This window comes from Rutidosis leptorrhynchoides, chromosome 4 (genome assembly GCF_046630445.1).
Source record: "Rutidosis leptorrhynchoides isolate AG116_Rl617_1_P2 chromosome 4, CSIRO_AGI_Rlap_v1, whole genome shotgun sequence".
NCBI classification, from domain to species: Eukaryota; Viridiplantae; Streptophyta; class Magnoliopsida; order Asterales; family Asteraceae; genus Rutidosis; species Rutidosis leptorrhynchoides.
Genome location: NC_092336.1, coordinates 362,414,333 through 362,558,511, shown reverse-complemented (window position 1 = coordinate 362,558,511; position 144,179 = coordinate 362,414,333).

The window sequence follows — 144,179 nt, the reverse complement described above, 5'->3', positions numbered from 1 at the left end:
TGATATAAATTTCGAAGTACTAAAGCATCCGGTACTTTGGATGGGGTTTGTTAGGCCCAATAGATCTATCTTTAGGATTCGCGTCAATTAGGGTGTCTGTTCCCTAATTCTTAGATTACCAGACTTAATAAAAAGGGGCATATTCGATTTCGATAATTCAACCATAGAATGTAGTTTCACGTACTTGTGTCTATTTTGTAAATCATTTATAAAACCTGCATGTATTCTCATCCCAAAAATATTAGATTTTAAAAGTGGGACTATAACTCACTTTCACAGATTTTTACTTCGTCGGGAAGTAAGACTTGGCCACTGGTTGATTCACGAACCTATAACAATATATACATATATATCAAAGTATGTTCAAAATATATTTACAACACTTTTAATATATTTTGATGTTTTAAGTTTATTAAGTCAGCTGTCCTCGTTAGTAACCTATAACTAGTTGTCCACAGTTAGATATACAGAAATAAATCGATAAATAATATCTTGAATCAATCCACGACCCAGTGTATACGTATCTCAGTATTGATCACAACTCAAACTATACATATTTTGGAATCAACCTCAACCCTGTATAGCTAACTCCAACATTCACATATAGAGTGTCTATGGTTGTTCCGAAATATATATAGATGTGTCGACATGATAGGTCGAAACATTGTATACGTGTCTATGGTATCTCAAGATTACATAATATACAATACAAGTTGATTAAGTTATGGTTGGAATATATTTGTTACCAATTTTCACGTAGCTAAAATGAGAAAAATTATCCAATCTTGTTTTACCCATAACTTCTTCATTTTAAATCCGTTTTGAGTGAATCAAATTGCTATGGTTTCATATTGAACTCTATTTTATGAATCTAAACAGAAAAAGTATAGGTTTATAGTCGGAAAAATAAGTTACAAGTCGTTTTTGTAAAGGTAGTCATTTCAGTCGAAAGAACGACGTCTAGATGACCATTTTAGAAAACATACTTCCACTTTGAGTTTAACCATAATTTTTGGATATAGTTTCATGTTCATAATAAAAATCATTTTCTCAGAATAACAACTTTTAAATCAAAGTTTATCATAGTTTTTAATTAACTAACCCAAAACAGCCCGCGGTGTTACTACGACGGCGTAAATCCGGTTTTACGGTGTTTTTCTTGTTTCCAGGTTTTAAATCATTAAGTTAGCATATCATATAGATATAGAACATGTGTTTAGTTGATTTTAAAAGTCAAGTTAGAAGGATTAACTTTTGTTTGCGAACAAGTTTAGAATTAACTAAACTATGTTCTAGTGATTACAAGTTTAAACCTTCGAATAAGATAGCTTTATATGTATGAATCGAATGATGTTATGAACATCATTACTACCTTAAGTTCCTTGGATAAACCTACTGGAAAAGAGAAAAATGGATCTAGCTTCAATGGATCCTTGGATGGCTCGAAGTTCTTGAAGCAGAATCATGACACGAAAGCAAGTTCAAGTAAGATCATCACTTGAAATAAGATTGTTATAGTTATAGAAATTGAACCAAAGTTTGAATATGATTATTACCTTGTATTAGAATGATAACCTACTGTAAGAAACAAAGATTTCTTGAGGTTGGATGATCACCTTACAAGATTGGAAGTGAGCTAGCAAACTTGAAAGTATTCTTGATTTTATGAAACTAGAACTTTTGGAATTTATGAAGAACACTTAGAACTTGAAGATAGAACTTGAGAGAGATCAATTAGATGAAGAAAATTGAAGAATGAAAGTGTTTGTAGGTGTTTTTGGTCGTTGGTGTATGGATTAGATATAAAGGATATGTAATTTTGTTTTCATGTAAATAAGTCATGAATGATTACTCATATTTTTGTAATTTTATGAGATATTTCATGCTAGTTGCCAAATGATGGTTCCCACATGTGTTAGGTGACTCACATGGGCTGCTAAGAGCTGATCATTGGAGTGTATATACCAATAGTACATACATCTAAAAGCTGTGTATTGTACGAGTACGAATACGGGTGCATACGAGTAGAATTGTTGATGAAACTGAACGAGGATGTAATTGTAAGAATTTTTGTTAAGTAGAAGTATTTTGATAAGTGTATTGAAGTCTTTCAAAAGTGTATAAATACATATTAAAATACTACATGTATATACATTTTAACTGAGTCGTTAAGTCATCGTTAGTCGTTACATGTAAGTGTTGTTTTGAAACCTTTAGGTTAACGATCTTGTTAAATGTTGTTAACCCAATGTTTATAATATCAAATGATATTTTAAATTATTATATTATCATGATATTATCATGTATGAATATCTCTTAATATGATATATATACATTAAATGTCTTTACAACGATAATCGTTACATATATGTCTCGTTTAAAAATCATTAAGTTAGTAGTCTTGTTTTTACATATGTAGTTCATTGTTAATATACTTAATGATATGTTTACTTATCATAGTATCATGTTAACTATATATATATCCATATATATGTCATCATATAGTTTTTACAAGTTTTAACGTTCGTGAATCACCGGTCAACTTGGGTGGTCAATTGTCTATATGAAACATATTTCAATTAATCAAGTCTTAACAAGTTTGATTGCTTAACATGTTGGAAACATTTAATCATGTAAATATCAATCTCAATTAATATATATAAACATGGAAAAGTTCGGGTCACTACAGTACCTACCCGTTAAATAAATTTCGTCCCGAAATTTTAAGCTGTTGAAGGTGTTGACGAATCTTCTGGAAATAGATGCGGGTATTTATTCTTCATCTGATCTTCACGCTCCCAGGTGAACTCGGGTCCTCTACGAGCATTCCATCGAACCTTAACAATTGGTATCTTGTTTTGCTTAAGTCTTTTAACCTCACGATCCATTATTTCGACGGGTTCTTCGATGAATTGAAGTTTTTCGTTGATTTGGATTTCATCTAACGGAATAGTGAGATCTTCTTTAGCAAAACATTTCTTCAAATTCGAGACATGGAAAGTGTTATGTACAGTCGCGAGTTGTTGAGGTAACTCAAGTCGGTAAGCTACTGGTCCGACACGATCAATAATCTTGAATGGTCCAATGTACCTTGGATTTAATTTCCCTCGTTTACCAAATCGAACAACGCCTTTCCAAGGTGCAACTTTAAGCATGACCATCTCTCCAATTTCAAATTCTATATCTTTTCTTTTAATGTCAGCGTAGCTCTTTTGTCGACTTTGGGCGGTTTTCAACCGTTGTTGAATTTGGATGATCTTCTCGGTAGTTTCTTGTATAATCTCCGGACCCGTAATCTGTCTATCCCCCACTTCACTCCAACAAATCGGAGACCTGCACTTTATACCATAAAGTGCTTCAAACGGCGCCATCTCAATGCTTGAATGGTAGCTGTTGTTGTAGGAAAATTCTGCTAATGGTAGATGTCGATCCCAACTGTTTCCGAAATCAATAACACATGCTCGTAGCATGTCTTCAAGCGTTTGTATCGTCCTTTCGCTCTGCCCATCAGTTTGTGGATGATAGGCAGTACTCATGTCTAGACGAGTTCCTAATGCTTGCTGTAATGTCTGCCAGAATCTTGAAATAAATCTGCCATCCCTATCAGAGATAATAGAGATTGGTATTCCATGTCTGGAGATGACTTCCTTCAAATACAGTCGTGCTAACTTCTCCATCTTGTCATCTTCTCTTATTGGCAAGAAGTGTGCTGATTTGGTGAGACGGTCAACTATTACCCAAATAGTATCAAAACCACTTGCAGTCCTTGGCAATTTAGTGATGAAATCCATGGTAATGTTTTCCCATTTCCATTCCGGGATTTCGGGTTGTTGAAGTAGACCTGATGGTTTCTGATGCTCAGCTTTGACCTTAGAACACGTCAAACATTCTCCTACGTATTTAGCAACATCGGCTTTCATACCCGGCCACCAAAAATGTTTCTTGAGATCCTTGTACATCTTCCCCGTTCCAGGATGTATTGAGTATCTGGTTTTATGAGCTTCTCTAAGTACCATTTCTCTCATATCTCCAAATTTTGGTACCCAAATCCTTTCAGCCCTATACCGGGTTCCGTCTTCCCGAATATTAAGATGCTTCTCCGATCCTTTGGGTATTTCATCCTTTAAATTTCCCTCTTTTAAAACTCCTTGTTGCGCCTCCTTTATTTGAGTAGTAATGTTATTATGAATCATTATATTCATAGATTTTACTCGAATGGGTTCTCTGTCCTTCCTGCTCAAGGCATCGGCTACCACATTTGCCTTCCCCGGGTGGTAACGAATCTCAAAGTCGTAATCATTCAATAATTCAATCCACCTACGCTGCCTCATATTCAGTTGTTTCTGATTAAATATGTGTTGAAGACTTTTGTGGTCGGTATATATAATACTTTTGACCCCATATAAGTAGTGCCTCCAAGTCTTTAATGCAAAAACAACCGCGCCTAATTCCAAATCATGCGTCGTATAATTTTGTTCGTGAATCTTCAATTGTCTAGACGCATAAGCAATCACCTTCGTTCATTGCATTAATACACAACCGAGACCTTGCTTTGATGCATCACAATAAATCACAAAATCATCATTCCCTTCAGGCAATGACAATATAGGTGCCGTAGTTAGCTTTTTCTTCAATAACTGAAACGCTTTCTCTTGTTCATCATTCCATTCAAATTTCTTCCCTTTATGCGTTAATGCAGTCAAGGGTTTTGCTATTCTGGAAAAGTCTTGGATGAACCTTCTGTAGTAACCAGCTAGTCCTAAAAACTGGCGTATGTGTTTCGGAGTTTTTGGGGTTTCCCACTTTTCAACAGTTTCTATCTTTGCTGGATCCACCTTAATACCTTCTTTGTTCACTATGTGACCGAGGAATTGAACTTCTTCCAACCAAAATGCACACTTTGAAAACTTAGCGTACAATTCTTCCTTCCTCAATACTTCTAACACCTTTCTCAAATGTTCACCGTGTTCTTGGTCATTCTTTGAGTAAATAAGTATGTCATCAATGAAAACAATGACAAACTTGTCAAGGTATGGTCCACACACTCGGTTCATAAGGTCCATGAACACAGCTGGTGCATTAGTTAAACCAAACGGCATGACCATAAACTCGTAATGACCGTAACGTGTTCTGAAAGCAGTCTTTGGAATATCATCTTCTTTCACCCGCATTTGATGATACCCGGAACGTAAGTCAATCTTTGAATAAACAGACGAGCCTTGTAGTTGATCAAATAAGTCATCGATTCTCGGTAGTGGGTAGCGGTTCTTGATGGTAAGTTTGTTCAACTCTCGGTAGTCGATACACAACCTGAATGTACCATCTTTCTTCTTGACAAACAAAACAGGAGCTCCCCACGGTGATGTGCTTGGTCGAATGAAACCACGCTCTAAAAGTTCTTGTAATTGGCTTTGTAGTTCTTTCATCTCGCTGGGTGCGAGTCTGTAAGGAGCACGAGCTATTGGTGCAGCTCCTGGTACAAGATCTATTTGAAATTCAACGGATCGATGTGGGGGTAATCCCGGTAATTCTTTCGGAAATACATCAGGAAATTCTTTTGCGACGGGAACATCATTGATGGTCTTTTCTTCAGTTTGTACTTTCTCGACGTGTGCTAGAACAGCATAGCAACCTTTTCTTATTAGTTTTTGTGCCTTCAAATTACTAATAAGATGTAGCTTCGTGTTGCCCTTTTCTCCGTACACCATTAAGGGTTTTCCTTTTTCTCGTATAATGCGAATTGCATTTTTGTAACAAACGATCTCCGCTTTCACTCCTTTCAACCAGTCCATACCGATTATCACATCAAAACTCCCTAACTCTACTGGTATCAAATCAATCTTAAATGTTTCGCTAACCAGTTTAATTTCTCGATTCCGACATATATTATCTGCTGAAATTAATTTACCATTTGCTAATTCGAGTAAAAATTTACTATCCAAAGGCGTCAATGGACAACTTAATTTAGCACAAAAATCTCTACTCATATAGCTTCTATCCGCACCCGAATCAAATAAAACGTAAGCAGATTTATTGTCAATAAGAAACGTACCCGTAACAAGCTCCGGGTCTTCCTGTGCCTCTACCGCATTAATATTGAAAACTCTTCCACGGCCTTGTCCATTCGTGTTCTCCTGGTTCGGGCAATTTCTAATAATGTGGCCTGGTTTTCCACATTTATAACAAACTACATTGGCATAACTTGCTCCGACACTACTTGCTCTGCCATTACTCGTTCCGACACCATTTGTTCCTTTCGTTCTATTAACCCCTGGTCCGTAGACCTCACACTTCGTCGCGCTATGACCATTTCTTTTACACTTGTTGCAAAATTTGGTGCAGAACCCCGAGTGATTCTTTTCACACCTTTGGCATAGCTGCTTCTGATTGTTGTTGTTGTTGCGGTTATTATTGTTGTTGGGATGATTGTTGTAGTTGTTGTTGTTGTTGTTGTTGTTGTTGTTGTTGTTGGGCCGTTTGTTGTAGTTGCGATTGATGTTGCGATTGTTGGGATAATTGTTGCGATTATTGTTGTAATTGCTGTTGTTGTTGTATTGGTGATTCTTATCACTGTTTTCCTCCCACTTTCTTTTGACTTGCTTCACATTGGCCTCTTCAGCAGTCTGTTCTTTAATTCTTTCTTCAATCTGGTTCACTAGTTTGTGAGCCATTCTACATGCCTGTTGTATGGAGGTGGGCTCGTGTGAACTTATATCTTCTTGGATTCTTTCCGGTAATCCTTTCACAAACGCGTCGATCTTCTCTTCCTCATCTTCGAATGCTCCCGGACACAATAGGCACAATTCTGTGAATCGTCTTTCATACGTGGTAATATCAAATCCTTGGGTTCGTAACCCTCTAAGTTCTGTCTTGAGCTTATTGACCTCGGTTCTGGGACGGTACTTCTCGTTCATCAAGTGCTTGAATGCTGACCACGGTAGTGCGTACGCATCGTCTTGTCCCACTTGCTCTAGATAGGTATTCCACCATGTTAATGCAGAACCTGTGAAGGTATGCGTAGCGTACTTCACTTTGTCCTCTTCAGTACACTTACTTATGGCAAACACCGATTCGACCTTCTCGGTCCACTGTTTCAATCCGATCGGTCCTTCGGTTCCATCAAATTCCAAAGGTTTGCAGGCAGTGAATTCTTTGTAGGTGCATCCTACACGATTTCCTGTACTGCTAGATCCAAGGTTATTGTTGGTATGTAGCGCAGCCTGTACTGCGGCTATGTTTGAAGCTAGAAAAGTACGGAATTCCTCTTCATTCATATTCACGGTGTGTCGAGTAGTCGGTGCCATTTCCTTCAAAATAGTTAAATGGAATAAGTTAATCATACAGAATATTAAGAGTAGTTAATAGTATTTCGTAGCATAATATGAACTCATTTATAAAAGCTTTTTCTTCATATTAGCGTTTTATAAGTTTAAATTCGGGTAGTACCTACCCGTTAAGTTCATACTTAGTAGCTAATATACAATTCAACTACTACAATTCTATATGAAAAACTGATTATAATAATATTTCGCGTTCAAACTTTTACACAATATTTTACAAACTTACAATACCGCTTATTTTACATATAGCATGAAATATAGCACACAATAAATTTGATACAAGATGGTTGTGAAGATAATTCTAGCTAGTACACAAGTCGTTCAGCAAAGGCAATAAAGACACGTAATTCATACGTCCAGAAACAAGTCATGCATTCTGGTTTTACTAGGACTACTTCCCATCCTTGGTCTTGTGCAACATAACTGTTATGGCCGTTGATAAGACAGCGTGTTGTAACGTCGTCAAAGGGACGAGGGTTACGTAATGTCCAACAGTCCCGTAATAATCTAAAAACCTCATTTCTTACCCCAATTACCGACTCCGTCACTTGTGGAAACGTTTTGTTTAATAGTTGTAGCCCGATGTTCTTGTTCTCATTTTGGTGAGAAGCGAACATTACTAATCCGTAAGCATAACATGCTTCTTTATGTTGCATGTTAGCCGCTTTTTCTAAATCACGAAGTCCAATATTCGGATATATTGAGTCAAAATAATTTCTTAACCCGTTGCGTAAAATAGCATTTGGGTTCCCCGCAATATATGCGTCAAAGTAAACACATCGTAACTTATGGGTTTCCCAATGTGATATCCCCCATCTTTCAAACGAAAGTCTCTTATAAACCAAGACATTCTTGGAACGTTCTTCGAATGTCTTACAAACTGATCTCGCCTTAAATAGTTGTGCCGAAGAATTCTGGCCGACTCTAGACAAGATTTCATCAATCATGTCTCCGGGTAGGTCTCTTAAAATATTGGGTTGTCTATCCATTTTGTGTTTTTAAACTGTAAAATAGACAAGAGTTAGATTCATAAAAAAAAAATACTTATTAATACAAGCAATTTTTACATATATCATAAAGCATAAGAACACTATATTCCATATATTACACCACACGAATACAACTATCTTATTCCGACTCGCTCGTTTCTTCTTCTTCGGTTTTGGTTCGTTTTGCCAAGTTTCTAGGGATATATGATGTTCCCCTAATACGAGCCGTCGTTGTCCACATTGGTTTAGAAAAACCTGGTGGTTTAGAGGTTCCCGGGTCATTGTTACAACTTAAGGACTTCGGGCGTTGACGATACATATAAAGTTCATCGGGGTTGGAATTAGATTTCTCTATTTTTATGCCCTTTCCCTTATTATTTTCTTTTGCCTTTTTAAATTCAGTTGGGGTAATTTCTATAACATCATCGGAATTCTCGTCGGAATCCGATTCATCGGAGAATTGGTAATCCTCCCAATATTTTGCTTCCTTGGCGGAAACACCATTGACCATAATTAACCTTGGTCGGTTGGTTGAGGATTTTCTTTTACTTAACCGTTTTATTATTTCCCCCACCGGTTCTATTTCTTCATCCGGTTCCGATTCTTCTTCCGGTTCCGATTCTTCTTCCGGTTCCGACTCTTCTTCCGGTTCCTCTTCGGGAACTTGTGAATCAGTCCACGAATCATTCCAATTTACATTTGACTCTTCATTATTATTAGGTGAGTCAATGGGACTTGTTCTAGAGGTAGACATCTATCACATAATATCAAACGCGTTAAGAGATTAATATATCACATAATATTCACATGTTAAAAATATATAGTTTCCAACAAAATTTGTTAAGCAATCATTTTGCAAGTAAACACGGTCGAAGTCCAGACTCACTAATGCATCCTAACAAACTCGATAAGACACACTAATGAAAAATTCTGGTTCTCTAAGACCAACGCTCGGATACCAACTGAAATGTCCCGTTCTTATTGATTAAAAACGTTCCATATTAATTGATTTCGTTGCGAGGTTTTGACCTCTATATGAGACGTTTTTCAAAGACTGCATTCATTTTTAAACAAACCATAACCTTTATTTCATCAATAAAGGTTTAAAAAGCTTTACGTAGATTATCAAATAATGATAATCTAAAATATCCTGTTTACACACGACCATTACATAATGGTTTACAATACAAATATGTTACAACAAAATAAGTTTCTTGAATGCAGTTTTTACACAATATCATACAAGCATGGACTCCAAATCTTGTCCTTATTTAAGTATGCGACAGCGGAAGCTCTTAATAATCACCTGAGAATAAACATGCTTAAAACGTCAACAAAAATGTTGGTGAGTTATAGGTTTAACCTATATATATCAAATCGTAACAATAGACCACAAGATTTCATATTTCAATACACATCCCATACATAGAGATAAAAATCATTCATATGGTGAACACCTGGTAACCGACAATAACAAGATGCATATATAAGAATATCCCCATCATTCCGGGACACCCTTCGGATATGATATAAATTTCGAAGTACTAAAGCATCCGGTACTTTGGATGGGGTTTGTTAGGCCCAATAGATCTATCTTTAGGATTCGCGTCAATTAGGGTGTCTGTTCCCTAATTCTTAGATTACCAGACTTAATAAAAAGGGGCATATTCGATTTCGATAATTCAACCATAGAATTTAGTTTCACGTACTTGTGTCTATTTTGTAAATCATTTATAAAACCTGCATGTATTCTCATCCCAAAAATATTAGATTTTAAAAGTGGGACTATAACTCACTTTCACAGATTTTTACTTCGTCGGGAAGTAAGACTTGGCCACTGGTTGATTCACGAACCTATAACAATATATACATATATATCAAAGTATGTTCAAAATATATTTACAACACTTTTAATATATTTTGATGTTTTAAGTTTATTAAGTCAGCTGTCCTCGTTAGTAACCTATAACTAGTTGTCCACAGTTAGATATACAGAAATAAATCGATAAATAATATCTTGAATCAATCCACGACCCAGTGTATACGTATCTCAGTATTGATCACAACTCAAACTATACATATTTTGGAATCAACCTCAACCCTGTATAGCTAACTCCAACATTCACATATAGAGTGTCTATGGTTGTTCCGAAATATATATAGATGTGTCGACATGATAGGTCGAAACATTGTATACGTGTCTATGGTATCTCAAGATTACATAATATACAATACAAGTTGAATAAGTTATGGTTGGAATATATTTGTTACCAATTTTCACGTAGCTAAAATGAGAAAAATTATCCAATCTTGTTTTACCCATAACTTCTTCATTTTAAATCCGTTTTGAGTGAATCAAATTGCTATGGTTTCATATTGAACTCTATTTTATGAATCTAAACAGAAAAAGTATAGGTTTATAGTCGGAAAATTAAGTTACAAGTCGTTTTTGTAAAGGTAGTCATTTCAGTCGAAAGAACGACGTCTAGATGACCATTTTAGAAAACATACTTCCACTTTGAGTTTAACCATAATTTTTGGATATAGTTTCATGTTCATAATAAAAATCATTTTCTCAGAATAACAAATTTTAAATCAAAGTTTATCATAGTTTTTAATTAACTAACCCAAAACAGCCCGCGGTGTTACTACGACGGCGTAAATCCGGTTTTACGGTGTTTTTCGTGTTTCCAGGTTTTAAATCATTAAGTTAGCATATCATATAGATATAGAACATGTGTTTAGTTGATTTTAAAAGTCAAGTTAGAAGGATTAACTTTTGTTTGCGAACAAGTTTAGAATTAACTAAACTATGTTCTAGTGATTACAAGTTTAAACCTTCGAATAAGATAGCTTTATATGTATGAATCGAATGATGTTATGAACATCATTACTACCTTAAGTTCCTTGGATAAACCTACTGGAAAAGAGAAAAATGGATCTAGCTTCAATGGATCCTTGGATGGCTCGAAGTTCTTGAAGCAGAATCATGACACGAAAACAAGTTCAAGTAAGATCATCACTTGAAATAAGATTGTTATAGTTATAGAAATTGAACAAAAGTTTGAATATGATTATTACCTTGTATTAGAATGATAACCTACTGTAAGAAACAAAGATTTCTTGAGGTTGGATGATCACCTTACAAGATTGGAAGTGAGCTAGCAAACTTGAAAGTATTCTTGATTTTATGAAACTAGAACTTTTGGAATTTATGAAGAACACTTAGAACTTGAAGATAGAACTTGAGAGAGATCAATTAGATGAAGAAAATTGAAGAATGAAAGTGTTTGTAGGTGTTTTTGGTCGTTGGTGTATGGATTAGATATAAAGGATATGTAATTTTGTTTTCATGTAAATAAGTCATGAATGATTACTCATATTTTTGTAATTTTATGAGATATTTCATGGTAGTTGCCAAATGATGGTTCCCACATGTGTTAGGTGACTCACATGGGCTGCTAAGAGCTGATCATTGGAGTGTATATACCAATAGTACATACATCTAAAAACTGTGTATTGTACGAGTACGAATACGGGTGCATACGAGTAGAATTGTTGATGAAACTGAACGAGGATGTAATTGTAAGAATTTTTGTTAAGTAGAAGTATTTTGATAAGTGTATTGAAGTCTTTCAAAAGTGTATAAATACATATTAAAACACTACATGTATATACATTTTAACTGAGTCGTTAAGTCATCGTTAGTCGTTACATGTAAGTGTTGTTTTGAAACCTTTAGGTTAACGATCTTGTTAAATGTTGTTAACCCAATGTTTATAATATCAAATGATATTTTAAATTATTATATTATCATGATATTATCATGTATGAATATCTCTTAATATGATATATATACATTAAATGTCTTTACAACGATAATCGTTACATATATGTCTCGTTTAAAAATCATTAAGTTAGTCGTCTTGTTTTTACATATGTAGTTCATTGTTAATATACTTAATGATATGTTTACTTATCATAGTATCATGTTAACTATATATATATCCATATATATGTCATCATATAGTTTTTACAAGTTTTAACGTTCGTGAATCACCGGTCAACTTGGGTGGTCAATTGTCTATATGAAACATATTTCAATTAATCAAGTCTTAACAAGTTTGATTGCTTAACATGTTGGAAACATTTAATCATGTAAATATCAATCTCAATTAATATATATAAACATGGAAAAGTTCGGGTCACTACAAATGTGGCCCGGATTTCCACATTTATAACAAACTACATTGGCATAACTTGCTCCGACACTACTTGCTCCGCCATTACTCGTTCCGACACCATTTGTTCCTTTCGTTCTATTAACCCCTGGTCTGTAGACCTCACACTTCACCGCGCTATGACCATTTCTTTTACACTTGTTGCAAAATTTGGTGCAGAACCCCGAGTGATACTTTTCACACCTTTGGCATAGCTGCTTCTGATTGTTGTTGTTGTTGCGGTTATTATTGTTGTTGGGATGATTGTTGTAGTTGCTGTTGTTATTGTTGTTGTTGTTGTTGTTGTTGTTGTTGTTGTTGGGCCGTTTGTTGTAGTTGCGATTGATGTTGCGATTGTTGGGATAATTGTTGCGATTATTGTTGTAATTGCTGTTGTTGTTGTATTAGTGATTCTTATCACAGTTTTCCTCCCACTTTCTTTTGACTTGCTTCACATTGGCCTCTTCAGCAGTCTGTTCTTTAATTCTTTCTTCAATCTGGTTCACTAGTTTGTGAGCCATTCTACATGCCTGTTGTATGGAGGCGGGTTCGTGTGAACTTATATCTTCTTGGATTCTTTCTGGTAATCCTTTCACAAACGCGTCGATCTTCTCTTCCTCATCTTCGAATGCTCCCGGACACAATAGGCACAATTCTGTGAATCGTCTTTCGTACGTGGTAATATCAAATCCTTGGGTTCGTAACCCTCTAAGTTCTGTCTTGAGCTTATTGACCTCGGTTCTGGGACGGTACTTCTCGTTCATCAAGTGCTTGAATGCTGACCACGGTAGTGCGTACACATCGTCTTGTCCCACTTGCTCTAGATAGGTATTCCACCATGTTAACGCAGAACCTGTGAAGGTATGCGTAGCGTACTTCACTTTGTCCTCTTCAGTACACTTACTTATGGCAAACACCGATTCGACCTTCTCGGTCCACCGTTTCAATCCGATCGGTCCTTCGGTTCCATCAAATTCCAAAGGTTTGCAGGCAGTGAATTTTTTGTAGGTACATCCTACACGATTTCCTATACTGCTAGATCCAAGGTTATTATAGGTATATAGCGCAGCCTGTACTGCGGCTATGTTTGAAGCTAGAAAAGTACGGAATTCCTCTTCATTCATATTCACGGTGTGTCGAGTAGTCGGTGCCATTTCCTTCAAAATAGTCAAATGGAACAAGTTAATCATACAGAATATTAAGAGTAGTTAATAGTATTTCGTAGCATAATATGAACTCATTTATAAAAGCTTTTTCTTCATATTAGCGTTTTATAAGTTTAAATTCGGGTAGTACCTACCCGTTAAGTTCATACTTAGTAGCTAATATACAATTCAACTACTACAATTCTATATGAAAAACTGATTATAATAATATTTCGGGTTCAAACTTTTACACAATATTTTACAAACTTACAATACCGCTTATTTTACATATAGCATGAAATATAGCACACAATAAATTTGATACAAGATGGTTGTGAAGATAATTCTAGCTAGTACACAAGTCGTTCAGCAAAGGCAATAAAGACACGTAATTCATACGTCCAGAAACAAGTCATGCATTCTGGTTTTACTAGGATTACTTCACATCCTTGGTCTTGTGAAACATAACCGTTATGGCTGTTGATAAGACAGCGTGTTGTAACGTCGTCAAAGGGACGAGAGTTACGTAATGTCCAACAGTCCCGTAACAATCTAAAAACCTCATTTCTTACCCCAATTACCGACTCCGTCACTTGTGGAAACGTTTTGTTTAATAGTTGTAGCCCGATGTTCTTGTTCTCACTTTGGTGAGAAGCGAACATTACTAATCCGTAAGCATAACATGCTTCTTTATGTTGCATGTTAGCCGCTTTTTCGAAATCACGAAGTCCAATATTCGGATATATTGAGTCAAAATAATTTCTTAACCCATTGCGTAAAATAGCATTTGGGTTCCCCGCAATATATGCGTCAAAGTAAACACATCGTAACTTATGGATTTCCCAGTGTGATATCCCCCATCTTTCGAACGAAAGCCTTTTATAAACCAAGGCATTCTTGGAACATTCTTCGAATGTCTTACAAACTGATCTCGCCTTAAATAGTTGTGCCGAAGAATTCTGACCGACTCTAGACAAGATTTCATCAATCATGTCTCCGGGTAGGTCTCTTAAAATATTGGGTTGTCTATTCATTTTGTGTTTTTATACTGTAAAATAGACAAGAGTTAGATTCATAAAAAAAATACTTATTAATACAAGCAATTTTTACATATATCATAAAGCATAAGCACACTATATTACATATATTACACCACACGAATACAACTATCTTATTCCGACTCGCTTGTTTCTTCTTCTTCGGTTTTGGTTCGTTTTGCCAAGTTTCTAGGGATATATGATGTTCCCCTAATACGAGCCGTCGTTTTCCACATTGGTTTAGAAAAACCTGGTGGTTTAGAGGTTCTCGGGTCATTGTTACAACTTAAGGACTTCGGGGGTTGACGATACATATAAAGTTCATCGGAGTTGGAATTAGATTTCTCTATTTTTATGCCCTTTCCCTTATTATTTTCTTTTGCCTTTTTAAATTCAGTTGGGGTAATTTCTATAACATCATCGGAATTCTCGTCGGAATCCGATTCATCGGAGAATTGGTAATCCTCCCAATATTTTGCTTCCTTGGCGGAAACACCATTAACCATAATTAACCTTGGTCGGTTGGTTGAGGATTTTCTTTTACTTAACCGTTTTATTATTTCCCCCACCGGTTCTATTTCTTCATCCGGTTCCGACTCTTCTCCCGGTTCCTCTTCGGGAACTTGTGAATCAGTCCACGAATCATTCCAATTTACATTTGACTCTTCATTATTATTAGGTGAGTCAATGGGACTTGTTCTAGAGGTAGACATCTATCACATAATATCAAATGCGTTAAGAGATTAATATATCACATAATATTCACATGTTAAAAATATATAGTTTCCAACAAAATTTGTTAAGCAATCATTTTTCAAGTAAACACGGTCGAAGTCCAGACTCACTAATGCATCCTAACAAACTCGATAAGACACACTAATGCAAAATTCTGGTTCTCTAAGACCAACGCTCGGATACCAACTGAAATGTCCCGTTCTTATTGATTAAAAACGTTCCATATTAATTGATTTCGTTGCGAGGTTTTGACCTCTATATGAGACGTTTTTCAAAGACTGCATTCATTTTTAAAACAAACCATAACCTTTATTTCATAGATAAAGGTTTTAAAAAGCTTTACGTAGATTATCAAATAATGATAATCTAAAATATCCTGTTTACACACGACCATTACATAATGGTTTACAATACAAATATGTTACAACAAAATAAGTTTCTTGAATGCAGTTTTTACACAATAATATACAAGCATGGACTCCAAATCTTGTCCTTATTTAAGTATGCGACAGCGAAAGCTCTTAATAATCATCTGAGAATAAACATGCTTAAAACGTCAACAAAAATGTTGGTGAGTTATAGGTTTAATCTATATATATCAAATCATAATAATAGACCACAAGATTTCATATTTCAATACACATCCCATATATAGAGATAAAAATCATTCATATGGTGAACACCTGGTAACCGACATTAACAAGATGCATATATAAGAATATCCCCATCATTCGGGGACACCCTTCGGATATGATATAAATTTCGAAGTACTAAAGCATCCGGTACTTTGAATGGGGTTTGTTAGATCTATCTTTAGGATTCGCGTCAATTAGGGTGTCTGTTCCCTAATTCTTAGATTACCAGACTTAATAAAAAGGGGCATATTCGATTTCAATAATTCAACCATAGAATGTAGTTTCACGTACTTGTGTCTATTTTGTAAATCATTTATAAAACCTGCATGTATTCTCATCCCAAAAATATTAGATTTTAAAAGTGGGACTATAACTCACTTTCACAGATTTTTACTTCGTCGGGAAGTAAGACTTGGCCACTGGTTGATTCACGAACCTATAACAATATATACATATATATCAAAGTATGTTCAAAATATATTTACAACACTTTTAATATATTTTGTTGTTTTAAGTTTATTAAGTCAGCTGTCCTCGTTAGTAACCTACAACTAGTTGTCCACAGTTAGATGTACAGAAATAAATCGATAAATATTATCTTGAATCAATCCACGACCCAGTGTATATGTATCTCAGTATTGATCACAACTCAAACTATATATATTTTGGAATCAACCTCAACCCTGTATAGCTAACTCCAACATTCACATATAGAGTGTCTATGGTTGTTCCGAAATATATATAGATGTGTCGACATGATAGGTCGAAACATTGAATACGTGTCTATGGTATCTCAAGATTACATAATATACAATACAAGTTGATTAAGTTATAGTTGGAATAGATTTGTTACCAATTTTCACGTAGCTAAAATGAGAAAAATTATCCAATCTTGTTTTACCCATAACTTCTTCATTTTAAATCCGTTTTGAGTGAATCAAATTGCTATGGTTTCATATTGAACTCTATTTTATGAATATAAACAGAAAAAGTATAGGTTTATAGTCGGAAAAATAAGTTACAAGTCGTTTTTGTAAAGGTAGTCATTTCAGTCGAAAGAACGACGTCTAGATGACCATTTTAGAAAACATACTTCCACTTTGAGTTTAACCATAATTTTTGGATATAGTTTCATGTTCATAATAAAAATCATTTTCTCAGAATAACAACTTTTAAATCAAAGTTTATCATAGTTTTTAATTAACTAACCCAAAACAGCCCGCAGTGTTACTACGACGGCGTAAATCCGGTTTTACGGTGTTTTCCGTGTTTCCAGGTTTTAAATCATTAAGTTAGCATATCATATAGATATAGAACATGTGTTTAGTTGATTTTAAAAGTCAAGTTAGAAGGATTAACTTTTGTTTGCGAATAAGTTTAGAATTAACTAAACTATGTTCTAGTGATTACAAGTTTAAACCTTCGAATAAGATAGCTTTATATGTATGAATCGAATGATGTTATGAACATCATTACTACCTTAAGTTCCTTGGATAAACCTACTGGAAAAGTGAAAAATGGATCTAGCTTCAACGGATCCTTGGATGGCTCGAAGTTCTTGAAGCAGAATCATGACACGAAAACAAGTTCAAGTAAGATCATCACTTGAAATAAGATTGTTATAGTTATAGAAATTGAACCAAAGTTTGAATATGATTATTACCTTGTATTAGAATGATAACCTACTGTAAGAAACAAAGATTTCTTGAGGTTGGATGATCACCTTACAAGATTGAAAGTGAGCTAGCAAACTTGAAAGTATTCTTGATTTTATGTAACTAGAACTTGTAGAATATATGAAAAACACTTAAAACTTGAAGATAGAACTTGAGAGATATCAATTAGATGAAGAAAATTGAAGAATGAAAGTGTTTGTAGGTGTTTTTGGTCGTTGGTGTATGGATTAGATATAAAGGATATGTAATTTTGTTTTCATGTAAATAAGTCATGAATGATTACTCATATTTTTGTAATTTTATGAGATATTTCATGCTAGTTGCCAAATGATGGTTCTCACATGTGTTAGGTGACTCACATGGGCTGGTAAGAGCTGATCATTGGATTGTATATACCAATAGTACATACATCTAAAAGCTGTGTATTGTACGAGTACGAATACGGGTGCATACGAGTAGAATTGTTGATGAAACTGAACGAGGATGTAATTGTAAGCATTTTTGTTAAGTAGAAGTATTTTGATAAGTGTATTGAAGTCTTTCAAAAGTGTATAAATACATATTAAAACACTACATTTATATACATTTTGACTGAGTCGTTAAGTCATCGTTAGTCGTTACCTGTAAGTGTTGTTTTGAAACCTTTAGGTTAACGATCTTGTTAAATGTTGTTAACCCAATGTTTATAATATCAAATGAGATTTTAAATTATTATATTATCATGATATTATCATGTATGAATATCTCTTAATATGATATATATACATTAAATGTATTTACAACGATAATCGTTACATATATGTCTCGTTTAAAAATCATTAAGTTAGTAGTCTTGTTTTTACATATGCAGTTCATTGTTAATATACTTAATGATATGTTTACTTATCATAGTATCATGTTAACTATATATATATCCATATATATGTCATCATATAGTTTTTACAAGTTTTAACGTTCGTGAATCACCGGTCAACTTGGGTGGTCAATTGTCTATATGAAACATATTTCAATTAATCAAGTCTTAACAAGTTTGATTGATTAACATGTTGAAAACATTTAATCATGTAAATATCAATCTCAATTAACATATATAAACATGGAAAAGTTCGGGTCACTACACCCTAAACCCTAAACTCTAAACCGTTCGTGTTAAAAACTCAATCTAAATCCTAAATCTAAACCCTAAATCTAAACCCTAAACCCTAAATTTCTAAACCCTAATATCTAAACCCTATAAACCCTAATATCTAAACCCTAATATCTAAACCCCAATAGCTAAAACCTCAAAATACGCTCGAAAAACACGATAATTGTTATATATTACTTCTTCAGGCGTTTTTTCGCCAAAATAAAAATATTTATCACAAAGTGTCTCTTTCTAAATGTTCATATTTTCATCTCATCTATAATGTTCGTGAACAAAATTTTTTCAAAAAACGAAAAAAAAAAAGTTTTTGCTTCCCCCCGCTTCCCCCCGAATGGTTAATTCCCTCTTGATCCTACCACTATATATATATATATATATATATATATATATATATATATATATATATATATATATATATATATATATATATATATATATATATATATATATATATATATATATATTAAAAGAGGTGGAGAAGTGTGTAGTTTTAGTTATATCGTATTTTCGTTTTGAGATTGCATTCAAACTACAAACGGTCCCTCAAATTCGATTCAATTTACACAACAGCCCCTCAAGTTTACATTTTTCAGGGGTAGAAAGTGTAAACATATAATTTTATTAAAATAAAATAAACTAATTCCCCCAAATTTATAACGGGCCTTATCTTCTCGCTCGGTGCGAGTTAAATTTTTTCGAGACCACCGTTCAACTCGAAAAAGTCTCACCAACCCAACGGGACTAACTATACGCGAAACAAACACTTTTTAAAAAACGTTTAACACAACGACAGCCCGTATATTTCTGTTCGTCGCAAGTTAAAATTTTCCGACAGAACCGTTACACTCGAAAAAAATTTATGAACAAAACGAAACAAACTACGTTCGAAACGGACACCTTTTAAAAAACGCTTAAGACAACGACATCTAAACGGCGCTTAAGACATGAGCCGTTTCTCCCTCTGTAAATACACAACGCTACGTTAAATATGAATACACAGGCCGAAAGCCCCCGCCGCATCGCGCAGGCCGGATTCGAACTAGTTTTGATCTAAACGAGAATAACAATAACAATGTTATTAAATTGTTAAGTTGAAGCTTATGTTTCTTAATATCAAAATCGGAAATGATAAGTTCACTTTAATTTTTGATAAATTGATTTTAGTTTTTGATAAATTTATTTTTTTATAGAGTAGTTGTTTGTATAACTGTCAATGCATAAATATAGGTGGATCCATCAAATAATTAAATAAAAATATCACCTCTTTTCAAAATAAATGCGTAAATATAAGCTTTAATCTTTAATAATAATAATAATAATAATAATTATAATATTATAATATTATAGTATAAATTGCAATATAAATATTCTATTATTCTTGATGTTATGAATGAACTAGTGATATTAACTCCTCTAAATAAAGTTTTCTTTTAATAATTGAGGAGAATAATAACTCGTAATTAGTAGTAATCTAACAATAACCATAACCATCGGAGTTTAAATGGGGAGAATCCTAACTACTAGTAAGATACCCATAACCATTTGAGTTTGAAAAAATATTTGGATCTTTACTCAAACATAGGGCATGTTTGGCAAAACTAGCTGGTAGCTAGCGATAGCCGTTAGCTGAAAGCTGTTAGCTGTTATCGGTTAGCTGGAAGCTGAAACTTTTTAAATATATTTAGATGTTTGGCAACGTAGCTAGAGCTGTTAGAAAAATGATAAAATGATAAAAATAGACACGAGTAAAAAAAATACTTAATGCTGAATTTCGTATTGATTTTAAGCAAGCATCAACAAGTATCATAATGCTATAAACATACTCAATAAAACTTATTGAATTTAATACATATAGTGATACATGTAATCATATATCTGATAATTAATCTTCCTAGGCATAGACAAATACATACATAATACATGTAACCATATATACAGATCCATAACCATACGTGTAACCTACACGTGTAACATCATGCTGATACTTCCAATATATGTGATAATTAATCGTACGTGTAGCCTTAGCTATATATGTGTTCTTACTGGACTTTAACCTATACGTGTAACATTATGATACTTCCAATAACACGTATCCAATTGAAATTTTATACACATACATGTAACCAGATATTAATCGTCCATTCATTAACAAATACATACATAATACACGCAATCATATATGCATCTTCCATTTGAATTCTTATAGACATATACAGGACTGATCGAAGTACACAGGTAATTTAGAGAACATAGGAACACTATAAAAAAGGCCTGAGGAGTAATCAAACATACCAGAAGAGATGAATGATCGAGAATTCTTAAGGACTGGTCGTATGTAGGGTTATGTTACGTAAGTGACTGATCGTATGAATATGGACGTAGGGTTTTGTTACGTGACTTGGATCCTAAAATAACTAAGGGTATTTGAGTATTTTAAATAGAAAAAGCTCTTCAAATATATCAAACGCTTGTGAAAGTAGCGTTTAAAAAAGGAGCTTTTCTAACTTCTAAAAGCTTTAAGTTCTTCAAACCAAACGAAGCTTTTTATTATATATGAGCTTTTTTATAAAAGTAAAAAGCTAAAAGCTCCAAAAAATTTCTAAAAGCTATGTGTCAAACATACTCATAAACAACTAAAATTAAGTTACCTATCAATTTTGTCAAACATAACTGAAAGTCAAGTCATCATCTTTTACTATGCTGTGATGAAAGATAGATAAGCTAAAACTCGAACTCTCTTTTTACTCAATCTTAAACTGAATTGATTTGGTTAAAGTGAGTTGGCTTATTTAAATTTTGATTTGGTTTATTGATTTCACAAAATCAAATTGACTTGGTTAAAGTGGATGGCTTATTTGATTTTGGTTTGGTTTATTGGTTTCACCCGAAAATATTTATGATTTTCGGTGTGGATTTGGTTTGTAAAATTAACATTTGGTTTCAAACCGAAATATACTTTTATTTATGGCATATATATTAAATATTGAATATTTATTTTATTTTATTTTGAATTTCAAGTATGTGTTAACTTTTATTTGTTCTTGTTTGAGTTTAATGTTTTTATTAGTTTGATTTCACTTTAACAATTGAACTTTTTTATTAATTACTCCGTATTATGACACTTTCTACCTGGAAACTTCGATGTTTTTTTTATGGCTGAAATATGAAAATTTATACCTGAAAACTTAGATGTTGCTAGTTTCGTTTTCATTTTTGTGCTACTCAATTCATTGATATAGTTTAAATTGTAAATATGAATTATATACTCTTGGACTGATTCTCATACTGCATGCTTGGAAGAAAATATTGTATTAGTTATATACTTAGAGTTTAATTAATAAAATATGTTTGCTTTGAAAAAAATTACACACATTTTATCTAATATTTATGATTTAGTTTAACCAAAACCAGTCCATTAAACCGATTCTTGTTTGGTTGGATTGGTTTGGTTTTTTCAAAATTGGTTCGGTTATTGGTTCTCTAAAATATTCTTGAAAATCGAATAAACTACGTAAAACATAAACTGTAACACCGGCCATTTTTTATAACACAGCGGAAGACAACAATTACCAAAAGTATCCAGATTAACATTTACAAAAGGACACAGTTCAACGTTAATTCATAATTATTACAATCCATTATTAAATCTATCATTACACAAAACAGTGTTACATGACATCAGTAACTAACTCTGGTCACAGCCAGTTTTAAAACGAAGTAAGAAAACATCATAGTTAGGTCTTGTCAAACATGTCTTCCAAACCGCCCATAACGCCCATCCAACTAGAAGTACTTAAACCTGCAAAGGTGGAACTGTGGAGGATTAGCATAACGCTAAGTGAATGGGATCTATCTAAGATATATTGCTTAAGCATCACACAAGCTATACCCTACTTATCTTACACATGCTAACCACCAATTAGCATACAAATAAAGACAATACAAGGAACGGCGGCTTGTACGGGCACACGATACTTAGGTGATCGGGCTAGTGTCTACCGATGTCCTTTCCCGCTGAATCAATACACAAAAAACAGGACTGAACCCAACATCCTCAGGCCTGGTTGACCTTATACTGACTCTAACCTCCTCAAATCTAGTTACGAGTCCCCCGCCTCCTCCGGCCCAACTGGTGTCAAACACAGTGCACACATAATATCACATTATCACAGTGAGCATGCAATCATCTAACTAGCATGACAACCATTATCTAAACATGGAAATATCACTAAATCAAAGCATGGTAAAAGAGTTAATCACATTAGCATGTCATGCTACTTAAAATCTATTCGGAGATAGATCCACTCACCTATTACCAGCTGATATCGGTTAAAAAGTTACATTTTTATCCCCAATATTAAGCCCTACAACAATAAAGATTCAAACTTTGTCTGCAAAATTATCGCTTTTTCGGTTGATTTTGTAGATTAAGTAATTACGAAGGCGATGCAAAAAGAATCAAGTAAAACGGAGCTAAAACGAAGATTCTAGAGCGAAAACGGTGAAAGACAAGAAATTAAGTTACGATCCAGTAAAAATCAGCTGACCAGGCAGACAAAACGGCTTGCCAAACGGCCGGCCTGGCTCACAAATGGCCTGCCAAACGGACAGGATAAACGGCCCCTGTAAACGGCTTGACTTGCCAAACGGTCCCCGCAAACGGCCTGCCAGCCATTTGTAGGCAAAATCCAAGTCTATTTAAAGGGCTTTCTCCATCCATTTCAACACACACTCAATTTGTAATTCACTTTATATTTTCAAGCTTTTAGTTAGTTTTTAGTAGTAGTTAGCTTAGCTTTTATTTTCTGGAGGATATCCCGGCGAGTCCCTGCGATCTCGGGCAGATTTCTTCGGCCTTTTCAGGTTTTTATCCGAAACGCTTGTCTTTTGTATTAAACATGTATTCTTACTTTTTATGTTTAATAATGTGTTCTGATATTACCATGATAGTTTAATTAATTTGTATGTTGCCATGATAGAAGTTTGGGTTAGCGTAATTATGTTAATTTAGTACGATTACTGTCGTAATACTGAACTAGGAAGTCTGATAGATTTGTATGCTAGCATCTTAAGGATTAACCAACCTAGGTTGTAATCAGGACTTGTCCACTTATATGAAATTAGCTATTTCATAGGATTAAGACCCCTAGTTATATTGTATCTGAAGATCCTATGAACTCGGTATGGCCGGAGTTCCCGAGAGGCATTTAATGCGCTTTTAGGACACGGAACTTAGGAATTGAGACATGAATGACCTAGTATGCCTATTGACTGTTTTGAAGAGACTTCTTAGGAGCTGTTAAGATCTAGTTAGTGCCTTCACTGTGTGACCCAAGCCTATTGCATGTTCTGGTTTGATTGTTGCCTTAGGACTTAGTCATATCAACTGTTTAGGTATTTATTAGGTTTCTATCTGCTTTACTTTCAGTATATCAACTGTAATGCTGTATAATGCTTGAACTGATATGATCTCATTAGTATGATGGAATGGTTGTTAGTTTTATTTTATGGTTTTGCCAACCTAAACCAACGGACTCGTTCCGTTTGTGATCAGTGTTTAATCAACACGTCACGTTGTTATTCAGTTAACTAAACTGATAACGAGGGTTAGGATTAGAGCTCAACTCACTAATAAACCTAGTACTTTACTGAGGATAACCTCCGAGGTATAGCTACCTTTCAATTATACAACCAAGTGACATACTTCTCACTGCTCAAAGAGAACTCCGAGAGTTCAGAGACAAGTAGGTCTGTGTAATTGGCTCATCCAACCAGATCTACATCATTCCAAGCATAGTCTTAACATAAGCATAATCACCTTTCCCTAACCCAACACTGATATCTTGGTCAAAATTTTCCTGATCTGCATACTCCGGATATCCTTCCACTTATTTACTTTTCCGCACTTAGGACTTTTAGCTTAAACCAACTACTATCCTTTATCTAGGTAATTTAAATAAAAGACAATTATCCACTTGATCTTCAATTCGTTAATCCATTAAAAACACGACACTAGGTTAACTTACACCTTCTACACCTTATAAAGTAAAAGTAAATTTAGGCCCCCGCATAATATATATAAACAAAACCACTGTGTGCTAACCTGATCAACTGAATCTGACGTCCTGCGGCCTAACGACTCCGCACGAACAAAATCGTCCGTTTCAGCCGTATCGTAAGTAGCATATCACCAACTACAGCTCAGTTATCTTACTTCTCATCTTCTTCCTTGTTCTTATCGCCCGAGAACCATATAAACCAAGTTAGTATAGTGTTCTATACAAAATTAGACACACGGACAACATAACAGCTAGTACACAACATATAATAAAATTTTCACAGCCAAAGTCCTTCAGCCGACTGTCTAAGATAATCAGTCGACCGTCTCCACACCATCGGGCGATGGTCTCACCCACAGGCCGAACGTCTAATTAAAAGTCACAATCCGAAGAACCCCCACTATCGGCAATGGTCAATGAACATCGGTCGATTGTCAGTCACCATCGGTGATGGTCAACGACCATTGACTGAAAGTAGTTCATCAGCTGCAACAATAGTAAAGTGACGGGTTTCGAGCAAAAATCACCAAATATCGATCTTGGGCCTGTTTTTTACCTCAAAACCGACCACATCTTGTACATAAAACGTTTAAAAACATAAAACAACAAGTTTTGAACCAAAAAAAATTAATTTGAGCAATTTTGGCACCGAAATCACTTTTAACAAAAACCTAACCAAAACACCCAATTAGACACTATTTGGACATGAAATATGATAAATCTTACCTTGATAGATTCACAACGACACACGAAATCAATTTCATAACACAATTCAAGAACTAAATCGAGATTGAATGATTAGGGTTTGAGAGAGGGGGAGAAGTTAGGTACGGGGTATTGGTGATGATTCTAGAAAATGAAAAAGGAAAGGAGCTGGTATACACTTATTTGTGTATTATCACAATACCGTACGACACACGGGTATTTACTAGTTTTCAGAAATCTCTTGCACGTCATTAGGCGGCCCTAAAGGAGTTCAAATTAAACAAACAAACATGTTCTATGACCCTTATCACAAACTGGTCTTAACCAAATTATAAAATAATGCTAAACATATAATTAAGATAAAAACATATATAACCCCACATATATTTCTAAGGGCAAAAAGGTCATCTTACATCTAGCCTAGGTTTCTGTCTGTTACATAAACTGACCGAACAAACACCCTTAGATATAAGAGAAACATATAAAAGGAAGTGATATTGTTCTAATACTATTTTATAATCTTATAATACTAAATACATAATTAATACTCGTAATATTCAATATATCACAACACCCCCTTAAGTTGAAGCATAGATAATGATTCAACTTGAAACCGAAAGACACGAGCAACCAAATTTGTCTCAACCGGGACGAACAAACAACTAAGGTTGCTTCACCGGGAGCATCCAAACTCATCTCGACGGGGACGACCAAACAAGTATACTTTCTTAATTAGGAGCAAAAAAACTCATCTCAAAGGGGACAACTAAACAATTATACTTGCTTCACCAGGAGAATTCAAACTCATCTCGTCAGGGATGACTAAACAACTATACTTGTTTCACCATGAGCAACAAAACTCATCTCGTTAGGGATGAACAAATAACCAAACATGTCTCATTAGGGACGACCAAACAACCAAACTCAATAAACAAGGGATGACTTATTTTCCAAATATCTTCATCACACCATAAAATTGTTTTTAATACCATTGATATTCATAACATTACTTCCGCCAAAAGCCCAAAACAAAACAACACCATGATACTCACTACATACTCGACTATCATATGAGCTAAGGCCGGACAGAAACCCAACAAATTAATCAAAAATAGAACTTAATAGTCACACCAACTCAAAATATCAAAGTAGCCAAACAGACCAATACTCACCAAGGGTGTGGTCGGAATTACTAGTCGAGTTTACCATAAAAATAAAAGCGACAGAAGTTGGCTCCCATGTATTCACGCATTGGCGCGTGTGGAGCAGATGACGGTAGATGGTGACTCGTGGGTGGAGTATTGTGGTCGAAAATTCAATTAATTTCAAGGTTTTCAATTCACACACTTCTGAATCAATTGATGATGATGATGATGATGAGATCTAAATTGCACTCTAAATGGGTGCTCTGGATGATTTCTATGCGTCGGTTTGGAATCTTTGGAGACTGAGAAATTGTGTGATTTTTAAGGAAAAAAGTTCAGGAAATGCCACGTGGTCGATAGTATTGTGGTGATGAGTTTCAACTAGATATTCGCGAGATACAAAAAAATCTAGATGTAATTGGAACCTTTAGTTACAGTCTCCTTTACTTTCATTGTAATTTTTTTTTTTTTTTGTATTCCTTGTACTTTTCTTTTTTCTAGCCTTGTTAGTGGTTTTTAATAAAATTGCAGCTGATAATGCTAAAAACGAACATATATTTCATAGCATTATCCCTCAAGAAAGACAAGCTTTTAGTTGCAATTGTTCTAATTTCAAGTAATTATCGTTTAAATAATAAAAGGTGAAGACAAAAGACAGATTCGACGAATTGAAGACGCAAACGACCAAAAAGCTCAAAAGTACAAAGTACAATCAAAGTGGTTTAAATTATTGATAAGAAACGTCTCAAAATTATAAGAGTACAAGACGCAAAACGCAAAGTACAAGATATTAAATTGTACGCAAGGACGTTCTAAAATTCGAAACCGGGACCAAAGTCAACTCTCAACGCTCGACGCAACGGACAAAAAATTACAAGTCAACTATACACATGAATATAATATAATATAATATATAATTAATTCTTAAAATTATTTATATATTATATTATTATTTAAAACCGTCGGTAAACAAGAAAACAAACCTGTGTGAGCTGGAAAAGCAGGTCATGCGATCGCATGGCCTGGAGGCTATATTTCCATGCGATCGCATGGGTCACTTTTTCTGGCCACACCCCTATAAAAAGCAGTTTGGTGATCGAACAATAACACATCTTTTTCTCTTCTTCATCTATCAACGTATATATATATATATATATATATATATATATATATATATATATATATATATATATATATATATATATTATAATTTTAATTTTAATTTTAATTTTAATTTTAATAATAAGGGTGTGTTAGCGAATGTTGTAAGGGTGTAAGTCGAAATTATGTCCGTGTAACGCTACGCTATTTTTAATCATTGTAACTTATGTTTAACCTTTTTAAATTAATGTCTCGTAGCTAAGTTATTATTATGCTTATTTAAGCCGAAGTAATCGTGATGTTGGGCTAAAATATTAAGATGGGGTAATTGGGCTTTGTACCATAATTGGGGTTTGGACAAAAGAACGACACTTGTGGAAATTAGACTATGGGCTATTAATGGGCTTTATATTTGTTTAATTAAATGATAGTTTGTTAATTTAATATAAAGATTTACAATTGGACGTACCTATAAATAACCATATACACTCTATCGGACACGATGGGCGGGATATTTATAAGTACTAATAATCGTTCATTTAATCGGACACGGGAATGGATTAATAGTTAATGGACTTATTAAAACAGGGGTGAATTATATACAAGGACACTTGGTGTAATTATAGTTTAAGTCCCTAATTAGTTGGAATATTTGACTTCGAATATAAGAATAATTTGACGAGGACACTCGCACTTTATATTTATGACTGATGGACTGTTATGGACAAAAACCAGATGGACATATAGAATAATCCAGGACAAAGGACAATTAACCCATGGTAATAAACTAAAATCAACACGTCAAACATCATGATTACGGAAGTTTAAATAAGCATAATTCCTTTATTTCATATTTTATCACACTTTTATTTACTGTCATTTTATTTAATTGCACTTTTAATTATCGTACTTTTTAATTATCGCAATTTTCTTTATTGTCATTTTATCGCATTTTAATTTATCGCACTTTATTTATCGTCATTTACTTTACGCTTTAAATTAAGTTATTTTTAATATTTTACATTTGGTTTTAACTGCGACTAAAGTTTTAAAATCGACAAACCGGTCATTAAACTGTAAAAACCCCCTTTTATAACAATAATACTACTTATATTTATATTTATATTTATACAAATATAGTTTTAAAAATATAGCGTTAAACTTGGCTAGCTCCATGTGGAACGAACCGGACTTACTAAAAACTACACTACTGTACGATTAGGTACACTGTCTATAAGTATTGTAGCAAGGTTTAGGTATATCCACTCTATAAATAAATAAATAACTTGTGTAAAGTTGTATCGTATTTAATAGTATTTCGCAATAAAAATATAACTATTTCATATACACCTCTACGCACATCAAGTATTTTTGGCGCCGCTGCCGGGGAGGCTGCTTAAACGTCGGAAGCGAAACACTATATATATATATATATATAAAGATTTTTATTAAGTCTTAGTTTACATTTGTAAAAATACGCTTTTGTAAAAATACGTTTTAAATATTAAAAATACAAAAATATAAAAAAACAAAAAATATATATATATATATATATATATATATATATATATATATATATATATATATATATATATATATATATATATATATATATATATATATATATATATATATATATATATATATATATATATATATATATATATATATATATATTTTTAGAGTTTGTTAAATATAAATATAAAATTATAAAGTTTCTTTATTTTTATTTTAATTTTTAAAATATAAGTTTTTATTTGTTTATATAAATATTTTATAAAAACAGAAAAATTAAAAAAATTAAAAACTTAAACGGGCCGATCACTGTTGAAGCCCAATCTTCTGGCCTGGAACCCTACTTCATGCGATCGCATGGACTGGTAACGTATATCTTATGCGGTCGCATGACCTGAAAAGACAGATCTGAAACCTAGGACAGCCGAATTAGGGTTAAGATTATTAATTGTTATTATTACTAATTACCTAATTAGGGTTAATTATAATATTAATTAGTTTAGTTTTTAGTTTTAATTTGTAATTTAAGTTATAATTAGTTTTATTAATATAATAAATTAATACTTTTATAAAATAATAATATAAAAATAATATTTTTATAAAAATTATATTTTTATAACTTTAGTTTTATTTTTATTTTTGTATCTTTTTAATTAGTTTAATTCGTAATTGTAATTTTTCATTCGTAATTAGTTTTAAGTTATAGTTTTTGCCGTAGTTATTTTTATTTCTAGACTTTTAGGCTTTGCCGTAAAATCCCTTAAGTGCTTTTTCTTTAGATTAAGATTTAGGTGCTTTAGAATTTTGCGACGCCGTTTTTAGTTTTAGTACCTTTTTAAGTTATTACCGTTTTGGATATAGAATTACTTTTAAGCTTTAATACCTTTAGACGTAAGTTTTAATATTTAGTTTTTAGACTTTTAAGTTTGGACGCACTACGTTCTCTTTATTATTTTTCGACCTTTTATTTTTCGACGTTTTTCGACGCGCTCTTTTTCTTTCTTATTTCTCGCCGCTCTAGTATTTAGGACATAGAATTTTCTATTTCTTCTCTAAAAATTTTTTAAAATTTCGATGAAAAATTATTTTAAGTGGTTAAATTGATAGACATCCAAATTTTCTGCTTCGTAATAATAGTTGGATTTGTTAGTGGCTGAGTTGTGAGCTTCCGATTTAAAGGGTTCTGGCTCCCTGCTACATCTTTTGGCTATTCGAAACGTGGGTAAAAGCAGAAAAGTCTATTAATTTGATAACTTATATAATTTTTATCTTTTATAACTAATAGGATATTCAGTGAATGCACCGAGCAAAACGTTCACCACCTGTAACTCGATCAAGACATCTAGCAAATATCGTTACCGTTGATTTTTCTTTAGAATCGCCATCTAGTCGACCAAGTACTCCAATTCAAATTTCCGATAATCCATTTTTTGAACCCGACCTCACAATTGAGAATCCGGAGGATATTCAGGGACAATTCAGATATCCTGAACCACTAATCTTTCCTCCGGAACCACCAATCATTCAAACAGAAATTGTCGAGGAACAAACCATTAAATCAGAATCCTCTAGTGATTCAGATTCAACAAATTCAATCATGGAAAATCTGGAACCTCTAAGTATGGAAGACCGAATGAGAGCTAAACACACTGGCCAAGGTCACGCAATTACTCAACCAGACATTAATGCGCCAGATTATGAAATCAAAGGACAAATCCTACACATGGTAACTAATCAATGCCAATTTAGTGGTGCGCCGAAGGAAAATTCAAATGAACATCTTCGTACCTTTAATAGGATCTGTACTCTATTTAAAATCAGAGAAGTGGAGGATGAACAGATATATCTCATGTTATTTCCCTGGACTTTAAAGGGAGAAGCCAAAGATTGGTTAGAATCGTTACCTGAAGGGGCGATTGATACATGGGATGTTTTAGTTGAAAAATTTCTTAAACAATTCTTTCCGACATCTAAAGCCGTGTCGCAAAAGCCAAATGAAACTCTGTATGAGGCGTGGACAAGATTTGGAAAGTAGTTGAGAGGATGTCCGCAACATGGTTTAGACACTTATCAAATAGTACAAATATTCTACCAAGGATGTGACATCACTACAAGAAAAAACATCGATATAGCAGCTGGTGGTTCCATTATGAAGAAAACCGCAACTGAAGCTTACAAAATTATTGATAACACTGCTTCCCACTCACATGAGTGGCATCAAGAAAAAGATATCGTTAGATCATCTAAAACAGCTAGAGCCGATTCTAGCCATGACTTTAATACCATTTCTGCAAAGATAGATGCTGTCGAGAGACGAATGGAAAAGATGACTAAAGATATTCACTCAATACGAATTAGTTGTGAGCAGTGTGGAGGACCACATTTAACAAAAGATTGTCTCAGTATTGAACAAACAATGGAACAAAGAGAGAATGTTTCATACCTGAACCAAAGGCCTGGAAATAATTATCAAAATAATTATCAACCGCCAAGACCAATTTACAATCAAAATCAGAATTATAATCGAAATGTTCCATACAACAACCAACAAGGTCCTAGCAATCAACAAGCATCCAATAATACTTACAATCAGCAAAGATCTATTTTTCAAAATAAACCACCACAAACCGATGATAAAAAGCCAAATTTAGAAGATATGATGTCGAAGCTAGTTGAATCTCAAACGCAGTTTTTCACATCTCAGAAACAAACCAATGAACAAAATGCTCAAGCATTTAGAAATCAACAAGCTTCTATTCAAAATCTGAAACAAGAAGTAAGTAACCTAGCAAGGTTAATAGGTGAAAGGAAACCAGGAAGTCTACCTAGTGATACAAATGCTAACCCCCGGAATGAAACAGCTAAAGCCATTACCACAAGAAGTGGTATTACACTTAAACCACCTGAAATGCCTGTAATTTCTAATGAATCTATTCCTACTCCACAAGAACCACAATCTGAGCAAGATAAGGAAACATAACCGGTAGTTGAAAAGGTTAATGAAGATAACACAATCAAGGCTAAACCTTATGTTAAACCATACCAACCACCACTTCCTTACCCGAGTAAAATGAGAAAAGAGAGACTTGAAGCCGAGCAATCCAAATTCTTGGATATGTTTAAACAAATAAATGTAAATCTTCCTTTCATTGATGTAATTTCAGGAATGGCAAGATATGCTAAATTCTTGAAAGATCTAATCATAAATAGAAAGAAAATAGAAGAACTTTCGGCTGTTACTATGAATGCTAATTGTTCTGCAGTACTGTAGAATAAGATAACAGAAAAATTATCAGATCCAGGAAGTTTCACAATTCCATGTTTTCTGGGTAGTCTTAGTTCAATAGAAGCATTGGTAGACTTAGGTGCTAGTATAAATTTAATGCCATATTCACTATACGCTAAACTAGACCTCGGAGAATTGAAACCAACACGAATAAGCATACAACTAGCCGATCGATCAGTAAAATATCCTAGAGGGATAATGGAGAACATGCTAGTTAAAGTTGGTACTTTAGTATTTCCAGTAGATTTTGTTATTCTAGACATGGAAGAAGATTCTCGAGTTCCTCTCATATTAGGAAGACCATTCTTAAACACGGCTAAAGCAATAATAGACGTGTTTGGTAAGAAACTGACCCTAAGTATAGAGGACGAGAGTGTTACCTTTTCTGTTGATAGAGCCATGCAACAACCGCAATCTGCAGATGATACATGTTATTATATTCAAACTATAGATTCACATGCAGAATTGTTAGAAGAATTTCCAGAATTACAAGGAACGGGAGAATGTTCTTTAGGAGAAGGAACTGAACCAATTGATGAAACTGAAATGTTAGCTACACTTATGGCTAATGGATATGAACCAACAACAGAAGAAATTCAAATGCTAAAAGAAGAAGACAGATATCGATATAAATCATCGATAGAAGAACCACCGATATTAGAGTTAAAGCCACTTTCAAACCATTTGGAATATGCTTATTTACATGGCAAATCTGAATTACCTGTAATAATATCGTCTTTTCTTACTGAAAATGAAAAATCTCAACTCATTTCTGTGCTAAAAGCTCATAAACCAGCTATTGCATGGAAGATTCATGACATTAAAGGAATAAGTCCTTCGTATTGTACACATAAAATTCTTATGGAAGAAGGTTATAAAACGTATGTGCAATGCCAATGAAGACTAAATCTTAATATGCAAGATGTTGTTAAGAAAGAAATTATTAAACTGCTTGATGCAGGTTTAATTTATCCTATTTCAGATAGTCCATGGGTAAGCCCAGTTCATTGCGTACCTAAGAAGGGTGGCATGACTGTCATCACAAATGAGAAAAATGAGCTTATTCCTACTAGGACTGTAACAGGATGGCGTATTTGTATTGATTATAGAAAATTAAATGACGCCACCAGAAAAGATCACTTTCCCTTACCTTTCATTGATCAAATGTTGGAAAGATTAGCCGGAAATAGTTACTATTGTTTTCTTGATGGTTTTTCCTGATATTTTCAAATTCCAATAGCACCCGAGGATCAAGAGAAAACCACATTCACGTGCCCTTATGGTACTTTTGCTTATAAACGCATGCCATTTGGACTTTGCAACGCCCCTGCAACCTTTCAAAGGTGCATGATGGCGATTTTTCACGACATGATAAAAGAACGCATGGAAGTTTTCATGGATGACTTTTCAGTCTTCGGTGATACTTTTGAAACATGTCTAGTTAATCTTGAATGAATGCTTATTAGATGCGAACAATCAAATCTAGTACTTAATTGTGAGAAATGCCATTTCATGGTTAAAGAAGGCATCGTTCTTGGTCATAAAATTTCAAAAGAAGGAATTGAAGTGGATAGAGCTAAAGTAGATATAATTGCTAAACTTCCACATCCCACCAATGTTAGAGGAGTTAGGAGTTTTCTAGGGCATGCCGGTTTTTACCGAAGTTTCATAAAATATTTTTCTAAAATTGCCACTCCTATGAATAAACTCCTAGAAAAGGATGCTCCATTCATCTATTCAGATGAATATATCAAATCTTTTAATATTCTTAAAGAAAAACTTACTAATGCACCGATCATGATAACTCCAAATTGGAATCTACCATTTGAACTAATGTGCGATGCAAGTGATTTTGCAATGGGAGCCGTTTTAGGACAAAGGATTGAAAAACGATTTCAACCTATTTGTTATGCTAGGAAGACGGTACAAGGAGTACAAATAAATTACACAACTACTGAAAAAGAACTCCTTGCTATTGTCTTTGCTTTTGACAAATTTCGTTCATATCTCGTTCTAGCTAAAACGGTGGTCTATACCGACCATTCTGCTCTAAGATACCTATTTTCAAAACAAGATGCTAAACCAAGATTAATCCGTTGGATCTTACTCTTACAATAGTTCGATATTGAAATCCGAGACAAAAAAGGAGCAAAAAATCTCGCCGCCGATCATCTTTCTCGTCTTAAAAATCCTGAATTAGAAGTTCTAAATGAATCGGCCATACAAGACAACTTTCCTGATGAATATCTATTAAAGATAGATTATAATGAAATTCCATGGTTTGCATACTATGCAAACTTCTTAGTATATGGATTCCTTGAAAAAGGATTGTCGTACCAAAAACGAAAGAAATTCTTTAGCGATATAAAACACTATTTCTGGGAAGATCCACATTTGTTTAAAAGTTGTCCCTATGGAATAATACGCCGATGTGTATTCAGAGATGAAGCCAGTCAAATCTTAAACCATTGTCACACAGGACCAACAGGAGGGCATTATAGGCCTCAGCTCAGAGCAAAAAAAGTTTACGATGCTGAATTCTATTGGCCTACAATTTTCAAAGATGCACACCTTCTTCGCAAATCCTGTGATGCTTTTCAAAGGGTCGGAAAAATAAGTCAACGTGATGAAATGCCACAAAATGTCATTCAAGTATGTGAAGTATTTGACATTTGGGGTATTGACTTTATGGGTCCATTTCCAAAATCTCATAATAATCTCTACATTCTTATTGCCATTGATTATGTATCTAAATGGGCGGAAGCACAAGCTCTCCCGACTAACGATGCACGAGTTGTAGTGAACTTCTTAAAACGTCTTTTTGCAAGGTTTGGAACACCGAAAGATTTAATAAGTAATCAGGGTACTCATTTTTGTAATAATCAACTTGAGAAAGTTCTTAAAAGATATGGAGTAACTCATAAAATCTCCACTGCTTATCACCCACAGACAAGTGGAAAAAATGAAAATACCAACCGAGCTTTAAAACGTATTCTAGAGAAAATCGTAGGATCAAATCCGAAGGAATGGTCCATGAAATTAGAGGATGCACTCTGGGCTTTTAGAACAGCCTACAAAACTCCAATTAGAACCACACCTTTTAGACTCGTTTACGAAAAATCATGTCATCTTCCAGTAGAAATTGAACATAAAACATTTTGGGCTTTGAAGACATGTAATCTTGATTTACATGAAGCCGGACGTCTATGGTTAAGTCAACTAAACGAATTAGAAGAATTAAGACATGAAGCATATGAAAATTCGTTAATATATAAAGAAAGAACGAAGAAATGGCATGATAAAAGAATCAGAAGTTCAAAAGAATTTAAAGAAGGAGACAGAGTTCTTCTTTTCAATTCACGATTCAAGCTATTTCCTGGAAAATTGAAATCAAGATGGTCTGGACCATTCATAGTCAAAAGAGTTTTTCCATATGGAACAGTAGAATTAATAAATTCAAATAGAATTGAATTTAAGGTTAATGGTCACAGAGTTAAACATTACATAGATAATCCGATGGAAGTTGAAGATGAAGTTAATCACAATTTCGACATCACAACTAACTAAGTGTGGGAAGGTTCGAATCTTTTTAGGGTAATATATATTTCTGTTGGAGTTAGATATTCTGTTTTCGTGTAGTTTCCGAGAATGGAATCCGAATGGTCTTTCCCTAGCAGACCCTAAAGAACTAGTCTTCTCCCTCCATTATGAATTTTTATTTTTTTAGGTTTTACGAGATGAAGAATTCCTTTGATCTGAACCATGGTCTAATGCTACACGCTATGATTACTAAACGTAATGATGACACCCTTCCGAGTGAACTGGTATCATTCATAAGAGGCAAAATGGATGGAGTAAGAAAAGAACTCAGAAAAGATCATCATAAGATGCGTTTTGGTAAAGGAAAATCAAAATCCGCAACAAAAAGAAGAGCACAACACCTTGAAAGATGTTATAAATGCGGAAAATAGTCACACGAAGGTAAATGTTCAAATAATCAAACATATTCAAATACCGAATTTGTTACTCTATGCAGAGAAGGACCGTTTATATGTTTAAAAGAAAAGATATTGAAGATTCGAGGTTATGCTTATGTAGCTATGGAAAACCAAATCACATGACTCTCCTGTGAGTCGGCTAAAGCAGATCTTTGAGAATTCTATTTCACAGGTAAGTATGTACAGTTTTTATTTTTATTTTTATTGCTTTTAACCTTTTGATAATAAACGTTGAATCGTTCGCTATAAAGTATTAAATTGGTATTCAATAAAATTAGGTATGCGTAACCGAAATTATTGATATCATACAAAAATTTATTACATCACTGCGAAATTTACCGTTTATTTTTAAGATATAAATATCTTTAATCAATCAACCTAAAATATTTCAAAAATTTGTCAGGAGTAAAACTAGGTTATGTAACCAAAATTACTTTACCGAAAAGAGGGGCGTATATTTTTGATAATATTTGATTGATTAAAGTGGGATAAAAGACCAAAAAGATTTTTAATTTTATTTTTTTACCATGTTTTTAAAATTTATATATAAATATTAAATTAATATTGTAAACTTTTTAAAATCAATATATTTAAGTTTGTAAATATTTGAAAAAAAATTAATATTTTTAATATAAGTTTGTATGTATAAAAACAAAAACATAATATAAGTTTGGTGTGAATTTTTAATTTTAATAATTTGAAATTTTAATTTAATGCATTTTAAATTTAAGTTTGGTGTGAATTTAAAAACAAAAATTTACTTTATTTCACTAAGTTAAAAATTTGATTTTTAAAATTCGTCGTGAGTTGAAAACTAGGTCGTTGAACCGAAATTGCTCTACTCAAGGGAGGGACGAGAACTTTTATTATCATTATTTTTAATCTTATTAAATTAAAGTATGCCAAAAACATTAAAAAAATCCAAAAATCTTTGCTTTTAAAACGACGCTTAAAAAGTAACAAATTTTAAACTTTTGTCGGGGGAGGACTAGGACAACGATCCGAAACTCCCTCACTCCTAAAAAGAAACAAAATTTTTAAAATTTATTGATTTATGTTTTAATTAGTTAAAGGTTTTTTATATATATAAAAAAAGGGACCCCATGCGATCGCATGGGGTTTACCCTTATTTACCATGCGGTCGCATGGAGGAGAAAATCAGGTTTGGAACAAAAGGCCACGAGCAGCTCTGTCTTCACAATACCACACACACACATACGAACATACACACACAAACACCCCTAATTTTATCAATTTTTCACCAAAATCAACCAAATTTCTTGCTATAATCCGCTCTAATCATGAATTTGATAAGAAGTTTATCAAGAAGGGTAACAATTACACCCCTAAATCTCTTTAAATTTGATTTTTAGTGTTCTTGAGCTATAATTTTCCTAATTTGATTTTGTTAATTTCTAGTGTAATTAGAGTTAAATTGTTACTATATTATGCATGTATAACCTAGATTGATGCTATTTAACATAATTTGAAGCCAAAAACTTCAAAATTTTTAGGAATCTAGGGTTTGTGTTCTTGAGCAATTTGAGACTTTTTGATATAAACAGGTTATGGCCGATTTTTATCATGAATTATTGCTAAATTAAGTAGTGTAACATGTTTAGGTAGCTAAATGATCCAAACTTTGATCCTAAACATGATTTTTGAGAATTAAAGTGGACTTTTTAGGTATAAAATTCATGAACTTGATTAAATTGATATAAATGTCATTTGAAAATTGTTTAATTGCTAGTAATGGTTATTTTAACATGTTATTTTAGTTGAATGCTTATGAACTTTATAAACATTTTCATATATGCTTATTTGAAAAAGTGTAGAATTGTTAAAATTGTGAAAATGTGTATAAGTTTAATTTTGATTGAACAGGTTATTGTAATTGTTTCAAGTTGTTATTTTGCTAACACTAATGCATATTTGGATGCACAAAATTTATGTTTAATGTGTTTTGCAGAGATTTACTAATACTGATGGTGCATCATCATCATCTAGACAACCTGCTCCAGAACCAGAACCAGAAATGCAATATGAACCTGAACAGGAGCAACAACAGGAACAACAACAACAACAACCTGATCAACACGTTCCATATTATGATCCACAACTAGAATATATTGATGCCTACGTAGTATTTCCGATGCATCCGATAGTACAACACCCAATGATTCATGAAGAACAGTTGCATCCCAATTTGAGATTTGATCGGAGTTGAAGAGATTACCCGACATATCAAAGTAACAAATTTAAATTGGTGGCCAAAAATGTAGAAGTGCCAAGGGTAATCGATTGGGAGCCTTTGGAAAGGGTCCAACTAGCTAACTCAGTTAGACAGCATTTGATCCAAAAGTATGGCAGCTCTTCTTTTCCCGATTGGGAACGTTTATTCACCATTCGTAGGCCTGTATATAAGGAATGGTACGTTGAGCTTATGAGTACTATAGCATTAAATGCGGGTGTAGTTAGATTAGATGATAGAAGTTTTCTTAGATTTATACTTGGCCGTAGGATGTACAGGATGTCCATGCTAGACATGGCCAGGGCTTTACAGATATATACGCCCGCTGAATTACTACTACCCGATTGTATGAATTTGATTTATCATGGTGAAAGGGTAGATAAGAATTTTGATGCTAACACCGTCTGGAGGCGTATATCAGATTATAATGTTTTTGGGCGGGCAGGAACACATACCTACTTACATATTCACAGAGCCGAGCTTCGTATAATTCATAGATTTCTGGCGAACTCGATTACACAGAGAGGTCACAACAAGGAGAAAATGACCTTACATGATTTATTCTACCTTAAGTGTATTCGAGACCCAAGAGGCTTTGTTAATATCCCCTACTGTGTTGGTTTTTATTTGCCGAAGATAGTGGAAGGAATACAAGAAGGGGGAATAATAGGAGGAGGTATTTTTGTTACTCTCATTGGAGAGTATTTGGGTGTAGATAGGGATCAAGGGGGTCCACTTATGGTATATAGGGAACAGGATGATACCTTAGGATTAAAGGTCTATCAGGGTGCTAAGGTATTGAAAAGAAGACGCAATCAGGCAGTACCCTATGTTGGTCGTCATCCACAGGTAGAGAGAGGTTCATATGAGGAAATGGAGGAAGCAGATGACATTAGGGATGTCATTAGGGAGGCTATGACTGACGTCTACCAGCGTATAGATGAGGTAGAAATGACAAAACTGGATAGACATAATCGATACGAGCAGTGGCAAGCCCGGAATGAGTACGAGCATTCTAGGCAACGACAGCATGATAGATGGGACTATCATCAGCGTCAGATCATGAGTCGGCTATCACCTCAGGATCACTACTTACCGACCTGACCCGCTTACTATCCTCCACACCAGCCCGAGATGAGACCACCATTTACTCTCTACGACCCTAACCAGGCCTATCAGTACACCTATCACCAACCATGGAATCCGACCGACGACTTGAACTGGAACCCCTATCCAGATTGATATAGTTCCCGTTGGTGATTTCTTTGATTTTTATCTTTTTATTATTTCTATTTATTTATGTTTAAACACATTATATTTTGATACTTTTATGTAAGTTTTAACATTTTTATTATGTTGTACTAATATTTCATATTTGATTTGAAAGTGGGATTTTAAGTCCCATTTCAAATTACCATGCATGTTTATATTTGTATTGTATGTATTTTATTTCATATAAACAACAGGGTAAAACAGCGCATTTTCAAAGACTGGCATTAAGTTCAGCAAAAGCTACTAATTTTGACGAAAAAAAAAAACAAATGTGATGTAACAACAAGACGGAATGAACAAATGATGTGCACCATTTATCATTCAGCAAACAAACGCCAATATGTTTGAAAACTTTGGTAAAATTTAATCATTTTTCTACGCTAATCACCCTCAATAATTTAAATTGTTACTGATTTCTTGCAAATGAGGGCATTGCAAGATCTTAAGTGTGGGAAGGGGTTAAATTCTTTCGGATTTTTAAAATTTTTTTTACTTAAACACTTGGTTACCATTAAAAATACCAGTAACGCAGTAGTTGTATTAGACTCTAGTGCTCTCTGATAATAAAGAACATCCCTAGTCTTATACACTGACTACCCAATTATAGTAAAAAGTTTCAAAATTTTCAAATAAATGAATTCAAAATTATGTTTATACAAATTTATGTGTAGCGACCCGACAAAATCGTCATTGACGGCGCCGTCTACTTAGGTCCCGTTACGTGGTCATAAGTCTTTAAAACAACGTTTGACCAAAAGATATGTCGCATTCATTTCAAATGTAAAGATTGTTCAAAGTTTACAAGAATAGTTCCACCACAAGTTACGTTACAAAGTTATAAGTACAAATGAAACTTATGCGACACAATTTAAAAGTAGCCAAAAGACGCTCCATGTATACATATATACTCGACATCCAATGCAAGTATCAAAATAATGAGCGGAAGCATGTATCATGTATCGTTCAAGGACCTGAGAAAAACATAGAAATCTGTCAACGAAAACGTTGGTGAAATCATAGGTTTAAGTAAGTAAGTACAAATGAACCACAAGATTTATAACATTTCAATAATAGTTAACCATTCCAAAAATTTGTTATCACGAGCACCCAATTATCAATGCTTAACATTCATTCCATAGAACCCCATCACCTTAGTGCTAGAACATACACTGTTTCTCGAAAATATATTTCATTCGTAAACGGTAGCGAACCGTTTGAATGAGGGTTTGTCAAACCCATATGGCCATATAACATAAGTTCTCGCTTACGCCCGGCAAGTGTAACTAATGATAATCGAATTGAGGATTTTTGTTCTAAACTCGTATGTAGAATGTTTGTTTTCCAGTACTTGTGTTCACTTAGTTAAAAAGGAACGTTTATGTTTTCTCATCCCAAATGTAAGTTTCAAAAGAGTAAAAGTGGGACTATGATCTCACCTTGAGTGCACGAGTAGTAAAGTACTTCAACAAGTAAACGTGTGCAAAGAACAATGCTAGTCTTGACCTAAACAATAGGTTGTATCAATAATGGTAAACACGATTGGTCAAGGATGTTCAATTAGTCCTATGGCTCGTTACGACTCGATTAAGTAGTATGTGAATCAAATTGTCAAGTTTCATGCAAGATACAAGTATAGAAGCAAGTTAGAGAGATTGCATAAGTATTCGGTTACGTTTGGCTATAAGTCAAACTTGGTCGGGTCAAAGTCAACGAAAAAGTCAACACATTCGGGTCGGGTCCCGAACTATTTCTCTGAGGTTTTTAATCATATATGAGCACGTTAGAACAAGTTACATGTGAATCGGAGGTGCGTAGCATAGTAAACATTTTTCGAAAAATGGTAAAACGAAACAGAAACTTCAAGTGTAACTGGACGGCGTCCACATTTTCTAGACGGCGTCCAGTATTAAAGGACTGGACGGAGTCCCAATGTCTGGACGGCGTCCAGTATCGAAGAACTGGACGGCGACCTAATATCTGGACGGCGTCCAGATTAGTATTCAGGTTCTGTTTGCTGAAAGTCTCAAGTGCACGAACCAAAATCTAAACAAACACAATTTATGATCCGCAAACAATCAAGACAAGTATCTTATACCGTTGGGAAGGTAATTTGACGAGGAAAACAACTAAACACATTTCATCAATCAATCTACCTATTACAACAACCGAAACCGCATCTAATGCTTAACATTAACCGCATACAAGTTCATAATTGCAATTCAATGATTCGGGCAACCAACTTACATGAATGATATGCCGTTTCAAAGGTAATCAAGCATACAATCCAACTAAACATTTACCAATAATAATCCATGGTATTCAATGCATCAAAAGTCCATTTCATATTCATCAAACCCTAACCCAAATTCACCAAAATCATAAATCAAGTTCATGGACTTTTCTAAAGCAACCTACACATCAAATTGAAGCTAGTGATACTAGGAACACAATTAGAACATGAACTTTTAACATCTAACAACATATGATCATCCAAAACTCAAGAACAATACACCAAAATTCAAGTTCATGCCAGTTACTTCAAAACAACAAGATCGAGCATACAATTCATATATTCATGTTAGACTTGAGCCATAGACACTAATTAACACTTTTATAAGTTAAACATCAAGAACACAAAATCTAGTGATTTTAGAAAGTTACCCAAATGTAATGAAATCGGTATGGAATCGAAGAGGAAGATGCAAGGATCACGAATTTGTAATTTGTTTTGTTGCTAACTTCCTAATCCGAATTTAGATGATGAATTCTTGTTGGTGTTTTTGAGAGAAAAAGAAGAAGAAGAAAGATGGAGAAGATGAAATGAATGGATGAGAGGAGTTTGACTCCTTTGACCTAGTCACCATTTTGGAATTTTGGCAAGTTTAGTCCCTCAAGTTTGAATCGGGTGCGTGAATTACCTAATCAAGATAATTTAAAACACGTATTAACGAAAAATGTTATAAATATATAACGGACTTTAAAATAGTTAAACGGAAAGTAACCGGAAAAAGGCGGGATGTTACATTACCTACTCCTTATAAGAAATTTCGTCCCGAAATTTAAGTAGGCGTAGTAGTCGTTGTTTCTTCCTCGAGATCTTGCGTTTCCGAATTCACGAATAGATGAGGATACTTCATTTGCATTTGATCTTGTCTTTCCCAAGTAAACTCGGATCCCCTTTTGGCATTCCAACGGACCTTGACAATTGGAATTCGGCTTTGTTTTAACGTTTTGACGGAGGTGTCCACAATTTCAACCGGTTCCTCCACAAAATGAAGTTTGTCATCGATAGTAAGCTCCTCGAGAGGGATGACGAGTTCGGGTTCGGCTAAACACTTTTTCAAGTTAGATACATGGAAAGTAGGATGAATGGAACTCAGTTGAGGCGGAAGATCTAAACGATAAGCAACGGTTCCAACACGCTCCAAGATTTCGAAAGGACCAATATACCGCGGATTTAGCTTCCCGCGTTTCCCGAAATGAATTACACCTTTCCAAGGTGTGACTTTTAACATTACGCGATCACCGACTTGGAATTCGAGGTCGTTGCGTCTAGTGTCGGTATAGCTCTTTTGACGACTACGGGCCGTCCTAAGCCTATCTCGGATTTGAACGATCTTCTCAGTTGTTTCATGAATAAGTTCGGGACCGGTGATTTGTTTGTCGCCTACTTCGGCCCAACAAAGAGGAGAACGACATTTTCGGCCATATAATGCTTCGAATGGTGCGGCGTTAATACTCGCGTGATAACTATTGTTGTAGGAGAATTCGGCGAGAGGCAAGTGCTTATCCCAAGCTTTTCCAAAGTCAAAAACGTAAGCTCGTAGCATGTCTTCCAAGGTTTGAATTGTGCGTTCGCTTTGTCCGTCGGTTTGTGGATGATATGCGGTGCTCATGTCTAAACGCGTTCCCAATGCTTCTTGCAAAGTACGCCAAAATCTAGAAACAAAACGGCCATCTCGGCCGGAGATAATCGATAAGGGTACACTGTGTCGGGCTACGATTTCTTTGATGTAGAGTTGTGCGAGTTTCTCCATGTTGTCGGTTTCCTTCATGGCTAGGAAGTGCGCGGATTTGGTGAGTCGGTCAACAATGACCCAAATAGTATCATAACCGCCAACCGTCTTTGGTAGTTTGGTGATAAAATCCATCGTTATCCTTTCCCATTTCCATTGCGGGATTTTGGGTTGTTGAAGTAGTCCGGACGGTCTTTGATGTTCGGATTTGACTTTGGAGCAAGTTAGGCACTTTCTAACATAAGTAGCGACGTCCTTTTTAATGTTCGGCCACCAATATTGTTCTTTGAGGTCGTGGTACATCTTATTGGAACCGGGGTGAATCGAATATCTTGACTTATGGGCTTCGTCTAAAATAAGGCTTCGCAAGTCCCCATAACTAGGTACCCAAATTCTTCTGGCGAAATATCGGAGTCCGGTTTCTTTAACTTCGAATCGAGAGGTGAGGACGTTCAAGTGTTCGAGAGAGATGTTTTCATCCTTGAGAGCTTCGTCTTGGGCTACACGAAATTGACTATTGAGGTTGGTGTGAATGGTGATGTTTAAAGCTCGGACACGAAGAGGCACCGCTCTTTCTTTTCGACTTAAGGCATCGGCTACTACGTTTGCCTTCCCGGGATGGTAACGAAGCTCGCAATCGTAATCGTTCAAAGTTTCAATCCACCGTCGTTGTCTCATGTTTAGTTGCTTTTGATCGAAGATGTGTTGAAGGCTTTTGTGATCGGTGAAGATAGTACTCTTGGTTCCATAAAGATAGTGTCTCCACATTTTAAGTGCAAAGACAACGGCTCCGAGTTCGAGATCATGAGTCGTGTAATTCCGTTCATGAATTTTTAGTTGTCGAGAGGCATAAGCAATGACTTTCTTCCATTGCATCAATACACACCCAAAACCATGTTTCGAGGCATCGCAATATACAACAAAATCATCATTGCCTTCGGGAAGTGACAAGATAGGAGTGGTGGTTAGCTTTGTCTTCAAGATTTGAAACGCGGATTCTTGCTCGGTCGCCCAAATGAATTTCTTTCCCTTGTGAGTTAATGCGGTTAGAGGACGTGCAACCAAAGAGAAGTTTTCGATGAATCTACGATAGTACCCGGTGAGACCCAAGAATTGACGAATGTGAGTAGGAGTAGTAGGAGTCTCCCATTTACTAATGGCTTCGATTTTCGTGGGATCGACTTTAATACCTTGATCACTTACAACATGACCAAGAAATTGAACTTCCTTCAACCAAAATTCACACTTGGAGAATTTGGCATAAAGTCGTTCTTGTCTCAAGAGTTCAAGCACAAGTCGGAGATGTTGTTCGTGCTCTTCTTCATTTTTAGAATAGATCAATATGTCATCGATGAACACAATAACGAATTTATCGAGATACGGTTTGCACACGCGGTTCATAAGATCCATGAACACCGCCGGTGCATTAGTGAGACCAAATGGCATGACAAGGAATTCATAACTACCATAACGAGTCTGGAAAGCGGTTTTGGAGACATCTTCCCCCTTAACCCTTAATTGATGATAACACGAGCGGAGATCGATTTTCGAATATACACAAGACCCTTGTAGTTGATTAAAGAGGTCATCGATGCGAGGAAGAGGATATCGGTTCTTAACCATCAATTTATTTAGTTCACGATAATCAATGCACATTTGTAGGGATCCGTCTTTCTTTTTAACAAACAAAATCGGAGCGCCCCATGGTGAATGACTAGGTTGGATAAAACCACGGTCAAGTAGTTCTTGGATTTGACTTTGCAATTCTTGCATTTCGGATGGAGCAAGTCTATACGGTGCACGTGCTACGGGTGCGGCTCCCGGAATAAGATCGATTTGGAATTCTACCGGTCGATGAGGTGGAAGACCCGGCAATTCGTCGGGAAATACATCGGAAAAGTCACTAACAATTGGCACATCATCGATATGCTTCTCATCGGACTCGACTTTCTTAACGTGGGCAAGGATCGCAAAACAACCCTTACTGAGTAGTTTTCTAACTTTAAGGCACGAAACGAGGTTGGGTCTGGTGCAACTCTTATCGCCATAAACAATCAAAGGTTCACCATTCTCGATAGGAATTCGGATTGCGTTAAGATCACAAAGGATGTGAGATTTCGTTTTGACTAACCAATTCATACCGATTATTACATCAAAGCTTCCTAGTTCCATGGGTATCAAGTCAATTTCAAATTCCTTACCCAAAATGTTTAACGTACACCCCCGGTAATATATGTCGGCACTTAATAGTTTCCTGTTAGCCACTTCAATGGTATAAGTGGTATCTAATGGAAGAGGTGGAGTGCTAAAAGAATGAGTCAAAGTCTTGGATACAAAGCATTTATCGGTACCCGAATCAAATAAGCAAGAGACATAAGAATTGTTGAGAAGAAACGTACCCGTGACTAGTTCAGTGTCATCCCGGGCTTCCTCGGTGTTGATGTTGAAAGCTCGACCGCGCGTGTTGGGGTTATCTTTCTTCTTTGGGCATGCATTTCTATAATGACCCATTTGGCCACATTCATAACAAGTGCCCATCTTTGGTGCATTGGGCCACTTTCGAGCGACGGGAGTGGCACTTTTACAATCGTTGGCCTTATGACCAATTCCTTGGCACCGATGGCAAATTAGCTTACTACATTCGCCAAAGTGATGTTTGTTGCATTTGTTGCAAAGAGGTAGATTTCCGGCATAACCCTTCTTGCCGTCGGAGGTGAAAGATTTCTTGGCAAAGTTGTTGTTGCTTGATTGGGGAGTTTCCCGTTTTCTTTTGTTGTTACCCGACTTGTCCTCGGCTTTAGGTGCCGGTACTACGATTTCGTCCACCGTCTCTATCAATTTGCGGGCCATGTTCAAAGCTTCTTGATGATTAGGGGGTTTGGATGACATTACTCCGTGTTTGATGCTCTTTGGAAGACCATCCATGTAAAGTTCAACCCTTAAAGACTCGGGGTTCACAAGGTTTGGGCACATCAAGGCTAGTTCAGAAAATCGTTGATTATAGGCCTTGAGATCGTTTCCGACCGCTTTTAGAGTTCTTAGCTCTTGTTCGAGCTTTCGGGTTTCCTCGCGCGGAAAGTATTCGGTGATCATCTTTCCTTTCAAATCGGACCAAGAGAGAGCGTGGGCTTCATCGGTACCCACCGATTGTACATAGGTGTTCCACCAAGTGAGAGTGACGCCGGAGAAAGTGTGAGTGGAGTACTTGACCTTGTCTTGGTCCCGACAACCGCTTATGCTAAAAACGGCTTCCGTTTGCTCAAACCATCGAGTGAGAGTAACCGGTCCTCCGGTTCCATCGAAAGTGTGAGGTTTGCACCCCATGAAAGCTTTATAGGAGCATCCCTCGTTTGAGTTACCGGCTCCATTGTTGTTGTTGTTGTTGTTGTTGTTGTTGTTGTTGTTGTTGTTGTGGTTGTTATTATTATTGTTGTTGGATGAGTGACCGGCCATGGCCGCATCTATGGCGGTGGCTATCATGCGTTGTAGAGCTTGTTCGGGAGTTTCACGGCGTGGCGCACGGCGAGGAGGCATTGTTCCTTCAAAACAAAAGAATACCGTTGGTTAGTATTCTAAATAATACTAACCGTGATATGGAATAAAGATAGAGAGAAAATTTTCCTTGACTCGCCTTAAATTCTTTATGCCACAATGTCGGAACGTTCATATGAGTCACCGTAATATAATCCCGGAAATTATATTACCCTGATTCATATGTGCATTCGACATCATTTCATATAGTCAAGGTGGCGTGTCAATCAAATTAAACAACGTGAGATTAAGATGAACTAAGAGTAGATATGAGTAGAAGCATTCGAGTATAAATGCACAAGTAGTCAAGTAATTCCTACTTCAAGTCTATATGCCGGTTGTAGTCTAGACTCACCAATGTACCTATGACTCGAGGTTGACACCAATGAACTCTAAATCCCTACAACCAATGCTCTGATACCATCTGTAGCGACCCGACAAAATCGTCATTGACGGCGCCGTCTACTTAGGTCCCGTTACGTGGTCATAAGTCTTTAAAACAACGTTTGACCAAAAGATATGTCGCATTCATTTCAAATGTAAAGATTGTTCAAAGTTTACAAGAATAGTTCCACCACAAGTTACGTTACAAAGTTATAAGTACAAATGAAACTTATGCGACACAATTTAAAAGTAGCCAAAAGACGCTCCATGTATGCATATATACTCGACATCCAATGCAAGTATCAAAATAATGAGCGGAAGCATGTATCATGTATCGTTCAAGGACTTGAGAAAAACATAGAAATCTGTCAACGAAAACGTTGGTGAAATCATAGGTTTAAGTAAGTAAGTAAGTACAAATGAACCACAAGATTTATAACATTTCAATAATAGTTAACCATTCCAAAAATTTGTTATCACGAGCACCCAATTATCAATGCTTAACATTCCTTCCATAGAACCCCATCACCTTAGTGCTAGAACATACACTGTTTCTCGAAAATATATTTCATTCGTAAACGGTAGCGAACCGTTTGAATGAGGGTTTGTCAAACCCATATGGCCATATAACATAAGTTCTCGCTTACACCCGGCAAGTGTAACTAATGATAATCGAATTGAGGATTTTTGTTCTAAACTCGTATGTAGAATGTTTGTTTTCCTGTACTTGTGTTCACTTAGTTAAAAAGGAACGTTTATGTTTTCTCATCCCAAATGTAAGTTTCAAAAGAGTAAAAGTGGGACTATGATCTCACCTTGAGTGCACGAGTAGTAAAGTACTTCAACAAGTAAACGTGTGCAAAGAACAATGCTAGTCTTGACCTAAACAATAGGTTGTATCAATAATGGTAAACGCGATTGGTCAAGGATGTTCAATTAGTCCTATGGCTCGTTACGACTCGATTAAGTAGTATGTGAATCAAATTGTCAAGTTTCATGCAAGATACAAGTATAGAAGCAAGTTAGAGAGATTGCATAAGTATTCGGTTACGTTTGGCTATAAGTCAAACTTGGTCGGGTCAAAGTCAACGAAAAAGTCAACACGTTCGGGTCGGGTCCCGAACTATTTCTCTGAGGTTTTTAATCATATATGAGCACGTTAGAACAAGTTACATGTGAATCGGAGGTGCGTAGCATAGTAAACATTTTTCGAAAAATGGTAAAACGAAACAGAAACTTCAAGTGTAACTGGACGGTGTCCAGATTTTCTGGACGGCGTCCAGTATTAAAGGACTGGACGGCGTCCCAATGTCTGGACGGCGTCCAGTATCGAAGAACTGGACGGCGTCCTAATATCTGGACGGCGTCCAGATTAGTATTCAGGTTCTGTTTGCTGAAAGTCTCAAGTGCACGAACCAAAATCTAAACAAACACAATTTATGATCCGCAAACAATCAAGACAAGTATCTTATACCGTTGGGAAGGTAATTTGACGAGGAAAACAACTAAACACATTTCATCAATCAATCTACCTATTACAACAACCAAAACCGCATCTAATGCTTAACATTAACCGCATACAAGTTCATAAATGCAATTCAATGATTCGGGCAACCAACTTACATGAATGATATGCCGTTTCGAAGGTAATCAAGCATACAATCCAACTAAACACTTACCAATAATAATCCATGGCATTCAATGCATCAAAAGTCCATTTCAAGTTCATCAAACCCTAACCCAAATTCACCAAAATTATAAATCAAGTTCATGGACTTTTCTAAAGCAACCTACACATCAAATTGAAGCTAGTGATACTAGGAACACAATTAGAACATGAACTTTTAACATCTAACAACATATGATCATCCAAAACTCAAGAACAATACACCAAAATTCAAGTTCATGCTAGTTACTTCAAAACAACAAGATCGAGCATACAATTCATATATTCATGTTAGACTTGAGCCATAGACACTAATTAACACTTTTATAAGTTAAAACATCAAGAACACAAAATCTAGTGATTTTAGAAAGTTACCCAAATGTAATGAAATCGGTATGGAATCGAAGAGGAAGATGCAAGGATCACGAATTTGTAATTTGTTTTGTTGCTAACTTCCTAATCCGAATTTAGATGATGAATTCTTGTTGGTGTTTTTGAGAGAAAAAGAAGAAGAAGAAAGATGGAGAAGATGAAATGAATGGATGAGAGGAGTTTGACTCCTTTGACCTAGTCACCATTTTGGAATTTTGGCAAGTTTAGTCCCTCAAGTTTGAATCGGGTGCGTGAATTACCTAATCGAGATAATTTAAAACGCGTATTAACGAAAGATGTTATAAATATATAACGGACTTTAAAATAGTTAAACGGAAAGTAACCGGAAAAAGGCGGGATGTTACATTATGAACGATAAAACTAGGTGTTAACACCGAAATTATTGTTACCTCGGAAAGGACATAAATTGAGAAACAACCCAAAATGTTAGAATTCATTTAAAATGGAATAGAGGACAATAAAAAGGCAAAGAAAGGAAAATAAAAGCCAAGTGTGGGAAAAATTTACCAAATTATTTAAAACATATATCACATATTTTTGTACAAATAATTGAAGATACTTTTGTTTTGGACAAAATTAACCGTTTTACACGGTAAATTGTAATATATTTGAAAGAAAGATGAATCTACACGATGAATCAATTTCATCATTAAAAGGAAGTAAAGTCTTCCGAAAAAGACACGCGCTTCTTGATTTAGGTCAGGAAGTTGTCGTCCAGACCAGTTGTAGAGTCTACGAAAAACCTTGAAAAGTCATCTCAAAAATCAGCTGGAAATCCACAGACCTCAGCATCAAATAGGGTCGCCAAGTGGTCAGACTTATCCTATCCATGAGAGGATCTGTCTCGTACAATGGGGGGCACCGTGCAAATTAGCTTATAAGACTAATGAATCAGATCCCCAGAAAGGATAATCTCCTTAAAGATCAAAAATCAGCTTTTAAGAATGATATTACTCAATCCTTGAGATTGACCTTAAAGATTGAGAATTCAAACTCATGGAATTCGATGATATCTAAACTCGAGCTTGAACGAGAAAATATTTTGATCAAAATTACAAACCGATTTGTTTTCTGAAAACCCATTTTTAATGCGTTCATTACCATTGAACGTAAAATCCTAGGAATTCACCTGGGATTCATTAGGTCACCTGAACCAAATCGGGTGTCAACTGTAACGACCCCTGTTTTCCGATCGTTTTATACTTATGAGATTAATATTTACATAAAATAAACCTTACCAACATGATAAGCAATCCAAACTGTTGAGACTTATGTTTTTGAAAAGAGTTTCACACAACGTTTGACCGTCCAATTTGACCGATGATATCACGAACTATATAACATACGATAATTATACGATTATGTATATGTACATATCTATACATATTTAACATGATTTAAGGATGGTTTAACATTTCATTGTGAACTAACAACAATGAGTTATAAGTATACTTTGAGACCACAAACTTAAGTTTTCAAAACGATAACTATATGTAACGTTCTTTGACATATATACTTACAATCTATAATGTGTTGGTGATCTATGTCACCAATATGATTTAAGTGTAATGGGATTAATTTGTAACCAAAATAATCTTGATAAATATCGAACAAGTTTGGGGAAGTGTGCTAACTACGGACTAAGAAAATATTAAAAATGTCTTAAAATTTTATTTTGGCCCTGTTTGACCCAAAAATAAAAGCCCAGTTTTGAGCCTCTTTTACAGTTATAAACCCGTCCATATTTGAATTCTCATTCCGATTCCTCAAAATTTCTACAAGTATATCTAGGGTATATGTAACCGTATCATACCCAGCTTCTATACGTATTTACTATTGGTATATACCAACAATAAACTTCAATGATCAGCCACTAGACATGATGTTACATGTGGGAACCAGCCATTTAACCTCATGTGTGACTTTTGTGCAAGAAAACAAACTAAATCTCCTATATATCCATCCCATAATCATGCTATTTTGCACACACACACATACAATTTCATTTCCAATTTTCTTTCAAGTTAATTCACTCCCTAATCTCTCTTCATTTACCTACTCAAGAACGTATCAATATAGTCATCCGATTTCAAGGAGATTACTTCCAATCTTTCAATCCCACTCCACCACTCTTTTGATTCCAAGATTTTTCTTACCTTTTCCAGTAGCTTTGTCCAAGTAACTTGAGGTAGTAACCTTATTCATAACCTTATTGCATTCATATTTATATAGCTATCTTATTTTGTGTTATAAAATTTTAATAACAAGAACATAGTTTGAGTGATTTCAAACTTGTTCGCAAACTAAATAGATCCTTCTAATTTGATTTTTAATAACACTTCAAGACCTGTAATATATCATATTATGACAAAATCGGATTAATCATATCTTGGCTAATTAACATAATATTTAATATATATTTACTTATGATTTTATTTTATATATTTCAGGACCACCCGTAAACAACACGAGAAGATTAATCATAAGACCTCATGATTGTACGCAACACGTCATTTGACAACACGGTACTTTATGTACGTAACACGTCATTTGACAACATGGTACCATGGGTCAAGATTAATTCTGATCAACACGAATACGATGGGGTCTTTATTTATTTTATTTAAGCAACTAATTGTGGACCACTAACATCAGACTGCTAACTACGGACTAAGAAAATATTAAAAGTATTAAAAGTATATATATATATATATATATATATATATATATATATATATATATATATATATATATATATAACGATTACTTGAAAAGAAAATATGTTGATATATTATATATATGGTTAGGTTCGTGATATCTATCGGAGACCAAGTCGAGTTAAATACCTTCAAGACAAAAGTGAGTATATAGTCCCACTTTTAAACTCTAAATATTTCGGGATGAGAATACATGCATTTTATGATTTACGTTATGGACACAAGTGATTAAAAATATATATTCTACGTTGAGTTGTACCACTGGCATACTTCCCTGTAACTTGGTAACTACTATTTACATGAGGTATTGTAAACGCGAATCCTGTTGATAGATCTATCGGGCCTGACAACCCCAACCGGACTGGACGACCAGTATTCAACGGTTGCACAGTACTTCGTTTCGGTGACTACACTTGGTACGGTGTAGTAAGATTTCATAATAAAGGGAATATGCGACGTTGATTAAATGTTAAGTATGGTTATCAAGTGCTCAACAACTTAGAATATTTTTATTAAAACGTTTATATATGAAATCTTGTGGTCTATATTCATAACGCTGCCGGCTTTAAACCTATATCTCACCAACTTTATGTTGACGTTTTAAGCATGTTCATTCTCAGGTGATAACTAAAAGCTTCCGCTGCAACATGTTGAATTTAAGCAAGATCTTGAGTATGCATATTTGTGTCAAAAATAAAACTGCATATCGGAGGATTTGTAATGTAAAATATGTTGAAGGTCGTATTGTTATAATCACATGTAAAGTTTGTAAGTCTAAGATTATCGCTAAACGATAATCATTATTAAGTTGTTTAAACCTTGTATTTGTAATAAAAGCTATGGTTTGTATTGTAAAAACGAATGCAGTTTTTGAAAAATGTCGCATATAGAGGTCAATACCTCGCGATGAAATCATATGTTATTGTATTCGTCCTTATGGTTAAGGTCGGGTTATGACATGTGGTATCAGAGCGTTGGTCTTAGAGAACCAGAGAATTTGCATTAGTGTTTCTTATCGAGTTTGTTAGGATGCATTAGTGAGTCTGGACTTTGACCGTGTTTGATTTCGAAAACGATTGCTTATCCTTGTTGGTTAAAAATTAATATATAAATATTATGTGGTATTAACGTGCTAGTTGTTATGTGATAGATGTCTGGCCTAGAACTTATTATCACATTCAGCGACTCCGAACCAGACTCTTCAGATGGTGTTCCAGTCATTAATCTATCTGATGATGAAAACGATACCTTTGGGGAAGACTTACAAGTTCCGGATGAATCAATTGAAGAGGAACCAGAAAGTGATCCTGAGGAGGAAGAAATACAGGAAATTACAAAAAACAAGTTCGAACGAGGAAAGAAACGAAAGGCTACTGAAATGGAAAATCTAAATCCCGAGTCTAGAGAGGATGTTGTGGCACCAACTCCAACAGATACTTCCACACCTATTCCCGCTATTCCTATTAGTTCTATCCCGACATCCAGTTCTTCGGTTCCTCAGCCAAAACGCAGGGAGACAACCAGGATAACCTTTAAGCGATTTCTTTGAACACAAACGCTTTAGGTTAAATGATGCGCTGTTGTTTTAAACCATGGGATCATATAATGTTTTGTATAATATTACTAGTGTGGTTTGCTTAATGTTTGATGTAAGATAAGCATATGTAAAATAGTGAAGTGAGAAATGCAATAATTTTTCATGGTTAAGTATTATTTGGGTGGTAGTAATTGATTTTCGTACTAAGCTATTAAGTATGAACTTTAACGGGTAGGTACTACCCTAGATATAATTATAAAACGCTAATAAGAAGAAAAGGCTTTTATAATAATAACTGGTTCATATTATTAATAAGCTACGATGTACTGTAAATACATACTACATCTATAATATTCCATGTGAATAATTATTTTTTTTCATTCTTGTTGAAGATTATGGCGCGATTGAACCGAATGACGGAACAAGAAATCCAGGAACTCATTAATCAGCGAGTGAACGACAGAATGTTATGGGTCGAGGCTGCAAGAGGTGCTGCAGTTAACCCAAATCCTCGTGTGGGGTGCACTTACAAAACTTTTCAAGGTTGCAAGCCCTCATCATTCAGTGGAACAGAAGGACCGGTTGGTTTAACCCGGTGGATAGAAAAGATTGAGTCTGTGTTTAAAATCAGTGGTTGTATTGAGAAGGACATGACCAAGTATGCATCATGTACCCTACAAGATAGTGCACTCACGTGGTGGAAAAACTATGTGAAGGCCGTAGGAGGAGATGTAGCTTATGATACTCCTTGGGAAGAATTCAAAACAATGCTAATCAACGAATATTGTCCAAGGAACGAGGTTAGGAAGTTGGAAGCTGAATTACGAAGCCTGAAAGCTGTTGGTACTGAACTCACCACCTACAATCAGCGATTCATGGAATTAGCTTTGCTATGTCTCGAATTGGTACCAACCGAAGAACGGAAGATTGAACTGTACAAAGACGGTTTGCCTAAAAAGGTCAAGGCAAATGTTACAGCATCCAAACCCAAGACTATTCATGAAGCTATCACCATGGCGAACGAGTTGATGGACCAGATTATTCTGGATAAGAACACCGATGTCAAGACATCGGGAAACAAAAGAAAGTGGGAAGGTAATCATCAACAATCCAACAAGAAACAAGAAACCACTCAAGGTGCGGGTAGCGGTTCGAACTCAGGTTACAAGGGACGAAATCCTTTATGTAACAGATGCCACAAACATCACTCTGGTTATTGTAATGTGGTGTGCAACAATTGTAATCGAAAAGGTCATCTTGCTGAAGATTGTAGGGTTCCCGCTACAAATACAAACAGTACCAAGACTCCTGCCACCAATGCAAATAGAACTGCCTTGGCCACTGTTACTTGTTATGGGTGTGGGAAACAGGGTCATTATAAGAGTCAGTGCCCGAATCCAGAGAAGAATAACAGATCTGCACGTGGAAGAGCATTTGTTGTTAATGCTAGGGAGGCGTATGAAGACCCGGAGCTTGTTACGGGTACGTTTACCATTAATAACTTATCCGCATCTATTATATTTGATACTGGTGCCGATAGAAGTTACGTGTGTAGAGACTTTCACGCTAAATTGAATTGTTCATCATTACCTCTAGATGCTAAGTACATGATTGAGTTAGCTAATGGTAAACTAATTAAAGCCGATAAAATTTGCCGTGATTGTAAAATAAATTTAGCCAGAGAAACATTTAAGATTGATTTGATACCCGTAGAATTAGGAAGTTTTGATGTAATAGTCGGCATGGACTGGATGTCCAAAATAGGAGCTGAAGTTGTGTGCGCCAAGAAGGCAATTCGCATTCCTCGTAAGGATAGAACGCCATTAATGATTTATGGAGAGAAGGGTAACTCAAAGCTAAAACTCATTAGTTGTTTGAAAGCTCAAAAGTGCTTGAAGAAAGGATGCTATGCTATCCTAGCACATGTTAATAAAGTCGAAACGAAGGAAAAAGTAAAGAGCATCAACGACGTGCCTGTGGCAAGAGATTTTCCTGAAGTATTTCCGGAAGAGTTGCCGGGATTACCTCCATTTAGATCTGTAGAATTTCAAATAGATCTAGTACCAGGAGCTGCACCAGTGGCTCGTGCTCCATATAGACTTGCACCATCTGAGATGAAAGAGTTACAAAGCCAGTTACAAGAATTACTGGACCGCGGTTTCATTCGACCGAGCACTTCACCGTGGGGAGCTCCGATTTTATTCGTCAAGAAGAAAGATGAATCTTTCCGAATGTGTATAGATTATCGTGAATTAAATAAGTTAACTATCAAGAATCGGTATCCACTACCGAGAATTGATGACTTATTTGATCAATTACAAGGATCATGTGTGTACTCGAAAATCGACTTAAGATCGGGCTATCATCAATTACGTGTCAAAGAAGAAGATATTCCGAAAACTGATTTTCGGACACGCTACGGTCATTATGAATTTTTGGTCATGCCGTTTGGGTTGACTAATGCGCCAGCTGTATTCATGGACCTCATGAATCGAGTTTATAGTCCGTATTTAGATAAGTTTGTTATCGTTTTCATTGACGATATTCTTATCTATTCCAAGAGTGAGCAAGAGCATGAGCAGCATTTAAGGTTGGTATTAGAATTGTTAAGAAAAGAACAGTTATACGCCAAATTTTCTAAGTGTGCATTTTGGTTGAAAGAAGTGCAATTTCTTGGCCACGTTGTTAGTAGCAAAGGAATTCAGGTTGATCCAGCTAAAATTGAGGCCATTGAAAAATGGGAGACTCCTAAGACACCAACGCAGATACGCCAATTTTTGGGTTTAGCCGATTATTATAGAAGGTTTATTCAAGATTTTTCCCGAATAGCTAAACCATTGACAGCGTTAACACAAAAAGGGAAGAAGTACGAATGGACCATTGAGCAGGAGAGTGCATTTCAATTACTCAAGAAGAAGTTGACCACGACACCTATTTTATCGTTACCTGAAGGGAACGATGATTTTGAGATATATTGTGACGCTTCGCGACAAGGTTTTGGTTGCGTCCTTATGCAACGAAATAAAGTTATTGCATACGCATCTCGACAATTGAAGATTCACGAGCGGAATTATACGACGCATGATCTAGAATTGGGGGCAGTAGTGTTTGCATTGAAGATATGGAGACACTATTTATATGGAGTTAAATGCACTGTGTTTACTGATCATAAAAGCCTTCAACATATTTTCGATCAGAAACAGCTGAACATGAGGCAACGTAGGTGGGTCGAGCTGATAAACGACTATGATTGTGAGATTCGCTATCATCCCGGGAAAGCGAATGTAGTAGCCGACGCTCTAAGCAGAAAGGAACGAGAACCAATTCGAGTACGAGCAATGAACATAAAAATTCGCATGAATCTCAACTCACAAATCAAAGAGGCTCAACGAGAAGCTCTTACTAAAGAAAACATAGGAAATGAAATAATGAAGAAGTATGAGAAGCAACTCGTTATGCGGGAAGACGGAATTTGATATTTTGCAAACCGTATTTGGGTACCGAAGTTGGGTGGATTAAGGAAGTTGATATTGAATGAGGCACATAAGACAAGATACTCGATACATCCTGGAGTTGGAAAGATGTATCAAGATCTTAAGACGCATTATTGGTGGCCTAATTTAAAGACAGATGTTGCAACATATGTTGGGGAATGTTTAACTTGTTCCAAAGTCAAAGCAGAACATCAGAAGCCGTCAGGGTTACTTCAACAACCAGAAATCCCAGAATGGAAATGGGATGGTATTACCATAGATTTCATCACAAAGTTACCTAAGACTGCCTGGGGTTATGACACCATTTGGGTAATAGTTGATCGTCTCACCAAATCTGCACATTTCTTGCCTATAAAGGAAACGGATAGAATGGAGAAACTATTACGATTATACATAAAGGAAATTGTTTCAATGCATGGAATACCTATTTCCATTATATCCGATCGTGATAGTAGATTTACATCAAAGTTTTGGCAATCACTACAGGAGGCCCTGGGAACCCGTTTGGATATGAGCACCGCATACCATCCGCAAACTGACGGGCAGAGTGAAAGAACAATTCAGACTCTTGAAGACATGCTCAGGGCATGTGTGATCGATTTTGGAAATGGATGGGATAAATATCTACCATTAGCAGAATTCTCGTATAATAATAGTTATCATGCGAGCATTAAAGCTGCACCATTCGAAGTACTGTATGGAAGGAAGTGTAGATCCCCTATCTGTTGGAATGAAGTAGGAGATCGACAATTAACTGGTCCCGAGATCATCCATGAAACTACTGAGAAGATAGTGCAAATCAAGGAGAGATTGAAAACAGCCCGTAGTCGCCAAACGAGCTACGCCGATGTCCGAAGGAAACCATTAGAGTTTCAGATCGATGACATGGTTATGCTAAAGGTGTCACCTTGGAAAGGTGTAATATGTTTTGGAAAAAGGGGTAAACTGAACCCAAGGTATGTAGGCCCGTTCAAGATCATCGAACGCATCGGACCGGTAGCTTATCGACTCGAGTTACCACAACAACTCGCTGGGGTACATAATTCATTTCACATCTCAAACCTCAAGAAATGTCTTGCAAAGGAAGATCTCACCATTCCTCTTGAAGAAATCCAAGTCGACGAGAAACTACAATTCATAGAAGAACCAGTCGAAATCATGGACCGTGAAGTTAAACAACTCAAGCAGAGCAACATACCAATCGTCAAGGTTCGTTGGAATGCTCGAAGGGGTCCCGAGTTTACTTGGGAATGAGAGGATCAGATGAAACAAAAGTATCCACATTTGTTTCCCGACAACGCAAAATAGGTACAACTTTAAAATTTCGGGACGAAATTTATTTAACGGGTAGGTACTGTAACGACCCGGATTTTTCGATCGTTTTATACTTATGAGATTAATATTTACATAAAATAAACCTTACCAACATGATAAGCAATCCAAACTGTTGAGACTTATGTTTTTGAAAAGAGTTTCACACAACGTTTGACCGTCCAATTTGACCGATGATATCACGAACTATATAACATACGATAATTATACGATTATGTATATGTACATATCTATACATATTTAACATGATTTAAGGATGGTTTAACATTTCATTGTGAACTAACAACAATGAGTTATAAGTATACTTTGAGACCACAAACTTAAGTTTTCAAAACGATAACTATATGTAACGTTCTTTGACATATATACTTACAATCTATAATGTGTTGGTGATCTATGTCACCAATATGATTTAAGTGTAATGGGATTAATTTGTAACCAAAATAATCTTGATAAATATCGAACAAGTTTGGGGAAGTGTGGAGTGCACACTTGTTTGAACTTATCTTGATTATGACGAGGGTTCGGGGGCAGCGCCCCTGATAAGCGGGGTCCAAAGGGTGGCAACCCCTGGCGGGGTCCAAGGGGCAGAGCCCCTAGCTGGGGTCGAGCTGCCAGGTCAGCTTGGAAATTTTTTTTTGGGCTAACATTGCTTTATTAAAAATGTCTTAAAATTTTATTTTGGCCCGGTCTGACCCAAAAATAAAAGCCCAGTTTTGAGCCTCTTTTACAGTTATAAACCCGTCCATATTTGAATTCTCGTTCCGATTCCTCAAAATTTCTACAAGTATATCTAGGGTATATGTAACCGTATCATACCCAGCTTCTATACGTATTTACTATTGGTATATACCAACAATAAACTTCAATGATCAGCCACTAGACATGATGTTACATGTGGGAACCAGCCATTTAACCTCATGTGTGACTTTTGTGCAAGAAAACAAACTAAATCTCCTATATATCCATCCCATAATCATGCTATTTTGCACACACACACATACAATTTCATTTCCAATTTTCTTTCAAGTTAATTCACTCCCAAATCTCTCTTCATTTACCTACTCAAGAACGTATCAATATAGTCATCCGATTTCAAGGAGATTACTTCCAATCTTTCAATCCCACTCCACCACTCTTTTGATTCCAAGATTTTTCTTACCTTTTCCAGTAGCTTTGTCCAAGTAACTTGAGGTAGTAACCTTATTCATAACCTTATTCCATTCATATTTATATAGCTATCTTATTTTGTGTTATAAAATTTTAACAACAAGAACATAGTTTGAGTGATTTCAAACTTGTTCGCAAACTAAATAGATCCTTCTAATTTGATTTTTAATAACACTTCAAGACCTGTAATATATCATATTATGACAAAATCGGATTAATCATATCTTGGCTAATTAACATAATATTTATTATATATTTACTTATGATTTTATTTTATATATTTCAGGACCACCCGTAAACAACACGAGAAGATTAATCATAAGACCTCATGATTGTACGCAACACGTCATTTGACAACACGGTACTTTATGTACGCAACACATCATTTGACAACATGGTACCATGGGTCAAGATTAATTCTGATCAACACGAATACGATGGGGTCTTTATTTATTTTATTTAAGCAACTAATTGTGGACCACTAACATCAGACTGCTAACTACGGACTAAGAAAATATTAAAAGTATTAAAAGTATATATATATATATATATATATATATATATATATATATATATATATATATATATATATATATATATATATATATATATATATATATATATATAACGATTACTTGAAAAGAAAATATGTTGATATATTATATATATGGTTAGGTTCTTGATATCTATCGGAGACCAAGTCGAGTTAAATACCTTCAAGACAAAAGTGAGTATATAGTCCCACTTTTAAACTCTAAATATTTCGGGATGAGAATACATGCATTTTATGATTTACGTTATGGATACAAGTGATTAAAAATATATATTCTACGTTGAGTTGTACCACTGGCATACTTCCCTGTAACTTGGTAACTACTATTTACATGAGGTATTGTAAACGCGAATCCTGTTGATAGATCTATCGGGCCTGACAACCCCAACCGGACTGGACGACCAGTATTCAACGGTTGCACAGTACTTCGTTTCGGTGACTACACTTGGTACGGTGTAGTAAGATTTCATAATAAAGGGAATATGCGACGTTGATTAAATGTTAAGTATGGTTATCAAGTGCTCAACAACTTAGAATATTTTTATTAAAACGTTTATATATGAAATCTTGTGGTCTATATTCATAACGCTGCCGGCTTTAAACCTATATCTCACCAACTTTATGTTGACGTTTTAAGCATGTTCATTCTCAGGTGATAACTAAAAGCTTCCGCTGCAACATGTTGAATTTAAGCAAGATCTTGAGTATGCATATTTGTGTCAAAAATAAAACTGCATATCGGAGGATTTGTAATGTAAAATATGTTGAAGGTCGTATTGTTATAATCACATGTAAAGTTTGTAAGTCTAAGATTATCGCTAAACGATAATCATTATTAAGTTGTTTAAACCTTGTATTTGTAATAAAAGCTATGGTTTGTATTGTAAAAACGAATGCAGTTTTTGAAAAATGTCGCATATAGAGGTCAATACCTCGCGATGAAATCATATGTTATTGTATTCGTCCTTATGGTTAAGGTCGGGTTATGACATCAACCGTAAGAACGGTGGTTGCATAGCATGGTCAAAGATAGGACTTTGTGCCAGACCGAAAAACTATAGGGTGATCTTTACTATTGCTCCTACAAAGGATAGTAACTGCATCCGACACGATATAGACCATAATTAAAAGCATGTCATGGGCCATTGCTTTAATAGTTGCTTGTTCAACGCTTTCCTTTACAACCGGATGGTAGTTTACCGAAAGGTAATATACGGAGCAAGTATACTGGACGTGTTGCTTTCCCAATACAAGGTTAGCAAGTGGTGACACAAAACCGCAAGTTTTAATATAAAATTTTCAAATCTGAAACCCGCTAAACCCACAAAAACAATTTCGCAAACACCTGTGAAGGGTTATTCCGAAAAACTTATCTAGGGTTAAAGCTAGATTGAATTTACAAAAAGATCAAATGTTTTCATAAAGATCCAATTTCCTAAAGGATCTAAATTTTCATAGTCATGTGGGACTGTAAACCACATCGTTACTACCATTGTTCATACCGCCGTATAGAAATCACTGATGTACAAAGTGTGAAGAATAAAAGAAGTGATTCTAGTATGTTTTTATTTCAAGACTATATTGCTTGAGGACAAGCAACGCTCAAGTGTGGAAATATTTGATAATGCTAAAAACGAACATATATTTCATAGCATTATTGTCATAACCCGTCCTTAACCATAAGAACGTGTTAGATAACGTATGATTTCATTGCGAGGTATTGACCTCTATATGCGACATTTTTAAAAGAACAACTGCATATATTTTACATTACAAACCATAATTCTTATTTTGATACAAGCTTTAGACAAAATAAAGATGATTATCGTTTAGCGATAATCTTAGACTTACAAACTTTACATGTGATGATAACAATACGATTTCTAGCATATTTTACATTACAAATCCTCCGATATGCAGTTTTATTTTTGACACAAATATGCATACTCAAGATCTTGTTTAAATTCAACATGTTGCAGCGGAAGCTTCTAATTATCACCTGAGAATAGACATGTTTAAAACGTCAACATAAAGTTGGTGAGATATAGGTTTAATGCCGGCAGCGATATAAATATAGACCACAAGATTTCATATATAAACATTTTAATAAAAATATTCTAAGTGGTTGAGCACTTGGTAACCATACTTAACATTTAATCACGTCGCATATTCCCTTTATTATGAAATCTTACTACACCGTACCAAGTGTAGTCACAAAACGAAGTACTGTGCAACCGTTGAATACTGGTCGTCCAGTCCGGTTGGGGTTGTCAGGCCCGATAGATCTATCAACAGGATTCGCGTTTACAATACCGCTGTAAATAACAGTTACCAAGCTACATGGAAGTATGCCAGTGGTACAACTCAACGTAGAATATATTTTTCAGTTACTTGTGTCCATAACGTAAAACATAAAATACATGTGTTCTCATCCCGAAATACTTAGAGTTTAAAAGTGGGACTATATACTCACTTTTGTCTTGAAGATATGTAATTTTGACTTGGTCTCCGATTGATATCACGAACCTATCCATATATAGTTTATCAATATATTTCTATTTTAAACAATCGTCACATATATATACTTTTTATACTTTTAATAGTTTTAATAATTTCTTAGTCCGTAGTTAGCAGTCCGATGTTAGTAATTCAATTTTAATGGTTCATTTTTAGGTGTTTAATAAACCCCCAATGAAATAAATAAAAACCCCCATCGTATATGTATTGGTCGAGATTAATCTTGACCCACGGTACCGGTGTTGTCAAATGACGTGTTGCGTACATAAAGTACCGGTGTTGTCAAATGACGTGTTGCGTACAATCATGGGATCTTATGATTAATCTTCTCGTATTGTTTGCGGGTGATCCTGAACCATATAAAATTAAATTATGAGTACATATATATAAAATATCATGTTATTTTAAAAAGATGTGATTTATTTAATTTTCTCCAATTATTTTCGTAGCTAAACTAGTCTTAGATATCCGATCTCGTTTTGGTCATAGTTTCTTCGTTACAACTCCGTTTTCGTTGATTCAACTTGCCACTTCCTTGGATCGAGTCCCTGTTTAAGACTATGAACTGTAAATACCTTAGTTTGTATTCGAAATCACAGGTCATAGGTCAAACTTTAGTGAAACTTATGGAGTTGATCATTTTCCATCATGTAAACAACCTTAAATGATTATTTTTCTAAAAATACTTATACTTTGAGTTAAATCATGAAATTTTTATGTGTTAACATATTCATAGTAAATATCAATTTTCCAGAAAATAAGCCTCCAATTCAAAGTTCAAAATAGTTTTTAATTATCCAACCCAAAACAGCCCCCGGTTACACTCCGACACCGTAGATTCAGTTTTAAGGTGTTCTTTGAAAAACCAAGTTATACCTTGTTAAATTAGCATATATTTAAGTTATATTACAGGTCTTGAAGTATTTTAAAAGTTAAGTTAGAAGGATCTATTTAGTTTGCAAACAAGTTTGAAAACATTCAAACTATGTTCTTGTTGTTAAAATTTTATACCATAAAATAAGATAGCTATATATATATGAATCGAATAAGGTTATGAACAAAGTTACTACCTCAAGTTACTTGGACAAGATTGCTATAAAAGAGGAGTAAGAACCTAGAACCAAAAGAGTGATGGAATTGGATGAAAGATTGGAAGTAAACTTGTGTTCTTGAAAGGATTCTTGAAGTGTTCTTGTATGGTTTTTCTTATGATGATTAAGGGTTGTTTTTGAAGCTAAATGATGGGGAAAATGCTTGGAGATGATCAAGTATGAAGTTAAGAGTATTTTGAGAGAGAAATGGGAGTGTAAGTATGAGAAAATGGGGTGAAGAAATGGTGTGCATGCATAAAAACGTTTTTAGGTTATAAAGGAAAAAAAAGATACCTAACTTTGTTTTCTTGCTAAATAATTCGTGCTACTTGACAAATGGTTGGTTCCACATGTTTCTTAATCATTTAAGGCTGCTAAGGAGCAGATTTTTATTGGTATATACCAATAGTAAATACATCTAGAAGCTGCGTATGATACGGGTACATATACCCTAGATATACGTGTAGAAATCTTTGAGAAAACGGAACGAGGATTCAAATATAGCTATCTTTTGTAAATATACTTATATTGTTTTATGTATGTAAGCCCTTTAAAAGTGATAAAATACATATCTATACGATGCATGTATAAGTATTATAGGTTATAAGTATTTATGTCGAAGAACGTTACGTATAGTTATCGTTTTGAAAACTTAAGTTAGTAGTTTCAAAATATACTTATAACTCATTGTTATTAGTACCCAATGAGATGTTAAACATCCTTAGATCATGTTAAATATATATAAATACATATATATACATAAACGTATAATTATCGTATGTTATATAGTTCGTGATATCATCGGTCAAATTGGACGGTCAAACGTTGTGTAAAACTCTTTTCAAAAACATAAATCTCAACAATTTAGATTGCTTATCATGTTGGTAAGGTTTAATTTATGTAAATATTAATCTTATAAGTATAAATTGATCGAAAAAGTCCGGGTCATTACAGTACCTACCCGTTAAATAAATTTCGTCCCGAAATTTTAAAATCGTACCTATTTTGCGTCATCGGGAAACAAATGCGGGTATTTTTGTTTCATTTGATCCTCTCGCTCCCAAGTAAACTCGGGACCTCTTCGTGCATTCCAACGAACTTTAACGATCGGTATGTTGCTCTGCTTGAGCCGTTTAACTTCACGATCCATGATCTCGATTGGTTTTTCTATGAATTGTAGTTTCTCGTCAACTTGAATTTCTTCAAGAGGAATGGTGAGGTCTTCCTTTGCAAGACACTTCTTAAGGTTCGAGACGTGAAATGTATTATGTACTCCGGTGAGTTGTTGCGGTAACTCGAGTCGATAAGCTACCGGTCCAATGCGTTCGATGATCTTGAACGGGCCTACATATCTTGGGTTCAGTTTACCTCTTTTACCGAAACGTATTACACCTTTCCAAGGTGACACATTTAGCATAACCATGTCACCGATCTGAAACTCTAATGGTTTCCTTCGGACATTGGCGTAGCTCTTTTGGCGACTACGGGCTATTTTCAATCTCTCCTTGATTTGTACTATCTTTTCAGTAGTTTCATATATGATCTCGGGACCAGTTAATTGTCGATCTCCTACTTCATTCCAACAGATAGGAGATCTACACTTCCTTCCGTACAATGCTTCGAATGGCGCAGCTTTAATGCTCGCATGATAACTATTATTATACGAGAATTCTGCTAATGGTAAATATTTATCCCATCCGTTTCCAAAATCGATCACACATGCCCTGAGCATGTCTTCAAGAGTCTGAATTGTTCTTTCACTCTGCCCGTCGGTGTGCGGATGATATGCGGTGCTCATATCCAAACGAGTTCCTAGGACCTCCTGTAGTGATTGCCAGAACTTTGAGGTAAATCTACTATCACGATCAGATATAATGGAAATAGGTATTCCATGCCTTGAAACAATTTCCTTTATATACAATCGTAATAGTTTCTCCATTCTATCCGTTTCCTTTATAGGCAAGAAATGTGCAGACTTGGTGAGACGATCAACAATCACCCAAATGGTGTCGTATCCCCAGGCAGTCTTTGGTAACTTCGTGATGAAATCCATGGTAATACCGTCCCATTTCCATTCTGGAATTTCTGGTTGTTGAAGTAACCCTGACGGCTTCTGGTGTTCTGCTTTGACTTTGGAACAAGTTAAACATTCCCCAACATATGTTGCAACGTCTGTCTTCAAATTAGTCCACCAATAATGCGTCTTAAGATCTTGGTACATCTTTCCAACTCCAGGATGTATCGAATATCTTGTCTTATGTGCCTCGTTCAATATCAACTTCCTTAATCCACCCAACTTCGGTACCCAAATACGATTTGCAAAATATCGAATTCCATCTTCCCGCATAACGAGTTGCTTCTCATACTTCTTCATTATTTCATTTCCTATATTTTCTTTAGTAAGTGCTTCTCGTTGAACTTCTTTGATTTGTGAGTTGAGATTCACGCGAATTTTTATGTTCATCGCTCGTACTCGAATTGGTTCTCGTTCCTTTCTGCTTAGAGCGTCGGCCACCACGTTCGCTTTCCCGGGATGATAACGAATTTCACAATCATAGTCATTTATTAACTCAACCCACCTACGTTGCCTCATGTTCAGCTGTTTTTGATCGAAAATATGTTGAAGGCTTTTATGATCAGTAAACACAGTGCATTTAACCCCATACAAGTAGTGTCTCCATATCTTCAATGCAAACACGATTGCACCCAGTTCTAGATCATGCGTCGTATAATTCCGCTCGTGAATCTTTAATTGTCGGGATGCGTATGCAATAACTTTCTTTCGTTGCATAAGAACACAACCAAAACCTTGTCGCGAAGCGTCACAATATATTTCAAAATCATCGTTCCCTTCAGGTAACGATAAAATAGGCGCCGTAGTTAACTTCTTCTTCAGTAATTGAAATGCGTTCTCCTGCTCCGAGGTCCATTCGTATTTCTTCCCTTTTTGCGTTAATGCTGTCAACGGCTTAGCTATTCGGGAAAAATCTTGAATAAACCTTCTATAATAACCGGCTAAACCCAAAAATTGGCGTATCTGCATTGGTGTTTTAGGAGTCTCCCATTTGTCAATGGCTTCAATTTTTGCTGGATCAACCTGAATTCCTTTGCTACTAACAACGTGGCCAAGAAATTGCACTTCTTTCAACCAGAAAGCACACTTAGAAAATTTAGCGTATAGCTGTTCTTTTCTCAACAACTCTAATATCAACCTTAAATGCTGCTCATGCTCTTGCTCACTCTTGGAATAGATAAGAATGTCATCAATGAAAACGATAACAAACTTATCTAAATACGGACTACAAACTCGATTCATGAGGTCCATGAATACAGCTGGCGCATTCGTCAATCCAAACGGCATGACCAAAAATTCGTAATGACCATAACGTGTCCGAAAAGCAGTTTTCGGAATGTCCTCTTCTTTGACACGTAGTTGATGATAGCCCGATCTTAGGTCGATTTTCGAATAAACACATGATCCCTGGAGTTGATCAAATAAGTCGTCAATTCTCGGTAGTGGATACCGATTTTTGATAGTTAACTTATTTAATTCACGATAATCTATACACATCCTAAAAGATCCATCTTTCTTTTTAACAAATAGAATCGGAGCTCCCCACGGTGAAGTACTTGGTCGTATGAATCCATGATCCAGTAATTCTTTTAACTGACTCTGAAGTTCTTTTAACTCGGACGGTGCAAGTCTATATGGAGCACGAGCCACTGGTGCGGCTCCTGGTACTAAATCTATTTGAAATTCTACAGATCTAAATGGAGGTAATCCCGGCAACTCTTCCGGAAAAACTTCAGGAAAATCTCTTGCCACAGGCACGTCGTTGATGCACTTCTCTTTTTCTTTCTTTTCGACTTTATTAACATGTGCTAAGATAGCATAGCACCCTTTCTTCAAGCACTTTTGAGCTTTCAAATAACTAATGAGTTTTAGCTTTGAGTTACCCTTCTCTCCATAAATCATCACCGGCATTCTATCCTTACAAGGAATGCGAATTGCCTTCTTGGCACACACAACTTCAGCTCCTACTTTGGACATCCAGTCCATGCCGACTATTACATCAAAACTTCCTAATTCTACGGGTATTAAGTCAATTTTAAATGTTTCTCCGGCTAAATTTATTTTACAATCACGGCAAATTTTTTCGGCTTTAATTAGTTTACCATTAGCTAACTCAATCATGTACTTAGCATCTAGAGGTAATGATGAACAATTCAATTTAGCGTAAAAGCCTCTACTCACGTAACTTCTATCGGCACCAGTATCAAATATAATAGATGCGGATAAGTTATTAATGGTAAACGTACCCGTAACAAGCTCCGGGTCTTCACACGCCTCTCTAGCATTAATAACAAATGCTCTTCCACGTGCAGATCCATTATTCTTCTCTGGATTCGGACACTGGCTCTTATAGTGACCTTGTTTTCCACACCCATAACAAGTAATGGTAGCCAAAGCAGTTCTATTTGCATTGGTGGCAGGAGTCTTGGTACCATTTGTATTTGTAACGAGAGCCCTACAATCTTCAGCAAGATGACCCTTTCGATTACATTTGTTGCATACCACATTACAGTAGCCAGAGTGATGTTTGTGGCATCGGTTGCATAAAGGATTTTGTCCTTTGTAACCAAAGCTTGAACCACTACCTGCACCTTGCATGGTTTCTTGTTTCTTAAAAGATTGTTGTTGGTTACCTCGATCATAATTTCCATTCCACTTTCTTTTGTTACCTGATACCTTCACATCAGTATTGGATGCTTTCTTATCCATGATGACCTGATCCATTAGCTCGTTTGCCATGGTTATAGCTTCATGAATTGTCTTAGGTTTCGATGCTGTAACGTTTGCCTTGACCTTTTTGGGCAAACCATCTTTGTACATTTCAATCTTCCGTTCTTCGGTTGGAACCAATTCAGGACATAGCAAAACTAATTCCATGAATCGCTGATTGTAGTTGGTGATTTCAGTACCAACAACCTTCAGGCTTCGTAATTCATCTTCCAACTTCCTAACCTCGTTCCTTGGACAATACTCGTTGATTAACATTGTTTTGAATTCTTCCCAAGGAGTATCATAAGCTACATCTCCTCCTACAGCCTTCACATAATTTTTCCACCACGTGAGTGCACTATCTTGTAAAGTGCACGATGCATACTTGGTCATGTCCTTTTCAACACAACCACTTATTTTAAACACAGTCTCCATCTTTTCTATCCACCGGGTTAAACCGATCGGTCCTTCTGTTCCACTGAATGATGAGGGCTTGCAAGCTTGAAAAGTTTTGTAAGTGCACCCCACACGAGGATTTGGGTTAACTGCAGCACCTCTTGCAGCCTCGACCCATAACATTCTGTCGTTCACTCGCTGATTGATGAGTTCCTGGATTTCTTGTTCCGTCATTCGGTTCAATCGCGCCATATTCTTCTATAAGAATGAAAAGAAAATAATTATTCACATGGAATATTATAGATGTAGTGTATATTTACAGTACATTATAGCTTATTAATAATATGAACCAGGTATTATTATAAAAGCCTTTTCTTCTTATTAGCGTTTTATAATTATATCTAGGGTAGTACCTACCCGTTAATGTCCATACTTAATAGCTTAGTACAGAATCAATTACTACCATCTAAGTAATACTTAACCATGGAAAATTATTGCATTTCACACTTCACTATTTTACATATGCTTATCTTACATCGAACATTAAGCAAACCACACTAATAATATTATACAAAACATTATATGATCCCATGGTTTAATACGGCAGCGCATCGTTTGGTCTATTTTCTAGGACGTTTAGGTTCAAAGAATCGCTTAACGCTTATCCTGGCTGTCTGCCTATATTTTGGCTGTGGGGCTGAAGAACTGGATGCCGGGATAGAACGAATAGGAATAGCGGGAATAGGGGTGGTAGTGTCTAGTGGAGTTGGTGCCACATCATCCTTACTAAACTCGGGATTTGAATTTTCTAATTCATTAGCCTTTCGTTTCTTTCCTAGTTCGAACTCGTCTTTTGTAATTTCCTGTATTTCTTCCTCGGGTTCACTTTCCTCCTCGGGTTCACTTTCCTCCTCGGGTTCACTTTCCGGGTTCTCTATAGTCGGTTCATCCGGAATTTGTGAGTCTTCCCCAAAGATATTATTTTCGTCATCGGATAGGTTAATGACTGGAACACCATCTGAAGATTTTGGTTCGGAGTCGCTGAATGTGATGACAAGTTTTGAGCCCGACATCTATCACACAACAACTAACCCATTAGTACTACATAATATTTACATATAAATTTTAACCAACAATGATAAGCAATGGTTTTTAAATCAGACCCGGTCAAAGTCCAGACTTACTAATGTATCCTAACGACTTATCGGTTAGACACACTAATGCAAACCTGGTTCGCTAAGACCACCGCTCTGATACCACATGTCATAACCCGTCCTTAACCATAAGAACGTATTAGATAACGTATGATTTCATTGCGAGGTATTGACCTCTATATGCGACATTTTTAAAAGAACAACTGCATATATTTTACATTACAAACCATAATTCTTATTTTGATACAAGCTTTAGACAAAATAAAGATGATTATCGTTTAGCGATAATCTTAGACTTACAAACTTTACATGTGATGATAACAATATGATTTCTAGCATATTTTACATTACAAATCCTCCGATATGCAGTTTTATTTTTGACACAAATATGCATACTCAAGATCTTGTTTAAATTCAACATGTTGCAGCGGAAGCTTCTAATTATCACCTGAGAATAGACATGTTTAAAACGTCAACATAAAGTTGGTGAGATATAGGTTTAATGCCGGCAGCGATATAAATATAGACCACAAGATTTCATATATAAACATTTTAATAAAAATATTCTAAGTGGTTGAGCACTTGGTAACCATACTTAACATTTAATCACGTCGCATATTCCCTTTATTATGAAATCTTACTACACCGTACCAAGTGTAGTCACAAAACGAAGTACTGTGCAACCGTTGAATACTGGTCGTCCAGTCCGGTTGGGGTTGTCAGGCCCGATAGATCTATCAACAGGATTCGCGTTTACAATACCGCTGTAAATAACAGTTACCAAGCTACAGGGAAGTATGCCAGTGGTACAACTCAACGTAGAATATATTTTTCAGTTACTTGTGTCCATAACGTAAAACATAAAATACATGTATTCTCATCCCGAAATACTTAGAGTTTAAAAGTGGGACTATATACTCACTTTTGTCTTGAAGATATGTAATTTCGACTTGGTCTCCGATTGATATCACGAACCTATCCATATATAGTTTATCAATATATTTCTATTTTAAACAATCGTCACATATATATACTTTTTATACTTTTAATAGTTTTAATAATTTCTTAGTCCGTAGTTAGCAGTCCGATGTTAGTAATTCAATTTTAATGGTTCATTTTTAGGTGTTTAATAAACCCCCAATGAAATAAATAAAAACCCCCATCGTATATGTATTGGTCGAGATTAATCTTGACCCACGGTACCGGTGTTGTCAAATGACGTGTTGCGTACATAAAGTACCGGTGTTGTCAAATGACGTGTTGCGTACAATCATGGGATCTTATGATTAATCTTCTCGTATTGTTTACGGGTGATCCTGAACCATATAAAATTAAATTATGAGTACATATATATAAAATATCATGTTATTTTAAAAAGATGTGATTTATTTAATTTTCTCCAATTATTTTCGTAGCTAAACTAGTCTTAGATATCCGATCTCGTTTTGGTCATAGTTTCTTCGTTACAACTCCGTTTTCGTTGATTCAACTTGCCACTTCCTTGGATCGAGTCCCTCTTTAAGACTATGAACTGTAAATACCTTAGTTTGTAATCGAAATCACAGGTCATAGGTCAAACTTTAGTGAAACTTATGGAGTTGATCATTTTCCATCATGTAAACAACCTTAAATGATTATTTTTCTAAAAATACTTATACTTTGAGTTAAATCATGAAATTTTTATGTGTTAACATATTCATAGTAAATATCAATTTTCCAGAAAATAAGCCTCCAATTCAAAGTTCAAAATAGTTTTTAATTATCCAACCCAAAACAGCCCCCGGTTACACTCCGACACCGTAGATTCAGTTTTAAGGTGTTCTTTGAAAAACCAAGTTATACCTTGTTAAATTAGCATATATTTAAGTTATATTACAGGTCTTGAAGTATTTTAAAAGTTAAGTTAGAAGGATCTATTTAGTTTGCAAACAAGTTTGAAAACATTCAAACTATGTTCTTGTTGTTAAAATTTTATACCATAAAATAAGATAGCTATATATATATGAATCGAATAAGGTTATGAACAAAGTTACTACCTCAAGTTACTTGGACAAGATTGCTATAAAAGAGGAGTAAGAACCTAGAACCAAAAGAGTGATGGAATTGGATGAAAGATTGGAAGTAAACTTGTGTTCTTGAAAGGATTCTTGAAGTGTTCTTGTATGGTTTTTCTTATGATGATTAAGGGTTGTTTTTGAAGCTAAATGATGGGGAAAATGCTTGAAGATGATCAAGTATGAAGTTAAGAGTATTTTGAGAGAGAAATGGGAGTGTAAGTATGAGAAAATGGGGTGAAGAAATGGTGTGCATGCATAAAAACGTTTTTAGGTTATAAAGGAAAAAAAAGATACCTAACTTTGTTTTCTTGCTAAATAATTCGTGCTACTTGACAAATGGTTGGTTCCACATGTTTCTTAATCATTTAAGGCTGCTAAGGAGCAGATTTTTATTGGTATATACCAATAGTAAATACATCTAGAAGCTGCGTATGATACGGGTACATATACCCTAGATATACGTGTAGAAATCTTTGAGAAAACGGAACGAGGATTCAAATATAGCTATCTTTTGTAAATATACTTATATTGTTTTATGTATGTAAGCCCTTTAAAAGTGATAAAATACATATCTATACGATGCATGTATAAGTATTATAGGTTATAAGTATTTATGTCGAAGAACGTTACGTATAGTTATCGTTTTGAAAACTTAAGTTAGTAGTTTCAAAATATACTTATAACTCATTGTTATTAGTACCCAATGAGATGTTAAACATCCTTAGATCATGTTAAATATATATAAATACATATATATACATAAACGTATAATTATCGTATGTTATATAGTTCGTGATATCATCGGTCAAATTGGACGGTCAAACGTTGTGTAAAACTCTTTTCAAAAACATAAATCTCAACAATTTAGATTGCTTATCATGTTGGTAAGGTTTAATTTATGTAAATATTAATCTTATAAGTATAAATTGATCGAAAAAGTCCGGGTCATTACAATTATCCCTCAAGAAAGACAAGCTTTTAGTTGCAATTGTTCTAATTTCAAGTAATTATCGTTTAAATAATAAAAGGTGAAGACAAAAGACAGATTTGTAAGACCCTAATCAGTTTGTACAGCAGTGTAAATATGTTACATAGAGTGTGGGTGATGTTGTGCAGTTTAACAGAAGTCCCTGAGTGAGCTGAGCCTAGTGCGCGCCGGGCACACTAAAGGGAGCGCGCCGCGTACCCTTACTGTAGCCGGGTTCCAGCTTTTTAAATCAGATATTTTGATGGGCATTTTGGTAAATTCACTTATGGACGAGTTAAAGACAGATAGGTCAGTTTGTGGAGCACCATTACTCCATTATCAACAACCTTATCACTTTAACTTTAATTCTAGAGAGAGATTGTGATTTTTGAGAGAGAAAGCTTAAATCCAAGAGGAAGGAGCTTGTTTTGGGTTAAAGTTCAAGCATTACAGTCGTTCATCTTATCTCTAGCTTCGTTGTGGTAGTTGTGGTATGTTCTAATTTTATTTTCCTTACTTTGATTTAGTGTAAGGGTAGGGTTTGAGTAAATGATGAACACAAAACCCATTATTGGTGATTTTGGGTATTCTTGGGTAAAATTGAGTCTTGAATACTAATTGGTGAATAGTCTAGGGTTTCAAAGTATTAAATGATGTTTATGAACCCTAATTGGTGAGTTAATTGCTAACACACCTAGTTATTTAGTAAATGGGTGTTGGTTAGTTAGTGGATGACCCGAAATGGGTGTGTTGTCTTAAAATGGTTATTTGGGTAATAAATTGACCTAGTTTGGAAAGATGGGTATGAATTACCCTAATTATGTATTAGTTGGTGTTGTTGGACCTTAATCACTAGCTTTTAAGTGATTAGTGGTGGTCTTGACTTTAATTGGGCGGTTTTGGTATAAATGGGCGATTTAATACATTAAGTCATTAAATGCTCATGTGTAAGTGTTAGTATTGAGTCCACTTAGCTTGTGTGTTGATCAAGTACTTATTATATTAGGTACTTTGCTTTGAAGCTTGTGGAGGTTGAAATCGTCATCTAATTGTTAAGGTGAGTGGAATAATTATATGCGTATGTATATAATGTATCTATTTGTTGTAGCGTGAAAGGTGCAGTGTCGCGGTGTTAAGACACCACGTTTCACGTGAAGGGTGTAGCATCGAGGTGTTAAGATGCCACTCGGGTGTAGCATCGAGGTGTTAAGATTCCACCTAGGAGTGTAGTGTCGAGGTGTTAAGACACCACTCCGTAAAATAATGAGTGTTGCATCGAGGTGTTAAGATGCCACTCGGGGTGATGTGCCGAGGTGTTAAGGTGCCACCCTAGGGGTTAGTGGTGCGAGGTGTTAAGTGCCCTAATGGATGTTATGAACACCGATGGCGTTTTACCGAGCGCCGTTCCCTTGTACTATTGGTCGACCATGGTTACTTGTGTTGTAAGCATATTATATCATTTCGAGTTATATTATTATGCGGTTGTTGCTAGCTTGTGGTATTGGAGATTATAGCTTGTTAATGTGACGATAAGATAATTGTGTTGCTAGCATGTTTGCGGTTTGTGTAAGTGTATGCAAGTAGGTATAATTATATATGTATTCGTATAATTATTGCATTCACTAAGCTTTGCTTACCCTCTCGTTGTTTACCATTTTATAGGTTCGGTTTTGAACAAGGGTAAGGGCATCGTATTGGACTAGAGATCCCGCTTGATGCTAGGGGACGCTTTTGGCTTTAGTAGCTCTTGGAGTTTGACCGGTAGTTGGGTAGTTTAATCCCAAACGCCATGCTCATTGTGTAGTTTGGAACTTAAACTTTTTGGTGGTCGAAACTCTAAACTTGTATTAAACTTGTATTTTGGGTCGTGTGGGCCTCGCTTGTAAAACATCATTTTTATGTTTGATTCATGTTAGTTTTACATATATAAGTTTGTTGTGAAAAGGTTTGGTCTAAAAATGTCGGGAAGTGGTCCATCTTTTTGTGTGTTAAAAACAGTTCGGACAGAAGCTGGGGTGCTCTGTGCGCGCCGCGCACTACAGGGGATGCGCGCCGCGCACTCCCCTGTCCAGCAGCTTTTAAAACGTTTTTTTTGGGACTGTTTATGGTCGGTTATCGGGTTGGGTTGTTACAAGTGGTATCAGAGCATGGTCTAAGGGATTTAGGCGACTTGAGATCGGTGCCTAGACTTAGACTTTAATGTGTATGCGCTTTTTGCGGGACTTGTAGGAGACGGGTCGGACTGGGGATATGGTTAGTGCTTAGGTCTATGTGAACTAACCTTGCACTAATCGTTTTGTGTTGTTTTAGCAATCATCAAGCGAGATAGACGTTGTACTAGCAAGTTAATGCGACGTGCTCGCGTAACAATGATTAGCTACCATTGTTACGGGTTCAAGATGTGTCAAACAAGCAATGTACGACGAGTATCAACCAAGATGGGGCGGTGTGGTATATGTATGTCGTTCCTTTTCGTTTCGTTGTTTAATCTATATGCATTCTTTAGAATGAAGACGGAAGATGGAAACGGAACAGACGCGCCTATTCATGAGGGGAAGGATGAGTTAACATTAAGGATTGAGGCAGAGTCCGAACGCTATATCTTGATTTTCGCCAACAAGGTTAAGCAAGTTCTCCAAGAGTCGTTCGAGGGAATAGTGACCGAGATGGTTCGAGACCGAGTGCCTAAGGTCGTGAAGGAAGAGTTAGAAAAGAGGTTTCCTAAACCTCAAGGTGACGGTGACGAAGGAGCAACTATGGAGATTGAATCTCATGCTTCAAAATTTGCTGATCACTCTTTGGGTAAGAGAAAGTTAGAATCAAGAGGTGCTCCTAGTAAAAGGGCGAGAAGTACGCCCGGAGGTGTTGAAAAAGTGAAGAAGAGGAGTAAGACAGGTTATGGGCCTACGTGCTTTCGGTGTGGAGGATGAGGTCATTTTGCACGGGATTGTACGGGTGTACCAAAAGAAGGGACACCGTAAGTCGGAATGTTCCGAATCGTTTGTAGATCGGGTTAGGAGGTTAGAGAGTGACTATCTGATGATCAGTGGAGCAAAAGGGTCCAACGATGATGTTTCAGGTATTTTCGTCTTTGGTACAAATATGCCTTATTATTGTTTATTTGTGCCGATAGATTCGTGTATGTATTAGGGACTTAAACTTTGCTTCGAGATCTATTTAGACTTAAGTGAACTCGGTGAAGATTCGGTTTATTGATGGTTTTGATGATAGTGCACCAGGGTAGTGCCTGAGTCGTTGACTCGTGGAAACGCGCCCTGGGGACGAATGCATAGCGGTAATACGTAGTATTGATGCGGGTGACATTCCTAATGGAAACACCCTATGATGACATTTGTATTGACGGACGAGGGCGTAAGACTTGGTGCAACCAAGCATTTCTTAGTGATAGGGTAAATGAATCCACTAAGCCATGAGAACGAACTTTGGCGTTAGGTTGTGAGCGCGTGTTCGCGTTTGTAGTGAAGTGGGTGAAACCCTTGAGAGCATGTGTGTATCGTTGACCGGATGCTTTCGTAGTGGTAACGGGTATAAAGGATTTGATAGTTGGAAAAGTCTACCTTGCGGGTAGCGGTAATTTCGTTCTAAAAGGATACGTGTTATGTGGACATTGTGTCATCACTTTAGTGGCGCAATCGGGTGACGGTAGACGTTAGTATTTATTATTATCGAATTGAGCTCTCGAGAATTCAGGAAGAGGGACCGACGCCAAGTATGGTCGTGTACGACGGTAAATGGCGAAATCGTTTGACTTTGTAATCTTGACGATTTGATTTAGGAACGAGGTTCTACGTTGGGAAGTTGGTAGTGTTACATCAAAGAAATTGTGTCGACTTTATTAGGATTTATATTCCTACCGAGGAAGCGTAATGGGATTTGAGAAAGGGTACGATGCCTCATTGTCGTATACTTTGGGTAGTAGTTACAAAATAGCCATTTTGTGTACTACGAGGAAATTAGATATATGTGTTTATTTGGGGTCATCTCTCTGTTGACCGCGTTTGACTAGTGATAGGTGATGAGGGATATCCGGAAGGATTAACTCTTCGTTACCACCCTTGGTTGTGATGGATGGCAAGCGGCTCTCGGGAAGAACCGTTACTTGTATATTTACGATTTTAATTGCCCGTAGGAATTGTGCACATAGCCGTTTTGTGCACATGGTTGGGAGTAATAGTCGGTTTTACTCACACATTGGTATTAATAGTGCGGTAGCCGTGTTTCACACATATATTGTTGGTAGTGTTGCAATAGCCATTTTTGCGCACTACGGATATATCACGATAGCCGTTTTTGTACACCTGGAGTTTTGTATTGAATAACCTTCTTATTGTTAGTATTGAAAACTACTGGTTGTATACGCCGGTGGTTCGGTCATGAGGACCATGTTGTGTGACTAGTGATACAATAGCCGTGTTCTGATCAAATACTTGTGGTAGATGCGTATTAGCCGTGTATGCGTACTAAGAGGGGTGTTAGGTGGAAGGTGTTATCCGTAAGGATTCATTTTTACTTGGCCTTCATCTTTTGGGTTGTTGACATTAGGTTGAGACTTGGTGGTTTTTAGTATTGTACTTGGTAAGGGTACGCTAGGGGATTGATATCTTGGCACGAGATCGGTTAAGTTCTTCCCGATATAAGGGATTGAGCAAACTTTGTACTCGGACTTGTGGACTTTAGTAAATTGCGGGTGACAATTTGGTTATTAATGATGACTCTTAGAGAATGATTGCCTAGAGAAGTTGGAAGAATACGTGACGACTTCGCGTATTCTAAGTGATCATTATAGACTTCGGATGTTGTGTGTATTGCACGTTTCGGAATTCGTGCAAGTGTGCATTTAGTTATTGGAATAATCTTCGAATTAATGATTAATTGATGATTCGATTTCAATGGCGGTTTTGTGATTGTGTGGCGAGTGTTGTACGCTCTTGACGGCCACTCTTTTCTTTTATGATTTTGGGGGTGTACGCGGTGTGCCGTTCTAGAGGCATTTCCATTAATCGCGTTCATGTGTGAGTAGAGTCTTGGTGGTTAACTATCCTTATGTATGTAGGTAACCGGGTTAATGGTTAGGACCAAGTTGGAAAGGTGTAAGCCTTGGTGTTCCAAGCGCCTCCTTAGTGTTGAGATGGAATATAAGTAGACTAGCTATGCGGCCTAGGTGGATAGTGACTAGCAGGTACCGCTAGGAAGTCATGGGTGTCGAGCCGTAAGGTTTGTTAGATTTGTGTGACCGCGTGTAGTTAGGTGACGTGTGACATCAGGAGTAGACCCCGTAAGGGTCGAGTCTGGGAGACTCGGTGTTAGTAATCGGAGTTGGATAACACAACGTCAGGTGCCTCCTTATACCTACTAGTGTAACTTTTGACCCCGATGATGTGATTGCTTTGATTTTGGGTACCGGTGAGAAACTCGAATTTACAACGGTGGTATAGTGTGATGTTTAGCGAGCGTTGACACTCAAATGATTTGAAAGACCGAGGTTCGAATATCTTATAGCGAGTCCTTGGAAGGATTATTTAGTATGACCAACGCCGGAGAATGCGGAAAAGTTCCTATCTAGTAGACGTGATGAGCAAACGGGTGTCGCTCATTTAGGAAAGGAAAGCTTCGATGGTCTTCGAAAAAGCCCCAAGTTGGACTTTGGAGTTAATTGCGAAGGTAGTTAGCGACGTGAGACGGTATGGCGAAGTTCTCGATAGAGGGATACGAGATATTTTCGAAAAGTGTCGGGATGATTCCCGAATATTCCACGATTTATAGGCATGACGACAATGATTGTCGATGGATTGTACTACTTTTAGGACGATTGTGGAGTGTAGGGTACGAGTTTGGATACTCGGCGTAAGAGCAAACAGTTGTAGTTATTGGGTCTCGTGGGTTGGTTACCCGATATCGTGAAATGATGGAGTGCTATGGCTTTTGGAAAGATATATTATGATGTTTTCGCGGTGTATTTCCGAGTGAGTGGTGAGAATTTTGATCGAATGGAAGTGTGAAGTACGGTTGTTGTATTATGATGCGTTAGTGTACGAAGTGAGAACCCGGATGATTGATTGCTACAAGTGTAATTCCGCATTGGAGATGGAAATGTTCAAGGTAGAGTTCTTAACTTCAAGTATTTGGTGCGGATCACGAGGACGTGATCCAATCTAAGTGGGGGAGAGTTGTAAGACCCTAATCAGTTTGTACAGCAGTGTAAATATGTTACATAGAGTGTGGGTGATGTTGTGCAGTTAAACAGAAGTCCCTGAGTGAGCTGAGCCTAGTGCGCGCCGCGCACACTAAAGGGAGCGCGCCGCGCACCCTTACTGTAGCCGGGTTCCTGCTTTTTAAATCAGATATTTTGATGGGCATTATGGTAAATTCACTTATGGACGGGTTAAAGACAGATAGGTTAGTTTGTGGAGCACCATTACTCCATTATCAACAACCTTATCACTTTAACTTTAATTCTAGAGAGAGATTGTGATTTTTGAGAGAGAAAGCTTAAATCCAAGAGGAAGGAGCTTGTTTTGGGTTAAAGTTCAAGCATTAAAGTCGTTCATCTTATCTCTAGCTTCGTTGTGGTAGTTGTGGTATGTTCTAATTTTATTTTCCTTACTTTGATTTAGTGTAAGGGTTAGGGTTTGAGTAAATGATGAACACAAAACCCATTATTGGTGATTTTGGGTATTCTTGGGTAAAATTGAGTCTTGAATACTAATTGGTGACTAGTCTAGGGTTTCAAAGTATTAAATGATGTTTATGAACCCTAATTGGTGAGTTAATTGCTAACACACCTAGTTATTTAGTAAATGGGTGTTGGTTAGTTAGTGGATGACCCGAAATGGGTGTGTTGTCTTAAAATGGTTATTTGGGTAATAAATTGACCTAGTTTGGAAAGATGGGTATGAATTACCCTAATTATGTATTAGTTGGTGTTGTTGGACCTTAATCACTAGCTTTTAAGTGATTAGTGGTGGTCTTGACTTTAATTGGGCGGTTTTGGTATAAATGGGCGATTTAATACATTAAGTCATTAAATGCTCATGTGTAAGTGTTAGTATTGAGTCCACTTAGCTTGTGTGTTGATCAAGTACTTATTATATTAGGTACTTTGCTTTGAAGCTTGTGGAGGTTGAAATCGTGATCTAATTGTTAAGGTGAGTGGAATAATTATATGCGTATGTATATAATGTATCTATTTGTTGTAGTGTGAAAGGTGTAGTGTCGAGGTGTTAAGACACCACGTTTCACGTGAAGGGTGTAGCATCGAGGTGTTAAGATGCCACTCGGGTGTAGCATCGAGGTGTTAAGATGCCACCTAGGAGTGTAGTGTCGAGGTGTTAAGACACCACTCCGTAAAATAATGAGTGTTGCATCGAGGTGTTAAGATGCCACTCGGGGTGATGTGCCGAGGTGTTAAGGTGCCACCCTAGGGGTTAGTGGTGCGAGGTGTTAAGTGCCCTAATGGATGTTATGAACACCGATGGCGTTTTCGTGAGCGCCGTTCCCTTGTACTATTGGTCGACAATGATTACTTGTGTTGTAAGCATATTATATCATTTCGAGTTATATTATTATGCGGTTGTTGCTAGCTTGTGGTCTTGGAGATTATAGCTTGTTAATGTGACGATAAGCTAATTGTGTTGCTAGCATGTTTGCGGTTTGTGTAAGTGTATGCAAGTAGGTATAATTATATATGTATTCGTATAATTATTGCATTCACTAAGCTTTGCTTAACCTCTCGTTGTTTACCATTTTATAGGTTCGGTTTTGAACAAGGGTAAGGGCATCGTATTGGACTAGAGATCCCGCTTGATGCTAGGGGACGCTTTTGGCTTTAGTAGCTCTTGGAGTTTGACCGGTAGTTGGGTAGTTTAATCCCAAACGCCATGCTCATTGTGTAGTTTGGAACTTAAACTTTTTGGTGGTCGAAACTCTAAACTTGTATTAAACTTGTATTTTGGGTCGTGTGGGCCCCACTTGTAAAACATCATTTTTATGTTTGATTCGTGTTAGTTTTACATATATAAGTTTTTTGTGAAAAGCGTTCGGTCTAAAAATGTCGGGAAGTGGTCCATCTTTTTGTGTGTTAAAAACAGTTCGGACAGAAGCTGGAGTGCTCTGTGCGCGCCGCGCACTACAGGGGATGCGCGCCGCGCACTCCCCTGTCCAGCAGCTTTTAAAACTTTTTTTTTTTTGGGACTGTTTATGGTCGGTTATCGGGTTGGGCTGTTACAAGATTCGACGAATTGAAGACGCAAACGACCAAAAAGCTCAAAAGTACAAAGTACAATCAAAGTGGTTCAAATTATTGATAAGAAACGTCTCAAAATTACAAGAGTACAAGACGCAAAACGCAAAGTACAAGATATTAAATTGTACGCAAGGACGTTCGAAAATCTGAAACCGGGACCAAAGTCAACTCTCAACGCTCGACGCAACGGACTAAAAATTACAAGTCAACTATGCACATGAATATAATATAATATATAATTAATTCTTAAAATTATTTATATATTATATTATTATTTAAAACCGTCGGCAAACAAGAAAACAAACCCGTGTGAGCTGGAAAAGCAGACCATGCGATCGCATGGCCTGGAGACTATATTTCCATGCGATCGCATGAGTCACTTTTTCTGGCCACACCCCTATAAAAAGCAGTTTGGTGATCGAACAATAACACATCTTTTTCTTTTCTTCATCTATCAACGTGTGTATATATATATATATATATATATATATATATATATATATATATATATATATATATATTTTAATTTTAATTTTAATTTTAATTTTAATAATAAGGGTATGTTAGCGAACGTTGTAAGGGTGTAAGTCGAAATTCTGTCCGTGTAACGCTACGCTATTTTTAATCATTGTAAGTTATGTTCAACCTTTTTAAATTAATGTCTCGCAGCTAAGTTATTATTATGCTTATTTAAGCCGAAGTAATCGTGATGTTGGGTAAAATATTAAGACGGGGTAATTGGCCTTTGTACCATAATTGGGGTTTGGACAAAAGAACGACACTTGTGGAAATTAGACTATGGGCTATTAATGGACTTTATATTTTTTTAATTAAATGATAGTTTGTTAATTTAATATAAAGATTTACAATTGGACGTACCTATAAATAACCACATACACTCTATCGGACACGATGGGCGGGATCTTTATAAGTACTAATAATCGTTCATTTAACCGGACACGGGAATGGATTAATAGTTAATGGACTTATTAAAACAGGGGTGAATTATATACAAGGACACTTGGTGTAATTATAGTTTAAGTCCCCAATTAGTTGGAATATTTGACTTCGAATATAAGAATAATTTGATGAGGACACTCGCACTTTATATTTATGACTGATGGACTGTTATGGACAAAAACCAGATGGACATATAGAATAATCCAGGACAAAGGACAATTAACCCATGGTAATAAACTAAAATCAACACGTCAAACATCATGATTACAGAAGTTTAAATAAGCATAATTCCTTTATTTCATATTTTATCACACTTTTATTTACTGTCATTTTATTTAATTGCACTTTTAATTATCGTACTTTTTAATTATCGCAATTTTATTTATTGTCATTTTATCGCATTTTAATTTATCGCACTTTATTTATCGTCATTTACTTTACGCTTTAAATTTAATTATTTTTAATATTTTACATTAGGTTTTAACTGCGACTAAAGTTTTAAAATCGACAAACCGGTCATTAAACGATAAAAACCCCCTTTTATAATAATAATACTACTTATATTTATATTTATATTTATACAAATATAGTTTTAAAAATATAGCGTTAAACTTGGCTAGCTCCCTGTGGAACGAACCAGACTTACTAAAAACTGCACTACTGTACGATTAGGTACACTGCCTATAAGTGTTGTAGCAAGGTTTAGGCATATCCACTCAATAAATAAATAAATAACTTGTGTAAAATTGTATCGTATTTAATAGTATTTCGCAATAAAAACATGTCATAACCCGACCTTAACCATAAGGACGAATACAATAACATATGATTTCATCGCGAGTTATTGACCTCTATATGCGACATTTTTCAAAAACTGCATTCGTTTTTACAATACAAACCATAGCTTTTATTACAAATACAAGGTTTAAACAACTTAATAATGATTATCGTTTAGCGATAATCTTAGACTTACAAACTTTACATGTGATAATAACAATACGACCTCCAACATATTTTACATTACAAATCCTCCGATATGCAGTTTTATTTTTGACACAAATATGCATACTCAAGATCTTGCTTAAATTCAACATGTTGCAGCGGAAGCTTTTAGTTATCACCTGAGAATAAACATGCTTAAAACGTCAACATAAAGTTGGTGAGATATAGGTTTAATGCCGGCAGCGTTATAAATATAGACCACAAGATTTCATATATAAACGTTTTAATAAAAATATTCTAAGTTGTTGAGCACTTGATAACCATACTTAACATTTAATCAACGTCGCATATTCCCTTTATTATGAAATCTTACTACACCATACCAAGTGTAGTCACCGAAAGGAAGTACTGTGCAACCGTTGAATACTGGTCGTCCAGTCCGGTTGGGGTTGTCAGGCCCGATAGATCTATCAACAGGATTCGCGTTTACAATACCTCATGTAAATAGTAGTTACCAAGTTACAGGGAAGTATGCCAGTGGTACAACTCAATGTGGAATATATATATTTAATTACTTGTGTCCATAACGTAAATCATAAAATGCATGTATTCTCATCCCGAAATATTTAGAGTTTAAAAGTGGGACTATATACTCACTTTTGCCTTGAAGGTATTTATCACGACTTGGTCTCCGATAGATATCACGAACCTAACCATATATATAATATATCAACATATTTTCTTTTTAAGTAATCGTTACATATATATATATATATATATATATATATATATATATATATATATATATATATATATATATATATATATACATATATATATATATACATATATATATATATATATATATATACTTTTAATACCTTTAATATTTTCTTAGTCCGTAGTTAGCAGTCCGATGTTAGTGGTCCACAATTAGTTGCTTAAATAAAATAAATAAAGACCCCATCGTATTCGTATTGATCATAATTAATCTTGACCCTTGGTACCATGTTGTCAAGTGACGTGTTGCGTATATAAAGTACTGTGTTGTCAAATGACGTGTTGCGTACAATCATGAGGTCTTATGATTAATCTTCTCGTGTTGTTTACGGGTGGTCCTGAAATATATAAAATCAAATCATAAGTAAATATATATAAAATATCATATTAATTAGAAGTATATGATTAATTTAATTTTTCTCCAAATATTTTCGTAGCTAAACTAGCTTCGGATACCCGATCTTGTTTTAGTCGTAGTTTCTTCATTACAACTCCGTTTTTGTTGGTTCAGCTTGCCACTTCCTTGGATCGAGTCAAATTTTAAGAATATGAACTGAAAATACCTTAGTTTGTATTCGAAATCACAGGTTATAGGTCAAACTTTGGTGAAACTTATGAAAGTGATCATTTTCCATCATAAAAACAACATTTAATGATCATTTTTCTAAAAATACTTACACTTTGAGTTAAACCATGAAATTTTTATGTGTTAACATATTCATAAGAAATATCATTTTTCTAGAACATGAACTTCCAATTCAAAGCTTAAGATGGTTTTTAATTATCCAACCCAAAACAGCCCCCGGTTGCACTCCGACGACGTAGATTCAGTTTTTAAGATGTTCTTTGTAAAACCAAGTTATATCTTATTAAGTTAGCATATCATTATGATATATTACAGGTCTTGAAGTGTTTTAAAAGTTAAGTTAGAAGGATCTATTTAGTTTGCAAACAAGTTTGAAATCATTCAAACTATGTTCTTGTTGTTAAAATTTTACAACACAAAATAAGATAGCTATATGAATATGAATTGAATAAGATTATGAATAAGGTTACTACCTCAAGTTACTTGGACAAAGTTACTGTAAGAGATGAGAAAAATCCTAGAATCAAAAGAGTGGTGGAGTTGGATTGAAAGGTTGGAAGTAAACTTGTTTACTTGGAAGGATTATTGAAGTTTTCTTGTAAGGAATTTATTATGATGATTAAGGCTTGTTTTTAAAGCTAGATCTTCATGGTTATTTGCTGAGATTGTGAAGAACACTTAAGGTTCCTAAGAGTATGTTTTTGGTTAGAGAAAATGTGTAGTAAAAATGAAATTGGAATGGAGTATAAATGGTGGTGAAAAGATGTATAAATTTGTAATATTGTGCAAAAGTCTTGTAATATGCCAAATTGATTAATCATGCATGCTAAGATCCAAAATTGGCTGACTCATGGCTGCTAATAAAGTGATTGTGATGTGTATATACTAATAGTAAATACGTATAGTAGCTGGGTATGATACGAGTACATATACTCTAGGTATACATGTAGAAATTTTGAGGAAACGGAACGAGAATTCAAATATAGCTATCTTTTGTAAATATACTTATATTGTTTTATGTATATAAGCCCTTTAAAAGTGATTAAATACATATTTATACGATACTTGTATATGTATTATAGGTTAAAGGTATATATGTCAAATAACGTTACGTATAGTTATCATTTTGAAAACTTAAGTTAGTAGTCTCAAAGTATACTTATAACTTATTGTTATTAGTACACAATAAGATGTTAAACTATTCTTAGATCATGTTAAATATATATAAATACATATATATATATATACACAAACGTATAATTATCGTTTGTTATATAGTTCGTGATATCATCGGTCAAATTGGACGGTCAAACGTTGTGTAAAACTCTTTTTAAAAACATAAATCTCAACAATTTAGATTACTTATCATGTTGGTAAGGTTTAATTTATGTAAATATTAATCTCATAGGTATAAAATTATCGGAAAAATCCGGGTCGTTACAATAACTATTTCGTATACACCTCTACGCACATCAGCAGCCGTTGGAAAAAAAATGGGTGTTGTTTTATTTAACAGACGTGAACCCTAGTTCCAAGCAAAGATTCACGAGTTGTTGATTTCGCACTCTCATGGGTGCTCTGAAAGACAATTTAGGTACTCTCATGGCACCTTCTTTAAACTAAATTTGAAATACTAATGAAAATCAAGCTCTGGCACCATGTGGAGAAAGATAAATGAAGTGAAACTTTTAATAATTCTCTTATTATTTCTCAATCTTAAAGTGATGTAAAAGACTCGATGTATATAATTACAAGAAAGACATATAAAATGAAATGATATTGTTTTAATACTATTCTAGAACCTTATGATAAAAATACCGGTAGTATTCAATATATCCTAACATATATAAAGTATACTAAATTGATATATGGATATAAATATCGATTAATCCGCTTAATGCAACGGATATGAATTTGGATGATTTGAAATTAAATGAATTGAAAAAAATAGGGATATGATGTATGACATTACTCGATTCGTATCATTCCTAAAAGCATGCAGTGTCGTGGGTCAGTTTTCCCGTCGACTTCGGCGTTAGAGGTGACTGACGGTCGATACCCTGCCGCCATCGGTTCACCGTTTTCGGGTACACCGTCGAGCAAGCAATGGTTTGTGTGACTGAAAAGTGGGGCCCAAATTTGAATAAACTAGCCGTTAGAACCTTTTTTCATTTTTATTTCCTATATATATGTATGTGTGTGTATGTATATATCATCACTTTCATTTTTATTACCATATCTTCAACATTTATTCAAAATTCATAACCAAATATTGAAAAAAATAAAATGAAGAGTTCTCCAATTTCTTCCAACGATGATTTGCGGTTGATATGTTAAATAAACTTGAAGATGGTGAAGAGGCGAAAAGTTCAAACACACCATTTACTCGTCGTTATATTTATCGTGAGCACCATCTCGCACATGAACGACTGATGAAGGATTATTTTGTCATAAACTCAAAATACCACGAGGTGGAGTTCAAACAACGTTTTCACATGAGACGGCGCGTATTTGAAAGAATTATGAACGATATTCTCAATTATTCTGCACAACTTTACCTTATTATTTTAAATGGTTTCATCAAAGGGTTGATGCTCGTCAAGAGTTAAGTATTTCGATTCGTTTGAAAATAACTGTTGCACTACGTCAATTAGCATACGGTAATGCACCTGATACATTTGACGAGCATTTTCAAATGTTGGAATGTGTTTAACGTGAAATCCTACAAAAATTTTCAAGGTGTATTGTTGACTTATATGCAAATGTTTATATGAGAGAACCTACTAATGAAGACATGTTACTTTTGTACGAGGCTCATGAGTAACTTCACGATTTTCTCGGAATGCTCGGTAGCATCAAATTTTATGCATTAGGAATAGGGAAAATGCCCAGTTGCATGGAGAGGAAAATTTACTAGAGGTGATCACGGTTATCCAACAATTATGCTTGTGTCTGTTGCATCATACGAGAACTGGATTTGACACGCTTACTTTGGAATTGCGGGAGCAACTAATGACTTAAACATTTTACACACTGGTCCTTTATTCAACTCGATGCTCAATGTTGAAATGTCAGACATCCCTTTTGTTGGGGGATAATGTGGGTTAACATGGGATTATGCTTAATGACTATACTAATCTTAACTCATAACAATAAGTGTTTTGATAATGACATATGCACATAGTTAAAGGTGATGGTAGAGATCTTGACATAAATAAACAAGTTCACTAAGCCACACTTGCTCTAGTAAAAGACCAAAACCAAAAGAAAGCTTATAAAGAAAAACAAGGTACACAGCTTAACCACGGTCGACCGCAGGTCAGACCGTGGAGACTTGCACTCAGATTTACCAAACATGAGATGCACGGTCGACTCCACAGCTGACTGTGGATCGATCTCAGAAACCTACTGTGAAAGAACCCATTCATATCGATTATAAATGATTCACATTAGTTGATTACATTGCGAGGTTCTGACCTCTATATGATACATTTTACAAACATTGCATTCTTTTTAAAAGACAAACTTTCATACCAATGATATTATCATATTTCCCAAATATAATTGACTAATCTGTCATTCATCTATCAATAATCTTTTTGAACTCAAATGATTTGAATGCAACGTCTTTTGAAATATGCCATGAAAGACTCCAAATAATATCTTTAAAATGAACAAATGCATAGCGGAAGATTTCTTTCATACCTGAGAATAAACATGCTTAAAAGTGTAAACCAAAAGGTTGGTAAGTTCATTAGTTTATCATAATCAATCGTTTCCATAATTTTAATAGATCACAAGATTTCAAATATTTAACCGCACACGTAACCCGTGTATAAAACATGCTACACATAACCTGTGTATAAAAAATCATTCATATGGTGAACACCTGGTAACCGACATTAACAAAATGCATCTAGAATATCCCCATCATTCCGGGACTCTCATCGGTTATGATAAAATCGAAGTATTAAAGCATCCGTAACCCGGATGGGGCTTGTTGGGCCCGATAGATCTATATTTAGGATTCGCGTCAATTGGTGGCAATTATAATAAACACGAATTCTTAGGCAACCAAGCTAAAAAGGGTGATATCCGGTATAATAATCCAACCGTAGAATGTAGTTTCAAGTACTTGTGTCTATTTCGTCAAACATTTATAAAAAAACAGCGCACGTATTCTCAGTCCCAAAAATATATATTGCAAAAACATTTAAAAAGGGAGCAAATGAAACTCACGATACAATATTTTGTAGTAAAAATATGCATACGACGATACTGAACAATGCAGGGTTGGCATCGGATTCACGAACCTATATTAGTTACGTATATATAAAAACATATAACAAATTTATATATTAACACCCATAATAAACGTGTATATATATATATATATATATATATATATATATATATATATATATATATATATATATATATATATATATATATATACCTTTTATATTAACAATTTATATGTTATAAAAATAATAACTTATATTGATTCTATATATTTTAAGTAGTTAATATATATTTTCAAAATTACATTTATCAATATAATAATTACTTTTCAAAATAGTTTAATCATTTAATTATAATTTAATATAATATATTAATTACAAAAATTTATATTAAGGTTTATAAAAACATATATTTTTATACATCAAGTAATATAATTTATATAAAGTTTACCTAATAACATTTTAGTGATGATAAAAAATATAGTGATATGTATTATTATTAATATAATTGTATTCTTTGTAGTAAATATATCTTTGTATCAAATATTTATTGGATAAAATAATTTTAATAATAATAATAATGAACAAAAGTTGAATTATTTTGTAAAAATAATAATAACAATCATTTTAGTAATAATAGTAATACTAATGTTATAAATTATAACAATAATTATATTTGCTAATGATAAATAATGATTTTGATAATAACTAATAATAATCTTTTCGTTTGTTGTAATAATAATAATAATAATTATATTACTGATAATGATAATAAAACATTATGATCATGTTAATGATAATAACAATGATAATAATACTGGTATTATTAATAATGCTAATAATATTAATAAAGATAATAATTTTTATTAAAATGATAAAAAAATGATAAAGTTATTAAAAATGATAGTTTGAAAAATTTATAATCTTTAATAGTGATACTTTCTAATAATAATATTTTATAAAAATAATAATTCTATCAAAAATGATAACTTTTAATAATAATAATAATAATAATAATAATAATAATAATAATCCTAATATGATAATAATAATAATATTTTATGATAAAAATGATATTTCTATTAAAATGATAATTTTAATAAAAATGATAGTTTTAATATTAATGATACCTTTAATAATAATAATAATGATAAAAATAATAAAATAATAGTTTTGATAAAAATGTTAATTTTTAATAATAATAATAATTTCAGTAATAATGTCAATGATAATAATTATAATAAATATTTTAATAATAATACTAAAATTAATGATAATTCTAATAATGATAATGATAGTAATGATACTAATATTAGTTTTAATGATAATAATAATAACAATTTTAATAATACTAAAGGTAATACTAATAATAATAATAATAATAATAATAATAATAATAATAATAATAATAATAATAATAATAATAATAATAATAATAATAATAATAATAATAATAATGATGATGATGATGATGATGATGATGATGATGATGATAATAATGATAATATTAATAATAACCTTAGTGATAATAACGATAGTAATAATAATAACAATAACAATTCTAATGATAATACTTATACCGATAATGCTAATAATAATAATTATTATTAGATAATAATAATAATAACAATAACAACAGCAACGATAGTAATAATAATAATAATAATAATAATAATAATAATAATAATAATAATAATAATAATAATAATAATAATAATAATAATAATAATAATAATAATAATAATAATAATAATAATAATAAAAGTGATGAAAGTTATACCATCCTAATCTCATCGCCATCGACTCGATATCATCACCATACCCATAACCTCCTTAAGTAACCCATTATTCCATAGCTATAACCCACAATTCCATAGCTTAAACCCACTCAAAAATCCGTTTTGAAAACATTTAAGCAGAACTCCATCATAGTATTTTATGTATAATACTAATAATAATATAATGCTAATAAGATTTATATTAATAATCTTAATATTAATAATAATAATAATATAAATAATAATATATAAGGAGGAAGTGAGAATGAATGAACCAGAATGAGAAAATTCGCTCGATTTATAGAAGTGAGCTGCACCTACTCCTCATGCGATCGCATGAGGTTGTGAGGGGAAACTCATGCGATCGCATGAGTTCCAATTTTGCTGGCACTTGCTCCTCCGCGATCGCGAAGGTTTTGTGTGTAGAGGCTCCGCGATCGCGACACCCCTGAATCCAGCTGTCAATTGATTTCTCACGTAGGCTGTCGACAGTTTTAATAAAAAAAATAAATATATATATATTTTTTATTTATATAATTATATATATATATATATATATATATATATATATATATATATATATATTATATAATATTCACGTGCAAGGTTAACTTGTAAACTTAGTTCCAATGACTTGTACATTGACGTTCGACTTATGTCCCGGTCCCAGTTTCTTGAACGCTATATCGTATGCTTTAAAATCTTGTACTTTACGTTACGCGAAAAGTACCTTTATAAAAAAATAGACTTATTTCACCAATAATTATACTAATTGAAATGTAACCTATACTTTTGAGTGTTATGGTCATTTTCTTCTATAAATCGTCTTCTCGATATTTGTTAAAATATATTAAATAATATTATTTAAAATCTTTATTATAAGAAAGATAAATATAATTAATTAGTTATATAACTAAATAAATATTATATTTTGTCACTTATAAAATACACATATCATCGTTTAGAAATTTATATAAAAAATATATATACTCGAAATCTTTATTTAACGATATAATCTATAGTTTTTCAAAACTAATTATATTTAGAGTTTATAAAAATATAAATTCTAAATCTTTTAAATAATAGAAAATATAATATCAAATAACGTTTACACTTTAAAACTTAAATTGATATAGTTCATGTATGTACTAGCGTTATTTTAGCTTCTCAAACATTCTAATTAACTTATCAATAGTTACGAGGAAATTATCGTAAAACATGTACAGGAATCTCCACTAACTTTTGTCTAACACTCGTTAATTGACACTTTGTTCTTACTTGTGAATCACATTACCAATTATTCTGAATACTGTTAAAAAGAATAGATTTCTTAAATCATAATGGACCTCAAAACAGAGACCCGTAATCATATCACAATGTATCTGATAATTCAATCATTTGATATTATCATATACTTCCATCGATAATTATATTAAACATATATTGAAACAAATACGTTTACATAAAGTATTATACATCTACTACTTTGATAACGTTTTTAATTAATATAACTATATATTATATATATACATATCTATATACACATAAATGTTCGTGAATCGTCGAGCACAGTAAAAGGGTAATTGATTACATGAATGTAGTTCTAAAATTTTTGAGATTCAACTTATCAGACTTTGCTTATCATATCGAAATCATATAAAGATTAAGTTTAAATTTGGTCAAAAATTTTCGGGTCGTCACATATTGTCCAATTTTTTATCGAAAAATGTTTGACCACTTCCGGGCATCTATAATTCATGAAACATGTTCAAACATGCTTACGATAGTTGCCTCCTTCATTTTCAAAAGAGTTTTGGTCACTAGAATACTAATCTTGGTTAATCACGCCTAATGACACCTTAATGATGATTAAGCCTTGATTAAGGAAAACACATAAGTGTTTTAGGAAAACATGTACATCTAAAATGTATATAGACATTCTTAGGATGGTCATCAAGTCCCAACCAAGAGTTGCTCTTTCCTTATTATACATGTGTTGGACATTAATGTATGCTTATACATTAATCTTGCAAATGTCACTTTTGCAAGTAAAACTTACATAGTCCTAGTTTAAGGCTATGTTATCACTATGTGCTTAATTCTAAGATTACTTAATGATATCTTGCTAGTCATTACATGTATATTACTTGACTACTTGCTATTAGTACTTGTGTATTAATTGACTATGTGTTAAGTGCTAAATGATATGTAGTTATTTAATATGTGTATGAACCATGTCTTACTATGTGTTACAAGTTGGATTTCACCAACTAGTATTTGGACTACCTCAATATATGCATGTGTAACTTGGATAAATATTAAAATGTCATAATCTAGTAAACTTGAAAAACAATAAAACATTAACACACATAGGTTTCCTTAAATCCAAAATCAAGTTTATGAATAAGTTTAAACTTGATTAACTTGATGTCTTGCAACATGCTTAATTGTTATTACTTGCTTAATTTGTCAAGACATCATTACCACACTTAATTAATTACAAACAAGTTTAAATTTGAATACTAGTATGCTTTGTGATTAAAGTAGGTTTGTGTCATTAATGACATGTTGACTAACTAATATAGATTTAGCAAATGTGTTAATTACAAATAAAAGATTATGACAAAACTGAGACTGCCTCAAATGATTATCATGACTTGTAGCCAAGAATGTTAGACTCTCTACTTTGAGCATGATAAGTCATTATCAAGGCAATACATCCAAGGTAAATGAACATTTAATGCATATAGTACTTGTATAGGATGTTGGGTATCTTTTTGAAAGTGTTAAATGAAGTAAAGTGTCCAAGGAGTGATGTTAAAAACTGATTCAAACGGCTATACAACGGATATATATTTTGGACTGAATCACGTGCAGTCGAACCACGATTGACCGTAGGTCAAGCCGCAGACAGAGCTGACCTTTTTATCTCTCCATATAAATAGCAAGACTTGGAGAACTTTGAAGACTTGGACCTCTTGCATGCTACAACTCAAAATCATCAGAGAATCACAAGAACATAACATTCATACATATGTTTATAATTAGCAAGAGAAGTTTTATAATCTCATAGATTATAAAAGGGGTGTTATAAACTTGGTTTCAAATTCTAATCTTTGTAAGTTTGCATAGTGCTGTAATAATCCTTAGAATTGTCTTAGGATTGTCATCACTAGAAAGGTTGAGTCTTTGTACTTTGTAATTAGAAGCATATGCTAGCTTAGCTATCATCTTTCTTAAAGGGAATTAGGGAGTTGATTAATCTCATTGGAGATTAATACTTGTCCAAGTTGAAGACAAGTTGATCTAAGTTGGAGGTAATCTTTCAAAGGAATAAAAGGATTAGGTTTGTTGTCTAACGAGAAGTACAAGACTTGTAAATCGAATCTCCACCGGATTTGGAGAAAGGTGTTTAGTGAAGCAAGAAATCCCGATTAATGAGTCGAGGAGTGGATTAAGGTGGATTAGTTAACATCCACCCGAACCACTATAAATCCTTGTGTTTATTCTCTTTACTTTACATTCCGCACTATTACAAACATAAATACACCACACATTGGTTTAAGTTAATTAAGGTGATCAAGCATTGTTCAAATCTTATTGATCATCGAAAAAGTTTTCAAAATCGTATTAAGTAACTATTCACCCCCTCTAGTTACTTACAACTTTTTACGCTCACGGTATCGAGTACAACAGAGGTTATTATTTAGCTGACGGGATTTACCCTACATGTGTATCATTTGTTAAGGGGTATTTTTGTGCAGCTGATCAAAAACTTATTTACTTTCTTTCAAAGAAACAAGCTTCTGCACGCAAATATGTTGAGAGAACCTTTGGTATATTACAGGGATGTTGGCATATACTACAATAACCGGCACGGACATACAAGATTAAGGCCATTCAAAGGATCATGTATTATTGTATCAATCTGCACAATATGATTGTTGAGGATAACGACTATAATACCGCTAAAAATTTGAAAGTTTATGAACTGGTTGTGAACCTGCAAAGTAGTTGGATCGACATGTGTGACAAGTATAAGGTAAGGATGAAGGAATTACACGACACGGAAGTGCATGAAGGTATACAATCTGATTTGGTGAAACATCTTTGGGCTTTACGCGAAGACGTGTAGTTATTTAAGTTTTAGTTGAATGTTGTAATTTTACTTATATGAATTTTTAATTTTAATTTATGTTTTATAATTATGAATTTTATTTTTAATCCAAGTTTTATTTGATTTATTTTTTCCAATTTTAGTTTTTATTGTATTTTTAATTAATAATAAACTAATAAATAATTATATTTTATCTCTCCAAGACACTGAAACTGATACTGGACGAATTCCTCTCTCTCTGACAAAAATTGTTCTCGAAAAACACGAAAATCCGAAATCTTTACAACCAAAACACGGGAAGTCACACCTAATGGTGTGAGGATGACAGACTTGTGCGACTGGTAACCAAGATGCTTGAGTCTGTTGCATCATACGAGAACTGGATTAGGCATGCTTACTTTGGAGTTGCGGGAGCAGCTAATGACTTAAACATTTTACACGCTGTTCCTTTATTCAACTCGATGCTCAATGATGAAATGTCAGACATCCCTTTTTATGCTAACGGTGTCGAGTACAAAAGAGGTTATTATTAAGCTGACGGGATTTACCCTACAAGTGTATCATTTGTTAAGGGGTATTTTTGTACAGCTGATCAAAAACTTATTTGCTTTCTTTCAAAGAAACAAGCATCTACACGCAAAGATGTTGAGAGAACCTTTGGTATTTTAAAGGGATGTTGGCATATACTACAACAATCAGCACGAACATACAAGATTAAGGCCATTCAAAGGATCATGTATTGTTGTATCATTCTGCACAATATGATTGTTGAGGATAACGACTATAATACCGCTAATAATTTGAGAGTTTATGAACTGATTGTGAACATGCAAACTAGTAGGATCGACATGTGTGACAAGTATAAGGTAAGTGTAAGTAACTAGAGGGGGGTGAATAGTTACTTGATATGTTTTTAACACTTTTTCGATTGATCACCAAATTCGATTTAGCTTTGATCAACCAACTCAACTCAAACTTGATGTGTGTAGTGTATATGTTCAAAATGATAAATGAAGTAATGTAAAGAACATAGACACAAGGATTTATAGTGGTTCGGGTGGATGTTAACTAATCCACCTTAATCCACTCCCCGATTACACTAATCGGGATTTGTTACTTCACTAAGCACTTTTCTCCAAACCCGGTGGAGATCCGATTTACATGTTTTAAATTTCTTTGGTAGACAACAAACCTAATCTTTCTATCCCTTTGAAAGATTAACTAAAACCTAGATCAACTTGTCCTCACCTTGGACAAGTATTAATCTCCAAATAAGATTAATCAACTTCCTAAGTCCCTTTAAGGAAGTAGATCACTAAGCTAGCCTATGCTTCTACTAATTGAAGTTACAAGACTTATACACTTTGCAATGATGATCCTAAGACAATACTAGGACATACATTGCATTAAGTAAACTCACAAGATAAATGATTTTGATTAGTAAGTTTACAACAACCCAATTTTATATCTATGAGATCATAGAATCTTCTCTTGCTTGATCACATTTAAGTAGTAATTGATGCACTTGTGATCACTAGAAATAAGCCTTTGAAATATGCAAGAGGGTCAACTTCAAATGCTCTTAAATGTTTGCCTTTTATAGTGGGATTCAAAAAGTAGTCGTTGACACACGGTTGCCTTCACGGTCGACCGTGGTGCGACCGTGCGTGCTCCAGCCCAAATTTAGTATCCGTTGTATAGCCGTTTGACTCAAATTTGAACACCACATTTTGGCACCTTTACTCCTTCTAGCACCTGCAAAAGAAACTAAACATCCTATATAAGTACTATATGCATTAAGTGTGTGAGATTTGGTCTTAATGCATGAAAGTGACTAATCATTCCAAAAGTGCAAACCCAACATTCTTGGAGAAGTGTTTTGATTGATATTTTGGGAAATCTCAGTTTGGTCAAGACTTAGTTAGTCACTTTAATGCCCTTGGTTCAATTCTAAAAACTAGTCACTATGTCATTAACTTTCTAGTTTCAATTAATCACAAGTCATGTTCTTTTTTAGTTTAGTTTAGAGATTAATTGAATAATGTCTCTATAAGATAATCATGAAGTATGTAGAGACATCAAGGTTAAGTCATAAGCAATCACCCTAAGTTACTTAGACTAGACCAAATAGACAATTGACTATACTTTAATTGTGAACCATTTTACACTTAATCTATTGGAGTAGGTTAGTTACTTGAATCCTAACTAATGAGCACATGGCAAACATATTAATCAAGTTGACAAGTTTATGAGTATTAAGAATATTGGCAAGTAGCAAATAATACTCACATAGCAAGAGATAGTTATTCTAGGATCAATTATATAGATACTTGTACAACTTATAATTCAAGCTTTAACAAGTTTAAGTGCAATATAACATATTGCTTGATTAATGTGTAAGCACACATTAATGTCCAACACATGCACAAGGGAAGAGCAATCTCTAGTTGGGACTTGGTGACCATCCTAAATGTATCTAAGTATGTTTTAGGATTACAAGTCATTACTAGTTAACCTTGAGAGCATTGTTCCTTATTTAGCCTTAATTAATCATTAAGTCATTTCTAATAGCAATTATTGTTCTAGTGACATTTGCTTAAGTGTGTTGGTACTTGACGATCATACTAAGAATATCTAGATAAGAATTAAGATCTCAAGTTGTTGATTAACACTTATGTGTTATGCCTAATCTTGGTTAATTTGTCATTAAGATGTCATTAGGCGTAATTAATCACAATTAGTGTTTTTATGACCAAAACTCAATTGAGTATGGTGAAGGCATCTATTCTAAGAATGTTGAGAAAGGTTTCATGAATTATAGATGTCGGGAACTAGTCAAACTTTATTTGGTCAAAAACGGTAACAGAGAAAACTGCGGTCGCACTGCGGTTGACCGTGGTGGCAACCGTGCAACTTGTTTTCACAAAACTGCGTTGCAATTCAGTTTGGGGTTTCACGGTTGACTATGCGGTCGAACGTACCTTGACTGTGTGTTTAGCTGAACTTTTAATTTCATTCTTTAACCTATGTTTGACTTGGTCATTTGCAAGATAAAGTATGGATTAGTGACCTTGCGTGTTTTATGTTAAGATGTCAGTCATCACTTATGCATATGTGTGTGTCATCATCAAAACATATTCTTTTGGTTAATCATTCTTAAGTTTATCATTTAGTGCATTAACCAACATTCAACCAACATTCTCCCCCTTTTTGATGATGACAAACATACAAGTGATGAGGGACATTTTGCTATAAATACGCAAGTGTTAACAATCACTTATATTCATCTTTCTCCCCCCTTTTGTCGAAGCAAAGAGGTTAGATCCCCCTAGAACTAAGCTCGCCCTTAGAGCAAAACTCCCCCATAAATTGTGCACGTCAGAAAAATAATTATATTAAAACATAACAAGCACACATTTTATTCATAGCACGTATTAAGCACAGATAATTCATACATAGATAATACACGACAGTCAAAATAAGTTTCAATTTTCATGATGAGAGGAGTGACCCTTGTCCTTATCCTCAAGTCGTGATAATCTTCGACCAAGTTTTACAATGTTTCCATGAATTACACTATTTTGTCCCTGTGTCGAGAGAGAACAAAAGTTGGGTGGATTTTCAAGAGGAGGTTCTCGGATATGCTTGGTTGAAGCTTTGCATATTGGATATGAAGAGACTTGAATGGAATGGTGAAACGGAGATATCATTCCAACATATGCAAAAAGCTTGGTCAGATGGAGATCATACGGAAGTGACACATGGGAATGTTGACTTGCATGTTGCATTCTTGATGCCATGAAGTGTGCAACATTTACTTTCGTGGAGTTCAGAAGACACCAAATGAAGGTGACTTCATTTGCATCCAGTCTATCCAGTAGTTCCCCATTTTCGTACACATTTGCAGTGATGATCTGTAGCCAAAGATCATATGTCGATGCAAGATGTTGACAAAGGAATCCATCCTTTTTAATGTATTTGGGTCTAAGAGTTCCATTGCACATAATATCTAATGCATTGTCTTTCTTTACCCATTTAGGAAATTCATCGAACGAATTTAGTTCTAGAAAGAATGTTCGACCTTCACTCGGAACATCCATAATATTTCCAAATTCTTTAAGCGTTAATGAATAACTTCTTCCATAAAGAGAAAATGAGATTTTCTCATTATTGGGTGAGAGTTGAAAATTCTCATAGAATTCATTGATGTGAAGGGGATAGAGTTAGATTAAGAAAGACATCCCACTTGATGTTTGAGAAGCTTTCAAGAGAGTAGGTAGTAAGATGATGTGTAAGAACTTCTATCCCTTCAACAATGGATCTCATTGTGAAGAACCTTTGTTTTGCAAAGAGATGTTTGGAGTAGTTGAAGGGGGTGTGAATTTGTTGAATGTATTTTCTTTAATAGATAAATGATGAATGGTGTCTAGCAAACTTTAATGGGGTAGGTAGCTAAATTGAGAGCACTTTGTCAAAGATATCAATTTGTCCTTTTGCAATCTATTGATCATTGAATTTGTGTAAGAGTGCTAGGACAAATTAATTATGTCAGGTGTTCTGCGGTCGAATTACGGTCCACCATAGAAGCATCCGTACAGTGACAGATTTCTATTTTTGCATGGGTATACAAGCAAAATCAACTTAAGCACACAATAAACACAACATTATTAACTATCTTACACATAATTGTTTAGTACCAACATTTAAGCATTCCACATAGTACATAAATAAATATCATTATCCCAAACATACAAGTTATGACCTATTGCAAGAAATTGTTTTCATAAATCCTTTAAATGCCTTCTTGAACCTAGAGTGATTTTCGCTAATCTCTTCCTCTCGCTTTAGAATTCTGTCAATCTTGGTTTCAAAATTCGAATTCACGAACTTTTGATGTTCCTGTAAGTTAGTCTCCTCATCTTCTATCTCTTCTTCATCCGATTCTTCCTCTGGTTGATAGTTCTCAATCTCTTCGAGATCCTCTTGAAGACTCGATCGTCTTCCATGAAGGGATTCTCCTAGATGACCACTTCGAATGATAGTTGACTTGTCTAGTGGCTCGAATGAAGGTTGTTGAATAATAGCGTGTGTTGCCTTGAGGTAGTTGAACATACTGTTTAGATGCATTCCATACGGAAGAGATCTAATTGATTTAGTCATTAGATTGCTCATTCGTGATGCCATAAAAAATGCCACATTAATCTCCACATTTAATTCAATTACCCACATGACAAAAATCTGGGTTACATGAATGTGAGAGTGGTTCCTCAACCTACAGTAGATGTTGTGGTCAATGATTTTGTTCAGAATGTCCAGATCTAATCGGAGATCCTTTCTGGTTAATCCCTTGGATAAGATTTCTGAGTGATTGGCGTTAGGTTTGCAAAGCAAGGTTAATACATCGGTAGCTTGAATAAACTCAGAAAGATGTTCTAGTATGTGTCATCTACTATAGAACACCATTCCTTCAGTAGGAACACCCAGAATTTCACCAAATGTTTTGAGAGGAAATTCCCACCACTTTTTATTAAGATGAAATCTTACCATCTTAGTTTCTATGTTGAAGCTATAGTTGGCATAGAACTCTCTTATCAACTCGATATATATAGGTCCATTGATTAGTACAAACGAAGCTAGATTCCTTTCAAACAGCTTGTCAATTACTTCAGGGAATGCTTCAAGGCTTATGATTCTTCCTTCTGCTATTTCTCTTGCTTTGAGCCATTTCTTGTTATATGTTGTACGTTGTCTCGCATCAGTTGGAGGATTATATCTATTCTTTCCTCCTCTAGATTGAGCGTCCCTGGTCCTTGCCATTTTTCTACATAATGATATTTCAAAATAATTCAAAGTGTATAATTCAATTGTAGGCAACAAGTTTTGCAAACTTTAATTATCATCAATACTTAGATGTTTTGATGTTAATGTTCTCACATTTTCACTCTTCATTAGTGTCAATGAGTTTGCAATTAGATTAAAATTTTCACAAAGTTCATATGTGTTCTAGACTTTTGAGATCATCATCAACACATGTTTTGACATTCAACATTATCACACTCAATTAGCAACAATGTCATTCATATCATATAAACAATGCTTCTATGAAAATTTAACCTAGATGTATAATGAACCCTAGAATTGTTCAAAGTTAAATCAATGCATAGATATACTACAATCATTACTACAATTGTTTCTAAATTGTTCTTCAAGAATAATTTCAATTGTTTGCATCAATTTAAATTTTGATTCATTCTAGTTAGGGTTTCTTCATAACCCTAATTCATCATACAAACACAATTGAATGCTAGAAAAGCAAGGATTAATCATACCGAAAGTAGGAATTGAAATTGAAGGAATGAGCATTCTTCTTCATGCGGTCGATCTCCTCAGCCGTGTGTAAGTGTGTGTGTTTTGAAGTGGGTTGAAAAGAAATAGAAGTGAGGGTTTAATTTAATTTAAAACAGAATTAGACTACACACAATTGAAGCACAGTCGACCGTGGTGTTAGCCGTGCAGGAATTTGTACACGTACAGAACAGGAATCTGCGATCGAGTATACGGTCAGCCGTGGTGCTGTCGTGGATCCTTCTGATCACTTATTTCTTCACTTATTCTTTCTTCGAGCGTGTTTTGACGATTCTTAGGTTCTATAGAATACTTGAGGACAAGTTTTCTTTACCTAACATTGAATGATTACATCCTCCCGATGTTTAATCATCAATGACACGTAATATACTATATCTATGTGTGTGTGTGTGTGTATAAATATATATATATATATATATATATATATATATATATATATATATATATATATATATATATATATATATATATATATATATATATATATATATATATATATATATATATATATATTCATATTTAATCATTCACATAGTATACACAAAACGCATCAATATAGTATTTAGCATGCAATACATATTTTCACATAAACACACAATCCTAAGGCAAGTAAGCTTCCTACACTAATCTTTTAAAATCACTTTTCAAAAACAATTTTGCATTTGTAAGAAAAACCTTTCATTAATACAAAGTCTTTTTGAGAAGGTTATTGATGTATGTGAGGTGTAGTACGTAATACTATTAATTTTACTACGAAATACTATTAAATACGATACAATTTTACACAAGTTATTTATTTATTTATTGAATGGATATACCTAAACCTTGCTACAACAGTTATTGACAGTGTATCTAATCGTAGAGTAGTGTAGTTTTTAGTAAGTCCGGTTCGTTCCACAGGGAGCTAGCTGAGTTTAACGCTATATATATTTTAAACTATATTTATATATATATATATATATATATATATATATATATATATATATATATATATATATATATATATATATATATATATATATATATATATATATATATATATATAAAAGTAGTATTATTATTATAAAAGGGGGGTTTTATCGTTTAGTGACCGGTTTGTCGATTTTATGTCTTAAGTCACAATTAAAACCTAATGTAAAATATTAAATATAAATACAACTTAATTTAAAGCGTAAAGTAAATGACGATAAATAAAAGTGCGATAATTAAAAGTGCAATAAATAAAATGCGATGAGACATAAAATAAAGAAATTATGCTTATTTAAACTTCCGTAATCATGATGTTTGACGTATTGATTTTAATTTATTACCATGGGTTAATTATCCTTTGTCCTGAATTATTCGATATGTCCATCTGGTTTTGTCCATAATAGTTCATCGGTCATAATTATAAAGTGTGAGAGTCTTCGCCAAATTAACCTTATACTCGAAGTCAAATATTCCAACTAATTGGGGATTCGAACTTAACAAGGTCTTAATACTTTGTTTAATGAATACACCAGGTTATCGACTGCGTGTAATCCAAAGTTTTAATACTCTGTTAACAATTACACCAATTACCCTTAAATGTAATCCACCCATGTTTTAATGAGTCCAGTGACTATTAATTCATCCCCGTGTCCGGTCAAATGAATAATTATTAGTATTTATAAATATCCCGCCCACCGTACCCAGTCAAGCGTATGTGGTTATATATAAATATGTCAAATTATAAATCTATATATTAAATCAACGAGATATCATTTAATTAATATAAAGCCCATTAATATCCCATAGTCCAATTTCCACAAGTGTCGGTCTTTTGTCCAAACCCCAATTATGGTCCAAAGCCCAATAACCAGTCTTAATATTTAGTCCAACATCACGATTACTTCGGTTTAAATAAACATAATAATAACTTAGCTACGAGACATTAATTTAAAAAGGTTGAACATAACTTACAATGAGTATTAATCGCGTAGTGTTACACGGACATAATTTCGACTTACAAACTTAAAAAATTAGCCACTATAACCTTATTATTATTATTAACTTAAATATTAAAATTAAAATTATAAAAATAAATATAGATTGAGAGATTGAAGTAGAAAAAGGTGTGTTGAATTGAGCAGAATGTGCGGCCTTTTATAGGCCCACTTTGAACTGTACAGCTCCGTGAGTGCGGTATTTTTCTTCTTCACAGCTCCGCAGTAGCGGAGCTTTGGATTCCAGCTCACCAAATGAATTAAACGTGGGCTGCTGATTATTTATAATATATAATATTATATATAATTAATTATATATTATATTATATTCTTGTGCATAGTTGACTTGTAAATTTAGCTCCGTTGAGTCGCACGTTGATAGTTGGTTCATGTCTCGGTTCCGGATTTTCGAACGCCTTTTTGTATAATTTAATATCTTGTACTTTGCATTTTGCGGCTTGTACTCTTGTAATTTCTAGAAGTTTCTCATCAATAATTTGAACCACTTGGATTGTACTTTGTACTTTTTAGCTTTTTGGTCTTGCGTCTTCAAATCGTCGAATCTGTCTTTTGTCTTCACCTTTTATTATTTAAACGAATATTACTTGGAAATAGAACAATTGCAACTAAAAGCTTGTCATTCTGGAAGAATAATGCTATGAAATATATGTTCGTTTTTAGCATTATCAAATATTCCCACACTTGAGCGTTGCTTGTCCTCAAGCAATATAGAACTTGAATATAACTTTACTAGAATCACTTATTTATTCTTCATACTTTGTACATCAGTGATTTTGATACGGCGGTATAAACAATGATAGTAACGATGTGGTTTACAGTCCCACATGACTATGAAAATTTAGATCCTTTAAGGAAATTGGATCTTTATGAAAACATTTGATCTTTTGAAAATTCATTCTAGCTTTTACCCTAGATAGGTTTTTCGGAATAACCCTTCACCCGTGTTTGCAAAATATTTTTGTGGGTTTTGTGAGTTTCAGATTTGAAAATTTTAGCTCAAAACTTGCGGTTTTGTGTCACCCACTTGCTAACCTTGTATTAGGAAAGCAACACGTCCAGTATACTTGCTCCGTATATTACCTTTTAGTAAACTACCGTCCGGTTGTAAAGAAAAGCGTTGAACAAGCAACTGTTAAGGCAATGTCTAATGACATGCTTTTGATTATGGTCTATATCGTGTCGAATGCAATTACTATCCTTTGTAGGAGCAATAGTAAAGATCACCCTATAGTTTTTCGGTCTGGCACAAGGTCCTGTCTTCTACCATGCTATGCAACCACCGTTCTTACGGTTGACACCCGATTTGGTTCAGGTGACCTAATGAATTCCAGGTGAATTCTTAGGATTTTACGTTCAATGGTAATGAATGCATTGAAAATGGGTTTTCAGAAAACAAATCGGTTTGTAATTTGATCAAAATATTTTCTCGTTCAAGCTCGAGTTTAGATATCATCGAACTCCATGAGTTTGTAATTCTCAATCTTTAAAAGTCAATATCAAGGATTGAGTAATATCAGGCTTAAAAGCTGATTTTTATTCTTTAAGGAGATTATCCTTTCCGGGGATCTGATTCATTAGTCTTATAAGCTAATTTGCATGGTGCCCCCCATTGTACGAGACAGATCCTCGCATGGTTAGGATAAGTGTGACCACTTGGCGACCCTGTTTGATGCTGAGGTCCGTGGATTTCCAACTGATTTTCTAGAAAACTTTTCAAGGTTTTTCGTAGACTCTACAACTAGTCTGGACAACAACTTCCTGACCTAAATCAAGAAGCGCGTGTCTTTTTCTCGGAAGACTGTACTTCCTTTTTCATTCCAATAAACTGTGTAAAACTGATTAATATCATCCAAAACAAAAGTATCTTCAATTATTAGTACAAAAATATGTGATATATATTTTAAATAACTTGGTAAATTTTGTGATGACCCGGAAATTTCCGACCAAATTTAAACCCTAATCTTTATATGTTTCCGATACGATAAGCAAAATCTGTAATGTTGAGTCTAGAAAGTTTTGAAATCTATATTCATGTAATCAGTTATCCTTTGACCATGTCTGACGATTCACGAACAAATTCTTATAATTCAATATGTATACTTATATATATAAACATTTAAACATAAGTCTAGATAATAAAATGAAATATATATATATATATATATATATATATATATATATATATATATATATATATATATATATATATATATATATATATATATATATTACACAGTAGAATTAAAAATGTAAAAATAGGATAAAACTAATTATTGTGATGAATATATGCATAAATGATTTTCTAAATATGACAACGATTATATGTATATTCTAAAATATAAAAATATTTAATATTAAATGTATGTTACTATTAAGTATTACATAATTAATAAAATGTAATGTTATTATATTGAACTTAATTACAAGTTAAGACATAGTTATTATAATATTTTATTCTTAATATTAATAACAACATTATTAATTGGATATATATATATATGAGAGTTGATATGCATAGCTTGATACATCAATATTGTTAGTACTACTTTCATTATTGTTAATATTATTATTATTAATATTATTAATTGTATTACTATTATTTATTTGTCATTAGTATTAATAAAATTATTATTGATATTATTAGTATTATTTTGATTAATAATTTTATTATTAATAATTCTATTGTTATAATTATCAGTATTTTTAATATAATATTAATAACAATATTATTAACAATGTATTTATATTTACTTATTATTTTAAAAAAATAATATTTATCATAAATAAAAATTACATACAGAATCCAATTCTGTTTTGGCATTACGATCATTAAAGTGTCACTCTTGTTTTTGTCTCTAAACTGGAGTACAAATCGAATTAAATCCCAAGAACACAACAAATGCAGTTAGCGAATTTTGTGTTATTTAATTTCTCGGTTCCTATTTATCTGATTGATAATTCTTGTCGACATCCTTGCTGGCTTCCAATAAAACGAATTTCATTTTTCATTCCCACCTTTGAAAACCCACAACCATCTCTCATTTGTAAAACCCATTTGTTATTTGCTCTACTAAACCGAAGTTACCACTACACCAATTTCCGACTTCGGTTTCAAGACCCATTGAGCCATCTCACGAAACCATCTCCAACAACCACCATCTTTCAACCACCCAAAAATTGCTGTAACTGTTATTCATCATAACCAAAAACCACCTGCAAATCAATGGTATACTATTTTTTATCCTATTCGCTTTATCTATTTAAATTTCGCTATGATTAACCAAGAACCTTGCTCGATGCTACTGCAACTAAACTATTGTCTTGTGGTCTGTCATAAACCGTCATCATCAACCAACACCCAACAACCCCTTCTGTATAATTGCTTCAATCAAACCAAACCAAACCCATTTAGTCACCATCACCGCTACTGCTACAACTTTTATGTGGTAAACCGCCACCCAAAGACCAACTTTAAACCCCATGATCTGCTACTGCTTCCTGTCAAATTTTCTGCTCGTTTTCCAGCTTTGAAACCACCTTAAACCCATCACGTTTTCCTTTCTTTCTTCTTCTTTCTTTGTGTTTGATTGACTACTATAGTCTTCCTGCAACTATCTTATTGCTATGCTGCTAAAAAAAAACTGAAACAACCATCGACCACTCTCTCTCATCTCTCTCACTTCATTCTTCTTCGTGAAATCTTGAAACCCGTCACCAGGTTATTCTTTTGTTGCTGCAATACCGGTCGCTACTGCCAACGCTATATATATAATTTTCTTTTCTATTCGTTTGTTTGAACCAGTGATCGAAATAATGGAGGAGGATGATACTCGTTTTCTGCAATTCTCTGAATGATTTCAACAAAATAAATGGAATGATAGTTGTTTTTAAAAGAATAAAAGAAGAATAGAGGTGGGTCAGGTTAATTATGTGTTCCTTGAATCCTAGGTTAAAGGTACTGCAACGTATTTGTCGTAAATTATTATGGATTTCGAATTGGGCCGTTTATGTTGTAGGGGAAAATATGGACGGCCTGTTGGGCCGAGTTATATGATGGGCCGTGTATCATTTTGTGTTGGGCCGAAGTGAAAAGGAAACGGTTATATATAACTGGGTTACGTTTTAATTCAGAAACACAGTCTTGGACTGTTTGTTAAGGGTGTTAATGGGAGAGCGAAGGGTCGAGGGTTAGAGCCCGGGCATGGGCATTATTTTTCTTTAATGGCCAATTCTTTGAGGTAGATATTTTTATTATTATTAGTTATTATTCTTATTATTGTTATTAATATTGTTATCCTTAGTTATTATTATTATTATCACATGTATCATAATTATTATTATTATCGATACCAAAATAAGTATTAGTTATTATTTTTATCATTATTAACACTATTATTATTATTATTAGTATTATCATTATGATTGAAAACTATCATTTTTTTTTATCATTAATATTTTCATAACAAATAAATATTAAGTAAAAAAAAATATACTGATATTCATATTAAATATAATTATATAATGAGTATATTAACATTTTTAAATATAGCAAATTTTGACTTCTGATAAAATACTAATTACATATAAATATAAATATAATCATAGGTATAAATATTAATTACTTTAAAAGTGTATACAAAATAAAAATAGATGACATATAATTTAGGATACTTAAATAAATAGCACATGATTAATAAATGGAATTATGTGATTATGTATTTTAATATACATTACTGATATAGGTTCGTGAATCCGAGGCCAACCCTATTTTTGTTCAATGACGTCATATGTATTTTTACTACAAAATACAGTATAGTGAGTTTCATTTGATCCCTTTTACTCTTTACATTTTTGGGCTGAGAATACATGCAAATGCTTTATTAACTGTTTTACAATATTTATATGCGTGAGTTTCATTATTCCCTTTTAAATGCTTTCGCAATATATATTTTTGGGACTGAGAATACATGCGCTGTTTTTATAACTGTTTTACGAAATAGACACAAGTAATCGAAACTACACTCTATGGTTGAATTATCGAAATCAAATATGCCCCTTTTATTAAGTCTGGTAATCTAAGAATTAGGGAACAGACACCCTAATTGACGCGAACTCTAAAGATAGATCTATCGGGCCCAACAAGCCCCATCCAAAGTATCGGATGCTTTAGTACTTCGAAATTTATATCATGTTCGAAGGAGGATCCCAGAATGATGGGGATATTCTTATATGCATATTGTGAATGTCGGTTACCAGGTGTTCAATCCATATGAATGATATTTTTGTCTCTATGCATGGGACGTATGTTTATGAGAAATGGATATATGAAATCTTGTGGTCTATTAAAATTATGAAATGTTTATTTATGTTAAACTAATGAACTCACCAACCTTTTGGTTGACACTTTAAAGCATGTTTATTCTCAGGTACGAAAGAAATCTTCCGCTGTGTAATTGCTCATTTTAAAGATATTACTTGGAGTCATTCATGACATATTTCAAAAGACGTTGCATTCGAGTCGTTGAGATCATCAAGATTATTAATAAATAAGTTATAGTTAGATATATTATAAAATGGTATGCATGCAGTCAACTTACGTTGTAATGAAAGTTTGTCTTTTCAAAAATGAATGCAATGTTTGTAAAATGTATCATATAGAGGTCAAATACCTCGCGATGTAATCAACTGTTGTGAATCGTTTATAATCAATATGGACTTCGTCCGGATGGATTAGTGTGATGACCCGGGAATTTCCGACCAAATTTAAACTTAATCTTTATATGAATTCGACACGATAAGCAGAGTCTGTAAAGTTGAGTCTAAAAATTTTGAACTGTGTTCATGTATTCAATTACCCTTCGACTATGCTCAACGATTCACGAATAACTAATTGTAAATAGATACATGTATATATATATATATATATATATATATATATATATATATGTATGTACATAAATACTACTTGTAAATATATAAAATAATATTAAATCTATTTGTTTAAAAATATATAATATATATTTATGTGATAAAACTTGTTATTTAAAACTGATTATATATAAAGAGAGAGTAAATAGAAAATAAATGTTTACGAGCTTAATTGGTAAACGTCAGTAACACTCGGTTGATGTTTTGTTAGTTTTAATATAGATATTGTACATGTTTATGAAGGAATGAAATAAAAGTTGGATTGTAAATTGATTTCGAAGATTTTAGATTTGTCAAAAATATTTTTTATCTTTTAAGTTTAAATATTAGTACTCCGTACACATAAATTGGAACAGAAAATAAATAATTATCGAACCTTTTTGATTAGGTTTCAAACAGTTAATGAGTGAAATAATTAATTATATTTAATCTAAAAATTTGGAATTTTTAGGAACACTTTTATACGTTAACTGTTTAGCAATGGACACGATATAATCATCTGGAATAAACTGTTGGTACATAATACAAGAAAGGAGGCGGCTATACTATTGCAATCTTTTTAATTATTCCTTGATTACTATTTGAATTTAACTGTGCTTGATTGCACGATTCTTTCACTTAAATTGATTGATAAAGATTATTATTAAAATTGTATTATAAATTATAAATAAATATAATATCCTAACTTCTATATATATATATATATATATATATATATATATATATATATATATATATATATACACACCTGCATATGCAAGATACCATCTCCTCTAGTCCATCGACCTTTCTTGAGCCACCACCCATGACCACCGTCGCCACCACAAGACCACCACCATCATCGCTTTTGTATTTTTTTTTTCTTCTCTTCTCTTTCTTTTCTTTTAATGATAACATAAAATCACCACCTCATCTCCTTTGGTGTATTGCTACTCCTATGCCTTTGTTCCTGTTTACAAATGTAAACCACAACCATCAAGCACCAACCAACTACCATCGTGAGCCACCTCCGGCCACCCATATTTCCACCATCCTCCTTAACCTCCAACTGCCGTGAACCAGCTATATTTTTTCTCTACGATGTATGCATCTTGGTTTCATGTTTTCTATCGATCTAAGCAGCTGCAAATTGCAGCCAACACTGCTACGGTTTGTACAGCCGAGAACCACTCAGAAATCCCTCAAATCGCTACAACTACCTCGATCCACCATGTTTCTATATTGTTTTTTTTTAGAACCACCAATTAACCATCTTTAAATACCACCATGAGCCACCACATAAATATTAAACTACAGATTGCTATTGCATACCGTTTTTATTCCCATTCTATTTTTTGTTGAAGATTTCAACGTATAAAAAAAATGGTTCTCTGATGAAAACGAAGACGATGATTGAGGTATTACTCGTTCCTGTTTTGAGAGTTAATAATTAGATTAATAGGATTATAATAGTGATGATAGATTGTTAACGATGAAGTTGAATTCGATACATGAAATAACGAAATAATAACGAGTATGATGATGAAAGTCGATGATGTTACATGACATGATAAAGATGATGATTAGGATAATACATGATAGGTTAGTAACGAGATGATACAAGGAGATGGAATTCGATGAGGTAGAAACGAAAAAAATAGTGATAGTGAAGTTTTTGATCGACTTGTTTTGAGGAATAAGAAGAATTCAGAAATAATGTTAAATAGATTTAAAATATAGATTATAACAGGAAGAATGGGATAGGGAAATGGTTTGGTGTGGTGCTCGTTAAACGGGAGATCCTGTGTTCGATTCTCGCTTGCTGCAGTTTTTTTTTTTTTGTTAAGTAACCAGTCAGCTATGCAAGCCAGGCCCATTGGGCTTGATAAATTACTTGGCAGATCAATTTAATATTCTATACGGACTATTAGCACATGGACTTGAAATTTATTTGTGGTTGGGCCGAAATCTAGCTATTTGGGCCGAGGGGTTTGATTAGGAGAATAGAAGAAGATAGGCATTGGTTATATGTTATAAAAGTATAAATACGGTATTAATCAAGAAAGCACATATGGAGTAATGGTTAAGAAATGTTATTGGGTTAGCGGGATGTCGCGGGTTCAAACCTGGACTTGGGCATTTTTTTAGAACTACTCCTTGGAGGTAGTTACTTATCTATTCATTTTATTAATATTACCATCTTATTATTATTATTACTTATTTATTATTATTATTATTATTATTATTATTGTTATTATATTATTATTAACATTATTTTATCAAAGAAATATTAGATACATAAAAATATATTTGGTACATAATATATAAGTATTATATAAAACTATAGAATAAACATATTAACACTAGATATATAAATATTTACATATAACAACTTATTGATTTTCAACATAATACTAATCACATATATATATAAAACTATCTAAATATTAATTATTATTTTTAAATGAAAATAAAAACTAAATATATAACATATATAATTTAATATATAAATTTTTTCGATTACAATTATGTGTGTTAATATATATATAAATGATATAGGTTCGTGAATCCGAGGCCAACCCTATAATTGTTCAATGTCGTTCTATGTATTTTTACTACAAAATACATTAGGTGAGTTTCATTTGTCTTTTTACCCTTTATATTTTTGGGCTGAGAATACATGCGCAACTTTTATAACTGTTTTACGAAATAGACACAAGTAATCAAAATTACGTTCTATGGTTGAATGATCGAAACTGAATATGCCCCTTTTAGTCTGGTAATCTAAGAATTAGGGAACAGACACCCTAATTGACGCGAACTCTAAAGATAGATCTATCGGGCCCAACAAGCCCCATCCAAAGTACCGGATGCTTTAGTACTTCGAAATTTATATCATGTCCGAAGGAGGATCCCGAAATGATGGGGATATTCTTATATACATATTGTGAATGTCGGTTACCAGGTGTTCAATCCATATGAATGATTTTTGTCTCTATGCATGGGACGTATGTTTATGAGAAATGGAAATATGAAATATTGTGGTCTATTAAATTTATGAAATGATTATTTATGATAAACTAATGAACTCACCAACCTTTTGGTTGACACTTTAAAGCATGTTTATTCTCAGGTACGAAAGAAATCTTCCTCTGTGCATTTGATCATTTAAAAGATATTACTTGGAGTCATTCATGACATATTTCAAAAGACGTTGCATTCGAGTCGTTGAGTTTATCAAGATCTTTATTAAGTCAATTATAGCTGAATATATTATGAAATGGTATGCATGTCTGTCAACTTTAGATGTAATGAAAGATTGTCTTTTCAAAACGAATGCAATGTTTGTAAAATGTATCATATAGAGGTCAAGTACCTCACGATGTAATCAACTGTTGTGAATCGTTTATAATCGATATGGACTTCGTTCGGATGGATTAGGACGGGTCCTTTCAGTTGGTATCAGAGCAGAGGTCTTAGCGAACCAGGTCTGCATTAGTGTGTCTAACTGATAAGTCGTTAGGAGGCATTAGTGAGTCTGGACTTCGACCGTGTCTGCATGTCAAAAGTTTTGCTTATCATTTCTAGTCGAAAATCATCTGATTATCATCCTTAGGAAATTACCTGCTTATCATTCTTAGTCTAGACACATCTTACTGCAATGATTGCATGAATAGTGTATAGACAAAATTTGTATCTTATCGTATCTGCTAATCTATATCTTAGCATATCTGTTACTGTAACTTTGTCTAACAGCTTCCGTAGATTCTACCGTAACTTATGGGATTTTAGTATTATATATGCATATGTAAATTATATACTGCAGGGTACTAATGTACATCCTATAATCTACTTCTCATCGAAAATCCTTCGTTTGATCGTACGAAATGAATCCCTCAACTAGCTCGAGTCCCTCAGATTTTGACAGCTATTCCGATAGTTATTCTGACAGCTATTCCGACATGGATGTTCACCTAAGCTCCGAAAGCAGCGTCACCAGAATGAATTAACCAATCAAGCCATCCTCAATTCATCCGATGGGTTCGTAGTCGACTTAATCAATAGAGACGCGAAGAAAACGATCTTTTCCATCAACCAAATTCACCTCTTGACGAATAACCCGTAGCACTTATCGGTGAATCAATCCGAAACACCATCTTCACCCTCATTTCCAGAGTAGCTCGACATGATTATATTCTATCCACAATTTGAAACCTTATTCATCTGCTCGTTTCGATCGACAATTATCCCGGAATAATACAAGAAGTCAACGAACTTCGCGATTGACTAATACATTTGGAGAATATGGTGCAAAATGTACCAGCTTCAGCAACATCACTGGCACTAACAGTACCATCAGTAACAGCACCAGTACCATCAACAATCCATGCCTCAACATCTCATTCTGTACCTCTAGTATAATCATCGTTCTACGTATCGTTCTACATCGATTATCATCGTCCTTCATGGTGATTATATATAATCTCTAATGTTTTAGAGATTATGTACTCTAGTTCTAACCGTAAATCTAATGAGTTTAATATCATGTTAACTCATTAAATCCATGATTACATCTGAAGAAAATATATATGTATATATATTTTTTCATAACAATTGTAATTAAAAATTCTTTTGTAAAAACTGTTAATGATGAAAATATTTTAACGGGTAGGTAAAATCCGAGGAACATTTAAATTTCACATTAATAAGTTACACTGTACATTCTTCGAATCTGATTCAACAGTCATTTACTATCCTACTTACATCTACCGATATACGAATCCGTTCACCACTGAATAACCATTTTCATTCAATTTCATATTCGGATTTTGATTTATCAGAATTCAACAAGTGGCATAATGAAGAACACATTTGACGAAATAAAATTTGATAGAAACAAACAAATTAACTACGAAAAATCTTGTTAAGAATCCACGCTAACCGTTTCCTGCTAACTGTTCCTAGCTAACTGATTACATTTTATTTATCGCAGTTTATTTATCGCAATTTACATTCTCGCAATTTTATTTATCATCATTTAATTTATGTTATTTACTTTACGCACTTTATTTATCGTCATTTAATTTCTGTTATTTACTTTACGCACTTTATTTATCGTCATTTAATTTCTGTTATTTATTTTACGCACTTTAAATATCGGGACACGTATACAAGGTTTTGACATATCATATCGACGCATCTATATATATTATTTGGAATCACCATAGACACTCTATATGCAGTAATGATCGAGCTCTCTATACAGGGTTGAGGTTGATTCTCAAATAATATATATACTTTGAGTTGTGATCGAGTCTGAGACATGTACACGGGTTACGATATTTATTAATTAATTCGAATATTATATATTAAACTATATATGAATTACTGGACTGTTACTGTGGACTATCAACTGTGGGGACAATTAAAATGAATTAAAATATTGATTATAACATATGAAACTAAACAATTCTTCAAGTTTGCCACTTGATTTCATTTTAAACCCCATTCGTATCATCACAATTACAATCTGCGTTCAAACCTTTCATGATTCTTGGAAACACCTCAATCGAGAGGGTGAACCAACCGCACTTCATCTACGGAAGAAAAGATTTATGCATATAGTTATGCACCTGAAAAATACTCTGAATCTGATTTAAACGTTTAATACATATCTGTGCTAACTTCTTTGGCATTGTTATTACCGAAGATAACCTTACAATCCCTTTCCAAAGTAGCCAATTTTGTCACAGCTTCAGCAAGTTAACTTCGACTTTTCATTCGAAGTAGCTTTACTATATTCCTGATATATACGATTACCCTTTTGATACCGGACAATTCTTTTATATTTCACCATATTACCAGCAGACGTACCAGCAACCTCGTTGCTTTTTGACTTAAATCTTTCTGACAAATCATTATATTTATTCATTGAAACCCTATCATATACTCATCCACATCTTGTAACGAGAACTGCCATACCAATTACCGGGAATTAGCAATCAGTACTTTGAAAACTCACAGCATATCTACATCAACAGTTATATGTATAACATTCATCTCTTAGAATTATGATCTTTCATCTGAAATCCTGAAAAGCACTCAGTCTACAAATCAATACTCTGAATGTTGAAAAAGCTGAATGAAGCAGCAGAAACAGTAGACAACCGTAAATGACCTTAATCATCAGAAGTTTGATGATAAAGAATGGAGTGTTAGGAACGCTCGATAGAAAATTTAGTACCGAAAAGTGGATTATGCGAAACTATGAAAGAAGCCGTGGACAAATCACAAAGAATAAGTTTGACTTCAAAGAATCCAAATGATTCTGTTTCTGATGAAATCTTTAACGAATACCTTTCTTTCGAATCTAAACCCTTACGGATAAATCTTCTTCATCATCCTCTGATCTTAGAAATTCCAAGATATCATCGTATCTTTCATTATAAATATCCTCATATTTCTGAAGATATTTTTATAACTGTTCTTATCTGAAATCATTAATCTCTTCGTGCTATCAGTGTTACCTCATATAGAAACTGTTAGTTTCTATATTCTGTAAACTTTCGAGCTTAAAATATGAATGTTATTGAAGTAATGTTGGGAACTGATGCATGAGTTAGTATAATATAATGACACTTGATCAACGTGATTATATTACAGTAAGTCATGCTGAGTTTCTAAATGGAACATGATGATTCACAGATCATAACGTCATCATGTACCATGTTACATAACTCTGACATTCTGCTTAACTTCTAAATATATCAAGAAAGTATATTCTTAATAGTTCAATTCTCAGTGATTTTGATAAATTTGAAAATCAAATTGTGCTATCACGTTCCTTCTTGCTTAGAACATTATAATCGTTCAAAACTCCATACTTACGAATTCTGGACCATTACTCGCTTTACTAAGAGGTCGAGAAGAGAAGAAAAAAGGTAAAGAGCTCCGAAACATAAGGGAAGATATAAAACCCAATAACAACACATAAATTACAGACTGTATATATCAATGTTTATCGCAACATAAAGACACGGGAGAATTAAAAACACTATAACCCCAAGGGCGAAGTAGAAGAAAACAAATTCCTCCGGTGGAAGTTGTAAAAGGAGAATGATTGTTGCGATAGTAAGGATAAGGACAAGGATTAAAAACTGGATTAAGCATCTTCACAATCTTTTGAATTTGGGAATTGAGTATAGAAGTGGTGAAAAATAAGGAAACGGAAAAGTTTAATTTATAATGGAAATACCAGACAAAGTAATCAAGGCAGATGACGCATTTAATGGAAGAGATCGTAATTTCCTTAAATCCCGAAGAATCATATCTTATAAGATTTCAAAGATTTTTTTTAAATCCCTTGAATTCCGGAATTCAACCCTGACTCTGTCAAAAGTTAAGATGAATCTTTACTTTCCTATTTCACTCTTTGGTGATAGCTTCATTCGTACTCTTCGAATAATCGAATATTTTTATCCATATTACTCAATGATGATAAAACTCAATTTATTAACTCATATTCGTCATGAAAACATTTTTATTGTTAGTCATGACTACCTCACTCAAATTTCGGGACGAAATTTCTTTAACGGGTAGGTACTGTGATGACCCGGGAATTTCCGACCAAATTTAAACTTAATCTTTATATGAATTCGACACGATAAGCAGAGTCTGTAAAGTTGAGTCTAAAAATTTTGAACTGTGTTCATGTATTCAATTACCCTTCGACTATGCTCAACGATTCACGGATAACTAATTGTAAATAGATACATGTATATTTAAATATATATATATATATGTACATAAATACTACTTGTAAATATATAAAATAATATTAAATCTATTTGTTTAAAAATATATAATATATATTTATGTGATAAAACTTGTTATTTAAAACTGATTATATAGAGAGAGAGAGTAAATAGAAAATAAATGTTTACGAGCTTAATTGGTAAACGTCAGTAACACTCGGTTGATGTTTTGTTACTTTTAATATAGATATTGTACATGTTTATGAAGGAATGAAATAAAAGTTGGATTGTAAATTAATTTCGAAGATTTTAGATTTGTCAAAAATATTTTTTTATCTTTTAAGTTTAAATATTAGTACTCCGTACACATAAATTGGAACAGAAAATAAATAATTATCGAACCTTTTTGATCAGGTTTCAAACAGTTAATGAGTGAAATAATTAATTATATTTAATCTAAAAATTTGGGATTTTTAGGAACACTTTTATACGTTAACTGTTTAGCAATGGACACGATATAATCATCTGGAATAAACTGTCGGTACATAATACAATAAAGGAGGCGGCTATACTATTGCAATCTTTTTAATTATTCCTTGATTACTATTTGAATTTAACTGTGCTTGATTGCACGATTCTTTCACTCAAATTGATTGATAAAGATTATTATTAAAATTGTATTATAAATTATAAATAAATATAATATCCTAACTTCTATCTATCTATATATATATATATATATATATATATATATATATATATATATATATATATATATATATATATATATATATATATATATATACACACCTGCATATGCAAGATACCATCTCCTCTAGTCCATCGACCTTTCTTGAGCCATCACCCATGACCACCGTCGCCACCACAAGACCACCACCATCATTGCTTTTGTATTTTTTTTTCTCTTCTCTTCTCTTTCTTTTCTTTTAATGATAACATAAAATCACCACCTCATCTCCTTTGGTGTATTGCTACTCCTATGCCTTTGTTCCTATTTACAAATGTAAACCACAACCATCAAGCACCAACCAACTACCATCGTGAGCCACCTCCGGCCACCCATATCGCCACCATCCTCCTTAACCTCCAACTGCTGTGAACCAGCTATATTTTTTCTCTACGATGTATGCATCTTGGTTTCATGTTTTCTATCGATCTAAGCAGCTGCAAATTGCAGCCAACACTGCTACAGTTTGTACAGCCGAGAACCACTCAGAAATCCCTCAAATCGCTACAACTACCTCGATCCACTATGTTTCTATATTTTTTTTTTTGAGAACCACCAATTAACCATCTTTAAATACCACCATGAGCCACCACATAAATATTAAACTACAGATTGCTATTGCATACCGTTTTTATTCCCATTCTATTTTTTGTTGAAGATTTCAGCGTATAAAAAAAAATGGTTCTCTGATGAAAACGGAGACGATGATTGAGGTATTACTCGTTCCTGTTTTGAGAGTTAATAATTAGATTAATAGGATTATAATAGTGATGATAGATTGTTAACGATGAAGTTGAATTCGATACATGAAATAACGAAATAATAACGAGTATGATGATGAAAGTCGATGATGTTACATGACATGATAAAGATGATGATTAGGATAATACATGATAGGTTAGTAACGAGATGATACAAGGAGATGGAATTCGATGAGGTAGAAACGAAAGAAATAGTGATAGTGAAGTTTTTGATCGACTTGTTTTGAGGAATAAGAAGAATTCAGAAATAATGTTAAATAGATTTAAAATATAGATTATAACAGGAAGAATGGGATAGGGAAATGGTTTGGTGTGGTGCTCATTAAACGGGAGATCCTGTGTTCGATTCTAGCTTGCTGCAGTTTTTTTTTTTTGTTAAGTAACCAGTCAGCTATGCAAGCCAGGCCCATTGGGCTTGATAAATTACTTGGCAGATCAATTTAATATTCTATACGGACTATTAGCACATGGACTTGAAATTTATTTGTGGTTGGGCCGAAATCTAGCTATTTGGGCCGAGGGGTTTGATTAGGAGAATAGAAGAAGATAGGCATTGGTTATATGTTAAAAAAGTATAAATATGGTATTAATCAAGAAAGCACATATGGAGTAATGGTTAAGAAATGTTATTGGGTTAGCGGGATGTCGTGGGTTCAAACCTGGACTTGGGCATTTTTTTAGAACTACTCCTTGGAGGTAGTTACTTATCTATTCATTTTATTAATATTACCATCTTATTATTGTTATTACTATTTTATTATTATTATTATTATTATTATTATTATTATTATTATTATTATATTATTATTATTATTATTAACATTATTTTATCAAAGAAATATTAGATACATAAAAATATATTTGGTACATAATATATAAGTATTATATAAAATTATAGAATAAACATATTAACACTAGATATATAAATATTTACATATAACAACTTATTGATTTTCAACATAATACTAATCACATATATATATATAAAACTATCTAAATATTAATTATTATTTTTAAATGAAAATACAAACTAAATATATAACATATATAATTTAATATATAAATTTGTTCGATTACAATTATGTGTGTTAATATATATATAAATGATATAGGTTCGTGAATCCGAGGCCAACCCTATAATTGTTCAATGTCGTTCTATGTATTTTTACTACAAAATACATTAGGTGAGTTTCATTTGTCTTTTTACCCTTTATATTTTTGGGCTGAGAATACATGCGCAACTTTTATAACTGTTTTACGAAATAGACACAAGTAATCAAAATTACGTTCTATGGTTGAATGATCGAAACTGAATATGCCCCTTTTAGTCTGGTAATCTAAGAATTAGGGAACAGACACCCTAATTGACGCGAACTCTAAAGATAGATCTATCGGGCCCAACAAGCCCCATCCAAAGTACCGGATGCTTTAGTACTTCGAAATTTATATCATGTCCGAAGGAGGATCCCGGAATGATGGGTATATTCTTATATACATATTGTGAATGTCGGTTACCAGGTGTTCAATCCATATGAATGATTTTTGTCTCTATGCATGGGACGTATGTTTATGAGAAATGGAAATATGAAATATTGTGGTCTATTAAATTTATGAAATGATTATTTATGATAAACTAATGAACTCACCAACTGTAACATCCCGCGTTTTTCCGTTAAATTTAATTTTAACACCGTCTTTTCTTTTTAAAACATAATCTTTCGTATTTAAATTTATAGTTTCCGTGAGTAACGTTCATTATATTCCCGCTATTTAATTTTGACATCACCCGTTTACTCGAGCGTTTTAAAAATATTCGATCGGTTAAATTCCGCACCCGCTTTGAAACTCGAGGGACCGGAGTTGCCAAATGGGCAAACTAGTTGACTAGGTCAACTAGTCAACCCATTTCTCCACCATTTCCATCATCTCCCTCTCTCTCTTTCTCTCTAGCAAGAACACACACAAACCCCAACTTCATAGAATCATCATCTAAATTCGGATCGGGAAGCAAACTTCAAAACAAATTACATATTCGTGATCCTCTCATCATCCTCTTCGATTTGGTACCAATTTCATCCATTTTGGGTAACATTTCTAAAACACTAAATTTCTCTAAATTCGTTTTATATACTTGAAATTGTGTTAGTTAGTGTCTATGGCTCGTGTGTAACATGAATATATGTTTTGTTTGCTCGATTTGTGGTTTGGAGTAACTAGTTTGAACATTTGAAAGGGGTGTGCTAAATCCTTGATTTTGGATGAGTTAATGTTGTTAGATTGTTAAAGTGCATGTTTTAATTGTGTTACTAGTATCTTTAGCTTCGTTTTGATGTATAGGTTGATTAAGGAAACATCAAACTCATGACTATTGATTTTTGTGAATTTTCGTTAGAGTTTGATAGACTTTAAATGAACTTTTGACGATTTGAATGCCATGAAATGTTGTTAGTAAGTGTTTAGTTGTATTACATGTTTCATTACCTTCAAAACGGCATATCATATGTATAAATTGGATTCCCGAAACTTGAATTGCAATTGATGAACTTGAAACCTTGTTTTGGAACGTTTAACGAACTTTCGACGAGATTTTTGTTGTCTAAAATGATAAATTTGATTTAGGAAATGTATCTAGTTGTGTTCCTTGTCGAAAGAGCTTTCCGGTGATATAAAATACATGTCTTGATTGTTTGCGGATCATAAACTAGGATTGATTGAAGTTTGGCTCGTGCCTTGTGTTTTCTGCAAACAGGGTCTGTAAGCCTTTTGGGACGCCGTCCCAACCTCCTAGACGCCGTCCCACCCTTTATATCAGGACGCCGTCCTGGCAATTGGGACGCCGTCCCACTCTTCATATCAGGACGCCGTCCTGGAAATTGGGACGCCGTCCTGATGCACTAAAACTGGCTGTTACTTTGGTCATTTGACATAAAAATGTTTGCTATGCTACGGACCTCCGATTAACATGAAACTTGGCCAACATGCTCATATATGATTATATAACTTAGAAAAATTGTCGGATACCCGACCCGACCCCGTTGACTTTTCTGTTGACTTTGACCCGACCAAGTTGACTTTTAATCAAACTTAACCAAATACTTATACAACCTTTCTAACATGCTTTTATACTTGATTCTCGCATGAAACTTGGCAACGTGATTCACATGCTATATTTAATCGAGTCGTAACGAGCCATAGGACTAATTGAACACATTTCACCCGACCTTGTGTCGTAACCGGTTAATTGATATAACTTACTTGTTTAGGTCAAGGCTAAGCAACTTTCATGCACACGTATACTTTGTGAAGTACATTTATACTCGTGCACTCGAGGTGAGATCATAGTCCCACCTTTTCAACAACTTTTATTCTTTTAAATCGTGGGCTGAGAAACATATACATTACATATTTATATACATTTCACATGTATATATACTTTTCATACTTTTATACTTTGAACACAAATACGAATACAAAGATACAGACGAGTTAGAACAAAAGTCCTCAATCCAATTATCATTAGTTCCACTTGCAGGGTGTAAGTGTAAGCGAGTGATTATGTTGTGTGGCCATACGGGTTTAACGAACCCTCATTCAGACGGTTCGCTACCGTTAGTGGATGAAATATAATTTCAACGTGCATAGTGTATGTTCTAACACTATATTCAAAATTCAGAGGGAAGATTCAGTTAAGTTTTGGTAATTGGGTGCTCGTGATACAGACAACATCTTTTGGGATGTATACGCTTGATATTCACTTTATACTAAATCTTGTGGTTTACAAACACATCTTTAGAGATGTATACGCCTTGATACTAAACCTTGTGATTCAAAATATACTTTTACAAATACATTTATGATCTCACCAACGTTTTTCGTTGACAGTTTTCTACATGTTTTTCTCAGGTCTTGCACGATATGTGATACATGCTTCCGCTCATTATTTGATACTTGCATTGGATGTCGAGTATACATGCTTTTCATGGAGCGTCTTTTGACTTTACTTTAAACTGTGTCGCCTAGATTTCAATCGTACTTATAACTTTGTAACTTAACTTTTGGTTGAACAATTCTTGTAAACTTTGAAACAATCTTTATTTTGAAATGAAGGCGACATATTTTGGTCAAACGTTATCTTAAAGACTTATAATCAGGTAATGGGACCCACGTAGCCGACGCCGTCACTTGACGATTTGTCGGGGTCGCTACAGTTGGTATCAGAGCCTTGGTTGTAGGGATTTAGAGTTCATTTGTGTCCACCCCGAGTCATAGGGTACATAGGTGAATCTAGACTACAACCGGCATATAGACCGAAGTAGGAATTACTTGACTATTTGTGCATTTATACTCGAACTCTTCTATCATATCTAACTCGTATTCGATCTTGATCTTACGTTGATAAATTTTGTTGATGCGCCACCTTGACTTTATGAAGTAATGTTAAATGCACATGAGAATCAGGGTAATATAATTTCCGGGATTATATTACGGTGATTCACATGGACGTTCCGACATTATGACATAAAGAATTTAGGGCGAGTCAAGGAAAATTTTCTCTCTATCCTTAATCCATACTCCGGTTAGTATTGTTGAAAATACTAACCAACGATATTCTTGTGTCTTGAAGGAACAATGGCTCCTCGTCGCGTACGCCGCAATGAAACTCCCGAACAAGCTCTCGAACGGATGATAGCTACCGCCGTAGATGCGGCCATGGCCGGTCACTCATCCAACAACAATAATAATAACAACCACAACAACAACAACAATGGAGCCGGAAACTCAAACGAGGGGTGCTCCTATAAAGCTTTCATGGGGTGCAAACCTCACACTTTTGATGGAACCGGGGGACCGGTCGTGTTCACCCGATGGTTTGAGCAAACGGAAGCCGTCTTTAGCATAAGCGGTTGTCGGGACCAAGACAAGGTCAAATACTCCACTCACACTTTCTCCGGAATTGCTCTAACATGGTGGAACACCTATGTTCAATCGGTGGGTACCGATGAAGATCATGCCCTCTCTTGGGCCGATCTAAAGGAAAAGATGATTGTTGAATATTTTCCGCGCGAAGAAACCCGAAAGCTTGAGGGAGAACTAAGAGCTTTGAAAGCGGTCGGAAACGATCTTAAAGCTTATAATCAACGTTTCGCCGAACTATCCTTGATGTGTCCTAATCTTGTTAACCCCGAATCTCAAAGGATTGAACTCTACATGCTCGGTCTTCCAAAAAGCATCAAACAAGGGGTGATTTCATCCAAACCCACTACTCATCAAGCCGCTATGAACATGGCTCGCCAACTAATTGAAACGGTTGACGAAATCGTAGTTCCGGCACCTAAGGCCGAGGATAAATCGGGCGGCAACAAAAGGAAGTGGGAACCCTCTCAATCAAGCAACAACAACTTTGCTAAGAAGCCTTACACCTCCGACGGCAAGAGGGGTTATACCGGACACCTACCGTATTGTAACGAGTGCTACAAACATCATTTAGGCGAATGTGGCAAACCATTTTGCTTGAAGTGTCAAAGAAGTGGCCATGTAGCCCACGATTGTAGGAATACCACTCCCGTCGCTCAAAAGGAGCCCAATGCACCCAAGACGGGTGTTTGTTTTGAATGTGGCCAACCGGGACATTTTAGGAGTGCGTGCCCAAATAAGAAAATCAACCCCAACGCACGCCGTTGAACTTTCAACATCGACACCTAGGATGCCCGAGACGACGATGGACTAGTCACGGGTACGTTTCTTCACAACAAACCGTATATTTCATACTTATTCGATTCGATTACCACTAGATGTTTATTAACCAAGTCTTTGACTCGTGCTCTTTACATTCCACTTTTTCCCCTAGACACTACTTAGGCAATTTAAGTGACCAACGGAAAAATATTGTGTGCCTATAAAAATTTTATTGGAGGATATACGTTAAGACTTTTGACTTGACACCTATAGAACTAGGGAGCTCGAAACCTATTCGTAAAAAAAAAAAAAAAAAAAAAAAAAAAAAAAAAAAATGTTTCCCCATCATCTTGTATAGATTATTGTGAACTGAGTAATTTTCGGTTGGAAACCGATACCCTCTCCCTCGCATCCATGACCTCATGATTTCTTGCATGAATCCCGTGTGTATTCCAAAACGACCTCCGTTCCGGTTATCATCAATTGGGGGTTAAGTGAGACGATGTCTCCTAAGCCATTTCCGAACTCGCAACGTTAGTTGTAAATCTCTCTTAGTACCGTTTGATTTATTTAGGACTCCGTCCGTATTCATGAACCTCCTAAATCACGTATGCAACTTATCTAGACAAATCTGTTATCATATTTATAGATGACGTCTTAACTTATTTAAGTAAAGAAGGAAAACGAACAACATCACCATCTTACGCTCGAACTTTTGAGAAAAGAGCAACTTTATACCAAATTCTCCGAGTGAGAATTTCTGTTGAACGAAGTCCAATTTTCTAGACCAAAATGTTAATGGTCAAGGCATTACAATCAATCTCGAAATCAGGCCACATGTAATCAGGAAACTCTCCCCACTCAGACTTGTATTCGTAAAATCTTAGATCTCGTCTGTTATTACCGAAGATTCATTTCTGACTTTTCTCGTGTTACATGACTTTTAAACTCGTTAACTCACTAAGGAAAACTTTAAACCTCTCCGTGTTCGAGCCTTGAGCGTGATTCTTCACACCAACATTTCTAGTTAAATTCGTTATTTTACACGAAGAAGTCGAATACTAAATTGTGGATCCGATCAATTTTCTCGTCATCACGTACCACACTACATACCTCTGATATTTCACCATTACCGTCTGATATTACTGGAATTTAAGATAACACACAATCCAATGATACTTCACTCTTCTTTGACTTAACGTCCTTGTGTTTCTGATAATCGGCCAACTATTATTCAACCCCGAACTATACAACTACGTGTACTACCTCGTTTCTCTTTCAGACTTCAACTTTTGACAACTAGAGGCACGTTATGGCAACCTCGAGATGTAAGCTCATCCTATTCTAAGTCCTCATTTCACTCCTATCTTTATCGCTCGCATTTTCGTTTAAAGAAACTCCTTGTAACATTTCTCCATGGATAGAGAAACTCCTCATATTTCATAAGTATTCGCCACGAGGGTGAATAGTCCTAACGAACATTTTTCGAACACTAACTAACTTGTTCAAACGTATCTTAAGAGATTCTATTCCAACACGGTGTATCTTTGTCAATTATTCCGTATTGAAATACTCGTTTCACTTCTAATTTTACAAGGAACCTTGGGAACCCGCTTAGACGTGAGTACTGCGTATCTCCCACAACCGAGGAACCGAGAAAACGAACGATTTACGTCTTGGAGAGACATGTCACAAGCTCGTATTGTCACCTTTAGTAGATCACTCGCACAACAGTAGTTACCACTCGTGTGCTCACCCGCACTTTCCGAAACCCTATATGACCGCTAATGTCATACCCCTGTTCATTTAACCAAAGCATCAACCACCGAAATCTGAACTCCATCAAGAAACAACAATTGAAATCATTCAAATCCGAGGAGGGCTCGAGACGATCCGTAGTCGCCAAAAGAGTTATACCAAACTTAGATGAAAACCTCACAAATCCCAGTGTGTAACCGCGTAATATTGAGAAACCGCACCTTGGAAAGGTGTAATCCATTTTGGGAAATCGAGAAAGGCTATATTCGCAATATTGAACCTTTTGAAACCTTGGGGCGTATTGGAACCGCTTCCTACCGTTTAGAACTTCCGACTCAATTAAGTTTCCGTTCACCCTACATTTCGTGTAACAAACATAGAAACGTGTCCTGCGGAACAGGAACGTGCAATCCTGCTAGGTACATCAACTATCGATGACAAACTACTCTTCATAGGAAAAACCAGTTGAAACCGGGGATCGTAAAAACCAAACCTTAATACAACGAAATACCCTAACTATCCAAATTCATGAGAACACTCAAGGACGTGCCTTCACTTACTCATAACATTGACAACGTAAAGTCTCGAGTAAGGGATATCGACTACTACTTCCAACTAAATTTCGGGACGAAATTTCTTTTGAGTTGTGGATAATGTAACATCCCGCGTTTTTCCGTTAAATTTAATTTTAACACCGTCTTTTCTTTTTAAAACATAATCTTTCGTATTTAAATTTATAGTTTCCGTGAGTAACGTTCATTATATTCCCGCTATTTAATTTTGACATCACCCGTTTACTCGAGCGTTTTAAAAATATTCGATCGGTTAAATTCCGCACCCGCTTTGAAACTCGAGGGACCGGAGTTGCCAAATGGGCAAACTAGTTGACTAGGTCAACTAGTCAACCCATTTCTCCACCATTTCCATCATCTCCCTCTCTCTCTTTCTCTCTAGCAAGAACACACACAAACCCCAACTTCATAGAATCATCATCTAAATTCGGATCGGGAAGCAAACTTCAAAACAAATTACATATTCGTGATCCTCTCATCATCCTCTTCGATTTGGTACCAATTTCATCCATTTTGGGTAACATTTCTAAAACACTAAATTTCTCTAAATTCGTTTTATATACTTGAAATTGTGTTAGTTAGTGTCTATGGCTCGTGTGTAACATGAATATATGTTTTGTTTGCTCGATTTGTGGTTTGGAGTAACTAGTTTGAACATTTGAAAGGGGTGTGCTAAATCCTTGATTTTGGATGAGTTAATGTTGTTAGATTGTTAAAGTGCATGTTTTAATTGTGTTACTAGTATCTTTAGCTTCGTTTTGATGTATAGGTTGATTAAGGAAACATCAAACTCATGACTATTGATTTTTGTGAATTTTCGTTAGAGTTTGATAGACTTTAAATGAACTTTTGATGATTTGAATGCCATGAAATGTTGTTAGTAAGTGTTTAGTTGTATTACATGTTTCATTACCTTCAAAACGGCATATCATATGTATAAATTGGATTCCCGAAACTTGAATTGCAATTGATGAACTTGAAACCTTGTTTTGGAACGTTTAACGAACTTTCGACGAGATTTTTGTTGTCTAAAATGATAAATTTGATTTAGGAAATGTATCTAGTTGTGTTCCTTGTCGAAAGAGCTTTCCGGTGATATAAAATACATGTCTTGATTGTTTGCGGATCATAAACTAGGATTGATTGAAGTTTGGCTCGTGCCTTGTGTTTTCTGCAAACAGGGTCTGTAAGCCTTTTGGGACGCCGTCCCAACCTCCTAGACGCCGTCCCACCCTTTATATCAGGACGCCGTCCTGGCAATTGGGACGCCGTCCCACTCTTCATATCAGGACGCCGTCCTGGAAATTGGGACGCCGTCCTGATGCACTAAAACTGGCTGTTACTTTGGTCATTTGACATAAAAATGTTTGCTATGCTACGGACCTCCGATTAACATGAAACTTGGCAAACATGCTCATATATGATTATATAACTTAGAAAAATTGTCGGATACCCGACCCGACCCCGTTGACTTTTCTGTTGACTTTGACCCGACCAAGTTGACTTTTAATCAAACTTAACCAAATACTTATACAACCTTTCTAACATGCTTTTATACTTGATTCTCGCATGAAACTTGGCAACGTGATTCACATGCTATATTTAATCGAGTCGTAACGAGCCATAGGACTAATTGAACACATTTCACCCGACCTTGTGTCGTAACCGGTTAATTGATATAACTTACTTGTTTAGGTCAAGGCTAAGCAACTTTCATGCACACGTATACTTTGTGAAGTACATTTATACTCGTGCACTCGAGGTGAGATCATAGTCCCACCTTTTCAACAACTTTTATTCTTTTAAATCGTGGGCTGAGAAACATATACATTACATATTTATATACATTTCACATGTATATATACTTTTCATACTTTTATACTTTGAACACAAATACGAATACAAAGATACAGACGAGTTAGAACAAAAGTCCTCAATCCAATTATCATTAGTTCCACTTGCAGGGTGTAAGTGTAAGCGAGTGATTATGTTGTGTAGCCATACGGGTTTAACGAACCCTCATTCAGACGGTTCGCTACCGTTAGTGGATGAAATATAATTTCAACGTGCATAGTGTATGTTCTAACACTATATTCAAAATTCAGAGGGAAGATTCAGTTAAGTTTTGGTAATTGGGTGCTCGTGATACAGACAACATCTTTTGGGATGTATACGCTTGATATTCACTTTATACTAAATCTTGTGGTTTACAAACACATCTTTAGAGATGTATACGCCTTGATACTAAACCTTGTGATTCAAAATATACTTTTACAAATACATTTATGATCTCACCAACGTTTTTCGTTGACAGTTTTCTACATGTTTTTCTCAGGTCTTGCACGATATGTGATACATGCTTCCGCTCATTATTTGATACTTGCATTGGATGTCGAGTATACATGCTTTTCATGGAGCGTCTTTTGACTTTACTTTAAACTGTGTCGCCTAGATTTCAATCGTACTTATAACTTTGTAACTTAACTTTTGGTTGAACAATTCTTGTAAACTTTGAAACAATCTTTATTTTGAAATGAAGGCGACATATTTTGGTCAAACGTTATCTTAAAGACTTATAATCAGGTAATGGGACCCACGTAGCCGACGCCGTCACTTGACGATTTGTCGGGGTCGCTACACCAACCTTTTGGTTGACACTTTAAAGCATGTTTATTCTCAGGTACGAAAGAAATCTTCCGCTGTGCATTTGATCATTTAAAAGATATTACTTGGAGTCATTCATGACATATTTCAAAAGACGTTGCATTCGAGTCGTTGAGTTTATCAAGATCTTTATTAAGTCAATTATAGCTGAATATATTATGAAATGGTATGCATGTCTGTCAACTTTAGATGTAATGAAAGATTGTCTTTTCAAAACGAATGCAATGTTTGTAAAATGTATCATATAGAGGTCAAGTACCTCACGATGTAATCAACTGTTGTGAATCGTTTATAATCGATATGGACTTCGTCCGGATGGATTAGGACGTGTCCTTTCAGTTGGTATCAGAGCAGAGGTCTTAGCGAACCAGGTCTGCATTAGTGTGTCTAACTGATAAGTCGTTAGGAGGCATTAGTGAGTCTGGACTTCGACCGTGTCTGCATGTCAAAAGTTTTGCTTATCATTTCTAGTCGAAAATCATCTGCTTATCATCCTTAGGAAATTACCTGCTTATCATTCTTAGTCTAGACACATCTTACTGCAATGATTGCATGAATAGTGTATAGACGAAATTTGTATCTTATCGTATCTGCTAATCTATATCTTAGCGTATCTGTTACTGTAACTTTGTCTAACAGCTTCCGTTGATTCCACCGTAACTTATGGGATTTTAGTATTATATATGCATATGTAAATTATATACTGCAGGGTACTAATGTACATCCTATAATCTACTTCTCATCGAAAATCCTTCGTTTGATCGTACGAAATGAATCCCTCAACTAGCTCGAGTCCCTCAGATTTTGACAGCTATTCCGATAGTTATTCTGACAGCCATTCCGACATGGATGTTCACCTAAGCTCCGAAAGCAGCGTCACCAGAATGAATTAACCAATCAAGCCATCCTCAATTCATCCGATGGGTTCGTAGTCAACTTAATCAATAGAGACGCGAAGAAAACGATCTTTTCCATCAACCAAATTCACCTCTTGACGAATAACCCGTAGCACTTATCGGTGAATCAATCCGAAACACCATCTTCACCCTCATTTCCAGAGTAGCTCGACATGATTATATTCAATCCACAATTTGAAACCTTATTCATCTGCTCGTTCCGACCGACAATTATCCCGGAATAATACAAGAAGTCAACGAACTTCGCGATCGAGTAATCAATTTGGAGAATATGGTGCAAAATGTACCAGCTTCAGCAACATCACCGGCACTAACAGTACCATCAGTAACAGCACCAGTACCATCAACAATCCATGCCTCAACATCTCATTCTGTACCTCTAGTATAATCATCGTTCTACGTATCGATCTACATCGATTATCTTCGTCCTTCATGGTGATTATATATAATCTCTAAAGTTTTAGAGATTATGTACTCTAGTTCTAACCGTAAATCTAATGAGTTTAATATCATGTTAACTCATTAAATCCATGATTACATCTGAAGAAAATATATATGTATATATATTTTTTCATAACAATTGTAATTAAAAATTCTTTTGTAAAAACTGTTAATGATGAAAATATTTTAACGGGTAGGTAAAATCCGAGAAACATTTAAATTTCACATTAATAAGTTACACTGTACATTCTTTGAATCTGATTCAACAGTCATTTACTATCCTACTTACATCTACCGATATACGAATCCGTTCACCACTGAATAACCATTTTCATTCAATTTCATATTCGGATTTTGATTTATCAGAATTCAACAAGTGGCATAATGAAGAACACATTTGACGAAATAAAATTTGATAGAAACAAACAAATTAACTACGAAAAATCTTGTTAAGAATCCACGCTAACCGTTTCCAGCTAACTGTTCCTAGCTAACTGATTACATTTTATTTATCGCAGTTTATTTATCGCAATTTACATTCTCGCAATTTTATTTATCGTCATTTAATTTCTGTTATTTACTTTACGCACTTTATTTATCGTCATTTAATTTCTGTTATTTACTTTACGCACTTTATTTATCGTCATTTAATTTCTGTTATTTATTTTACGCACTTTAAATATCGGGACACGTATACAAGGTTTTGACATATCATATCGACGCATCTATATATATTATTTGGAATCACCATAGACACTCTATATGCAGTAATGATCGAGTTCTCTATACAGGGTTGAGGTTGATTCTCAAATAATATATATACTTTGAGTTGTGATTGAGTCTGAGACATGTACACGGGTCACGATATTTATTAATTAATTCGAATATTATATATTAAACTATATATGAATTACTGGACTGTTACTGTGGACTATCAACTGTGGACTACCAACAATGGACAATTAAAATGAATTAAAATATTGATTATAACATATGAAACTAAACAATTCTTCAAGTTTGCCACTTGATTTCATTTTAAACCCCATTCGTATCATCACAATTACAATCTGCGTTCAAACCTTTCATGATTCTTGGAAACACCTCAATCGAGAGGGTGAACCAACCGCACTTCATCTACGAAAGAAAAGATTTATGCATATAGTTATGCACCTGAAAAATACTCTGAATCTGATTTAAACGTTTAATACATATCTGTGCTAACTTCTTTGGCATTGTTATTACCGAAGATAACCTTACAATCCCTTTCCAAAGTAGCCAATTTTGTCACAGCTTCAGTAAGTTAACTTCGACTTTTCATTCGAAGTAGCTTTACTATATTCCTGATATATACGATTACCCTTTTGATACCGGAGAATTCTTTTATATTTCACCATATTACCAACAGACGTATGATGTCAAAGCAGAGGGGTATAAAATACTATTAAATTTTAGCAGAAAATACTATTAAATACGATACAATTTTACACAAGATATTTATTTATTTATAGAATGGATATACTTAAACCTTGCTACAACACTTATAGGCAGTGTACCTAATCGTACAGTAGTGTAGTTTTTAGTAAGTCCGGTTCGTTCCACAGGGAGATCTTTAAGCAAAGCTCAACGCTATATTAGTTTACTTTTATAAAAATACAAATATATATATAAGTAATATTATTATTATAAAGAGGGGTTTTTACCGTTTAATGACCAGTTTGTCGATTTTAAAACTTTAGTCGCAGTTAAAACCTAATGTAAAATATAAAATAAATACAAGACTTTAAATTAAAGCGTAAAGTAAATAACGATAATGAAATTGCGAATAATAAAAATGCGATAAAAATTAAATTGCGATAATTAAAAAGTACGATAATTAAAAGTGCGATAAAATGAAATAACAATAAATAAAAGTGCAATAATTAGAAGTGCAATTAAATATACAATAAAGGAAATAAAATATGATATAAAAGAATTATGCTTATTTAAACTTCCGTAATCATGATGTTTGACGTGTTGATTTTAGTTTTATGCCCATGGGTTAATTGTCCTTTGTCCTGGATTATTCAATATGTCCGTCTGGTTTTTGTCCATAACAGTCCATCAGTCATAAATATAAATTGCAAGTGTCCTTGTCAAATTATTATTATACCCGAAGATAAATATTCCAACTAATTGGGGATTCGAATTGTAACAAGGTTTTAATACTTTGTTTAATGAATACACCAGGTTATCGACTGCGTGTAAACCAAGGTTTTACTACTTTGTTAACAATTACACCAATTACCCTTGAATGTAATTTCACCCCTGTTTTGATTATTCTAGTGGCTATTAATCCATTCCCGTGTCCGGTTAAATGAACGATTATTCGTACATATAAATACCCCGCCCATCGTGTCCGATCGAGTGTATATGGTAATTTATAGGGACGCCCAATTGTAAATCTTTATATTAACATTAACAAACTTTCATTTAGTTAAACAAATATAAAGCCCATTAATAGCCCATAGTCTAGTTTCCACAAGTGTCGTTCTTTTGTCCAAACCCCAATTATGGTACAAAGCCCAATTACCCAATTTTAGTAATTAGCCCAACATCATGATTACTTCGTTTTAAATAAGCATAATAATAACTTAGCTACGAGACATTAATATAAAAAGGTTGAACATAACTTACAATGATTAAAAATAGCGTAGCGTTACACGGACAGAATTTCGACTTACACCCTTACAACATTCGCTAACATACCCTTATTATTAGAATTATAATTAAAATTAAAATATAAATTATAAATATAAATATATTACTTCGTATGAAGAGAAGAAAAAAATGATGATGATTTTGATCAGAATTCGGGTTGATTTATAGCCAGGAATGATTTTTGGGGCTCCGCGACTCGCGGCCAAATAGCCTTCAAACTCCGCGAGTCGCGGAGAGGTATTTTCAGTTTACACCCTTGGAGTTTCCTGCTGCCGACGGTTTTAAATATATATATATAATATATATATAATTAATATAATTAATTATATATTATATTATATTTATATACATAGTTAACTTGTAATTTTTAGTCCGTTGCGTCGAGCGTTAAGAGTTGACTCTAGTCCCGGTTCCGGTTTTTTGAACGTCCTTGCGTACAATTTAATATCTTGTACTTTGCGTTTTGAATCTTGTACTCTTGTGATTTCGAGACGTTTCTTATCAATAATTGGAACCTTTTTGATTGTCTTTTGTTCTTTTGAGCTTTTTGGTCGTTTGCGTCTTCAAATCGTCGAATCTGTCTTTTGTCTTCACCTTTTATTATTTAAACGAATATCACTTGTAAATAGAACAATTGCAACTAAAAGCTTGTCTTTCTTGAGGAATAATGCTATGAAATATATGTTCGTTTTTAGCATTATCAAATATTCCCACACTTGAGCGTTGCTTGTCCTCAAGCAATATTGTCTTGAAATACTAGAATCACTTCTTTATTCTTCACACTTTGTACATCAGTGATTTCTATACGGCGGTATAAACAATGGTAGTAACGATATGGTTTACAGTCCCACATGACTATAAAAATTTAGATCCATTAAGGAAATTGGATCTTTATGAAAACATTTGATCTTTTGAAAATTAAATCTAGTTTTTACCCTAGATAAGTTTTCCGGAATAACCCTTTACCGGTGTTTGCAAAATATTTTTGTGGGTTTGGTGGGTTTCAGATTTGAAAATTTTAGCTCAAAACTTGCGGTTTTGTGTCACCCACTTGCTAACCTTGTATTTGGAAAGCAACACGTCCAGTTTACTTGTTCCGTATATTACCTTTCGGCAAACTACCGTCCGGTTGTAAAGGAAAGCGTTGAACAAGCAACTGTTAAGGCAATGTCCCGTGACATGCTTTTGATTATGGTCTATAACGTGTCGGACGCAATTACTATTCTTGGTAGGAGCAATAGTAAAGCTCACCCTTATAATTTTTCGGTTTGGCACAAAGTCCTGTCTTTGACCATGCTATGCAACCACCGTTCTTACGGTTGACACCCGATTTAATTCAGGTGACCTAATGAATTCCAGGTGAATTCCTAGGATTTTACGTTTAATGGTAATGAACGCATTGAAAATAGGGTTTTCAGAAAGCAAATCGGTTTATAATTTTGATCAAAATATTTTTTCGTTTAAGCTCGAGTTTAGATATCATTGAATTCCATGAGTTTGTAATTCTCAATCTTTAAGGTCAATCTCAAGGATTGAGTAATATCAGGCTTAAAAGCTGATTTTTAATCTTTAAGGAGATTATCCTTTCTGGGGATCTGATTCATTAGTCTTATCCAGCTAATTTGCACGGTGCCTCCCCATTGTACGAGATAAATCCTTCTCATGGTTAGGATAAATCTGACCACTTGGCGACCCTGTTTAATGCTGAGGTCCGTGGATTTCCTGCTGATTTTAGTGATGACTTTTCTAGATTTTTCGTCAACCTACAGCTGGTCTGGACGACAACTTCATGACCTAAATCAAGAAGCGCGTGTCTTTTTCGGAAGACTTTACTTCCTTTTAGTGATGGAATTGATTCATCGTGTAGATCCATCTCTTCTTTTCTTTCATCGGGTAAAACAGTTTAGTTTAGTTCAAAGCAAAAGTATTTTCAGTTATTGGTTACAGATATATGTGGCATATGTTAAAAATATCTTGGTAAATTTTCCCACACTTGGCTTTTTATTTTTCTTTTTATCGTCCTCTATTCCATTTTAAATGAATTTTAACATTTTAGTTTGTTTCTCAATTTATGTCCTTTCCGAGGTAACAATAATTTCGGTGTTTGAAACCTAGTTTTATCGTTCATAAATATGTATAAACATGATTTTGAATTCATTTAATTGAAAATTTTGAAAAATTTTACTAGAATTGGGTAGTCAGTATATAAGACTAGGGCTGTTCTTTTTTATCAGAGAGCACTAGATTCTAATACAACTACTGCTTTACTAGTATTTTTAATGGTAACCAAGTGTTTAATATAAAAATTTTAAAATCCGAAAGAATTTAACCCCTTCCCACACTTAAGATCTTGCAATGCCCTCATTTGCAAGAAATCAGTAACAATTTAAATTATTGAGGGTGATTTGTGTGAAAATGATTAAATTTTTACCAAAGTTTCCAAATATATTGGCGTTTGTTTGCTGAATGATAAATGGTGCACATCATTTGTTCATTCCGTCTTGTTGTTATTTCACATATATTTTGCATCTTTGTCGTCAAAATTACTTGCTTTTGCTGAACTTAATGCCAGTCTTTGAAAATGCGTTGTTTTACCCTGTTGTGTACATAAGATAAACTGCAAACATATATACATATTTTTGAAGTTTGGTTTATTACCCCACATTCAAAAATTATTAAAATCTAAGAATAAAAGTTAGATAATTATAAAAATGATTACAATATTAACAAAAAATATTAAACATATCAATACTTACAAATTACAAAATAAAAATAAAAATAAGTAAACTAAGGATGATATTGGTACCAATAGGGGTTCCACGCATAACCATAAGTGCTATAGAATGCCTCGGCAGGGTCATACGTAGGATATGGTGGCTGCATCTCTATCGACCAAGGAGGGAAGACGGGTTTCGGTGTAGGAATATAGTTTCTACCTATATGTTGGCAATGCGCTATGATCTGGTTCTGATGAACTTGCCAATCTTCAAATGCTCTCTGTCTAGCATTTTCGTATTCCTGAGAAGCTATAAACCTATGCATTTCTTGCCCCCCTCCTACATTACCTTGTTCCTGGTTTCTCTCTACCTGTGGATGTCTACCATTGTATCGTACTGCGGCGTTATTTCGCCGCTTCAACACTTTCGCACCATGGTATACATTTAAACCTATAGTGTCGCGGGGTTCCGGCTCTTCTACTAATAATCCCCCCCGACTTATATCCACACCGAGATATTCACCAATCAAAGTAATAAAAATACCACCTCCTATTATGCTATGTGGACGCATCCCTCGAACCATAGCTGATAAATAATAACCCACACAATATGGTATACTTACAGCGCTGTGTGGGTCTCGAATACACATATGGTAAAACAAATCTTGTTCATTTACCTTTTCTTTGTTTTTACCCCTTTGTGTAATCGAATTAGCTAAAAACCTATGTATTACTCTTAATTCGGCTCTATCTATATCCAAATAAGAGTAGTTTCCCCCTTTGAAACGGTGGTGGCTTGTCATTTGACTCCACACACCGTGTGTATCAAAATTCTCATCTATTTTCCTACCGTTTAGTATCAATCCTCTACAATCGGCAGACGCTAACTCCTCAGGCGTATATATACGTAAAGCCTGAGCCATGTCCAGTAAAGACATGTGGCGCATCGAACCGCCTAACAAAAATCTAATAAAAGAACGATCGGTTAAACTAGCTACCCGATCATTCAACTCTATACTACATAACAACTCTTCACACCATACTTTATATACAGGTCTGCGTATGGTGAATAAACATATCCAGTCATTAAAAGAAGAATTACCATACCTCTGTACCAGTAATTCCCTAATTGGCCCGGCCAATTCTACAGCTTCCAAGGGTCCCCATTCTATGACCCTTGGTACCTCAACAACCTTAGAGTGAAGAGTATGCAAACCCCGTTGATATTTTGGATAATCTATCCAAAGTCTGTCAAATCGCAGGTTCGGGTGCAACTGTTCCAAGTGCATATCTGAAAAGGTCATGACTGGATGAGGTACATCCTGCTTGTAGTAGTTATCTACCTCCTGTTGTTCCAAGTTCTCAGCAGGAGCATGGCGGGCTTGGGATGAAGATTCACCCCTTTCATTCTGCAAAACACATCAAACACAAATTTTGTGCATCCAAATATGCATTAGTGTCAGCAAAATCATCAATTAAAATAATTACAATGACATTATCAATTTATATCAAACTTAAGCTTATTTCCACATTTTTATCAAATCTACACTTTTTCAAATAAGCATATACCAAAATTTTCGCCAAGTTCATAAGCATTCAACTCAAATAACATGTCAAAATAATCATTACTAGCAATCAAACAAGTCTCAAATGGCATTATCTTTCAAAAATCAAGTTCATGAATTTTGGACTTGAAAAAGTCCACTTTAATTCTCAAAATCATGTTTAGGCTCAAAGTTTGGATCATTTAACTACCTAGACATGTTACACTACTCAATTTAGCAACAATTCATGACAAAAATCGGCCATAACCTGTTTATATCAAAAAGCCCCAAATTTGCTCAAGAACACAAACCCTAGATTCTAAAGATTTTGAAGTTTTTGGCTTCAAATCATGTTAACAAGCATCAATCTAGGTTATACATGCATAATATACTAACAATTTAACACTAATTACACTAAAAATTAACAAAATTCAAATTATGAAAATATGCTCAAGAACACACTAAAATTCGGATTTAAAGGTGATTTGGGGTGTAATTGTACCTGTTTTCTTGAGTAGTTCCTAGATATCATCCTTCTCAACATGATTGTAGTGAAAAATTTGAAGATTAACGGTGAAAAATCGAGTTTTTGGGATGATTTTCGTGGGTTTTCTCGAGCTCTTTTTCGCAGTTTTTTTTCTGTGTTTTTGTGTTTTGTGTGTACAGATCGTGCAGCTGGTTATATTTTTTTTTCTGTAATTTTGTCCCTCCGCGAGTCGCGGAGGTTTTCACTTAAAACTCCGCGAGTCGCGGAGTTATTTTTTTTTTTTTTTTTTTTTTTTTATAATAATCTTTAACTTATAAAACAATTAAGAAATTAATTTTAAAATTTTGTTTCCCTTGTTATTTAGGACGAGGTCGTTTCGGAACGATGTCCTAGTCCGTCCCTCGACAAAATTTTAAAATTTGTCTTTTTGTAGCGATTGTTTTAAAAGCTAAGATTTTTGGGTTTTTTAATGTTTTTGGCATACTTTAAATCAACAAGATTAAAAATATTGATAATAAAAGTTCTCGTCCCTTCCTCGGGTAAAGCAATTTCGGTTCAAAGACCTAGTCTTCAACTTACGACGAATTTTAAAAATCATATTTTTAACTTAATGAGATAAAGTAAATTTTTGTTTTTAAATTCACACAACTTAAATATAAAATTCAAAATTAATATTAAAAATTCAAAATTCACACCAAACTTAAAATTTGAAATGCATAAAATTAAAATTTCATATTTTAAAACTTAAAAATTCACACCAAACTTAATTTAAAAATTCATAAATTCATACCAAACTTATATTAATTTTTCAAATATTTACAATTTTAAAAATATTGTTTTTACAAAGTTTACAATATTAATTTAAGACTTAAATATTAATTTTAAAAACATGGTAAAAATAAAATTGAAAATCTTTTTGTCTTTTTATCCCACTTTAATTAATCAAATATTATCAAAAATATGCGCCCCTCTTTTCGGTAAAGTAATTTCGGTTCCAAGACCTAATTTAACTCATGACGAATTTTTGAAATATTTTGGGTTGATTGATTAAAGATATTTATACCTTAAGAATAAACGTTAAATTTCGCAGTGATGTAATAAATTTTTGAAGGATATCAATAATTTCGGTCGCCAAACCTAATTTTATTTAATACCAATTTAATACTTTTTAGCGAACAAATTAGCGTTTATTATCAAAAGGTTAAAAATAAAAATAAAAATAAAAACTGTACAGACATACCTGTGAAATAGATTTCTTAGTTATATGATCTATTATATTCATAAGATAGTCGGTTTAATTGGTCTTCCATGGCTGCATAGGCGTAACCTCTAGCATTCATTGTCTTTTCTTCTAAACATATGAACGGTCCGTCTCTGCATAAAGTAACAAATTCGGTATTTGAATAGGTTTGATTATTTGAACATTTACCTCCATGTGACCATTTTCCGCATTTGTGACATTTTTCTAGGTGTCGTGCTCTTCTTTTCGCTGCGGATTTTGATTTTCCTTTACCAAATTGTAACTTATTATCTTCGCATCTGGATCCTTTTCTAACTCCGTCCATTCTTTCTCTGATTACTGATACTAATTCACTCGGGAGTATGTCATTATTACGTTTAGTGATCAAAGCGTGTAGCATTAGACCATGGTTTAGTTCACAGGCAGTCTTCATTTTGTAAAAACCTAAAAAAAATAAAAATTCAGAATGGGGGGAGAAGACTAGTTCTTTAGGGTCTGCTAGGGAAAGACCATACGTGTTCCATTTTCGAGAACTATACGAAAACAGACAATCTAACTCTAACAGAAATTCATATTATCCTTTAAAGACTTGATTCTCCCCACACTTAGTTAGCTGTGGTGTCGAAATTGTGATTAACTTCGTTGTCGACTTCCATCGGACCATGTATGTAATGTTTAACTCTGTGACCATTAACTTTAAATTCAATCCCTTTTGAATTTATTAATTCTATTGTTCCGTATGGGAAAACTCTTTTGACTATGAATGGTCCAGACCATCTTGATTTCAATTTTCCAGGAAATAGCTTGAATCGTGAATTGAAAAGAAGAACTCTGTCTCCTTCTTTAAATTCTTTTGAACTTCTGATTCTTTTATCATGCCATTTCTTCGTTCTTTCTTTATAGATTAACGAATTTTCGTATGCTTCATGTCTTAATTCTTCTAATTCGTTTAGTTGACTTAATCGTAGATGTCCAGCTTCATGTAAATCAAGATTACATGTCTTCAAAGCCCAAAATGCTTTGTGTTCAATTTCTACTGGAAGATGACACGCTTTTCCATAAACAAGTCTAAAAGGTGTGGTTCCAATTGGAGTTTTGTAGGCTGTTCTAAAAGCCCAGAGTGCATCCTCCAATTTAATGGACCATTCCTTCGGATTTGATCCTACGGTTTTCTCTAGAATACGTTTTAAAGCTCGGTTGGTATTTTCAACTTGTCCACTTGTTTGTGGATGATATGCGGTGGAGATTTTATGAGTTACTCCATATCTTTTAAGAACTTTCTCAAGTTGATTATTACAGAAATGAGTACCCCGATCACTTATTAAAGCTCTCGGTGTTCCAAACCTTGCAAAAAGACGTTTTAAAAAGTTGACTACAACTCGTGCATCGTTAGTTGGGAGAGCTTGTGCTTCCGCCCATTTAGATACATAATCAATGGCTACGAGTATATATATATTATTATGAGATTTTGGAAATGGACCCATAAAGTCAATACCCCAAATGTCAAATACTTCACATACTTGGATGACATTTTGTGGCATTTCATCACGTTGACTTATTCTTCCGGCCCTTTGACATGCATCACAGGATTTGCAAAGAAGGTGTGCGTCTTTGTAAATTGTAGGCCAATAGAATCCAGCTTCATAAACTTTTCTTGCTGTTAGTTGAGGCCCATAATGCCCTCCTGTTGGTCCTGTGTGACAATGGTTTAATATTTTACTAGCTTCATCTCCAAATACACATCGGCGTATTATTCCATCGGGACAACTTTTAAACAAATGTGGATCTTCCCAGAAATAGTGTTTTATATCACTGAAGAATTTCTTTCGTCTTTGGTACGATAATCCTTTTTCAAGGAATCCACAAACTAAGTAGTTTGCATAGTCTGCAAACCATGGGATTTCTTTATAATCTATCTTCAATAGATATTCATCAGGAAAGTTGTCTTGTATGGCCGATTCATTCAGAACTTCTAATTCGGGATTTTCAAGACGAGAAAGATGATCAGCGGCGAGATTTTCTGCTCCTTTTTTATCTCGGATTTCAATATCAAACTCTTGTAAGAGTAAGATCCAACGGATTAATCTTGGTTTAGCATCTTGTTTTGAAAATAGGTATCTAAGAGCAGAATGGTCGGTATAGACCACCGTTTTTGCTAGAACTAGATATGATCGAAATTTGTCAAAAGCAAAGACAATAGCAAGGAGTTCTTTTTCAGTAGTTGTATAGTTCGTTTGTGCTCCTTGTAATGTCTTACTAGCATAATATATAGGTTGAAATCGTTTTTCAATCCTTTGTCCTAAAACGGCTCCCATTGCAAAATCACTTGCATCGCACATTAGTTCAAATGGTAGATTCCAATTTGGTGTTATCATGATCGGCGCATTAGTGAGTTTTTCTTTAAGAATATTAAAAGATTTGATACATTCATCTGAAAAGATGAATGGCGCATCCTTTTCTAGGAGTTTATTCATAGGAGTGGCAATTTTAGAAAAATCTTTTATGAAACGTCGGTAAAAACCGGCATGCCCTAGAAAACTCCTAACTCCTCTAACATTGGTGGGATGTGGAAGTTTAGCAATTACATCTACTTTAGCTCTATCCACTTCAATTCCTTCTTTTGAAATTTTATGTCCAAGAACGATGCCTTCTTTAACCATGAAATGGCATTTCTCCCAATTAAGTACTAGATTTGATTTTTCGCATCTAATTAGCATTCGTTCCAGATTTACTAGACATGATTTAAATGTATCACCGAAGACTGAAAAGTCATCCATGAATACTTCCATGCATTCTTCTATCATGTCATGAAAAATCGCCATCATACACCTTTGAAAGGTTGCAGGGGCGTTGCAAAGTCCAAATGGCATTCTTTTGTAAGCAAAAGTACCATAAGGGCACGTGAATGTGGTTTTCTCTTGATCTTCGGGTGCTATTGGAATTTGAAAATATCCGGAAAATCCATCTAGAAAACAATAGTAACTATTTCCGGCTAATCTTTCCAACATTTGATCTATGAAAGGTAAGGGAAAGTGATCTTTTCTGGTGGCGTCATTTAATTTTCTATAATCAATACATACACGCCATCCTGTTACAGTCCTAGTAGGAATAAGCTCATTTTTCTCATTTGTAATGACAGTCATGCCACCCTTCTTAGGCACGCATTGAACTGGGCTTACCCATGGACTATCAGAGATTGAATATATCAAACCTGCATCTAGCAGTTTAATAATCTCTTTCTTAACTACATCTTGCATATTAGGATTTAGTCTTTGTTGGCGTTGCACATATGTTTTATGACCTTCTTCCATAAGGATTTTATGTGTGCAATACGAAGGACTTATTCCTTTAATATCATGAATCTTCCATGCAATGGCTGGTTTATGAGCTTTCAACACAGAAATGAGTTGTGATTTCTCATTTTCAGTAAGAGAAGACGATATTATTACAGGTAATTCAGATTCACCATGTAAATAAGCGTATTCCAAATGGTTTGGAAGTGGCTTTAACTCTAATTTCGGAGGTTCTTCTATCGATGATTTATATCGATATCTGTCTTCTTCTTTTAGCATTTGAATTTCTTCTGTTGTTGGTTCATATCCATTAGCTATAAGTGTAGCTAACATTTCAGCCTCATCAATTGGTTCATTTCCTTCTCCTAAAGAACATTCTCCTGTTCCTTGTAATTCTGGAAATTCTTCTAATAATTCTGCATGTGCATCTATAGTTTGAATATAATAACATGTATCATCTGCAGATTGTGGTTGTTGCATTGCTCTATCAACTGAAAAGGTAACACTCTCATCCTCTATACTTAGGGTCAGTTTCTTACCGAACACGTCTATCATTGCTTTTGCCGTGTTTAAAAATGGTCTTCCTAATATGAGAGGAACTTGAGAATCTTCTTCCATGTCCAAAACAACAAAATCTACTGGAAATACTAAAGTACCAACTTTAACTAGCATGTTCTCCATTATCCCTCTAGGATATTTTATTGATCTATCGGCTAGTTGTATGCTTATTCTGGTTGGTTTTAATTCTCCAAGGTCTAGTTTAGCGTATAGTGAATACGGCATTAGATTTATACTAGCACCTAAATCTGCTAATGCTTCTATTGAACTAAGACTACCCAGAAAACATGGAATTGTGAAACTTCCTGGATCAGATAGTTTTTCTGGTATCTTATTCAACAGCACTGCTGAACAATTAGCATTCATAGTAACAGCCGAGAGTTCTTCCATTTTCTTTCTATTCGTGATTAGATC